The sequence below is a fragment of the Diadema antillarum genome, unplaced genomic scaffold (assembly GCF_040938485.1).
Source record: "Diadema antillarum isolate AM-2024a unplaced genomic scaffold, OU_Dant_1.0 seq00000574_RagTag, whole genome shotgun sequence".
Taxonomy (NCBI): Eukaryota; Metazoa; Echinodermata; class Echinoidea; order Diadematoida; family Diadematidae; genus Diadema; species Diadema antillarum.
Window position 1 is genome coordinate 233009 of NW_027271510.1, and position 130468 is coordinate 363476.

The window sequence follows — 130468 nt, forward strand, 5'->3', positions numbered from 1 at the left end:
ATCTAAGCCTACTAAGAGAAACGTAAATGTGAATTCATCTTCATTTTCATTTTGAAAATTGATTTCAATGATGGGTTTTGCCATAAAAATTACAGAACATGTCCTTCACTGATTTGTGTTAATGCAGCTTGTGATATTGAATTCTGTGATGAACGGAGCTGACAAGGTACTTGTAATTCTTCTTCCTTCTTCATATAATTTAAGAGTTGGTTTGTTTTCTTTGTGGATCGATTAGTCGTACATGGTGTTGGGTGGATATTAGCAATCGGCACGCATTGCAATTAATCTCGTCTCTTTCCCCCGGTGACCAGTTTTGGCCACTCTGAAGTCAGCAGCAGAACAGGGCGCGTAAATCACTTGCTATATATAATCTTCCCTTCATCAAATATTCAGGATGAATGAAATATACAAAATAATACTTCTCTCTAAAATCGGACAATATGTGTATATAAGGCAACTGACGACTACAGAAAGAGAGGTTTATATCGGGATTTGTCAAATGTGCCTCACATTAAACAGTACAGGTTTATCCTAATTGATATTGACACAACATGATACCAAAAGAAAGCAGATGAAATCGAAGCTGATGTTTGTCTTTGCATATATATATATATATATATATATATATATATATACAATTATACATTAATATTATATATATATATATATATATATATACATAATATATAGACGATGAAGACAAACAAGTTGACATAATGCATTAGATTCCAACTTCATTTATTTGTTTACAAATAAATGAAGTTGGAATCTAATGCATTATGTCAACTTGTTTGTCTTCATCGTCTTCATGCTCTTATTCCAACACGCGGATAATAATACCATTACATAATATATATATATATATCATATACATACATGATAAGATAAATGTAATATGAATATGAATATTGTGCAGACTATCTATGACAGGTTTACTGACTAGATGGTAAAAGAAAATGATTAATTACACACTGTACATTACCGTCGCAAAATTTTCAGATTTTGGGTAAAATTAAGTAAGTCCGGTCAGCCAAGACCTATTTTGTGCATTAAAAGTTTAATAAGCAGTTTTGTGTCATCATATCGCTCTGGAAATTCCTTTTGCAATTTTCTCCTGGCGTAGAAAAACATGAAAGAAAAAGAAACGAGCTTTAAGAGGCATGCTTTGAAAACTTAATAAATTTTTGATTCAACGTGTTAAAGAGGAGGCTAAGCGGCATGAGTGGGGATTCGTTTAGAATGGATAATTTTATACATTCCTGCATGGCGTGGCTGAATGACCATTTTTTTTTCCCAGAAAACTTCATTCAAGCTATCGTTAAAGTCTTGCGTGTAAGAATAACGCCTCGATGCATACAACTTCGATGCATGTAATGACCAATTATGGCAACTAGCAATTACGTCGTAGAGTAATACGCATTTTCGGCGGCAATAAACCTGAAATTCTTTAGTCAACGTATAGAAAGCCACGTTACAGTGGTAGAGCTCTGGTGTTAAGATGGTCTGATTTTAAAGCATGACATAGCTAACAGCATTAGCGTTCACAAGCTAAAATTGGTGGGTTTCTGCATTTTCTTACCTTCGTGCAATGATGGGGCCTCATGTAAATGACAGTCTCCTGAACATTAATCATAATTGTTTGACTCGTGTGATATTAGTCTCGGGAGATTCACAGTTCTTTGAAATAATATCCTTGATGCAGTGTTATGGTTTCATAAAATGACAATTTGAAATAGTAATGCGCGACTGATTTTGATATAGACATATTTCATTTTAGGCGAGATACTTGAATTGGAAAAGTTAATTAATCATTTTTTTCTAAGCATAACAAATCTAAAGATTAAACTGTAATCTATTTTTCTTTACACACAACGAAAAGTCAAGCAAGGTATACTCAGCATGACTATTCGTTATACCTTATTGTTACCAAATCCTGAGAATTTTTCATTCGTTATATTCATTCGTTATATTTCGTATCTAATAATCATTATCTATCATATGTGATGACATTTTGAAAATGATAATGCGAGACTGTTTTTAGCACTATACATATTTAACTTTAGGCGAGACGCTTAAATTGGATAAGTTGATTAACCACCACTTCTAAGGATGAGACATCTATTATTAATCTGTAATCTATTATTCATTAAATACAACGAAAAGCCAAGCAAGAGATTTAGCATGACGATTCATTATACCTTATTGTTGGTAAACCCTGAGAATTTTTCATTCGTTATATTATTATTCTTCATAAGGTTTTGCTTACACCTCGCAAGGAGAACGGAAGCAATAAAGGAAATATAATCGTATGTACAATATTTCAGTCTTTAGTTTTAATAGGAAAATTAAAATTTGCTTATAATTAAATCTTTGTGTGTGCGTGTGTAGTGTACATGGGTAAGTGCCTTTAGTAAATGTTTTCTGTACTTTGTGTCTGACAAGCTGCGCATGAGGCGAGCATTGCTGGCCATTCGTAATTGTAAGATTCCATCTTCCGCGAATTGAAGTAAAATGCACGGATGCAGGTCCAAAGTAAAGTTAGACGACAGTCCGTACCCAAAAACTGTGGATGTTCGGGCGTGGAACAGTACCCCTTATCTGTTATATAAATATCTGGACTCTTTCCCCACATGGGCGGAGTAAAATGTTTATAACATATATATTATGTGTCTACGTACTTGTATGAGCATGTGTTGTAGGTCCATGGCATTATAGGGTCTGCGCAAGTGGGTATGTGTGCTGATAGTGTGGTCAATAGGAAGAGGAGGTGAAGGAGATGCATGCGTGTGTGTGTGGGGGTGTGTGTGTGAAAAAAAAGCTGGGTGTACCAAAGACGGTTTCTTCCCTTAACGCGGATGTATGAAAACCACCATCAATCAATCCAACTAAATGAAGGCCGGTCTTTGTAATAGTATTCATCCTCCATCCAATGCTGCCACTCTGGGAGGTTACCTATGCTTCCGAAATCACACCTGCAGCCACCAACCTCCAGAAGAAATCGCTTGCCTGACACCCCCCGCCCCCCTCCCAAACCCGGAGTAGTAGAAAACTGATGAACGAAATTTCAACCCTGTCATCCCCATCGTATCTTGGCAATACAATGTCCATAAAGGTCATTATGTGACGTCCGGTCGACACGTGGATGTGGAAACACGTCCGACCGCTCAAGGGATGTAGAATTGCTCTGCTAGTGGTGTAAATTCATCCATCATTGGCTACAAAATGTTTCGAGTTTTCAAAATAGCGGTAGATGTCACGATAGTAAATTAATTGTGCTGTCTGAATACTGCAAATCCCTTTGATAATTCTTTCAGATATATTATTTGAGATGCGATTTTTTTTTTCATTTTTCAATTTCATATCGTAGTTATGCTGGAATTGTTATTAAGGTCAATTGATCATTAATAATTTCTCGAATCAGATTTAACGCAAACAATATATATCTAATGATAATTATCATCATCTTCATAATCATCATCATAATCATAATCATAATCATAATAAAGTTCTATTGATAGACCCAAGCCCATTCACTCACAGCACCATGCACTATCAAAGGCACAATATTTTCCTCTTTGTTACCTCGTTCCCCTCCCGTCAATACCCAATACGTCGTTTCAAGCAAAGGCTTCTTTATTCACTTCGTGAATACTTGACATTGATTAGTCGTCGCTGATAACAAAATAAAACTATATGTTCTGTTTACATTGTGTTCTGTTGTCAGCCATGCTGAACAATAATTATCAATGATGTAATTTTGTACTAAAATATTAAAGAATGAAGAAATGAAACCAAACAAACAAAGCGTAGAGATGGGATATAATGCGCATTATTGTTCCTTTACTTGAGCTCCAGACCTTACGCATCCAAGCTGCGTTTGAATAAATCCAGCCACATGAACTTTGTTTATGAAACAAGAAACTCAGTTGGACATGAATTTTCTTTATAAAACAAGAAAATCAGATGGACCCTTCCACACAGACGCCGAAATATTGAGAAAAAAAAAACCAAACAAATCCAGACTCTCACACATCAGGTGACGCAATCAAGCCTCCAAGACATTCCATCTTAATTACTTATTCATAGGTTTTGGGTGCAAAATTTGTGCATATCTAACCCATTGGCACAGAAGGGCTCAAATGTGAAAATTGATGTTATCATATGCTGGAAACTGCAAACATTTTACAAATGGTGTTAAATATATACATATAAGATTAATCCAAGCACTTCAAATGTTTCACTTGCATTTTTCTCTCTTATTATTATGATCTTTGCCTAGTTATACTTCTCTTCTTCTTTGACACCTCCCATACATATATACCTCAACTTGTAATGTTTAAAATACTTTGAAATAATGATGGCTGTGTATAACGGTTATATAGAATCTGTTGGAAATTATTTTCTCTGAGAAGGTCACGAGCTTTTTGTGCACTTTGTGAATTGTCATGACCTTGGGTCAATACCCGAGTGGTTGCATACGACACTGAACAATTATTTTACTTTTGTTTCTGTATCGGAGGACATTATGTTATCTGCTCCCTTGGGAATGAGATAAACTGTTTTCCCCATTGTTAAATTCATATGTATGTACCATTCGGGCAAGTTGCAGCTGGTATACGCATTGGACATGGCCGATTATTATGATCCCCAACCAGTTTGGACCGTAGTAACTGTAGCAGCCCTTCCGACAAGAGATAAGAATAGGAAATTACACAGGTCAAAATGTCTACAGACTTGGATACCAAAGTACATCTCTGTGACTTTTTAACGACAGTTTACGTAACAACGGTCGTACTGGCACAAGTGTTACTTACTTTTGTGAACAACAAACGAATGCTTCAACCTTGATAATTTTTTATCCTTGGTTATCAGAGGTTAATATTGTACAAAAATCGTCAAAAAAGTCGCGTCTCATCTAGATTTAGTTACGCAGTTTGATTTTGATAGAGGTGATTCCAATTTCCCAATTAATATTAATTTTGTAAATGGGATGATTCATGGAACCCTAGATTAACTTTAATTCCGTTGATTCGCCTACTTTACAGACCGCGGAACTCTTACAGGATGGACATGGCACACTATTATATGGTAGTGTTATAAAACACTAATATTAACTATGAAAGGAGAACGAAATATAACATAGGAAGCCTCGTCTGAACTATGTTTCTCTGTGAAATACTCCAGTTTCTAATCGGTAGAAGAGCCATATATTTTCCTTGAGAGAACCAGGCTTCATTTCATGTGTCTCTTGCTTGACTACAAAAATAAATGTCCGATTTGAACCAGATGGCTTTTCAAGAAGAAATTAAAGACACAGATAAATAAAAAACAACAACGCACGAATGACAAATTTAATATCGTTTATACATATTCCTAGGCTCAAAATTCCTTCCAGTCAAATGTGGGTTATCATTGGCGTCATATTTTCTCACTCTTTAATCAAAATTGCTCGACAGTGATCTTTGAAGGTGCACACTTTCTCTAAGTACGTCCATCCATTCTGAGTCAGAGCATAAACATGTCAAATACACACGCCACACACACATACACAGACACAGACACACAGACTTTTGCAGCCTTCCAGATATTTGGGAGCCCGTGTCTTAGAGACGTAGCCGGGGATATTTGGATAATTTTCATACTTTCTACCGCTGATGAGCAGAAATTATAATCAAAGGAAGTATTTAGTAATCATTTCTGATTCTGTGTTATCGCGACGAGTTCCAACGCGACGATGAATTCTGTTGAGGCACAGCAAAGCTTCCACTTCAAACCCTGATGTATATTGGGGAGCCAAAACACTCCCTAGATCTGTCCCGAATTCTATATCCCCAAATTTTCTCCTACGTCACAAAATTGTCAATTAATTTAGCTCGTACTGTTCGGAGCTCATCGTGCCGGTCGGCATTCCTCTCTGTATATTCTCGATCCATCCAGCAACGGAAATCATTTTCTTTTCTTTTTTCCCCCTTCCATTGTTGGAACGTTTGTTGTTTGCCTAGTGTGGTACAAGACGATTATTTTTCACAGGAAGCTATCACAAATCTTACAAGACCGAGATGCAATCCCTGAGAGCCGTTTTCCCGGGTACAGCAACGTTTACTGAATAATAGTTTCCAATTTCTTTGCTTTGGCCCCCTTTCGTTGGCATTTGATGGAAACACAAAAGCAGGGGCAGATCGCCGAATATGCGATCGCCGCGTGCTTACGAATAAGCGCCATCCAGAAACCTTTTTACTGATTATCTCAATCTTCATGAATTGGCATTTGCGGATGGGAGACGCACTGTTTTTCAAATGACAAGAGAGTTCTGAGATGACGTACAGTGTCAAGATATAGAAGCCACTTAAGTCAAAACGTCCCTGCCTAAACAGAAATATTTCGCATATGCGTAGATGGTTAGGACCGACTCGATGTCGGGTGTAGCATCGCTGTGACGCGTGCAGCATGGAGGTAGAGGTATATCGTACTATGTCTCGGATCCACTGAGCTTACCTTCCTGCACTCTCAAACATTATGCAGCTCGCTCTTCCCCACGAAATTAGAAATTAATATGGCGCAATTTTTTTGAAGTGCCAACCAGCCAATGCCAATGAGGGTATCAAAGCTATTAATTTGGCAAAGGCAGCATTAATTGACATGCAATCGTATATCCGTGACAAATAGGGTATTTGCGAGCAAAAAAAAAAAAAAATAAAAATCTGTACAGTCCACTTTATTTGCATTGAACATGAAAGGAAAAAACAACAACATGGTCTTCCGAAATATGAAATATGAATTTCAAAGCTTTTGCCGTCTTAATTTTCTGTACACAGTTCTCCTGAAACATGTCAAAAATGTTGAGATGGCATTATGACGTTAGCATGAGATTAGAAAAATCTTGTTGAGATAGCTTTGAAAGGAGCTCCCAAAAAAATCGGAGCTAAAGAATTCTACGCACGACAATTAATTATTTTGAATGCACTTTAATGTTTCACTATTATCAAGTCCTTCATGCATTTATGGAATTAACGCTGCATTTCACTGTCAGTGCATCAGTACTTTCACCGCAAAATTGAAAAGGCTATAATAGTGACACTTTAACCCACACTAATACTAATACAGTCCCCATTAGTTTAATTAATAGAGTTTCTGATGTAAGAATAAAAATGAATATCCAATGAGTAAATGAAAAAGAAAATCAAGCCTGTCAGCTTTCAATGTTCATGTTGTATTATTTTCTAGGCACTCAACAAATTGAAGTTCAGCGGATGTCTAGAAGAGTTTAGTGTAGGATAATGCCTCAACATTGTGCTGAAATAGGAAACCCTGTTGACCTTTAATCAAGACGTCACAAACATCTACATTACTATCAATTCCAATTCGCCGAGATTGACTATTGCTGTGTTATGCGTACTTGAATATGCAATGGTGATAGAAGATAGTGAGAAGGCATTGAGCAAGTTATACTACTATTGACTGTCTATGTCAAAATGTGAAGGGGTTTTGAACTGATGACGAGAGTCGAATCATTGCATGCCCGATAAGGATTGAAAAAATCTATAAATCTGAGAGGCGCCAAAATATACAAATATCATTAAGGTGCAGAATTCAGTTAGTTTGACGTCATCTAATCATTAGAACGTAGGGGTGTGCGGCATCATCTTATTGCTGCAGAGAAATGATTAAAATCACTCGGTTATAAAAATCGTTTACTCCCTATCGACGGGAGGATAATTCTATCTTGGAGGTAAGATGGGACACGATCTTTTCAGTGCTTTGAAAGCGAAATTAACCTGATGAAGCGTACGTCTGCCGTGTAAACCTGATAAAGTGTGTGTGCATCGTCTCCAATTTTAGTCATTGCCAAAAGAACGTCTTGAAAATAACAGAAAAATTCTGAGTCTTCTCGAGGAATGCATTTCTTATACGTTTTTTTTTTTTTTCCATTTCCCTCTTTCAGCCTTAAACAAGATAGAATGAATGTCTCAGCTGCTAAGTCGTATGCTGTGGATTTCGTAGCCTTTTGGCGTTCTCTAATTCGTAGGGTCAATAGTGACGTCCGGTACTGGAATTTAAATGCAGAGCAATGAAAAGAGAAAGAAATCAATTTAGGAACATTATCTCTCGAGACCATAGAAGAATGAAAAGTGCATGGTGTGTAGGCCTGACAAGGCGAACATATAACAGTTTGTATAAACACGATAAACAAGAGAGTGATAGAAAACCCCCAAACCATATCTGTTTGGGTTTTCTTTTTGTTCATTCGTTTGAAAGGTTGCATATACGGATTGTTCGGACTGCTTATGAACGTATATGATATATGATATATATATATATATATATATATATATATATATATAAGTCCCTTTCGATTACTTTCAGCTGACTTTGGTTAGTTGTATTGATATCGGTGTTGTTTGTTTATTTCCTTTTTTTGCATGGTTTGTATCAGAAGAGCATGCCCATGAAGTCGTGATTGTATGGCTGTTTCAGAAACGAGAGAGAAAGAGATGAAAAGAGACAGAAAGAGGGAGAGAAATGGAGAGAGAGAGTGAGAGGGAGAGATAGAAGAGGGAGAAAGAGAGAAAGAATGTGGTCGATAGCTATGGAACAAGTATCGGTATTGATCACTGGTGCATCTATACTCTCATTTCTTTGGCCTTCCCATAACATTGCGGGACTTGCATGTCGGAAGGTATGGCGAGGCAGGTGCATAGAGACTAAATAACGGAAATTCATTATCGATCCACCAAGCCAGGAGGAATAGATATTACGACTTTCGGAGTCCTTTTTTTTTCTCTCTCTCTCTCTTTTTCTTCTTCAGCATTACAACGCCCTTTCGTCATCTTCACTCACGATGTCTTTTTTTTCATATGTCTTGCTCCTTCTCAGTTTTACCGCGAAAGAGTCAGACTTTATAAACAGATACAGAGAGAGAGAGAGAGAGAGAAAGAGAGAGAGAAAAAAACGATGGAGAGGGAGAGAGAAATTGTGTACTATAATGATGACACTCAATCTAAAAGTCGAGGATAAGGGGCCAGATGACAAAGGCAATACTCTCATTCATTCTTTTCTCATAAAGACTCAATGTTCGGTTAAACACTTTAGCTTTTTACAAATGGCTTAAAGGGATAACATAGTTTTGATTGAGATGGCAATTCAGGTTTTAACTTTTTGTGAGATAATTAGAAAACACTTATATGAAGTACCAAAGAGCATAAAATTCTAAGAAAAACTAGTAGCTTATTGTGATGAAAATCGGTTTTGAAATGGGTGAAATATCCAAAACTGTAGTAAAACAAAGTGGTCCTAATAAAAGGTGAGACCCACCTTGTATTAGGACCTTGGTTTCTGAATATCTTGGCCATTCCAACATCGATTTTCATCAAATAAAATTTATTCCACTTAGAATTGTACGCTTTTTGATATTTCATAAAAGTGGTTTCTAATTATCTTTCAAAAAGTTAATACCAACGTCCCCATCTAAACTAAAACTATACCATCCCTTTAACAACGTCGTCACATTTCTCCTTCGCATGTTTCAAAGAGCAAAATGTATTAGCGGGGAAAAAAAACGCTTTGAGACTTGGACGAAAGCAAGATATACATATCCCTCGAGGAAAAAAATAATGACAAAATTGTAACAGGCTCAATATCTAAAGCTGTTTTACGCTTGAGCGCCAGTAAAGTTATGTATAAACATATTGGAATTCTCAAAAATGCTTTCATTTTTAGAACTTAGTTGGTTGCCCAACCATTGAATCTGAATGTAGTCGTGTAAGATATCGAGTTAACATGATGTTAAGACGTTAAGATCATATCAAGATCATGCTTTTTATATCGATCACTGTATCGTTCGCTCCTCGCTATAGGGTGATCACGCCGCTCTTTCAGTACTCACCTACTACAGTGTCCTATATACATGCAGTGTGTTCACAATGTATTCACACAGTGGCTATGTGAAAACGCTCGGATTTCACAGTGTGAAGATGATTTCACACTGTGTTGTGGATTTTAAAATATTGTTCGCATAGTAATATTCTGTTTAACACTGTGAACTTATGATTCACAATATGTCACAAGGGTAAAATGATCGAATCTAACAATGCCAAGGGACTTCACATTGTGCTTACAATGCGTTCACACTGTGTATCACATTGTGTTTCACACTGTGGTGTTCTTTCTAGCAGGGTAGATTTTAACGAACATTTATTCTTTTGTTTCTTTTATATTGTTCGACGAATACTTTTCCCTACCTAATAATTTGCCATTCTTTACAACTGGAAATGTCTTGTGCGAATTCAATATAAATTAGTTTCTGGGAAATCTGCGCCTTAAAAGTAATGATTCAATTCAAAGTCGTAATTTTCACATGCATTACTTTAATACATTATTTGTTTTATTCGAATGTATAACACATTCAGTTATTTCTTGGTATGTTTATGGTTTACTTTTGAAATGTGGAATTTGGAACAAAAAGAAAAAAAAACCAGAGCAATATACATAAAGAAATATGCAAACATTTAAGTGTTTTGTCAGTCATTGGATCGAATCTAATTGATTTATTGTCAACAAAACAGTAAAACTGGGCAAGAGAGTTTAAAATTATCAAAGTAGATGCATTGTTAAAGTGGAAGCAATAATACACGGATATGTATTCACATTCAATTCACTTCAATCAAATTCTATTTATTTTCCATCAAAATAAAGAGTGCAACAAGATACAAAGCATACATTATACACTCAAATTGTTTGATCAATTTCTCGGGAAAAAATATTTAATGCGATGTGGATCATTAAGTATATAAGATATGAATTTAATAGACGTGCAATAGATAATACTGAAGATAACACAAGGCCTACTTTTAAATGAATGACCGATCAAAAGCTTTTAGTCCATATCTAAACGAAAAAAAAAAACAACAACTGCGAAGTACGGTCTAACCAATTAAGAAGCAATGTGTGTACGAGCTGAACGTTCCTGCTTGGCCTTTACATGTACGGAAGTAATGTGATGTTGTGCCAAGAGTCCGTGAAATATTGCATTTATGTCGCGGAATGCAGACTAAGTTCGCTACAAATAATTCGAAAAAGCCCATTTCATAGTAGAAAGTTTGTTCTCGTGCGTATACAATGAAAAACGGAAGGACACTATCTACAAAATACTTTGGATTGGGGCGAGGGGGATCCTAGGGTGCAGGAAACCGCACTTGCCTGCGCTTGACACTGTTTACCATTTGGAACAGTGATTAGACAAAAAAAATGTTCGAGTTATCACATTTGATTCATATGTATAATTTATTTGTATCACAAAACGTCCTACCATATAAAAAATTCGCAGTAAAGTCATAAATACAAGGAGATCTCACTGATTTTCTCAATAATTCATAATTGTATTATATCGAATGTTGTAATCGTATGTGTTGAAAATGAAATAAAACGAAACGAAACAAAGAGTCACTGCAGACGGTTTATTCTAGAAACGAGTTTATTGTTCATTTCTTTATATTTAACAAAACTTAACATTGATTTTAAACCTTATCAACAATTTGAAATTGGTTGTTTCTACCCCTAACTCACATTTTAAAAACCATTTGGAAGCACTAAAACTTCTTTTTTGTTTTTGTTTTTCATCTGCAAAATATGATAAATAGTGGCTTTAAATCGTAGTGTAATGAAAGTATCAGAAATGTACTTGCGGATGCTGAAACGACACAGCACAAAAACAAGCAAACAAACAAACGCTGGAACTGTTTGTCTGCAGCATCCACATCCAAATCATATCTATTTTAATTCTATTGTTTGAAAAAAGCCAATTGTTTTAAGGAGGTAAAAAGTAATTCTATATTCTAGATCCAAGGGTAGTGTTGGACCTGACGTAACTGAACTCGGTCAAAAACCTGCACCTAGAATCAGATATCTGTTGAGTTCACGGACACCGGTCAAACGTGAAGGATAGAACCACCGGTAGTTTTCTTCCTGGAGATCGTCGGAAAGAAGAATCCTTTTCAGCGCCCTTTTTTAATTTCATGCCACTGATTTTATTGCGTGTCATATTTCTAGGCTCACACACACAGGGTCGTTTTCCCCTGGTGATTACAAGAGACGCAGCTTCGTTAAGACGATAATTTGAGCCTATAGATTACGTGAGAATTGATTGAAAGCAGTTTAAGGTCATCGATAGCGAATATTTGGCATATCATAGAAGATGGAGGAGGCTAGATGGGAAAGTTAATGACGTGTTGAATAGGCTCTCAGTAATAGGCAGCAATCGTCCGTAATGAGAATTGGTACCGCGGTCTGATTTCATCCGACTCGCAGAAGCAACTCTGTATACAAAGAAGCGCCGAAATTTGCTACTTGATATTGTTCTCTGTTGGCATATCTTATGGTTCGTCTGTTAACTTGGAGAACACGTTGTGAGTGCTCACGTGTGGGGGTGTGGATCGATGTATTGGGGGATAAAGTGTTGGGCATTTTGCATGTTGATGCCATATGTGAGTGTCTGTCTAAAGTGGATATAGATGTGACAATGTTTTGTTTATTTTTAGTTTTTGTGCATGTGTATAAGAAAGCGTGGGTTTGCAGACACTGTAGACATTGTGAGCGTGCGTCCGCAACATTGTGCTCATTTGAGAGGTTTGGCTCGTACGCGTGCGCGTACGACTGTACTGGAAATGTGTCGGAGAATGTACAACGACTTTTGACCTTCTGAGCGGAGTGAAGGTCGAAAAATGATAATTGACCTTGTACAGGAGTATCCTTTTATGATAACTTGAGCATTTCAAGTGTTCAAGCGTTCATCTGAGAGATCTTAAATGGTGCGGCTGTGCTTTAGCTAATTATAATATAAAGAATACACTTTTTGTTACTAATTGTTTTCGATCACATTATAACTTCCTGTAATAGTCATGCACGCATGTATGTTTCATGCATGTATCATGAATGCATGTAAACATGTATGTTTCCCATAGTTTTGCATAGATAAAGTTCTTACCATCATCAAGCAGATGATTAGCTCTTTTTTCTTTCGCCAGACTGTCGATAGCCTCACTTTATTTTTCACTCAGTATCATCATGATCATCATCAAGTCATGAGTAATGCAAATTATGATTTTAAATTATCCTATCCAGCAACACTATTCTGTATATGTCTTTGTAGACACACACAGACACACACACACATCGTTATGTGCATATATATACATTGTCCCATGTTAACGTGCTTCATTAGCCAGTACTATCATGACTATATTATAGATTCCTGTGGTAATGTTTCTCCAGTAATTCATTGTCGAGTGTAAGGTCTAGACACTACTAAAATGGATATATGCGATTTCACTCTTAATTTTATTAGCATTTCTCACCGAAAGCTGCAGAGAAACATTGGATGAAAAGCGTGCTTTTTCAGTAAAGGGTGACAGACAGTAAGCTCACAGCTTCAAATTCCTTCGTTCCCATTTTGAAGGGTGGAAAAAAGGAGGCGGGGTCTCTGGATCCAAAGGGCCTGGCAGCTGAGGGATGCGCGCGCATCCCAGATTATCATAGCATAACTTGCTCGTTGATGATTCCCGCGCAATTTTATGACAACACTACTTGGCTTCAATCTCGGCTTTCTGCTGAAGAGGGGACGGACGAGTTAGGTGGATGAGGGGGCAGAGGCATTTTTTTGTCTCTCAATCGGAAACCAAGTTGGATCTCACGAGCCTTTTCCACAATCTCCAGACACAATCAGGAACGAGAGAAAACGAGAAAGGAAAAAAGACTGTGCAGAGGAACGATTCAAAGTTCCTTTTTGACATTCCATCCGATGCATTAGATGCTTGGCCGTATAATTTTTTCCCCTCGCCATCGACAAAAAAAAGTCGACATCTATACCGGACTGCAATATTGGTTAGTGAATGATTGAAATTCAACACCCGTTGGTAGACAGGCCTGTCGGCAACTGACTTTTCATTTTTCCCCTTTTCCAGCGTCTTTCCCGCTTTTTTTCTTCCTGAAAGGTATGTGTTTATGGGATCTAGTGTCAAATAAATATATGCAAATATTTACTCGCGTTGCATAACGTAGTTGGAGACATCTACGCATTCCAAAGTACGGAACAGCGTCTTTTTGAGGTAGCCGGAGATTTATCTTGCAATCGGAGGTTGGACTTTTTTTTTCCGTGGAGGACGAAAGAGTGGAGCAGGTTACTTGCCAACTTGGGAGGCGCGTTGGGATGCTGAGCTGCAACTTGATACAACTCAACAAAATCGTAAAACAGTTCTGCTACCACCACCATCATTACCACCATCGCAGACCAAACTTTCATCATTTCTTGGAGGTCAATGTCTTGTGCTGTGGAGATACCACGTTGACCACCACCTCCAAGGTAAGGGAAGAGTATGTCGATGTCCACGAAGGTACAGTTATATTCTTCTTTCACCCCAACCCAAGTCCATATACAAAGAGAATCAAGAATGTGGACAATACTGATATTAAGAGGTACTGTCCCTACTTATTGACAAAAAAAGAAAGAAAAGCAAAACAGACTATATACTTTCAGAATTTAAAAATAATGAAATACAGAGTGTTGGGATACACTGTTCTGATACATTGGCATGATAACACCTCTTCACATAGCCTTCTAATGAAATAAGATTATCTTATCCAATACATGTGGAAGATTTTAGCTTTTGACATGGTGAATGCGTGATTTTCAACATGTATTTCAAGACGGGAGCTTGTCGTGCCTTGTTTTCTCTACTGGAACCATATACCCTTGACAGCAAGGAATTTTCTGAGAGTGCAGATCCCAGGCCCATGTGTTATCTGTTTATCTGTTTTGAGGTGATAAAGAGAGAAAAATGATTAATCTCCATCCTTCCCATTGTTCTCACGCTATTCTCCCCCATCCAATTCTCTTCATCTTCTATATTTGACGCATATATATACCTCTTCTCTTCCATGATGTTAGTTTTCTTTTTCTTTGACCCTTCACATCAACACGGTGCGTGGCTGTGAAAGGTGTCAAACTTGAACCCCCTTTTTGACGGGGGGGGGGGGACTTAATTCTCTATGCGAACTGATTTCGTATGCTTTCCCCTATTTCATAGGATGCTGAACACGACTTTGCTTGTTACCAAATGCATAAATGTAATCTTCGGCCATTGCCTTGGTAACGAATTCCTTTCAGATACATATTTCCAACAATACAATATAAATATGTAATAAAGTGACCAAGTTTATAGATTTAGAGTAAGCTGGTCAAAATTCTATTCATTCAGGGTCATTAGACAGCTCAAAAGGGCAGCTGGTTGCCGTTGTAATACTTGAGTTTCTCAAAACTAAGATAACATTTTGATAAAACAGTGTAAAACCACAATAAAATTGTCTGATCATGTCTATTTCAAGTTAGAACTTTATTTGCTGAAAAATTTTGGTCATCCAGAGTCATACTTTTCAATAACGTTGTGGTGTCTATAACAATAACTTTATTTTAAAATTTACAGAATTTTATTAACTCTTTCGACCCCCTCTTGGGTGTAATAGTATATAAACAAACATAGAATATAAATCACAGTATATCAGACAAGTAAATACAATTTTTGTATATTATACATATTATTGACAAAAATATATGGAAGGTAATTATAGTGTGTGAGAGTGCAAACATAAGTGAAATGTAAAGAGAATACAAATGAACAAACAAAATATAAGATAGTGCATGTAATAATAGAACGCCAACACAAACAAGGCATATACCAGGGCTCCACACTAACTTTTTTGTTTGGTAGCCCGATGGGGCCACCAAAATCCTCAATTTCATATTTTTGGTGGCCCGAGAGAAAAATTTGGTGGCCCGAAAAAAAAACAGAATAAAAAACATTAAAAGTCCTGTTTTTTTTTTATAAACAGTCAAATATTTAAGTTTTATCATAGTAAGAATTGTAAGTTGGACATATCTACTCATAAATAAACCTCCACAAACTCGTAACACTCACTCTCAGGCACTCATTCAGTCCTTTTCATCCATCTTTAACTGCTAATTTCCGGCGCAAAAAGTTACGAATTTTTTGACATACTTTTAAAAAAAATTGGGTGGCCCAAGGCGGGCCACCAAATTTGCCCGTTTTTGAAATTTGGTGGCCCGACTTTTTTTTTGGTGGCCCCGGGCCACCGGGCCACCGTTAGTGTCGAGCCCTGCATATACACAGACAATCAGCATATATCAATAACAATAACATGTCTTTTAAATGAATATCTTTTAAAAGCTAAACAAAGCAGGCTGTTTCACTATCGTAGTAAGTTACGAGTTTATAGTAATTGTTGTTTGAGGAAAAGAAAATCAGATTCCACAGAATATTTTAAGTTTCTTTGAAATATCATGACGAGGAGCCATGTACTAAAGTGTGAACAGCGGTTTAGAATGTTCAAACACTACTCTAACGATTAAAGATTAATCTGACTGCAAATTAATTCGACAGGAATCTGTTTGCAATCAAACACAGATATGAACTTAAACAACGAGGGGAAAAAAGTGAAACACGCACACACACACGCAAAGGATTATTTCTTTGACCTTAAAGAAGTAGATGAGCAAACAAAGTAACCAAATATATTTAAAAAAATAACTCCTTGCCAAATTTACGTTTTGCCGCGTCATTTCTGAGATACAACTGTCTCATTCTCGACGTTGAATATTTGATAAGCGTTTCAGGTATATTACACATAGGTTGCGAACAAACGGTCTTCTTTCACATGTCACTACAAAGACGGTTGCAGTTATTCAAATGGACAGCAATAGTTCGCGACCTGACGTGCCCCGAAAACGGTCGATTTTCTTTTCTGCATGCATTTTGAGGCACATTGTCCAGAGCAAAGACACCTATAACTTCTGTGTAAGCATTATATCATATACATCCTTCCTCTCACCTTGACGCCATTTTTGTTTTTGCTTGTTGTTGTTACTAGACGAATTATTTCCTCTCAATTGAACTTCACTCTCCGAAGATTGCACGTGATAGTAATAGCGGCTTTTATTTTTGTAGTTTGCTTGTTTTCCTGATTTTCTTTTTTGTCACTCATTTTTCTCATATTCAAGAAGCTGTTGACACTGACATTAGATATTATCATGTCTCTGCGTGTGTGGTCTGTGTGTTTGTGTGTGTGTGCGTGTGTACATATAAGTGGAGAGAGAGAGACACACACACACACGCACACACACAGTAATACATAGAATGATCATCATGAGTATAATTTGCAGTGCTTTTATTCATCTTATTTCCAGATGACCATCACCTTCAATTTCCTTCTTCTGGAATAAAATCTTTGACGATGGTTATCAAGTGTGTTTCATTTCTGACCTGCCTAGCGTTACCGCATGTACTTTCAATGGTCATACTTGAAGTTTTTAACAAGAGAGTCCCTATGTAGGTTAACCTTCGGTAGTCAGCTTACATCAAAATAATAATCCTCTTAGCAACAATTTTTGCGGTAATGGACAGTCTTACGCTTGGTCCGTAATGCAACTCAGCATGGTTTCCGTGTTGACTCTTTTCGTGTTTCTTAACCGAGATACGTCAAAATATGAACGCGTAGGCCTACATCATATTTTGTGGGAGTGCAGAAAATATCTCCCAAATGTATGATATGTGTGTTTGTGCGAGTGTGTGTGTGCGTGTGTGTGTGTGTATACATGTTAATGTGTTATATATGTATATTGTCTTTAAAGTGCTTAACACTTTTTTTTTGCCGAAAAAAACCACGTCATTCGAAGAAGAGAAAGAGGATAAATATGTAGATTCGAAGAGAAAAATGAAATTCTTTTCCATCGATGTGCGTTCGATGCTGCTACTCTAAGCAATATTGTATCATAACCTTTACACACATTTGAAATCTTAATAAATCTGCAAACATAGAATTGCAAATGAAAGACACATAAAAACACTCAGGCACACACACACACACACACACACACATACATGACTTAGAGGCATGACAGTGAGAGTAGGGGCGAGCAATCCACCGCACATTATGTCATAACAATTTCAACAATACAGCGGAGAGCAACCAGGCTACCGAGCATTATGTAATTTATTGAAGTGTGTGTTTCGACTCTGAAATTATTCTGCGCCAGCAAGCAGAACAAACCAAACAAACGAACAAAAATTGTTTGTGTATAACATACGTCTGTTATTTGCATTTGCCGAAACTGCAGTTAATAAATGAATCTGTCTAGCCGGCAAAATCAGACAATCGCACTCTTACAGATTAATGAACGTATTGCATGTGATTTGGGTCGAGAAAACTGTTACCATTCTTGAAATATGGCAATGAATAAAACATCGTATTCCATAGTTGTTTTTTCTTTATATGTTCTATGAGAAAAATGAAAGCTAGTATCATTTCAAATATTCATGCAAAACTGTCGTCATGAGGTGTTGCAAAAGTCTCTTCATTTGAACAACTATAGTTGATGTGAGAAGTATCCACCGGCATAAAACAGGTAATCTATTATTTTCACGCCTCTTGAAGGTTGGTGTTACGTCACAGCCGGTTGACGAATGGGAGACAAAAAAAAATAGGTAGATAAGAATGAAATGTCTGTGAAAAAGATGGAAACAGAGAAAAAAGGGAGAAGATTGAAATATAAAGAGATTACATCATAGAAAACAGCGTTATCCACTGAGACGTTAGTCTGTTCAACAGGCTCCACCTAGTTTTGGGAAGTACTCATGGTTAACCTTCCTCATGCCCCGTGACGCCCCGCAACCATTAGCTTTTAGATGCCATTATGTCACTTTCTCTGCCTTCGGGCTTTGGATCAATTAAATATTCATATCCAAGCCACACGATAACGCGACTTGGGGACTTTAGGGAATCGATCGCGTTAGGATTTGTTGGGATTCCGCTTGTCAGCGCAAAGTGATAACTGTTAAGAATGGAGACATTCCAGTGATCATTGTACATTTAGACCTGAATTGGTAATCAACAAAGTGTTGTGAAATTGCTGCCCCTTCTCTATCTTTCTCCCCGTATACTCGTTGCTGACCGTGTACTTGCATGTTGTTTGATTTCTTCGAAAGTCCCCCTAACCCGAGGATTTGAACGAACTTGTCAGTTGCAAGTGAAATGTAACAGGAAGGTGGAAACGCCAAAAGAACGCATCGCCGATCATTCAAACATTACATGCTGAATGAAGAGTAAAGGACGAAGGGGGGAAAAGATAGATAGAGAAAATGGAATAGGCTCAAGCTGCAAGAAACAATACAGTTGCCTCACAATGTGTACTCATGGGACATAGCACTGGCATATATTTTCTCATGTAGAATCTTTAAGGATAGATGAGTATTTAAAAGTCAACCCTCTTTGTATCCCATTGCACGAATGCGTCCTTTTAGGTGGGTGTTTAGGTGTTGGTATTCTTATGCTTGACTTTGTTGCAGTGTGTGATGGAATATCTGTCGCATCGCTCTAACCTGCTGTTAATTTGTTGATTAACAGCGCAGTTCTAGCTTAGTCGCCATAATGAATGTTTCAGGAAGTCGGATGGCCACAACCTAACACGCGATCCAGACTCGTGCTTGAAGTAGACAAAACGAGTGTTTAAAAGAACATTCATCTTCTTCAGTCTGGCTGAGGTAATGATAGTACAATTTCCTGATGACGGTTATCAGCCGTCTTAAACAAGGCCCAAAAAGATTGAGTTCGGTGTGTATAGCCTGCAGACGGTTATTCATCATGTTCATCGCCTTCAAAAATGTTGGACCAGAAAATTAATTGTGTGATTCCCCATCAGATACGTATAAAACTACCTTATTTTTCAGAAGATGGTCTCATGCGAAGATGCCTGCCATATCTCCTCTAATATGAATAAAAAATGACGATTAAAGACTTACCGTACGCGCATATACTTAAATATGATATACAGATATGAAGAGTATTTTAAATTCCAAGTTAAAAAAAAAAAGATGAGTGATGAGAAACGTCACTATGGCACTTTCCAGAATAATAAGAAAGGGCTACTTATCCATCTATTAGGTAAATTTCTTTTATTCAGCAGCCATATATTAGTTATTTACTGAAAATCTTCAATGTTCATTGATAATGAAACAGAGATTGACATTCATCAATCCAACATTGCACCTGCAGGCAAGTGAAAAAAAAAAATGTTCAGGCGACGCAACAACTTGAATGGCAAATTTTCTGTCAAAGCTGACGGGAACAGAGTATCCGAACGGACGTCATAGCTCATAAAAGTGCAACGATTGATTAGTACGAGGTCACATTTTTTTCTCTTTCTTTTCTTTACGATAAGTGTATGATGAATTGATTTGGTGAGCATTTCAAAATCAAAGCTGCTATAAGTTCTTGAATATTCTGGTTGATTCTATAAAAAGGAATGGGGGGAAGGCCTCCTATAGTAACGTCCTTTCATTGAGCATGATGAAAAGACTAAAATGTTGTGGGTGTGATCACCCGGAAACTTATTATATTGGAAATTCTGAAGTGAATGGAAAACGAGACAGTGATGGAAGAGAAGTGGAATATGAAAATAAACAATAATTTTCAAATACTTAATGTTTTCTCTAAATTATTAACAACTTACGAAAGCGACCGGGTAAAACGAAAAGATGACTATAACCCTGCAGAGTTTGAATGTCAGCTACACAGTCCCATGAAGACCCGTACACACGCGCACACGCGTGCACGCACACACACACACACACACACACATACACACACGCCCACACACACATACACCCACAAACACGCACACACACCCGCACACACACAAATTCACACATGCACACACAAATAAATACATGTTGCAGCATGCATATAGCATGCTTACATACATTTACAAATCTATAAAACCGATAGATTTGCTTTTAGAGTATATTTATCAATTCTACTAGCTGTCACAACTTTACATAATATCATGACAAATGATAATACTTAACCTCATGATCTGAAAAACGATTTTGATACTGATTTATATCAGTGAACGCACAAACCCATTGACGTTACATTTGTCGTGTTTCAAACAGTGGAAAGACTATCAATTATACATAAGTCGAGGTGTATACTGTAGGGTTGGTGACGTTGACGATTATTTTGAAGGAGTCTTGGCGTCATGGGCCGGCGTTATAGGATGAGGAATCATTTCTGATTTCATTTTCTTTAAAACCCTTGTCACTTCTTTTGTTTGACAGAATCTGTGCATTTAATCCTTGATCATATTTCTTTTGCTTCTTAAGATTAGGAGCTAAACAAAAAACCACGAAAATCCTCAACATAATCTTTTATACATTAATCGACAGTTTGATCGCATAACAACTTAACTCCATTTCAGTTAATTTAAGGTATTTGTAATCAAATCCGGTAAAAAAACAAAGAAAATTACACGATAATATAGAATATTTTTAATCATAACTTTGAGATTATGCCTTGTTACAGCAACAAGTCAGATATCACAGGAAAGGTTTGATTTTCCTCCGTCTAATGAAGGACTTATTTTGGCATGTTTGAAAAAAAAAATGGCGCCTAAACCGTTCGCGATCAAACTCTTCACATAGCACTCTTACTAGGCTGAAGGATGACGGCAATGTCGAGGAGTGTGCTTGTAACAGAATTGACACACTATTCTATTGCTAATATACATTCGTCTGGAAATCGGGACTAATCTTGCAATGCAATCAAGGACAATATCAATTTGGATAAAGCCCTCCCCACGCGTTTCAAATTATCCTCACGTCGCTCATGAAAAAATGGCGACATTGAACTCGCGGTACTGAATTAATTATAGTACAAAGACAGTACTTTTTGCAGGTAAGTTAGATATACCTTGGAGCCCATCTATCTAGGCTCCGCTAGATTAAGGTCTAAATCTAGGAACACACACACGTACATACATATATACATATTGTGTATGTGCGTGTGTGTATGTACAGTAACTTGATAGCTGTAGATGTATGGACGTATCGACATCCACGAGTCATGTAGCCCATGAGTTTGACACAAAGCAAACAAGGCCCACATTTTAAGCCCGTGTTGTAACGTCGAACTCGTGGGCTATTTTTACGTAGTGTCTAACTAAGGGCTATATAACTCGTGGGCTGTATGACTCACGGATCCTTTTTTTTTTCAATGTCGAACTCGAAGACTGTATGACTCGCACGTGTGGGTCTCGTGAGATGGCCCATTCACTGATGTATATCTATGAAACCTTTTCATGTGTAGTTTGTCTGGTGAACGCGTGAATAAACAGGATGAGGTGACTTCTGCATTTGATTGGATATATATCCTTAGAAAATTAAATGCTGATCAACATAGCTCTACAATCCTCCTACCGTGCCAAGCTTTTCTTTTATAAGTAATTCTATTGATAATATGTTTTATAAACTCCTTATCCTGCTTTTATCATTTGCTGCATTAATCGTGTAATGTCACAATGACATATAGCTGAAGGTGAAAGTACATCCGCATATTGGCCTCCGTGGCAATGAAAGCGTTTTCGCCCACATACAACACCCGTCCGTGATCTTGGAGATCATTGTCATATGCCTTACTACCGCTTTGTGACGCCAGAGTATAATACTTCCTTGTGGTAGTATATTGATTGATCGCCGAGGACCATTTATTTTTCAAGGACTCCAACATGTATGCGACTGTAGCAAAAGGCTATCCATCAGTCCAAAAACATATCACATTGACGCGCAGATTGCGCTGGTGTCCTTTTCACAGCTACAAGGATATGACTTATTTCATCCTTCATAAAAAATGCATCGACGCTGTAATTGGCCGGAATCCTACACGACCATGAACACCACGCAGCTTCATTCTGTTCCCGCAGCGCCTTTTCGTTCATCTCAGTCCATAACTTATCGAATTTTACCCCCATATTGACACCCTTATTTTCCCAGCATATTTCCCGTGTTTTCTTCCCGTTTTTCCCTCTTTTTTCTCTTCATTTCAAGTGTGTTGGTATCAGTTTACAAGTCATAACCGGAGACTGTCAATTTTCTGACATGTGCCCCGGGCGTAGCTATAGCAATACAATCCGGTTTTGATTTTGTTATTATTTCGTCGGAGTGCAACGCAGGTTGAACGAGGGCGGGGTGGCGGTTGGACTCCAGAGCATATCACCTACAGCGTCCCTGGTAGTTGTGTTACTATCGCTCGGTTTCCACCGTATAGTGCTCTTTCACGCCTCTTTTCTGATACCCTTTGCCTAGATGTTGGCACGGTTGTATTAAAAAGGAAGATGTCCAGTTTCATACTTTGACAAACCAGCAAACTTTGCACGCGTGGGTGAAAAACAGCTCAAGATGAGCATGTTAGACAATAATCTTATCAACTTTTAAATGAATGAATGAATGAATGAATGAATGAATAAATAAATGAATGAATGAATGAATGAATGAATGAATGCATGAGTGAATGAATGAATCAATGAATTGATTAATGATTGCATGGATGATTGAATGAATGAATGAATTATTAATTGATTGATTGATTGAATGAACGAATGAATGAATAAATGAATGAATTAATTAATTAATTGATGAATGGTATTGTATGAAGCGGTATAAGGTCTCATGTGCTGTCTTGCATACTGAAAAAAATTATTACATTCCTTTATTGCTTTATGCCGATGTCTGTGATAAAAATGTACCTTGTGAATAACTTCAACAAATCCTTTTCCAACATTACGATTATGAGATCTAAAGGTAGATGTAAACATTTATTCTATGTCAACAACATTCAATATTAAGATGTGTGAGATATGTTTGTTCAGACAGAAACAACACTACTATCATTTTTGATCACTTTGTAAGATTCATTTTCATCTAAAGGAAGTTTCTACAGACACGAGACAAATTAAATTGCACATTGACCCCTTTTTTCAACAATATTAAACAAAGAAGACAGAGAAGATTCCCATATCCATGATTGTTACAGCATGACTTAATATATCCATGATTGTTAAAACATGGACTCATGGCTACTGCAATGACGCCATTGAGACCCTGTTTTGCAGTGACATATTATCGTAACACAATACAATCATTTTGTTAACGTTTGTTCTCCTCGCTAGCAGCATTTTCATTTTTAATTCCTTTTTTTTTCTGGTCATGGTCTAATTCATTTGCGACATGTATTACAAGTAAGTACCAATACACGAGGGCAAATTTATCGCTGCATAACTCACTTACTTCGTTAGGTTCTGGCTTCGGCACGAATGGCGGTGCTCTCTTCTAACATTGTTATGTCACACGATAGAGTTCCAAACATACACAGGAGAATGCATGTTCTTCAGCAAAGTAATGTTTGTTCAGCAAATATTTGCAGCATCCGGAGGCAAACAGCGCGTAAAAGGGAACGGGAACCGTTATTGTGATTGAATTGCTCGGTAAATTGTGGCATTTTGCAATTTGCTTCGGGCCACATTTGGCTCTGAACCATGGAATAATTTCGGTGGGGGTAACGTTCAGTGTTTATTTACTTGTTCCATCTTGGGGTCACAATTTGAAATGTGCTAGGCGACTCTATATACTGCTAGAAAGTCGTCAAAGTCTATTATCAATCATACTGATAAGCGTTGATAGGTATTAACGGATATTTAATCTCAGATTAAACTATCTGGAAGGGACACATCTTCCGTCTTAACGTGCATGAAATTCAAGGTGATGTTCGTTATTCCGAAGTTCGTTATTCTGAAAATTGAAATAAGATTCACTATTCAGAATGTTCGTTTTTCCGAAACACACACATTCATTATACTTAAAGATGTTCGTTAATCCGAAAATAGCGTAGCTAGGGTTCGTTTAATCCCAGCATTTAAGGCGTACATTCCGAAGGTTCGTTAATCTGAAAACGAAAAGAAGGTGGGTACTAACGAACGTTTCGAAAACGTTACGAACCATATCTCACTTTCGGATTGACGAACCTTCGAATTAACGAACCTTCGGAATAACGAGCCCCGGAATCGAACTGCAACCAACAATGATTTTATCAAGCGATCAAGCATAATGATATTAGAATACATTGCTGATATAAGGCACATGAATCGTGACCAGCCATACCATTCAAGAAAATTGCCATGTCAAGTTGACGTCAATGAATGGCAATCAATATAACAGAGATTTTGATAAACTTGGACAAAGAATAAAAAAGTTTCCACGTTCTGAGAGTCAACAGTTTTACGTGTTTCAAGAAACATGCATTGACAACAAACATACAGTGACGTTTTCCCCAACCACATAAATATATATATTCCCAATAAATGTCTCGTATAATAACCTGCACACTAGTCTCCATCGTATTTCCTGTATCTCCTTCAAGAAGTGTCCGACAAATGTTTCAGATAGTTCTAGGTAGTTTCTTTGAGAAATGAAGCAAAACTAAAATAAGATGTGCTGCTGAAATTATTTCAAACAAAAGATAAGTATGAACCTTACTGTCAAAGGAAACGTTCACAACGTAGCTAAACGCATGCGTGACTTAACCTGACCGTCTTCCCTTTTTTTTTTTTTTTTTTTACAAAGTGTGTGTGGGCGTCATTGTTGTTATTGTTGTTGTTGTTGCCTTACAGTTTGATTTCCGTGATAAGAGGCTCCAGTTTTCGAAGCCTCGGGGTTGTCACCTGTCTTATTTTTTCATAGAGTGTACAGCGCAGCATTTTTACCTGGAGGTTAAACCACTTTCTATGCCGCGTACGTCCGCTGGTAAAATGTCCTCCAAAGGTTTCTTACCACTTTTTTTTTCTCCAAACAGTTGTTTCTCTGGAACGGGGACTTCTCTTCCTGAAGTATTCGTTGTCTCTATATTTCATGTTTTTCTCCACGACCCACTTGAAACAACACACTGTGTGTAAAGGCCCTGTTACACATGCCGCCCGTATGTTTTTATCAATGTTAATCGGTACTCCGCTCTGTTGAGATTCTACAACTTGGATGTAACTGACACGCACATGCGGCCAACGTACGAGTGTGGTATCCCGTCGGTGGCGCGTGGCGCCTCTTGCCAAAAACAGCAAGATACCATGCTTCACGCGTGGTTACGCAAATGAACCACCTTTTTCTCCGCCACCATGCGTTCTGCTAGTGAGCGAGCAGCACGGTTAATACGGTCCGTGGTTAAATTGAATTGAAAAGACCAAACACAGCTGCAGAACATGATAAACAATATTCGACATAAAGCTAACTTGCGGCCAATCTTGGATTACATAAATCTTGTCACCAGAGTGAGAAAAAAAAACCCAAAACAAAACATGTAAGTCGAAATTACTGGAAAGTAACGGGACAAATAAGATATACACTGTTTATAGGCCTAATAGGCCTAATTTCATGGAAAGTCATTACTCATTGACAATTTGTATGATAAATCATCATGTTGTTGTTTTATAGAAAGAAAGAAGAGAGAGAAAATCATCATGTGTGACATTGAGCTAACTTCAATCTCTTTTCCTCATCTTATTAACTATCATGATGATGCAGTAATTGATGCCAAGAATATGCGTGCTTGAACCACATAAAAAAAGAACCAGTAATCTTATTGTACACTTGTGATTAGATCATCATGAGACGTACTAAACGATGACATCATTATCTTAGGAATTTCAAGTTTCACATACAGTCTCAAACAAATGATTTTTGTCACAACCACACTCACAAATCTAATTTATATGTGGTTCTGACTCATATACGATTGTTTCGCCAAGAGACTTGTGAAACCTTAAAGTCCCATCACTATCTTGTTATCTGAAATCATATTTATTTTATGTCTTAAATGCAACACAAAGTTGGACTACAGTGACACTCTAAAGCAATAAATGGAAAGAAAGATGTCTGCTCATCTTTATTCTCAATCGGCACCTTATTAGTCAGGTTACTAGAAAAGACTGCAGATCATCTTGAGATTAAAAACAACAATAGCATCATAATCAACAACGGCAACAACAACAACAAAAAACAACAAAGACAACAACAACAGCAAGAACGAAATACGTTCATCTTTGATTGCCAATAAATCCGAGCTATTTCAGATATGTCTGTCAAAATTAGCGAGAAACCAGATTATGAAGGCGTCAATTCTCGTCGGCACACTTATAGCTTGTGCGAGTGATACTCATCGTGTCGCATTTATCTATGGAAGGTATAGCAACCCTGCCGCGAGCAGTGTCCATTCATAATAAATTGCTGCTACTTTGCTTGGCTTAAAAGAGAGAGAGAGAGAGATAGACAGAAAGATGCGACATCTGCCCCCTCTCCAAATGCTATGGCATGGCACCTTAACACCACCGTGTCGGACCACCTGTAAGGAGCATTCGTGACGTCGTACCCCCCACAGGGTGGGCCAGTCACAACAACATGCGCGGGACATGCCAGGCGTCTACTCCGAATTAAGCACGCTGGTTTCTTCTTGTCTCCTTTGTTTCTTTTCGCGCGCATTATTTTTTTCTCTCTCATTTTCTTATCTCTCAGACTGAAATGTGTTGGCTGCCTTCTGGCTAGACTCAAATCGCTATCATTTTCACACCACGACGGGTAAAAGTCAATGTTTATTCAAAGAAATACGAGTTTAGAATGGCTGATTAAAAGCAGCCGATGATTTGATCTGTTTGGAAGTCCCGAAAGGCAAATGTTTATCTTACACTGGACTCTGAACTACGGTTTTTTGATCTCAACCTGAGCCCAACTCAGTCCAGACTCCGTACTTCATCTAAATATGAGATGTGTGTGACGCCACCGAATCCCTTTTAATTCCAGCTCTAAGTGAGTTTCGCCCAAATGCTTCGTCCGACTTCTTCAAGCGAGTGATATTGAATATCCTTGGTCACCCCTTGACAGACACGTCAGCGTAATAACTGGTACAAGAGAGGAGCGAAATCAGGATGCGGGTACTGCTCGTCATAATCGAGTTGAGAAGGTAACGCTGAACCGCGCCGAACCTGAGTAAGAAGAAGGTTGTCGGAAGAGCATGCCGATGCCGTAATCTGCTTCTGGAGAGGCACGAAATTCAAACAGAATGTGTCCTACCGGTCAAGCTCGGTTGCTGTTTTGACGTCGCCTCAAAAATTCTGCTTCGACATATCAAATGAGGTGTTTTTAAAGAGAGCGGGAATAGCCTATACCCATTACTCCATGTCCTTAAAGCGAACAAACATTGCTATAGTGTTTGAAAACTCCACGAGCAAGAAGTAGACAGACGTGGACTATGTGGCCTTTTCGATTGCTGAATTTATTCTGACCCATGAATATACGATTGGACACGCGCTGTGGGACTTAAAACATTCATCATTTGACTCCTCTCGTGTATGTGAGTTCTTCGATGCGTTTCGCAGACACCAAAGGAGAAAAGGTAAGATCAATGTATAGTCCCTCTCCATAGTGTTCTGAATCGAAATATACTTAAGAAATCTGAATAACTAGACAGCTGGTAACTGTCTCAAAGTAATGGATGAAACAGAAATGCATTCCACACTTACCGTCTTGTTTGTTATCTAGAACCAAAGTTGTCAATGATGTAAAAGGTGTCATTCTCAAAGCGAAGCGCACAACAAAATGAATTGCATAGTTTGTGTCTTATCTGGACTTTAAAAGCAATTATTGTCAACTCTTTTCCTCTTTTCATTCGATGACATTTTTTTTTTGTCTACACGCATGCGGTTTCCATGATCAAAATAGCCTATCCTTTGTTGAAATGCCCCCCCCCCCCCCTTGCTGGAAAGAACACAGTGTCCCACAGTGTGAAATACATTGTGAACACATTGTGAATCATCAATTCACAGTGTGAAACAGAACATCATTATAAATTATGTGTACTTTCTGTCAAAAACCACACCACTGTGTGAAATCATCTTCACATCTTTAAATTCGACTGTTTTCACATATTCGACTATATAATAGGAACACGCTGTGAGACACTGTGTTCTTTCCAGCATCCCCTCTCAAAAAAAAAATAAAGATAAAGGAGAAAATGTTCAAAAGCTTCAAATAGAAACAACATTGTAGTTATTGTATAACTTTCCCCTACTTTTTCTTTCAGAAATAGAATCAGCTATAGGCTCTTACAGTCAACTTGACTGGTTTGAAACTGAAGATGACAGTATTACATAATGTTATTTTGATCTCGAAATTTCGGTGACCACGTGTCATACGAAATTCGACGAGTTTTGTTACAGTCGGAGACGTGGGAGAGAACGACTACCTCCATGGTATAACTGTTGCCAATATTAGCCTTCATGCAATTGCCGCAGTTAGGGCGTTTCCAAGCCTTTTGTTTGTTTGTTCTGTTTGTTTGTTTCATTTCCATCTGAGAAGATGGCTAAATAGCCCATAATATCAGCTGCAATAGCTGGTCTTCCATGGGGTCCAGTTGGATGTAATAGGCGGGACCACTTCACCGCGGGTTAAACACCATGCTCTTTGACATGAATAAATAAAGCGGGATCTTTTACGTGCATGAGTTGTGACTTTCTCACTCACGGGCATCACGGGACTTCCATTTTCTGTCATATCCGAGGGACAGAGTGTTATGCCTCTTACTAGACGGGACGGTATGATTACACACAATATTGCTCAGTGGGACTCGGGAATCGAACCGGGGTCCTTTGGATTGTGAGGAAGACGCGCTATTGACTGAGCTAACTCACCGCCGTTTCTTGACATGCCTTGATAAAATCACTGAACTCCTAAAGTGACGTCAACAGACAAAAGGTGATTATCCACTTTCACCAATGAAGCAAAATCTCCCCAGAAAGCAAAGCCTTTCAATTATCATTTTGAACTTTCTTCGCTGGGAAGAAGTATTCTGACGACCCTTTATGAAAACCCCTTTATATCTTCACGTTATTTGTTTTATTTATTTTGTTTATGGTCATACCTATTCGTACAAAAAAAAAGGATCCCCTGATTGTATGAACTACATCTGCGAAATCGTTTTACGGTAAGTGTGGCGTCTACAGTCGCGAAGATTTTATTGAATCAAGTGTGTCGGCTATTCATGAGGTGACCAAAGCACTGAACAAATGCGTTTAATCCATCACTTGACCTTCCCTGTCGCCACAACAAGAACAAAAGCAAAGGATCTGGTTTGAAATTTGCAGAGGGTCTGACTGCTGCTTTATGAATGAGAGAGATACGTATACGTGTGGGTGTGAGCTGAGTAGCGAAGAGTGGGAGTAAGCACAGTGTGGATTGTCGGCGGAAAGCGTGCGCGTATGTGTTTTCGATGCATTAACACGTTGGAACTGGGCAAACGAGGCGGTAATTACACATTAAACAGTTTACCAGACACAACTCACACGGCAAGACAGGTGGACCACGTGGTGATTAATACACAGATTGCCTTTTTATATCTACGAGAGATCGCCATTGCAGATTTCTCTCTCCTTGTAAAGAAATGTGTTTGAAACATTTACTATTGCTATTTTTCTCCCAACTGAAATCGACGTCTCATTTTCCAAGCGTTGTTTTGAAAGCTTTTGGGAGAATAAATTTCTGTAACGAGTCAGTACAATGACCCGTGTAGTATAAAGCCATACCTGACTCCTACAGCTGAAAGAGTAGAATCCACGCACGCATAACAAGTGAAACCCATGTCCAATCCCAGAACACATTTTGAAGACTTTAATATTTATATTCACAGGTTAAACTGTCTGTGTTAAAAGGTGATGACGGAAATGAAGACTCTCAGTGCCTAATATTACCTGTATATATTTTTTTTTTTACTTATCCAGAAATTTAGCAAACCCTTTTCAAAAAATAATTATCGTTTTACTGGATGTCTAAAAGATCTTCAACTCTGTCTTTTGTTCAAAACATTTTCTTTTTGTTATCGATTTGATCGTAAGCGTTCCTCTCTTATTATGTTACCAATTAACAGGAATCATGGCATATGGTTTCTCCGGGTTTTTTTTTTTCTTTTATTCGTTGGTTGATTTTTATATCCGACTACAACTACGGAAAGTAAATAGAATAAAAAAGGAGTTAGTATTCGTTTTATGTCGAATGTTTAAGTTTGATTGATTCTGATTCGATTTTGATTTGATGTATTGGTTCCTTCATTCTCATTTTACATCAAAACACATTGTTGGTAGCATACATACACACACACACACACACGCACACACACATACACACAGAGAGATAAGTTACTGGCAAATTAATGTTGTCTCCGTTGGAATGAAAGAGAGTAATCAAAATGGATACATGTAAACGATGCATTAAACGGTACAGAAGGGTTACAGCTTAACCGTCTTAACAATGTCTTATCATTCAAAGTCTTTAAAGTCTTTAAAGACATCTCAAACTAAAAAGATAAATCAGATGTTTGCAAGCATAAAATAGTGATAGATGTACGTGACATTTTGAAATCTAATTTGAACTTTAATTCATTTTTTTTTGCTTTGGTTGTTTTTCTTCTTTTTTGTGGGCAAGCGTTTTTGATTGTGTGCATCTGTTCCCGTGAACATGTTTAGAGTAATGACACTGTCAATAATAGAGAAAGAGAGACTGTGACAGAATTAGGTCAAAGCAAAAACTATTTGCTTTTACCAGAGACGTCCCCGTCCCTACAACACAATAATTATTTTGTTATGAATCCGTACCAGCACGCGGAATAGTGATCACAAATAGAAAATCAGAAAAGTAAGTAATTAATACATATTTAGATAAACAAATCCAGAGAATCTGTCACAAAGAAGTTCTAAAAATGTTTGTTGAAAGGATCTTTGGAAACTCACTCACCTCCACTGCAGAAACGAGGCTTGCTCCCAGATGACAGATTGAAGACTGGAGTTCTCATTTTCATGGAAAGAATCAAAGAGAAAGATTCCTGAACCCTTTCTTTCTTTAAAGTAGGACCAGGTCGAACGAGAGGGGGAGGGGTACAGGAAGACAGTGTGTATTCACCTGCTCAGTATAACAGACAGTAAAGACTATATTAATACTTAGCCACAGAAAATGATTCATAGTGTCGTAAAAAATAACTTTTACATCTCATGATCTATGTGAGGGTCATTTGTCTTTCGTTCAGTCTCGCTGATATATTCCCCTCCCCCCTTTTCTCTCTTCCTCTCTGTCTGTTTGTTTGTATTTCTGTCTGTCTGTCTGCTTGTCTCTTGCTTTCTCTCTCCTTTACCTCCTCTCGTTTGAGATGGTCGGGGTAGAGAGAAATGGTAAAGCTCTTTGGATAATTGCCGATACTTTTAGTTGTGCAGCTGCTCTTTCGTTAGGCAATTTAGAAGAATTTTCTGTTCTGATTTTTCAAAGACAAACTGAAAGTTGGGAGAAGCCAATAATTGTAGCCACTGACATACTCTTGAACTCTCTTTTATTTTTCAATACGCTTGGTAAGGAAATATGATCTATATACAATAAATCTAATCTCTTTATTAAACCTATTTCGGAGTATCAACAATGAATAACTATGAAAGAAAAAAATGAGCAGATTTTATCAAGATTTTAGAGAGGTTTTATTATTTTTTGTTGTGTTCCGGATTTTATACTTGCTTGTGTATTCACTTGATACTCTACATAAAAGAATCATTTAATCTCAAAATTCCCCCAGTCCATAGCTTTAAGATACTATTCAACGCCACGGTGACTCAGTTCAAGAAATTCTCGATGGATTTGCTGACTGAGGTGCATGATGATGTCTAAATCTGTTTTTAAAACATGCAACACTCCAGCATGCGAATTGTTTGAAAAATATGTCGTCACTCTCAATAGATCTGGGAAAGATATCATATTGCTGACAACCCGTTTACTGACTGATTTGGTCTAAGGAGTATGGAATCTTCTTAAAGCATTTGTTTACTGTCCTATTTGGGTTTTTTTGTGCGTGTGTGTTTCTATAGCTTCATATTGGCACAATACCAAAGATTGTTTGTAGAATCAACTGGGGGGGGGGGGTTCATGAAGCGTTTTGTCAGATTTTTTGTTTTTGTTTTGGACAATCTGTTACAAGCTACCGAAATCCTTGCATGGTTTTGATTGGCTGAAAGCAAATTGTCCGACAAATTTGTCGGACAAAACTATTCATGAAATGTCCCCAGATTTTTTTTTTTTTTTTTTAAACAGGAAACATTAATGAACTTTTTGTGTCGAGTTTTTTTTTTTTTCAACTGATTGGCAAGCTGTTTCACATCGACGTGAATAATTACGCAATATCCGCTGCATTGTGGGCTATAAAGGATTGGAACCAGCACTAGCTCTCAGGCGGAAGTTTGGTGGTCTAGTGGATAAGATGTTCGAATTGTTCGAATTGTGCAGCTCGAGTATGTATGCCCATGATTTCTTTCATCATGGTTACTATTAAAACAAGGATTAATTCAGTGCGTATTTGCGTCGATGTGGGGCAATTTTGTCAATCAGCTGGAACATGAAACATTTTTGTCTATTTCCTTTACCTGTGCCCCCCCCCCCACATGCTAGATAGTCGATTTTAAGACACTCGTGTTACACGGGATGATATGATGCAACACCCCCTCCCCAAACATCTTAAGATGACATAACAATACCATGACATGACCGAGATTTGCGTTTGTAAAATAACAGCAGCTACAAAGATTTAAAACCCAAGCCTAGGAGAAGTAGTAATTACAACGAACGATCAAGACTTTTTTAAAAAGTGGAATAACCAAATAGTATCCGTCGAATTCATGTTCGTTTGATTTTGATTCTTCAATTAACATGATTAAAGACCGAAGAAAGTGATCAGCTATAAGGAGGGAATATAGATACTTTACCATTCTGGTACCAAACAGGCTCTATGCACCTGCAAAAGTAGAGTAGTTTATTGCTGTACACCGCATGTCCCATCACAGCGTCCTACGTCAAAGTAATGCAAGGGCTGCGTACAAGCCGCCCTGGCTATGATACCCTGTCTTCGGGGATTAGACCGTGATGCCGAAAAAGCAGCTTTAATGGTATTCTTGTCTCCACGTTTCCATATCTACGCGCGTTGCATATTGGATAGAGAACGTTGTGATTTACTGAAGTTTTGTTTGTATATTCGTTTGTTTGTTTATTCCTAATCGGAGAGAGATGTCTCTCTCCAGTAAAGTCTTCTTGTTATTTTCTTTTATCTCTTACTTTCGGGGAAAGCATACGAGAGAGCCCTCTGCAAATAAGCCATAATCATATTTCCTAGCGGTTCTCTCTCTCTCTCTCTCTCTCTCTCTCTCTCTCTCTCTATATATATATATATATATATATATATATATACGTCTCTCTTTAGTGGCTTTTTATGCACATGCATATATATATATATATATATATATATATATATATACACGTCTCTCTTTAGTGGCTTTTTATGCACATGCATATATATATATATATATATATATATATATATATATATATATATATATATATTTACTATAATCTAGAATGAAAGAGAGAAAGAAAAAACAACAAGAAAAACCGCTGGTCAACCTTTTAGAGCACACGGATATTTAGTGTTAAGATATGAATAGTTTAGAAACCATGCACCCTATAGCCAATTAATGATAGCGAAGAATCAGGACTATGATACTCTACCTCTTTGCAGTGACTACTTCCTTCAATGTTGTTCTTTTGTTTGTTTGTTTGTTTGTTTGTTTGTTTGTTTGTTTCAAGCTGCTTTTTTTCTCTCATCCCTTTTAAGAAAAATGTATACAGTCATGGTCATGATTATTAAAGTAAGATAAATCTATACATGTATTTTATATATCAGGTTTCGTTGAACTCCAACTTTTACTTTTCAAACTCTTCGTATGTTCTACCATGTTCCTCTCATACACTCTCTATGTGGTAATGATACGTTGCACTTTTTTAGTCCTTTTTTTTTTGCCTGACCATGACAAGTGAAGGGGCGTGTCCTCTTTCATCCAGAGGCCAAGCTGTTTGTGTCCGGGGGCCGTCATCCCTGCACCTGCTTACCAATTAAGTGTTCTCCCAATTCACATTTCCTTCTCATCAACTTTTCGAGTCCGCCGCGTCGCCGCTCCATCCCCGCCCGTCATACCAACTCAGGCATTTTATTGCAACTACCACATTATTCACTCGTTCTCTCTAGCCCCCCCCCCCTTCCCTCTCTATCTCTTCCTCGTTCCCCTCCTCTCTCTCTCTCTCTCTCTCTCTCTTTCCCTTTCTCCTTTCCTTTCTTTTCCTCAATCTCTGCTGCTCTCTGTTCACGATTAATCATCAATATGACTCTTTACTCTTATTCTCTTTATTCAAGATATTTTGCTAAAACATCAGTCCGTATATTTACAATGTTTTCATCACGTGGTCAATTCCTTTACCAGCTCTCCCTTCCTTCCCAGACTCTATGGCCATGCACGCATATTATCTATGCGTTTTTAAATGCGTATGTCCGAATGTATATATATATATATATATATATAAATATATATATATATATATACATGTATGCGCTCTGCTTTACAGCATTGAGCACTTTTCATCAATCCTCAACAAACCCTATATATTCCCGATATATATATATATATATATATATATATATATATATATATATATATATATTATGTACATACATAATCCTATATACATATAATGTATATGTATATATATAAACATATATATACTTACGATTTTAATTACAGAGAGAGAGAGAATAAAAGAGACAAACAAGCAGACATTTACATCATTCTGTCTCCGTTGGAAGAGTTTCAGGGAAAAAAAAATTGGCATGGCTCTCTTTATTCCCTATATCTGCCTATCCGTCTGTCTGTCTGTCAGTTAGTCAGTCTGTTTATATATCGTGTCTTACTTTCCAGCCATTTCAAACTCCCGTACCGTCCAATATCTAAAGCATTTTCAAAAGCGGTTTCCTGGTTTATCGGTACACTACACTCCAAAATCTCGTCGACATTCCTTTCCCCTTTTCTTGTCTATTGCTATTTCTATCCCTCTTTTTTGTCAGCGTTTCCACGTTACGAAAGCCTATATTTCCACTTACATTTTGCATTACCATTTGATGACAAGTGGAAATTGGTTGCCTTTATTGTTATTGCCTGCTCCGTGGGATAATGCTGAAAGGAAGGGAGGTGTATGGGACTATGTTTTTACTTTTCTCTCCCTCTATCTCTCTCTCTCTCACTCTCTCTCTCTCTCTCTCTCTCTCTCTCTCTCTCTCTGTCTGGCCACACCTTGAATATGAGCAAAATATCCCAAGCTTTAGGGGGACAACTTTCGGTGCATCGACAGGGTTGCAGTGCACTTTGCGATCTGAAATCACAGATGATTAAAAGCATTGCTCCGCGAAAGATGCATTACTTTTTTTCTTTTTCTTTTTTGAGGGAGTATGAGGGAGTTGATATACCAACATTTTCTCCTTAGTAGAAATTTGCATTTTGAGATAATCTCTTCCCAGTACTTCCGCAGTGTCAAAATTCCTCATAAACTTTTACACGATGCCTTTCCCAACTAGATGATTCCTGCATGTTACCAGTTGTTATGTTGATGTTGGAGAGTGTCGTTAACCTTTTTTTCTGTGTCTAGAACTTTTAACGGTATGTACAACGCCAATGATGCCATGGGGTGTTCTGTGTTATTCGGCTCTCAAGACACCCAAAGCCTTAAGATGGAGCACCCTATTATCGGCAAGTTGACTTACGTTGACCACTTGAAATTAACAACGAAAGAATTGGTTAAGATTGGAAAGAAACTATTACAATGTTGAAACATAAAAGTCTACACGATTTTCAGAAAAAAGTGATATCAATTCTATAATCTTTTTTTTTCCAGTTTAGACTATTGCACGGAATAGTGTATACAAATTATCATTTACACAAATTTGAGCGTATAAATAACAATTGATATTCTTTTTGTTATAAAGAGGAAGCCCTTTAGAAATATATTTTTGTTTTACACATGTGAATTTGCCAGGAAGGTATGGAGAAACTGCAGTACCTTTTTCAATCGTGTTGATTTGATTTGATTTGGAAAGAAGTTCAATTTGGGATTGATTTACCAGATAAAGGTCAACCTCAAGTAATTATTCATGTAATGATATAGGTTAAAGAATTATCATTATCATTCTCAGGAAAAAATATACCACCAATTGATATTTTTAAGCCACATGCAATATTACAGACAGGTCAGAAGAAAAAAAAAACTTATTTTGCATAATTCGCTTCCACTTTAGATAAAGAAGTGGGAGAATTGGAAGTATTTCATTTTTTTTTTCGCTGTTGTTTCATCGCCCATTTCTTTTATAATGAGTTTAAGTGAGTGATATTTTATAGGGTATATATCATTGGGTACTTATTCCTTTCTCCTGGGTTGGAGAGGAATACTTTAGGAACACATCTTCTCCGAGGATATTCCCATCGGCTATAGTCGCGAGACTGATCTATATCAGTTCCACTTTCATTCATCTTAGAATGATAAACTCCGTGAAAATTTTACCACCTTACAATGACAATGTTAATGTATACGTATTTTAAATCATTCATTTATGTTCTGATTGTTAACCTGCAGGTTTGACCTATTCTGTTGTACAAAACTGCTTTCTAAAGACGTCCTGTAATTTTAAAAGGATTTGTACATCACAAAAATACACAGAACATATTTTATGTAGGGGATACACAACTTACGTTATATACTACTGAAGAAGAACTCAATCATTACCATGCAGACACACAAAGTCAAAAATATCAAATATCCTACTAAAGTGGAAGGAAATCCAGATATCTCCATACACCCAACAAAAGCAGGAAAAAAACCCACCTTCATTTTTTTAAATGTTCATTGCACAAATACATGCACATTAGATCCTTCTGCTAAAAAAGAGTCTAATCATACATCTTTACAATATATTTGGAAATATTAAGGGACGTGCAATTCTGAGCATTACAAGGGTGTCCATTCTACAAGAAAGCTGCAACATAATTATGTAAATAATATTCGTTCATATCTCGTCTATTGACGACATGATTATATAAGTATAGGAGGACACGTAATTGAATATCGTGTTCTGTAGTTTATTTTACTTTTTATCAGTGGTTACTATTATTAACATAACGACTAGTGTGGTCTATGTTACAGAAGTACTATAGTATTTTATCTTGTTCCTATGCAATCGTCAAACTTGCTAATTCACACTAAAAACATTGGATTTTGCTGCTATTGGTCTTTTGTTTTCTGTTGTTGTATGTTTGTTAGGGCTTGCGATTTTATTGCCATTATTTTGTTCATTGATGTAAACAATTGCATCAAGACGGAATTTTCTTTACTTAACGATCTTTGTTTTGGAGATTATACTCGCTGCATTACGACGTCGTCTTAAATCCATTTCTTTTCGGGACGTAGCAATAGTGTCAACTTCTGTTGTATATTAATTGCTGTCAGAAAGGGGCTCCTCCTTGCATTGGGAGTAAGTTGTGGCTACTGTCCTGTGGTAATCAATGCTGGTGACGTCGTACAATAACAATAGCCCTGTCAATTGCCCTGACAATATGGCCTATAAATGTCAGTGACTTCCTGTAAAAGGACACACTAGGATTATTTTATGTAAACATCATTACTTTTTTTGTTCGATTTGACTTACAAGAAACTATTTCCCTTAATCAGATAATGCTGTCTACTAGAACAAATATGTTTTACAACATTATCGCTTTAAGAAATGATTGATTTTTTTCTTCTTTCTATGACAAGGTGTTAAAAGCTTAGACAAAATGTGGACAATAGCTATCAAGTAACTAAACAGAGAACCAGATTCGATACAGAAGAATTCGTCGAGATATTCCATAGAATATTTCGATGTTGAAAGAAGAATCCGTATGGATAACAACGTTTTTATATTTCATGATAGTTTATGTTATATTTCATGCCCCTTTTCCTGTATGCATACACAACTGTATATATATGGTAACCAAAATGTCCTAGGTCTCAACTTTCCATATTTTTCTAACCTCGATTCAGGCTTAACAAACAACAAAAAGAACAGACACGCATATGAAAAAAGAAGAAGAAATCAATAGATGGATTGTACAGTTTGCTTGGATGATCCCGGATTGCCTTATGCATACATATGGCGCTATGAAAGCATTTTGATGGCTTCCAGAGACCGTAATGGACAGGGTTGCATTACTGCTATTGCTCAGTCATTTTGCTCATACTCGGCGGGCTTATGACTTAATGCATCAATTTGACTCTGCGATTCCCCGTGCATTTAGCATTGCGATTTTGCTTCGTTATCTTATTTTTCCGTCTAAAACTTCGAAATAGTCGTTGATGGTCTTATCATTCACCATCCCGAGCCAGTAAGAGCTCTTCGCAAGCAGGAAACCAGCGAATACGTCACACGATAAGCAATGTCTACCTTGGTGATGATGATATTTCAAAATTCCAAATTTTGTTTAAATTGCAGAGACTCTTGGGATCAATGCATGCGGAGAAAAAGGAAACCAAAGAAAAAAGTAACATAGATCCAAAAGCAAATTACTACTAAGACAACATTTAGATTCATTAGTCTGTCTTAGCAAAACATTGAAACAAGTTATTCATTGTTGTTTGTTTATTTTGAAAGGGCTTTAGCTATTCGGAACTGCAAATCAATTGCGTTATTTGGGGGGTTTATTCCGTAAGAAAATTTATCAAAGGAGAAAAATTACAGCATATCAGATCCATGTCCTTATGTAGCATCACATTGAGACCTACGTACCCCTCACTTTTTATACATTTCGACAATTCTGATATCATTACTGTTTTTACCATGAACAATATTTGGCTGGCTTTATAGAGAAGTGACCCCGGCTACGGCTTGTGAACCCAGCATATACAGGGCAATGCAACGTTAAAGATCTTTCGATCAATGTATGGAGTACAAAAATCAAATTCTAATACTTTCAATATAACAGAGGTAGAATGAATGTAGGCCCATAAATGATTTTTGAGACTCCAGTCTGCATTTCGAACAATTTAGCAGTATTAAATTTCAGGCAGAAAGAGAAAGAAAACGGGAGCCTGATTACAGAGTAGTGTACGGATGTGTGAGTATGCATGTATGTGTTTGTGTGTGTGTATGTATGTATGTATGTATGTATGTATGTATGTATATATGTGTGAGTGTGTGAGAGTGCACGGTGATGTGTGTGTGAGAGTGTGTGTGTATTTTATTCAAGTGTAAATTGATATTTATATATGTAACAGTTGTAACATGAATAATCTTGTCCAAGTTAATTTTTAGTGTGAACACTTAAACTGAAAAATAGGCTCAATTACTTGTATGATTGTACTGTGTAATTTTGATAGAATGAAACAAAATATACTGGATAAAAGTGAGTGTGTGTGTGTGTGTGTGTGTGTGTTTGGTGGTGCAAGCATTGATTGATTATTACCGCGAAGAAAAAAGGGGGTGCAAATACTGCTTATTGCGGCCTTTTGATTAAAAAAAAAGAAGCTGCTATATCAAACCAAAATGAGATTCGTCGCACATGTCATATCACTAGGTTGTGACAATCATTTAGAAAGATTTTTTTTTCAAGTCTGAGACAATTCAAGGAATCAAAGCATAGGGGTAACAAGATGAATGACGTGCAAGAGCATGCTTTTCTTTCCGGTTTGGCTAATTTGAGCTGAAATTTGACACATATCATATCATTTTTGGTTCTCATTTTTAGCGGAAAAATATTAGCATGAAATCCTTGTGACGTATTTAACCGATTTGTTTCTTGTTTTGTAATTTTACCACATTGCATTACTGACGCGTTTAACGTCCTTTTGAAGCTCACATATCCATTTATTCATTTATGACACTTAACTGTTGAATGCCATGTTTCAATGACGTTTCACAATTACAGTTGTCTCATGTGCGTTATGGCATTCGAGTGACCTTATCAGAATCGTCTATCAATCAATTCATTAGTTCGAAACGATTAGCCATGTTCTGACAAATTTCTGCGTCAGCTGTTTTTGTGACATCACAGATTTATTCCAAAATGTCATCTGCCCATCTTTCCGCTGAGGATGACTTTTGTTCATATAAAATACCTAATACAAGCTCCATATCACTGCTTTTGCGACATCTATAATCTAGTTTAAGCTGTGATGAAACGAGTACTGGACAATCACTGTATCACATATCGGTAGATCGACTCCCACATCCAATACTTTCAACCCGCGACAGGCATGGCCTTTGCAGCGATGGGATTACGCATCATTTAAGGGAATCGTGCTGAAAATTGGAAGTAGTATTAACGTAAATGATATGGAAGGACAACCCAGGAGGGAAAAGCTAACAATACGGTAATTTGACAGTGCTATATTTTCCGGCTAGTTGTTCCACTGATATCCTACACCCTTTTCATTTAAAAACAGTTTAGCGAAGATATGAAGGCGTCATACATGTCATATAATATTCTATTTATATATCAACATGTATATTGCATGTAGCTATATAGGTATATAGGCACGTACATATACGAATATTATATAATTATGATAATATACACATAGGTATTGTTGCAGGTATACGTTAAATACATACACTCAGAAGGTCGGATAATCCATTTACAAATTAGCATCACGTTCGAATTGTTTCAAAATAGCAGTGCATTCCGCTGTAGGATTCGGCTGTAGAATTGTCTGTCCGTCTATAATTTGCATCTCTGCATGTATTTGTGTGTGTGTGTTTGTGTGTGTGTGTGTATGTGTTTTTATATATATATATATATATATATATATATATAATATATATATATATGTATATATATAAATGAATACGTAAATGAATGAGTAAGTGAAAGTATAGATCCATAAAATAAAATGCAGATCTGCAGATCAATGATGTAAAATTCACATCTTAGAAATAGTGTCTGTAACATGATTGTAATATCCACGACCTGTTAGCAATCTGTATTCCTTCCCTTTTCCTGAGTCCCTTGTTTTTTTCTGTTTTGGTTTTATTTTTTCCCCTTCCGGTTCTCTCGGTTTCTGCACTCGGTAAAATGCAACTGCAGAAGACGACATTATATGAGATGCTCTGTTTCACACCTGTATGTCCATGTACCTTGGAGAACGGGGCATTTGTACAGCTGGAAGTGGTTGCCTTGGCAACGGCTCCGAACAATGCCAATACTGCATATTAAGGATGACTTCCAGTAAATACTGTTTTTTATTTCCTTTTAAAGGGGTTCTTAGTTTGAAGAAATGAAAAGGTGTATGTTAAAGGGTTCCCATCTGTAATGGTAAATGTGTTCATTCAATGCATCAGAGATACATGAGGGTAAGAATCACGAACAGACAATTTCGTAAAAACCAAAATTGTTCGAAATAAACTGAACTGCCACACGATGACTTTACTTCAGTCTTTTAGTTTTTTTTCTTTTTATTTATTTTTGCGAATCCGCATGGAGTATAGTTTGTAAATATGTTTAGATCTATTTTTTTTTGCCTCCTTCTTTATAAAGAAAGGACCTTATTAAAAAAGATGCTCAGATGAAATATATGATTGGCTCACTCTGAAATAGATATGTCTTACAACATGCACTATGTACATAGTGTCTCTCTCTCTCTCTCTCTCTCTCACACACACACACATGTACGATAAAACCTTTCCATCACAATTAGCTCTTCAATTCTGAAAGCGGAAATATATAGGTCTAAAAGCAGATGTCCTAGCAAAGTAAATGATGGAAACTCAAAACATGAAGGAATGCTTTTTTATATAGAGAGAAAAAAATCTTTGAAATGACTGGTGTATTCAAGACTCATCATTCATTGTGTGTGGATCAGCTTAAACGTCAATGCTTACCACTTTGAAGGGATAATCAAATTGACCTAATTTTTGACGATGTTATCCAATTTGTAATTTTGATCACTTCGGAAGATGGTATGGGATTAGACAATATGTCTGGTCTCCTTCCTTAGACCGGGAACGTAAGAAATGTCAGCGATTTTGATGATATCAATAGCACAAAAAATGCAATGAAATCGCAGCTATTTGTCTTGATGAGGGTAGGAATCCTGTCCGAATAAGGACTCAATAATGTTTTGCAGTGTTAGTAGGAAAAAAAGCACGAAGATTTGTTTGCTATGAATCACGCAATATCAATTCATTTACAAAATTTCCAGAGGGTCCTGCCATTATTGTAACCCTTGTTGTGAATATGTGGTATAGTTATACAAATTAATGTATTTATGATTCGCTGTTCTAGGAAACCCACGTGGACGAAAAGTTTCTGAAAAATAATATAGATGATCGCACACATGGTGCTCGAAATATAAAGTCAGTTCTCTTATTGGTGACTTTTAATCATTTGGTAGTGATGTAGCTTGAATTTTATTCAGTGTCAGAGAAATGGCGTGTTCGCAGCTGGTTATTATCATCTTCTCCCTGAGATTGTAACAATTGGGGGCTTGTCCGGGAAATGAAACAGGGACCTCTCCCAAGGCTTCAAATAATGTTTGATCAATGTAGTCAGTAAAGTGCACATACATAAAATGTCATTTGAGCCACGGACTCTTACTACTTTATTTATTATTTTGGATGTGAGAAAAAAAAATGTGATGGTGTGTTCGGAGGTGTTTTTTTCCCCGATATTATTTGTGTAGCTGAACTTTGTAGACAGCTTTAAGAAATACAGTTATCTATGTCAACTTTATCTTTATCAATAACATTTGTTAGTGAGGAAGAGAGTCCGCACAGTAGAAGTCGGGTAAAACTTTTTTTTTTTTGTAGGGGGTGATGTTATAAACATTCATATATGCAAATTAATATATACATGATTCGTTCGAGGAACCCCACAGGGACGAAACGTTTCTAATATAGGAGAGGAGATTACACACATGCCGCTTGATACAAAGGGTCAGTTCTGTTATCGATGGCTACTAATCTTTTTTGTGGTGATGTAGCTTGAGTATTGTACGGTGTCAGAGAAAAAAAAAAACGTGTGAGCTGCTGATAGTGATAATCACCATCTTCATCTTGAGGTTGTCACACACCACTATAGACGAGGTACCGTGACGTCAAATGACTCGTTGGCTGAGGAGCAACAACAAATCACGTGTGCATTAGTCGCGTAGCTCTAGCGCGCAGTACGCGCCGCCTGCCTATCACGGGACATGGGATATAACACTTACGCGCTTGCCAAGCGCGTGGGGGCTCCATAAGCAGTTTTTGCCCCCTCAGAATGACATCATTGGAACTTCGTCCATCGTCAAGTACACAGCTTTCCTCCTAGGCCGAAAGGGGCGTAGTGGGTAAAAACATCTTGTCAAAAGATGTTAGCACCAGCGTATGGGACTCGAACCCTCATTTTCCAAAGTCAAGAGTCCATTAAATTGAATTAGATTTGAAACAATTTTTATTTCCATCAGCAAAAACCACCCATTATTCACCATACCACAGTGACCCTATAGTCCAGTAGACAACCGACAATGGTAGGCCTTTACTTTAACGAATAGAAGTTGCGTTTCCTTTTTCAAGCAATTAACCGTAACTGTCGCCGAATATCATGATACTAAGTATTAAGTTTCATGTGAATGCATGTATGCGTGAAGTTTTTTTTTTTTTCAGACATAAATACACGTGGTAGAAATTATGTTTTATGTTTTTTTTTAATGGGGGGGGGTTTCTTGAAGTTTTATTATTACTCTGTAAAGTTTTTTTTTTAACTCTCATTGAAAATGAACCAATTCAACATAGTGAAGCGAATAGAAGATGGCACACTTTTCACATCTCATGATTGTGGGTAGTTTTGAGACTTTTGAGACTCTGTACACCACCACTCAAATCTTTTCTGCATCTTTTCCAGCTTTCCCCCTGACTGCACCCTGTATGGTTATTCACCTGCGCTCTTCTCCCCGGTCCAATTTGATAATTCCCATCTCTCTCCCCCTTCCTTCCTCTCTCTCCCGCTCTCTCTCTCTCGCTATCTCTTCCCTCTCTGTCTGTCTGTCTCTCTCTTCTTGTTTGCATTACCTACGCCTAACTGGAATTGGCTCGACCAGTATGTCTCATCTTACTCTTTGGTATCGCTCCGCGGAGCAATTCTCCTCCGGCACTTCACCTGTGGTTCAGAAGACTGGTGGTCGACTTCCTTCTTGTAACGTTTCGTTTTCCATAGTGACCCAACAATGCCCTTGCCCAAATCTACATAGGTTGCATCTTTTTCCTTCTTTTGAACCATTTAAATGATAGAGAAAGGATTATCATCGAGAACGTCAAGTACCTGACCGGATTCACCTCGACGTTCTACCTTGTTTCCTGTTTGCTTTTTTCTACATCTTTTTCATTACGAACTATCATTGACTATCAACGGGAAAAGTAGCAGTTGTCACCTGTATGAATATATAGTTGATATATATGTGGATTTTATATATCCACCAATCAACGGGAAAAAAAGACTTTCCCTCCAGATATAAAATACAGACATACTGATGAGTATACATCTTATACATTTCCCAACAGACCAAAAATCAAAAAGTGAAACGTAGGGCAGGCACCATGTTTTCCTCTTCTCCAGCCCTGTATATTCGCTACTCTACACATTAAATAACATGCGTATGAACTGTTTATAGTCAAGGTTTAGTTACATATTAAGCTTGAGTACCTCACAAGCGTCTTGTCTGCTTTGCATTTACGGTAGCTCTACTTCTATTTATTGTTACTCTGATCCAATTCAAGTTCATATTAGTTTCTTTTGTCGAATATAGCGGTTATTATAAGCCGAAAATTATACTTTCCTAGATTATATTTGAACCATCAGATGTCCTGAGTCGGGTAAGAAATGTCCAATGTCAGACCTAAGGAAGGGATAGATAGGTAGAGAGATAAAGAGACAGTACAAGAATGAGAGAGAAAAACGGAAATATTTTGATTTTCATGTGCTATCGTACTTTTGGGTGCAACAAAGTGCCGTAAAATAATACGGTCTTTAATTTCATATCTAACCAAGATGGTTGAAAGAGGTATCAATAGTGATTAAACACAGCATTAAATCTCATTATCACACAAAACACTGTATTAAACAAGGCGTGGTATCACAGAGTTGGGAAGTATGTAGGATAGATAAGAAAGGAGTAGAATCTTCGGAGTATGTCAGAACTTTCTCAAACAGTTGCAACTTTTTACAAACTTCAATAAAAAAAAATGTTCATGAATATTACATTGCGTGGTTTCCTGGTTCCTTAATGGCCTCTTGATTTCAATCTGTTCAGTTAATCCTTAAATCCCTCAAGCAAAATCATTGATGTACCTTCGCTCAGTACATTCCAAAAGCCTCTCAGTTCAAACAATATGCCTGAATAAAGTGATATTCTATCACATTGGATTCTATTTATACTCTGTCTATTCACAGAGCAATAATCATGGCAATACCAAATTGTAAAGCATAATCAAGGTAGCGGGTAGAAAAATGACAATAGTTTTTGACAAGACAATATTCAATTACGATGGTCTTTAAAGATAATTGCGGTTTAGGAAATGCCACGGATGGAATGGTTTAAAATGGGAAAAGATATCTATGAGTTATGGAAAAGTATCTAAGGTATTGGAAAAACGATATACTGTGTATGTATTTAAAGAATAGTGTAGCCAGTTAACCCGATATTTTTGCATTTGTTTTTCATATTCAACCGCCATATACTGTGACGTCATACTACGTTCATTGAAAACATAGCAATCTGTAGGGACCTACGTAGGAAGTCGGCTGCATTACATAATTATTGTGGTCGTGGAGTGCTTTCTCGAATTTTCCACTTCAAAGAATAGACAGCTTTTCGCGGTGTGGATATGCTTTGATTTGGTTAGTCGGCAATCGCAGTGTAACATGTTTTCTGCAACCCATCTCTATCGTCTACGTTTTAACCAATGTCCTGTATTCTTTTTTTTTTCCAACAGCATGCACTCGGTGCTGAAAGAAAAGGCCATCCTCAACGAGGGCACAGAAGATGAATTGGTGAGTGCGGGGCATATTATGATTTCTGTCTTTATTCAAATTGATGAAATTCTTGTTGTTTGAGTTAGGTTTTTTTTAATCGCAACTGATTGACAAATTGCCCCACGTCGACCTTAAAAACTGAACTGATAGTTGTTTCAGTAGCAGCCATGATAAAAGAAATCATGGGCATCCATCAAATACTCGAGCAGGATCAGGAGGTCGTAGTTTCAAATCCTGCCCGAGTACGTATGCCAATGATTTCTTAATGTGTCATAGCTACTACTAAAACACTAATCAGTTCAGTACTGATTTGCGTCTACATGGGGCAATTTGTCGCGCAGTTGCAATGTCTGTCTTTCTGTCGATTTGTCTCACATTGTGTTTGGCTTCTTCCAACTTCTACAGACATATCATGTGTGTATACATATGCATGTTAATTATGTATGCATAACATATGATACATGTTATAGAAAGTAGGCTACATACAGCTGTATGTATGTGCGTATGTTCGTATGTGTATACAAACCCAGACTTGGGAAATAATTCTCGCTTTACATTGTTACATTGTTAAGTTCCTGTTACACTTTGTCTCTGTTGTTAGGTCTCAATTATAGTTCTGATTATCCTTGTGCTGGTTCATACATCTTTCAATCGAAAAAAAAAAAAACAAAACACTTTATAGTTGGAATCATATCCATTTGTATTTTAGCCGGACGCATTATCTTCAACTTTTTCTGTCTGTCTGTCTGTCCGTCTGTCTGTCTCTTTTTCTTCTTCTCCTCCTCTTCCTTTTTCTCATTCTTTCTCTGTCAATCTCTCCTTTCTCACTTGATAAGATTACAAAGAGATTACTCCAGATCGGCCGCGTAAAGCGGTGCTAATCACATCAGAGCGAAAAATTGAAATATCATGCAGAGTGCGGTAGAGCTATAGTAACATATGCCGGGTGGTTGATGCTCGTATGGCGTGCGGGGGAATATACCCCTTCCATTCAGTTCATTGAAATTCTGGATGCATCTAAACATGTCCCTGTTAAATAAATCGGTATGTCTAAAACGGGGCATTGGTTTAAACTGTGTTTGCGAGCAAGCTGTTCTCCAATAGAGTAAGATGCGACCCTTAATAAATGAATACCTTTTGCGGTTGGGAATACCAAAACGTTAAACCTTGTAGGCTGCTTTCATACGTTCGCTTTGAGTAAACATGCGTTGCATGAAATTCCATGTTTTATTAAATAAAAAAAAAAGGTATCCATGAAATTCAAGAGAGTGGGCCTGGGGTCTTGGCAAATAATAACAGCCACATCAACATAAAACTATATACAGGATACACCAGTTGTCTACACCATAAAATTATAACATTTCAGAAATAGAGATACAATGAAATTTGCGAAATACGTAAGTACAATACTTGCCAGACTGGTTTTAAAGTCGGAGTAAAAAGTAAATGGTTTCATCATAGGTTCACATTACAGCTAACGGTGATTGCGTTCTCCAGACGATTCTGGAAATGTGGTGCAGCAGTGACGGTGACTGTCACCTTTAAAATTGTCTAAAAATTATGTTATCCAATCAGCGGCATTGGAACTACTACACACCCTTTAAAAGTCATCATCACAAAATCACGATTCCATTCGATCTGGGCAGCGTTTCATGAATGTTGTCAATCAATGACAAAACTTAATGTTATAAGCTACTGAAAGCCTTGCATCTGATTGGCTGAGAGCGAATTTGTCAGGGAAAATCACGTGATGAAATGCCCCTTCTGAAATCTGCAGTCTGAAGACGGAGATATAAGTCGTCATTGTAAAATATTATCAATCAATAAATTCTTCCTTTCACAATAAAAAAAAAACCTGCACTGACGTCAGAGTAATCAGGTATCACTATGGTGATTATGACCAGTTTTCATTTGATTGATGTTGACTCGATGTCATTTCCATTCTCTGCTCGACAAATTTAAAGGCCAGCTTGTGCATTAAATTTGAGTGTTAGGCAAGTGAAGATGCAAAAACAGTGACCACTTCTGAATAAATGTTCTTTGACACTATTTTTCAGGATCAAAAAAAAAGAAGAAAAAACAACAACAACCACTGGATACCGCCACGCAAAACACATCAAGCAGATGCACACATTTAACGTTTTTTTGTGTGTGTTTTTTTTAATCTGTATGTATATTATGGACTGGACACAACCTGCTGGAAATGCGTAATGATTGTTCTCCCATTGCATGCACGGTATACAAAGGTTTAATACAGGGCAAGTTTAGTACTCAATTTCCAATATTTTTTTCAGTCTGCAGTTTGAAGAATCAATCCAATCAGAGAGGATTAGAGCATTTATTTGTGGTATCAAGTAGATTATCGCAGAAAGTACGAAAAAAAGAAGTGGTGCTTAACATAATATCATTGGATACAAAACTGACTTAAGAAGAGCTTTCGACAAACTTTGATGTTTGCACGCAATCTTTCTCAAATTCTTACTTTGACATAACCTGATATGGCAGACTTAGGTCCACTTCAAACTCTCATTGAACAATGTTTTGTTAAACTTTTAAACACAACATGTTGAGGATTTAATTTCCCTCGTAACGAAGAAGAAAGGAAAACATTTAGACACAATAACAGACGCACATAAACTTGGAATAAGCCCTAACATTCTTGCTGGAAGCTGTTCGCAGCTGTTTGGTGACATGCATGGTTCTCACGACGCGGTTTCGAGTTCCCGACACCAACCTCACTGCCCGGAGCTACGGCAAGGCGTGAGGATAGCCGAACGCTTATTGTTTCGCATTCCCACCGCTTTATTACATTTTCAATAAATTTCGCCTCGAGCCGTTGATGACAAGCCATTTGGAGTTAAATGGGCTTTAGGGATAGATTCCGGAAAAAATAGGGGTTTCCAAACGAAGTCATTGTAAAGGTCACTCGCTGGGAATTGATATGGGTTATTTTGAGGAGGATTTTTGTGTTTTTTCCCTTCGGTGGCACGTTCAAACGCAGCACCAGACTCGATTGCAAAACGGGTACTGTGTCTCAATATCAGGTACACACACTATCAGCAAAGTGAGATGTAGTACATTTTCGATATATTGTGTTGTGTGTCTGTTTTCGTCCTATCCAATAAAACTTTCTCGGGATTTTTAAAGGGTAGTCACCCTCTCTTGCAAATACAGTGTATAACCTCACTTTTTATCAACAACAGTAGCAGCTGCAGCAAATTTCTCTTCACAAAAATAATGAAGATTGTATTCTTTCATGTTACTACGCACCAACAATGACACAATAGTCCCATAGGAAATATATTGAATAGGATGAAGCTCACCCCCCCCCCAAAAAAAAAAAAATACAACGACAAACAAACGTAGGTGTTAAAATTCGCAGTGAATTAATTTATCAGTGTGATATCATATTATCTTGAACATCACTCTGTTACGATCACGGCAGTCTTTCCACTATAGCTCACTGACAAGGCTGAATTCGGAGATAGGGACAGCAGACGTTCTTATGTCGTTTGAACACAACTCCTGGTGGCTGTGTCATTTTCGCGCCACCTTCATTCAACTCCAACTTCCTGCAGCCTGGCGTCCTAGTCGGTTTCTGCCCCGCCTTCTCTCGCCTGAGCTGCCTGCTCACTCTCGCTTCAGTGAGCCGGTTCGATTGACTAACACAACCAGGCGATCGATAACAAGCACGCTTGACGGGGATAGGAGTATCGATTGATATCGTTCGTCGTTATTACGTTGTTGTGATTTCTGGTTTCTTCTCGTTTCTATTCACTTTTTTTTCCCTTCCTGGCATACTCGCGAGGTGATTGAAATTTACGTTATAGTTCAGTGATATCGTTATGAATACTTCATCTCTTTCAAGGAAATGACTATTCATATCAAAAGCGAAAAACATTCGTACGCAATGGTCAAGGACAGGTTTAGTCATTATTTATCTGGAAAGATACAGCAAGTACTCTTCAGTGATCTACCTTTATGTTTTGATATATATTTCATCACTTTGACTGCTTGTACACTTGTTTCTTTTTCAACTACCTATTTTCTCACGGTGGATAATGCAGCGGGAATGTAATGGTTTATACTATACTCGATGAGATATTATACACAAATGAATAATGTATAGTAAAATGAATGTATCCAGAACTGAGTCGTAGATTTGTGAGCATCGTGCAGTGCAAGTCGAGAAGGCATGAAACCACGTAATTCTACGTCCAACTATGTTTCTTGCAGTAAACCGGGGAGGGGGGGGGGGGGGGGGGGGTGACGAGTAAACGAATACAGTCATGGAAATTATTGAATAGGTGGGACGCCCTCACCGGAGATGGATTGGTCTAATTTATCGGTTTAGATTGCATTGTTCAATTAATTCATGATTAACATGAGATGGTATATCAATTTTGATTAAGTGACACACAGCACAAATTGCATTTAGCTATTCATTCGGCGTATTAATGGAGCACGATCTTTTATGTGTGTATTTGGACGTGTGTATGTGTGTATGTGTGTCCCCGTTATTCAAGTGACAGTCTTACCGTTGGAAAAAAAAATATGATTGTGTGTAATGTCAGGATATGATTCCATTGTATTAATCATGTAAAGGATTGATACACAGTTAATGGCGTGCGTCATGAATACATGCTCAAAAAGAGGGCAAAATCCGATTGATCCAATTCAGTGAGACAATCAATGGAAGAATGACGAAATGAAATGATTATGTCGTCATTATAGCTAGAGACAATAATATGCCGAGAAAGATATATATATATATATATATATATATATATATATATATATATATATATGTATATATATATATATGTATATATCTATCTATATATATATATATATATATATATATATATATATATATATATATAATCATATGAAGAGCTGGGGACAGACAGAGAAAAGGAGAGAAAGATGAAAGGAAAGAAAGAAAAAAAGCTCGACTTGCGCGTGTTAGTTCTTAATGTGTCTGACGCAACTCCGTGAAGTCTTCCTTCGGCGATTTTTCTTAATCCGTTAATGCCCCTATTTCATTCATATCAATTAGATTTCCATTCAAAGATAACAACTTTCACGATAATTTGCAAATCGCTACAGTTTGTTGAGGCGGCATCCTGAAGAAATAGAACGAAAGAAAAGAAAAGAAAAATGCTCGATAACGAGTTCAGGTTGTGCCATCATCGCAACATACACCCTCAGGTGAATTGACTGATTATGTTGCGTCATCACATACGTTTCGTTCTCTAAATCCCCTAGGCAGTTGATTATTTTTGGTATTAAGGTGAGAATAACATAAAGATAGGGAGAGAGAGAGAATATATATATATAGAGAGAGAGAGAAGGAGAGTGAGAGAAGGAGGGTATACTCTCTGATACAACATACAAATAATATATTCCTTCGATTCCTTTCTGACTATAACGTGTTACCAGAAAAAAAAAAAAATATATATATATATATATGATATTCATTGTGGAACGATCTTATCATTTAGGGACCTCAGCTGAAACCTCTTACAGATGAACATAAGTAAAGATATTTATTACGCGATGTAGAACAAAAAATAATCCTTGATGGTAAAAGCAAACAAACCTATTTTTATGTGTGTTCGTGTATGTATGTTTGTGTTTCAAATAGGTTTACAATTACTATGCAGATCTTGTAGTTTTTCATATTTGTATTATTCTTTTTTCTTTTCTTCTTGTTGTCGGTTAAAGGGGAAAAGATTGAATTTTTATCACCACGCACATGTAAGATATCACGGTGGACATAAACTCGACTTTTCGATGTATGTTTTCTCTCCTCTCTTGCGCTGGCTTTGATGAAATAGAGGGAAAAAAACAGAAACAATGGAGAAACTTGGGGACTCTCTCTTTCTGGAGTTTTTTCTTTCCCGGGTGTATAATCAGCTTCGGCGAGCCTGGCGTCGTCTGTAGGAAGTTAGACCTTCGATTCCCCCTCCTCTAATTATGCGTGCCCAGAGAGGCGAGAAAAATTACCAGAAACGAGGAGGAGGGGATGGCACACCAGTGATTCCGGAATCCTGGAGTTCTTCCGCCCAGAGATATCGGGGAGAAAGAGAGAGAAATATGGACAGAGAAGAAGAAGAATAGAGAGAGAGAGAGAGAGAGAGAGATAGAGAGACTGGAAAGGAGAATAAAGACGACAACAAATAACATCAACGATAAAACTCAAGACATAGTTGTAGACAGAACAGGGAGAATGCGCGCGCGCGGGAAAGCGCGAGGGGGAAAAAAAAGAAGAGAGAAGGCAACCAGATCGATAATCTTTGTAAAGCGTTCTGAGAGGTTGGTGCTTGGCGAGGGGGGTCATTATTTGCCATCGCCAATTCCGCCGCGACACCTGCCCGATGAATGAGCCATGAGGATGGTCTTAATGACATCAAGGGAGATCACATCAGGGCCCTGTTAATGTCTAGGAGTGCCAGGCAGCGTTCAATCACATCTTATTCTTTCTTCTTCTTTTCTTTTATTCTTCGACAACAAGTAATAGACTAACAAAAATAAGCAATAATAAGAATGTAAATAACGACAGCTATAGACAGGGTAGACAACAAAGGGAAAGTAACTGTACGTCTTCGATAGAAGCCAATTGAAAATTTTATCATTGTCAGTTTACGTATAACAATTAATTCATTGAAGGTCCTTTGAGGTGATTGATAAAGTTTTGTGAAATGTGTGAAGGTACCAGGAATTAGTCGGTTACTTTTAAGTATTATGTGTCCTTTAAAGATCGAGTTTTGAACATTTTCCTTTCATGCTGTAAATGAGACATAAACTCCTGTTTCTTTACTTTTTTTTTGGGGGGGGGGTGGTGAAACTATCCGCAATATCATCATGTTTCACATCAGTGATCTGAGAAGCAATCTCAGCACTTGGATGTAATTCTTTATGAATAATGTATTCTCCTTTGAAGGGATTCTCTTGATGTATATAGGTACAGTAGTTAATCCAAACGACTATATTAGCACCTTCCAAATGGGCAAAATATGAGAATATGGCCAATAGGTGCGTTTTCCTGCTTTTAAAGGCCTCAACCCTTCGTGTGCTTTGAGCGTCAGTTCGTCCTGAAAACCTCAATCAAAAGCCTGCCGTATTTTCTTATCGTTATACACGGCAATGTGGTGATAAGACTTTTTTCATATGCTACACATCTAATTTCATGACCCATCAGTTATTGTCATAATGAAAGTAAAGGTCCGATACTCAGGTGATCGTTACACTTTTGAATCCACTGAATCACCGGTCATTATGGGTGAAACGGGAAATTTCAAACACCACGCCAGCCACAGTGTAAGGAGTGTCAGGTTTGACAGCTTAACACTTAGGAAAACTCGTCAAAACTTCTAACTATTAAAATCTAAAGGGTCTTCAAGACTTTGAACACATTTCTTAGATTATTGTATGCTTTCAAACTTCGAATTAAGACACATGTCAGACACCGGAACCTTCGATATCAGCTGCGCAGATCAAACTGCTATTTTGATGTTGACGAAAAACTCAACCCCAGCCACTATAACTGTTGTAAGCTCCTCTTCTTTTTCATAAAGTTCTTAATCTTCTTCTTCCGAAGTTGTTGTTGTTGTTCTTGTTGTTGTTGTTGTTCTTCTTCTTCTTCTTCTTCTTCTTCTTCTTCTTCTTCTTCTTCTTCTTCTTCTTCTTCTTCATTTTCTCCCTAAGTTGTCCATCATTATCTTCTTCGTCCTCTTCATGTATGACACACTGTACCTGTTTGACACTGTTACTGACTATTGTTAGTCGTCTCCAGCGTAACTGCGTATGGTCAAGATCACTCGCTCGTTTTCTTGTGTGGTTGTAGGTGAGTGGGCAACTATGATAGCACCTTGCTCTTTGCGATGAATGAATGAAGTGAGTTCTGTTACGCGCGTGAGTCGTGAGTAACTCGCGCATGGAAGCCGGGTCCTCGACCATGCAATGTCCTATCCGAGTGATAAGGGGTCACATTACTTTGACTTTCCCTCTGAGTTTCATGTCTAATACGTGTATAATGTGTGTCGATCTTTCCAGGAGTGCTTTGGCTACAAACGGCGCCTGTGGAGGACGGTGCTCGCTGTTATCTTCACTATTTTCACAAACGGGATCCCACTCCTCATCTGCAAATGGAAGCCAGAATGGAGGGTAAAGGCCCTCTGCGTCAGGTGCAATCTCAGCGATGCCGATTATCTGCTACTGAAAGTGAGTACAAGCTAAACTTCAAGAAGAATTCTCCCTCACCCTTCGCTCATCCTCACTGTTTTCACCCCCCCCCCACCCTTCCTCTCACTCACACCTCCTCCACCCTTCCTCTGTCCCTTGCTTTTCTCCTAACTCTCCCTCACTTTCACTTTCGCCTCCCCTTCACATACCCTAACCTCCTCCGCCCTACCCTCACCCTTCTCTATCCCCTCACCCCCACATTAAACCCATCTCTTCCCTCCTCCTCACCCCTCCCCTGACTTTCATCTTCCCTTTACCCCCCCCCCCTCTAACCCGTCCCTCCCTGGTCCCTCCCCTCAATCTTCCCCCTAATTCTATCCCTTCCCTTCTCTCACACTCTTCCCCTCCTCTCACTCTCCCCTCTCCCTTACCCCTCCCCTCACCCTTATCTTTCCCATCCCGTTCACCCTTCCCCTCTCGTTCACTCTTCCCCTCCTTCTCACCATTTTTACTCACACCCTTCCCCTCTCTCTCACTTTTCCCTCCCCGTCATTCCCCTTCGTCGGTCTCCATCTCACCCCCTAGCTCGTCTCACTATTCCCCTCCCCTCACTAACCCTAACCCTAACCCTAATCCTAATCCTAATCCTGAACTTAATCCTAACGCTAACCCTAACACTAACCCCCTGGCTCCTCTCACTATTCCCTTCCCCTCACTAACCCTAACCCTAATCCTAATCCTAGTCCTGAACCTAATCCTAACCCTAACTTCTTACCCTAAACCTAACACTAACACTGATCTTTGTCTATCCTTATCACAAACTAGTATTTAGGGGGTAAATGTCGGGGGGGGGGGGAGTAATTCCTCTGATACTGCCATTATTCAGACGTTTTGAGAGAGATTAGATGACAGCACGTCAGCAAGAGTTTCTTGTAAAAGGAGATATTAACCATTTCGACAACTTTCGTCGAGAATTTTGTGATCTGGATTCGAAAATAAGTAGGACACCATCTTAGGCATTTGTTTATCAAATACAACGGGCGTGGCATTAACTTGAAATCACATCATTAAATTTTAACTTCCAACCACCTGCTCATAAACCAAAACTCATTATCCTTTGCTTATTGGCCTCAACGACCGTGCATTTGGAATTATCAGGACATAAATAGTTAGCCACTAATAGCCACTAATAGTTTAATGAGAGATTGGAATCGGATCTCCTCCTCCAACATTCCCTTGTCTTGGAAGGTCGGACAGGTGGTGGTAGTGAAATTTCGGAAATTAACTCTTGCAGCCAGGGTGAATCGTATACTAGAAGTCGTCAATTGTTAGCTCGAAGGTTTTCGTCTTCTTCTCTTTCTCCTTCTTCTTCTTCTTCTTCTTCTTCTTCTTCTTCTTCTTCTTCATCTTCTCCGTCCTTTTAGAATCTTAAATGTTACAGCTAAACGAAAACACGCCATCAATGCCCGTTTACGTTTAAAGAATTAAGGCTAATAGAAATGCAATTACATTTCTGGTCTGGACTGCTAATAAATTAATTAGCAGAATCAGAGTATATTAAAATGCTCTCAGAATAAGGAACAAATAGTCATGTGTTCAGTGAAGACATTCTCCCTTATACCAAATTGGCGCTATTTAGGACCAGGGAGGTGCAGGAGAGACCTCCTTGCTGGGACTATAATAGAAAAGACTGTATACATAATGGTTTTAAAGGTATAGTTCCAACACTTCAGACAATGAACTTAATCTTTAACATTCGTCATGTACAGATGACAGAATGGACCGGTAAGCACTATCATTTTCGATGCAAACATTTCAGTTGTAATGTCTGATTGAGAGAAACAAAGCAAATTTTGTCAAACATCCGATCATTTACTTCGCTACATCCCATGACAGGACTTTTACAAGAGATGGCACATCAGCGAGGTGAAGACGTCTGAAGTGGAGATTGAAAGGTAAGTTTCCTGTCTTAGAACCACCTCTTCAACACAATGATGCATACCATGAACAGCATAATGTATTCCATTCTTCCGTGGGACAATGATAGCATTGGTACTCCCTATTCCTAAGCAGGTAAATGGTGTAGAAATTCCTTAAGAGCATACTGAAATCATCATAATGATCGGGTCTAATAAATAATTAGACATGAAGTACGTCTCGCATGATTTTGATATTCAAAAGAAGAGTCTAACAAGAATTCAAAATTCTGTTTATTTCTAGACCGTCACATACACAATTGCGTACATATTCATCATGTTATGTAAATAATAAATGTTTTATCAAAATTATGAATACCAATGGAATGCTATTATATCAAGTAAACGTTAATACATCCAATGGTTTTGGTTGTTTCTAGTTATTTTGTAATTGGTCCACATAGTTTCTTTGAGGATTTTAGAACGTTAAACAAGTCTTCTGGTTTAAAACAGTTTGGAAAAGACAGTTTAATTAACATTGGTGATATAATACAATACGTTGATCATGAAGTCATGTTTTGAATGTTTCAACTATATTCAATTAATCACGATTGGCGTGTCATGTTTCAAAATAACCGAAAAATTATCTCTGCAAGATCCATTTCAATTTTGATAGCATCCCTACTTTTGACATTGTCACTTTTACCTTTGTTATCACTTTGTTTGATCTGTCAGCAAGAAGAAGATCACGACAGAGTTTACAAGTGGTATCAACGGTGGTGCAGGTTACACCATGGTAAGTAAACTATATTTCGTTCGCTCATAGTGATCCTCTGTTGCCAATGCTCGTGAATCGAAATAATTTGGAGTCTTAAAGGAGTGATAATTTTGGTTGAGGAGGATGATTCTGATTAAAACTTTTTGCGAGACAGTCAAAAATGACTTATATGAACACAATCCTTAGAGGTATTAAAAGTTTATCTGATGAAAATAATTTGTTTTGAAATGACTTTGGGTGTCATCTGTTACTGAAACCTCTTTGTTTCTGGATGTCTCAACCATTTCAAAACAAATTTTCATCGAATAAACTTTGAATTCCTCCTAGAATTGTATACTCTGTCATATTTCACACGATGTTTCTCATCGTCTCACAAAAATAAAGTCGGAAAGCTGAAGCCCCATTTCACCCAAACTATGTCATCCCTTTAAACATGTGTGAGAGAGCATAGATAGTCGCGCAAAGATAATTCGACACTGTTTTTCTTTTTTTTTTCTTTCAGTAATCTCTCTCGTAGCGGACTGGATGTAAACTTTCGGAATTAAAAATATAAAATATTCATAGTGATGTGTAAGATTCAAAATGAATGAACGAAAGAAAATGTGAACACTTCGTTCAAAACAGTCATTAAGAAATTATATTTTGCTGTTCGATTGATGCTTGTCGTATTGTACGATTACTCTATATGTCAAGAAACACAGTTTTGAATGTACCGAGTACAAATCATTTCTCTCTCTCTCTTTCTCTCCCTCTGCCCACAGACGTCAGTGAGAACGATGAAGTATTTTGTCTTTCAAAAGCTGAAGTACATTTGGGCGGGTGAAAGAAATACATTCGAAAGACTACGGTAAGCCCCTGTATATCATTCTTAACTCTCTTTTGCGCCATAACGTGGGCTACAACTTCGATTATATAATTGCCAGGCATGCTCAGATTATATTGATCTTATCGTATAGTATATATATGTAACATGATACCATGCATATTTCAGACATCACCAAAAATGAAATAAATCTTAAAATATGATAGGGAAATATAGCATCCCGCTAAAAACAAACAAAACAAACAAACAAACGAACAAAAATGAATAAATAAGCGCCTTTCTAGACCTTTATCATCAGGTTCTCGTTTTGATAAAAGAAGTCACCAGCATTGGTCACTATATATCGTTCAAGACATGTAATACATACACCTGATTGATTAAACTTCACAACTGCTGAATTCGTCCTACTTACTGGATGAAAAATCCCACTGCATGATACTGATAGACATGTCCACTCAGGCGTGTACCGGCAGGCTAATTCGTACAATTGAAAAATGAAAGATTTCACATCCCAAATAAAACCAATTCAGCCCATTAAATGTAAAGTGGGTAGGTGATCGTCTGCAAAGTGTAATCTTGATGTACACGACTTATGCATGGAAATGTGTGATGTGCACAAACGTTTAATAGCACACACGCAATACTTTATTATATTATATTATATTATATCAAATGATATTACATCATATTGTATTATATTGCATTGTATCATATCGTATTATATCATATTATATCATATCATATTGTAATATAATATATTAAATTATATTATATTACATTATATTATGTTATATCATCATATCTTAACATATCATATCATATCACATTATATTATATCATATCATATTATATTATATTATATTATATTATATTATATTATATTATGTCATATTATATTACATTATATTTCGCTTCCCACCTTGTTTCAGTTATGTGGGGTTTACATTTAATGTCATCTGTTTGAATAGACTCCCTCATTCAGACAATAGTGATCGAGTCAGACGTGAGACACAAACGTTCTTACACAATGAGATATGCAGATATGTGGTATATATTACAGGTGTCAATGTGATTATATAACCATAATGTTACATATATGTCACAATTCATGAAAAATCACTCAGTATGTACCAATCAAATATGCATATCACAAACATGTGACGTATGGATTACTAGTAACCGAAACTTAAAATTGCAACAACAAATCAACGTTTGCGAAAATGATCCAGCCGATGTAGAGAATTATTTCTAATATAGAAATAAATGCTAATTGTTTGACATGCTTTCAATTTTTCTCTATTTATTTTTTTATTTTTTTATTTTTTACAGGGGCCTGGATGCGAATGTCCCGATTTCCGACTTCTATACTGAATATAATGGGCTCGGTGTTAAAGAACAAGGTATCAGGTAAGTACGTCTAATAGTCTTTGTGCGTTTGTCGTGTTTTTCTGGGTTTTTTTAACCATCTGGATATCTGCTAGAATCGGATTCTGCTTTCGTTTTTATTTTCTTGCATTGCTCTTCTTTGTTTTGTTGAAGGCAGAAAGTCGGAAGGGAGGGCGGGTGTCTATTTTTTTTTTTCATACAAAATCACTTTGCCTCCATTCTATATCCTCTTCTTTCCCCTTATATACAATTGATTCCCTGTATTGTAAGTATTTCTTTCTTTCTGCTTAATTTTCAGGCGCAAGCTATACGGTAGCAATGTAATAAACATAGCTCTGAAGCCTATTCCAGTCCTATTTTTTCAAGAGGTAAGTGCCATCTCCTATTCCGTCAAACGGGAATGGAGAAGATGCAAATGACTATATATGCGAGGTCTCAAAGAATTCAAATGAAACGAACAAACAAACAAACCAACCAAATGCACATTCACTGTTTTTCCTTGATAGGCCATTCTGAACGGTCGATCAGCAATATACAAAAACAAAACTAACAGCAACGACAACAAAAGGCTATAATGTGAGGATATATTATGTAGTATCTTGAAGGTTTCTCGTTACATTCAGTATTGAGAAAGAAACTCATTTAGAAGAATAAAACGCAATACCATACCAGTTGCAAGCAGTTGCAAAAAATAGGTAGAAACAATAGTGAACATGATTGTGATATAGGGCATGTATAATAATAATAATGATAATGATAATGATAATAATAAAAATGATAATCATAATAATAATAATAACAATAATAACAATAATGATAATAATAATAATGATAATAATTGTTGTTCAATTTGTTTTTTCTTCGTATTCTATGGAGGGAAAGAGAATTTAAAGGGGCAGTATAGAAATGCTCACTATCAGATGATTTTAAGCAATTAAAGTTCATGTAATTACAACTTTACGTACGACAGTGTACGAGTACGGATTACACACCGTTCATTGCAATAACCTTTGAAGCATGGAGCGCTTTAATTTGCAGGGACGCCGTATTTTGCCGCGCGTGTGATATTATGTACAGGAAATGAAATGGATTATGTTCACGTTTACAGCACCATATCAAACGTTTGAAGATACTGACGTTTGTTTGACTGTGTCTCTTTAAAAAAAAATGTCGCAGAAATACAATCTAAATCTTGTGAAATGAAAGAAAGGACACGTGACTGCCGTTAATCGGCTAGCGTCAATTTCACATGACATGGATCGTGGAGCAAGAAGATTTATATAGACATGCTATAAATTCTGACAGACAGAAGCTACTTTGTACAAGTTAAAGCCTGCATGTAATTTTGTTTTGTTTTGTTTTGTTTTTTTTTTTTTTTTTTTTTGCGGAGAGGGGATCCAATCGAGTTGGTACATATGCATTATTAGAAAGAAATCGGAACGTGTAGATTTCGCAATGGGTAATGTACGGGTATGCGCTGTTACCGTGACAACACAACGCCGGCCTTGCAACCATGACAACCGAGATAATGTTCTCCAATGGTGTCCGTCTCTTTTGCAGGCGATGAACCCTTTCTACATATTCCAAGTATACAGCGTCATGTTGTGGATATTCGGCTATAATTACGTCTTCTTCTCTGTGGCGATCATAGGCATGTCGCTCATCTCTATCACTCTCACAATCTACAGCACGAGAAAGGTTTGTTCAATAATTCATATATAATCATATAAGTGAATGAATATAAACATATACATATTATATATATATATATATATATATATATATATATATATATATATGTGTGTACATATACATACATATATATATATATATATATAGATGGAGAGAGAGAGAAAGAGAGAGATGTAGATATGAATGATATGGATATGTATCTACATACATATTGGATTTTTGTGAAACACTTCGTTGCCTTCTGCATTTCGTTTTAGGCTTACGAGCGTACATAGCGCAATATCAAAATAACCTATCAGGTTTGTTTCTTTTGCAAGACAGCAGTTGATAAGGTGTGTGTGTGTGCGTGTGTGTGCGCGTGTTTCCAAGATATGAAGGTTTTGTTCCAGTGATGTATATTTGCCGCTTGCTCTGAACAAGAAGAGCGCTCAAGATGATACCACCTTCTACGCTCATCTGCTGTTAAGCATAATCATCTTGAATACGTCAAAGCCGATACAGTATTTCCTTTTGGGTTTCTTTTTTTTTCATAGTCTCCTGTCATTGGTAAAGTGTTGGAGATGCTAGTTACAATCAGATGGCCATTACCTTGCAGGAGAAAAATGGGCAAAATAAAGAAGAGAATTAGGTTTCTTTCCGAGATTTCTTTGACTATTTGAGCAGACAAACATGCTCTTTTCTGCCTCATTTTCTTACCCCCGCCGGAGAGGCTACTAGCAAGGAGAGGTAACATCTTCACTGGTGAACTTTGGCGTGAACTGGACATGGCGAAAGTGTTGATCAAAACATGACAAACTGTGGAGAAAATCCACTCAAACCCGATGATAGTGAAGAGAGTTGATGTGACAATCTACACTCGTTGCCTGCCATTCGCCCAACAGAAATCAATTTTCGACAAAATTATATTCCCAATGACAGGCTCCTAAAAGAGATCTGTAGGCTCAGCTTAAGTAGGGCAATTTGCCAGAAATCAAATTATCTCCCCCCTCAGCCAATGGTGTGGGTTATTTCGTGGTGTCTGCAACGACCAAAATACACCCCAGAGTGAGTTTTGACTGTAACGACGAAACATTTTATTGCAGGCTTAACGATATAAAAAGCGATGTAATCTTGTTGGGATTTGATGCAGCAATAACGATGTAGCTAGCTGACTCACTACTTTTGGCGCCGGTGTTATAACGGTTGTTCGCAATAACAAAATGGCCGCCGTATGTCATGTAATGAGAGTGGCTGAGACACAATATAACCTAGCACGTCACATTACTTATCTGTGCGTTATGCAATTATCTGCCTTGAACTAGAAATGTCAGAAATCGAGTCGTAAATGTCTAGTAAGTAATATCAAATCTGCCATCTGTCTACTGATGCCTTCATGTTTAGCAAAATGAAATTAGGTTACCATAAACTAACGCATGGTGAGGCTTAAGCGAGCTCTTAGTATTATTTAATCATAAATAAGAAGAATGATCGACATTCCTCAAAATGTTTTATTACTAGCGCCAGTATTTTTGCTTTATCTTGATGAATGCAGACAAAAAAAGTCAAGGAAACAATATGTGAAAGTAGGAAAAATAACCATGCATGACAATTGCTACTCGGGTATGTTTGGCAGACAGCTTTTGTTTTTCTTGTTTGGTTTGTCGTGTTTATGTGTTTTCTACTTTTGATTTGTGTGGTGTTTTCTCGAAGCAGTCTTTCTCTTGTTTGGGATATCGCCTCTGTATTATTTTTTGTACAGCTGACATTTGCAGAAGAAACTAAAATGTGTTGATACCTATTTAAACGGGTTTTATGTGCCATTTTCGATTTGCTGTGTGTACGTATATGATGTATGTATGTATTTAATATGTATGTTTGCTCGTCTTTATTTGTTGTTTGTTTGTTTGTTTGTTTGTATGTTTGTTTATTTGTTTTTGGTCTCATTTTCCCTTGTCCTCTCTGATTGGCCAACAGCAAAGTATCGCGCTCCGGAAGATGGTGGCTTCCAGGAGCAGTGTCATCGTTTGTCGAGGGGAAGACGGTGCGTATTATCCACACGCTAGCTTGATTACTTTGGTAGTGGTAGCTCTCAAAAATCGGATAAAAATAATAAGCCAGTTCACAGTTATAGCACTAGTCTCAAATGACCTCTCCAACCACAGACTTTGTAAAACGTGGAATAGTCTTCAAGAAGAGCAGTTGAAAACAGCAATGCAGGAAGTGGTAATTTACGTGTCAGTGCTGCATGAATGGGTTTTGTTAATTGTTGCTGAAAAGAATGCACATTCACCTGTAAATACCAATCTGCACTTGGTTCATTTATAACACAGTTGTCAAGAAGCCCCATCTAGGTTTTGAGTACCTCAGTTGCCAATCCATTTCAAGAGAAGGTCTGCAATGACCTTTATCTCCACATGCTCAGTCGTTACTGTGAACTGGCTTATTACAATAATTGTTACAGTCATGACTGATTATTCTCCATCTCGTTATTTCTCTCAAAATGTCGATTCACAAACAGATCTCCTCTTTATTTTCTTTTTTGATCATTGTATGACTTTACGATATCTTTACTTAAAAATGAACATGAACATAATCGTACCAATATCTCTAAATATAGCTATATATATTGCTTTCTCTTCCCATTATGTCTAATTTCTTTTTCTTCTACATCGACTGCATCCCTTTTCTCTATCTCTCTGCGTCTGTCTGCCTTCTTGCTCTCCCTCTCTCTCTCTTCAACTCTTTGACACACACACACACACACACACACTCTCTCTCTCTCTCTCTCTCTCTCTCTCTTTTCTCCACATTTTTGTTTTATTTCGATATCAAATGTCGTGGTATATTCCACTTGAATAATTTGTGTGAATAAAGCAAAATCAACATACGAAACAGAGCATCTCCTATCAAGGAGTGTACATTAATCATTCTACTTGAATGTTCAGGTAAACACGTATACAAAATATTCACATATACCACAAATACCATCAACATATACCAACAAAAAAAATATATACGTATATACACGCACACACACTCACGCACACGCGAGCGCGCACAGAAACACACTTTCTCTCAATATTCACATATACATTAATGTACCACATTTACCATCAACATATACCAACAAAAAAAATATATATACGTATATACACGCACACACACTCACGCACACGCGAGCGCGGACACAGAAACACACTTTCTCCCTTTATGGTTTTACAAATCTCTATTTTGTATCTTCCCTCTCTCTTCGTCCAGTGTACCGTGAGATGGACGAGAAGGACTTGGTACCAGGAGACCTGATTGAGCTGCCACGCCAAGGCTGCATCATGAGCTGCGACGCCGTCCTCATCAGCGGAAATTGCATTGTGAATGAGAGCATGTTGACCGGTATGCAACTGTGTCAAGTCGAGAGATGTTCCTAATGAACTCTTTCCCTCCCCTTTCTCCCCTTTCTCCGTCATCTATCTCTGCCCCCCCCCCCTTTTTTTCACCTTTCCTGGTATTTGCTCCCACCCAACTTCTCCTCCATTAATATCATAGTCTCAGTCCACTCTTCTCGCCCCTTCCTTCATCAACATCTCCCCTAACCACACCCTTTATAGCACTCTCCTCAGGATACCTCAAGTTCCTTCTCCTCCCTCCTCGAATCATCCCTCTTTTCATGCTTGCCTCTCACTCATCTTCCCCTTCCCCTAATTACCCCCCCCCCTCCATTTCCCCCTTCCCCATCCCCATCTCCTCTCTTCCCGATACCCCTTCCTACCCCCTTGTCCCCCGTTTATCAGCTTCTTCAGGAGGTTATTAACTACAGGCTGATTAAAATTCGGTTAAATCTGGCCACCTGTGTGCTCGGCATTGTAGCGTACTTGAGTATTCAAGCAAGCACTGACGCTCTTCGCAATTTACAGATATAGAACATGTCCATGTCATGCGTTTCCGCGCCTTCACGCCACCAGTGTCTCGGTGACCATGTGAATCAGTCAATCACGTCTTTTCGCTTCGTCAATGAACCAAGGTGGATATGTATCAAAGACTCAGACTTATGCGTTTGTTTGATCAGGGAGGTAAATTGATCTACAACACTATATGCAGACCGGGTTTGGGATGGGGGTGGGGGCGGGGGGAGGAGGTTGATGGAATGATGACAGGCTTTGTTGTTTCAAGATTAGTAGGTTATTGTCAGTATGATATACTTGGCATAAATAGCAGTTCGAAATCCTTTCGTATGTTATATCTTGTTCTTCAATATTTCAAATATACCGCCAGTCCAAATGTTCGTTTTATTTTCACTCAATAACCCTCATAACCATTTTGTTTGTTTTGTTTATTGTGTTATTTGTTTGTTTGTTTGCTTATTTGTTTGTGTGTTTGTTTACTTGTTTGTTTGCTTCGTTTCGCTTCGTTTCGTTTCCATCTGATGTAAGTTGAGTAGTGAAGGCAGAAATATTAGAGGTAGAAGTCATGGAAAGAAAGTTTACAAGGCTTTTTGCAACTTTGCATTGCTTTCATAGTGACCGGAACGCCAGCAGCCCGCCAGATTAAACGCGCTGCTCTCGAAAGCAGCTATGATGATGATCTGGCGCAACGGCATAGAAACGTTTTATATATTTGCTCTTTTTTAATCGATGTTGATGTTCATTAATTTCGACATTTTTTTGTGTGTTTTGATCCAGGCGAATCGACACCCATCACAAAGACACCGCTCCCTTACAACCCGTCGGACACGGAATCGGAGACCCAGTGCTACAACACGGAGGTGCACAAACGACACACCCTTTTCTGCGGCACCCAAATCATGCAGAGCCGGCGAATTGGAAAGAACAAAGTCATGGCCGTGGTTGTCAATACAGGTGAGCAGCGCCCCCACAGCTGACAAGACATGCAAGATTTCAGTCTCTAACCAAATATCGACTGAATTTTAACCTTCACCTTTTTGGTATATCGTGCGTTATTCGTGCATGCGTTGTAAAATGCTTGCATCCGAGACTTAAACTGCAGTTTGATTTTATTTCGTCTTCAACAGAATTTCGCATGAGAATACGTATTGCATCATTATCCTCGCAAGTTGGTGCAAAGAGTATATACCTGGGTATATCAAATTATAACGGGAGTCATCCGACGAGCTCGACACCCATGATTCATACGGCCCACGAGTTCGACATTGAAATAAAGGTCCATGAGTCCTACAGCCGACGACGCATACAGCGCATGAGCTCGATACAAAGCAAATTATTATAAAGACCCATGAGTTTGACAGTATGCAAACAAGCCCTACGAGTTCGACACTAGACATAAAAGGCCCATGAGTTCGACACCAGGCAAATAGGGCCCACGAGACCGACTCTGCTTATACATTAAGCCCCGTGATGTAATGTCGGTGTTTCGGGCTTTCATTGCCTAGTGTATTCGTATTCGTATTCGTTTATCGGGTTTATCGGGTTGTAATGACTCGTGGGCTGTATGACTCGTGGATGTCAGACTCGTGGCATGCACCCATTATAACACGAGTCTTCATTTCAGTGCAAAAAAAAAATGTCTATAATTTGCAACGAATATCAGTTCCCAATTAAGATACACACTGTACTCTTTCTAAACGTTATGTCCACAGGCATAAAGACAAGTGTTTATTCAATTGTGGTACTACTTAAAATAATTATTATTTGAATTTCAAGTATTAAGAATGTTAGACGCTGAATACGATATCTCTAATAATATTACTACATTAAACCATTTAATTATTTACAATTTGAACAATATACGTGTATTGATACGAAAATAATGATTAAGGCTCTTCCAGCACACAGCATACTCCTTTCAAAAAAAGTACAGATTCAATAAATTCAATTCAAATCAATTTTATTTTTTGACATGAATACTAAACACTATGTATACACTTCCTTTTGTAATAGCGGATAATGTAAACAATACAACATGAAATTAACAGAGCATAAAACAGTAACGAAACATTATTTTTGTTGAATATCTAAAGTGGAAGGAATCCAATTTTCTTACTCTTGTCATTTCTTGAAAGATGTCACTAAAATAAGACAAATCCAATAACTAGAACTAAAACGGTGGGTGGTTAATCACACGATCCCATTTCAACCGATGAAAAACCTGTATTAGTAAAATTCAAAATACATGTCTATCTAGGGCTTATTATGTTTGAATGTGCGCCTCCCTGTCTGTTTGTCTGTGTTGACCCACAAATGGAGTATAAAGATAAATATGGTATATAAAATGACAACAGAATAAATGGAGAACATAATGATAAAAACATTACAATGTGTGTTATGTAATTGCATATGAAGGTTTCTCAACTGCGAAAGGAGCCCTCGTACACTCGATCCTCTATCCCAAACCAATGGATTTCAAGCTCCATCGTGACGCCATCCGCTTTGTAGGAGTGCTGGCCCTCATCGCATTGGTTGGCGCCGTCTACGTCATCACCATCAAAATCCTCCATCATGTGAGACACCACTGATCTGTGTAGGACGTATATCTGGATATCTCATTGGCCCGTTCGCACTGTACAAGAAAGTGAAGCCGCCGCGCCGCCATGTTACCAGGCACACTTTATGAGGACTTACGCGCATTTTCCAGCAGAGACTGTCCCCAAGATCACGTGATGACGTGATTTCCGTACACAAATTAGTGTATGGACGATCTACGTGGTATTGAAGATGGCGGTGCGGTGGCTTCAAAGCGTTTGGCCTACAATGGTATATCCAGATACCTCCCATAGAGATTAGTGAGTGAGACAAGGTCAAAATTCGTCAATCCAAGAGGCGGAATAAGTATCCATTGTTTTTAAGGCCTGATTTTCTTTTGTCCTTTTGCTCTTGCATTATTCCACACACGTGCCAAAGCTAGCTACAGATATCTTCTTTCTTTTTATATCTTTTCCTTCTTTGATAGCCGTGTGTACAAAATGAAGGGACAAAACAATAGCACAGATCGTTTTTACAACAACGTGTAAAGGCTTGAGATATCTTAAAGTAATCGAGTAAACGATGAAAAACGTCTCACGCCAATGAAAAATAAAGACAAAAAACAAAAACAAATGAGAAGTCTGGTGCTTTAGACTGGAAGTTAAAAAGGCTACACTCTTCAAAAAGCCACATATCTGTATATACTTTACCCTGCTCCCAATATCAATTTCAGAGCTCGAGAAGGGTTTAAATTCCATTTTTATTTATTTATTTATTTATTTATTTATTTATTTATTTATTTATTTATTTATTCATTCATTTATTTATTTATTTATTTGTTTATTTTGTTTCCTTTTTTTTGGGGGGGGGAGGGTTCTCAAGAAGCAAGTCGCAGTGCTTTTTGAACTTCTGTTTTGCAAAAGCTCACTCTCCTTTGATTAACTACCTCTCAGCGTCAAATGTGATTTTCTCACAACAGCGTGTAGATTGTTGCCGGCTTTCAAAAACAAAACAAAATGCCCTCATGGCGAAATCAATAAAGAAGAATGGATCAGATTGGTATCTATGATATTTTATGAAATGTAATGCGATGTAATGCAAGCGAATGAAACTAAATGAAATATAAAGTAATGTTATGTTTGTGTTATTCCATCATACGGAACGTCGTGTATCATTGATATGATCTAATCTATTTGAATCTAACCTATTGTAACCCAATGTTTCCTAATCGAATCATACCTAGATTAGTCTAATCCATCAGTGCAATCTAATCTCATCTCAACAACTGAGTATGACGGTTGTACAACCCTAACCCCCCACCCCACCCCGCTTCCATCACCGCCAAATATACACACAGGCAAAGACGAGAGACACCGTACTGAAAGCCTTGGACATATTTACCGTGGCCGTGTCGCCAGCCCTGCCCGCCGCCCTCACCATCGGCCTCGTGTACGCCCAGAAGAGACTCAAACGCCTCGGCATCTTCTGTATCAGTCCACAGCGAATCAACCTGAGCGGGATGATGGACGTCATATGCTTCGATAAGGTACTAAAGTCACTTATTACCATTTGCAGATGAAAAAAAAAGATACAGCTTGAGTGCTTCAAAATAGTTCTAACATGTGAGTTAGGAATAGAAACCAATAATGTAAAAATGCTAATCAGTATACTCAACGTTGATTAAGCATTGTTAGATGTACGAAGTGTGAAAAATAATTTTATTGAATAAACCGTCATCAGTGATGGTTTATTGAGACAATTGGTGTTATCTCCGTATATTTGTGGCGTTATTGCGAAATGTTTGCATGGTATAATGTTTTGTGATGCAACTGAACTATACATATGCATCAATCATCATCAATAATCCCTGCTCCCAATTTTAAACATCTGTTTAGTCAGATAAGGTTGGGCTGTCCTTATTTCTCAATTTGTTTGTTTCTATTTTTCTTCCTGTTGCTGACAACCACATTTAAAAGCAACAGCTGATATGCCATTTCTATATCAAACAAGCAAGTCTTTCTATCATTTTTCCATAGCGATAATTTATTACAGACCTCTTCAGTTCTACATCTATATCTACTTTTTTTTCTATATCTTTTTCCTTTCTCCTTTGGTCTCTATTTTTATCTTTGCTCTGAGCATGCTATACCGAAAGTCGCGATTTTAAGGTAATGCTGTGTCCTATACAACCAGGGATATGCATTCGATGACCTGTCCTCAATAAAAGTGTGTTTTGCGGGAGCGTTCGTCTCGTCGTTACATCCTTATTAATTAAATCTAATGGTCAACTTATACTCCCTCCAGACGGGCACGCTGACCGAAGACCATTTGGAACTCTTGGCCGTTTCACCGGTCAAGACTGACAGGTGGGTTGCTGACCATGGAAACAACTTGACCATGATAATATCTCTGTCCTGCGTATCCCCTCATCTTGCTTGATGTATAGTTTTGTTTACTCTTTTTAAAAATCGTAGTAGGGCCTTATGACTAGCTGTACATGTACTTTGCTTTGTTACATTCCAAAACTATCAATATCGCATTGTATGAACAACAAATTCAGTTAATTTGACTTTAATCATCCATGGGTCCCCTTTGTCCAGTGATGTGAAAGTCATGAAAATGTTATAAGGGCATGTCTAACTTTGACCTCACGGTCACAGGAAAGCACATATGAAATTCGGTTAAGGCTATAGAAGTTTAAGGAAAATATTATCAGCTAATTATATGATAGTTCTAGACGAGATTCACACTCGCGATTAACCACAATACTGTGCAAATTTTCACAGTGGATGTTGTACCTGGATGTAGAAAAGTAACATGCCTCTTTATTGTGCAGCGAATTGTGAGGTGACGACATCATGCGATCAAGTGATTTGAAAAAATATCATGTATAGATAGCTTTGACCGACATAACCGATATCACTGTTTCACGAAGACCAAAGACTTAAAGTCTATAGAGTTTTTTTTATTTTAATAACTTTTCATCTCACTTAGATAGAACATCGTCTCTTTCTGCTTGATATTACTCTAACACTGCTAACACTGGGTATTGGATATGAAACGGTGTTTTAATAGTTCTTGTCTATCGTGTTTATACTCGTGATGTACATATCTCGTTCGTGACCTCCAGCTTCGTGATCGTGGAAGACGCGAGCAAGCTGCCCTTTGGACCATTCATCGCCGGCATGGCAACCTGCCACTCCCTCACCGTCATCGATGACCAGATCAGAGGAGATCCTCTCGATGTCCAGATGTTTCAGGCAATCAAATGGGTGAGATCATTGGCCATGATGTCCTCCCTGTGACCACATACTAACCCCTCCGAGAACGAACTCTGTGGCATCACTGTTGTAGACACCCATTGCTTGCTGTACCCATGTATGACACACTGGTCTCAACATTCTCTAACACTTTGTACCGCGCGGGGAGAGTCAATTAGCTGAGCATTTTAAAAACTTTAACTCAAGTACTCCAGTTCATCCACTACAAAAATACAAAATCTCCAATATTCCATAGCGTGTAATATGGCTTCGTTATATATGGAGCATTCTATTTTTATGTCTACGTAGCTATGATTGGTTAGATAGCAAGATAACTATAGAGATAGAGTATCTAGATGTAGATAAAATAACGTAAATATCGTATCGGATGTTCATTGTCTTTCTTATCTAATCGGCATTGCCACGTGTACAACATGTGGTTTTCGCTTCGACGGCAACATGAGGGTACTGATGCACGTGTATTGTTCTAGTACATCTGCAAAAAAACAAAAACAAAAACAAACAAACAACAACAACAACAACATAACCGCATAAATCGGAAACGTCATTGACACTGAAAGTCAAACCCATACACTGCGTAGAACCGCTCTGGCCATAACCTATGCGCCAAGATCACACAGTATTAGAGCGAGGCCTTTTGCAAGGCGCCAGACCGCTAGCTGCAGTTGTCTTCACGCCACCGGAGCCTTGCCGGAAGGAACCAGTCTCGCGCCACGCGCTCCCGCATTCATGCGCGTCCGTCTTGACCTCAAACGCAACAGGTGTTTGCGTTCCGGTCGCTCGTGGTCACCAATGCATAATAGATGTCTATCCACTCATCGCAGATGCTGCAGGGGATTTTTTTTTCCATGAATGATGCTGCCTTCGGAAGGAGGATGTACAACGACAAAAAAATACACTGGCAAAAAGATTATCACCCAGTTGGCTAGCACACACAACGCTATTTTCCGTTGTAGTCGCACAGAATGCGAAACGTATGTCCCCGCGCATTGCAAAACACGTAAAGTCTCTCTTTAGCATATAACCACATATTTTTTTATTGTCATTTTCATGATTACTTTTCAAAATAGTTTCGATGTCTTTCAGCCATAGAACTCAAACGCGTGACTTTGTGTGCTAACGCCATACCATTCAAAGCTGAGAGTACATAACTAAATCTTTTCACCATTTTTATGTATTTCATTTCATTTTTTCTCTCCCTTTAACATTAAAAGCAAATATGTATATATATATATATATATATATATATATATATATATATATAGTGTGATGATGCTGATACTCGTAACGTACGCCTCTGTCATCTTAGGAAGAATTATAGTCGAGACAATGTAGATGACAAAAGATGTCGCATGAAGCTGGCTGTTACGGCTGTCTCGACTATATATATATATATACATATATATATATATACATATATATATATATATATATATATATATGAGATATATAACAATATATGATATGAATTATGTATCTGTGTACAGTATCTACACATTTGTAGGTTCAGCGTTCGTTTTTTACAATATGAACCTATTGCCATTCATTTCTATTTTGATAACCATTACGACTCAATATTTTGTTCACTGATCTTAATTTGCACCCCACTGTATCTGCAAAACACTGACACAAATCCAGAATCCCCAGGCCCCCACATGTGTTTTTTCGCTGGTCTGTTTTGTGACAGAGCATTCGAGAGCCAGTAGACGGGGAACCAGACTACGGCTTCAACCATTTCATGCCGACCATCGTGCGCTCGCCTTCCTTCACCACCCCGAACAACTTTTCCATGGAAAAGAGCGCCTCCATCGGCCATTCCGGTAACCTTAGCGACGGCCTGGGGAAATCGTCCACCTTTGGCAGCCAACCGGTGCAAGCATCAACGCCGGTATGTGCAAACGTGCAGTTTTGTTTTCGTTTTCAACCCTAGCTTGTGAGTGCAAGGAGCGGGGACAGGCCTGGGGATACCAGTGTATAGACCCTAGAAGAGAAGATGTGTCTATGCATTGCTCACAGGAGTCGAGATGACATGGGGGTGGGGGGGGGGGGGGTCGTAGAGGGGGCAATGTGTCAAAGGCGTTCCAACCGCTACTTTTGGAATACGCAATGATGATAGTATAGTACGGCTGTCGCAGAAGTAGTTCCGTAATGTAAGTAGCAGTAGCAACAAAATAGGCAGTATAAGACATTAGTAGCGTCTGTAGTGATAATCGTAGTAGTATGTAATTAGGGTAAGAGACGTAAAATGGATTAAAAATGAAAACTAAATTCTTCAGAAAGAATCGCTCTTTAAATCATTTGCAATGATTGAAACGAAAGATAGAGAGGGAGAGATAGAACGAAAGAAGGAAAAAAAAAGAAGAATAGAAAGGCAAAAGCGAGGGAGAGAAAGAACCAGTACGGGAATAAATAAAACAGGAATAAATAAAACTTTTTATGGTCTGCAATGTATGTATACTTGCTTTCTGTTTCAGACCGAGGAATCGAACGCGTTCGAGATCGGCATCATACGCCAGTTCCCATTCTCGTCCAACCTGCAACGAATGAGCGTCATCACGCAGACTCAGGACACGGATCACATGGAGGTTTACGTGAAGGGCGCCCCCGAAACCATTGCCAACATGTGCGATCAAACAACAGGTCAGTACAACCAAGGAGGTTCGAGAGATGGAGTCACAACAGTCTTAGACCCCGTTTACAGTGCGAGGCTCGGCCGCGGCTCGGCCGAGGCCGAGCCCGCCTTCATTTCAGTGTAAACGCGCAAAAGGCCAAATGCGCGGCCAATTTTGGCCCCGCATTTGGCCACGCTCTGGAGGTGGTCGCCGGGCCCGGCCTTTTCTCAGTGTAAGCGCAAACTGGGCCAAATGCGCGGCCAATTTTAGTCTGGCTTCCAAACCCCCGCGCCCTTCAACGTCGAAAACTAGTATAGTTTAAAGTGGTTTTGTCCTGCAAAGGATTTTTCCTTCGGCAAAGGCCATTGCCCGAACGGCGACTTCGTCGCCACGGAATCCAGTTGGCAAAGGGTCTGACAACCAGACTATACAAAATTGTGTTTGTTTACAAGCAGAGTGCCACTACGGCAAAATATTGAAAGGTTTGAATTAAAAGCGCGGCCGAGCCCGGCAGTGTAAACGGACAAAATTGCGGGGCTCGGGCCCGCAATTGAGGCTGGGCTCGGCCGCGGCTCGGCCCAGCCCCGCACTGTAAACGGGATCTTATTTGCTTTGATCCCATGCTCGAAGCCGCCACTCAAAAATATTTGAAGTATGTGTCAAACTGGATCTGCCGCTCAGATGCGAAGACATCGACTCGTGTCTCATTGCATAATCACCAGCCACTTTCCAAGGAAGATATGTCTTTGTGATGGTAATCACTTTTCGCTATCCCTACTTACAAACCATGGGCGGTAGACAATGGTAAAGGCACGAAGGTGCGCGAATAGAAATTGCTCAAATATTGCTGAAATAGATATCAAAAAATTACTCGACTGTACGTGTCTGTACGCTAATCTGACATATTAATTTATAAAGAACTATACTTGAAGATGATACCATATTAGTTTCATTTTGCGGAAATAAGGAGAAAAGTGATAAAACCGGCTTTCCATGAGAGTAAAATTTCAAACACTTTCACAAAATACAGCTCAGATTTACACTTTTGCACATATTTTCGAACGGAATTGACTTTTGTTTTATATGCTTTATCATTAGGTGAAATTTCATTGCCTTTGATATTATAAACGAGCAGCATATACCCGATATTATGTTAGCGTTAAAAATGAATCTTCAGATTGCTCAGAAAGATGGCGGCTTCAAGCATCGAACATCAAAGACACAAATGCACCTGTGGAATTCTTTTGTCCATCCATAGAAAACTGACCGCTGATTGAATGATTATAGTCAATTGTAACTCCATCTCTCGAACCTCCTTGGTACAACATCTTTCCATTTACTTTTCTTCGTTATAAATGCAAAGTCTTCATGTCGTCACTGACAATTGATGGCGCTATATCAGGAAGGCATGATATTTACAACAAGAGATCTCTATGACATGTATCGGAACACATCATTGGCTCGTTCCACCCCGTACAAACGATTGAAGCAGCTGCGCCTCCGCCATCCTTCCACCACTAAGCCGGGGAAGGGGGGGGGGGGGGGGTACCCTTTATGAGGATTTGCACACATGCACACATTTTCCAACGGACGCTGTCACCAATTCCATGTGGTGTTATACGCTCCTGTACAAAATATAGACCTTGTGCGTAATAATTCTATGATGGTGGCGGGGTGACTTCAAAGCGATTGGCATTTTAATATGAGAATACTCAATGTCCAAATGACCCCTGTAGAGATCAATGTTTAGTCCAGCATCTTCTGTTTTCATTATCTGTCTTCGTCATGAACGGAAAGCTCATGTCTTTATGTCGTCACGGACAACTGAGGGCGCTATGATATGTCAAGCAGAGCAGGTTGATCTATCAACCCGCTCTGATGTCAAGTTTAGTAGGCACGACGATGACAGCTATTTGAACCTGTTTTGAAAACATCAGATACTTAAAACTTAAATGTCGTAATCTGTGGCTACTTTTGGAAATCTGCACATACAAGCAGTAATTCACCATCGTGCATTTATGTTTTATCAACATTGTCTTTCTGGGGACGAAAAGGGTCCTTAAAGGACAAGTTCACCTTCATAAACATAAGGATTGAGAGAATGTGGCAATATTAGTAGAACACATCATTGAAAGTTTGAGGAAAATCGGACAATCCGTTCAAAAGTAATGCATTTTTGAAGTTTTTGTGCAGTAACCGCTGGATGAGAAGACTACTGCAGTGTATGAATAACTTAGATGTCACATGCGTACAACAATATAAGGAAAATATAAAGAGAATTTTACAAAATTTCATCTTTTGAAAAAAGTACACATTCCCTTGACTCGTTACCGACATATGTTATGGGTAATATTATTCCCCCTGCCTTTAGAAAGAGGCAAGTCAAGTGTTCTTTTATCATGCGAAAAAAGTGAAAATATGTTGAATTTTCTTTACATTTTCTTTATACTGTTGTACGCATATGAAACCACAAGCTGTAGTAGTCTCCTCATCCAGCGGTTCCAACACAAAAATTTTAAAAATTCATAACTTTTGCATCGATTGTCCAATTTTCCTCCAACTTTCACTGATGTGTTCTATTAACATTGCTGCATTCTCTCAATCCTTATGTTTATGAAGGTGAACTTGTCCTTTAAAAGTGATTAGTTCTTTAACAACATGATATGACGCTTTTGCAAGATTTGTGTATCATCACCAGAGCTTGTGACTTCTCTAAATACTTTTTTTTTTTATGACAGCCATGACAACGTTCATTGTTTTAAAGGTATTCCAATATCAGAGTAAGTGTCATAATCAATGTTGAGAACGTCATCGATTTGCCCCTTCCCCATTTGCCCCATGATAATCATCATCGCCATCATCATCAACATTATCGTCATCATCATCATCATCATCACCATCATCGTCATCGTCATCTTTCATCATCATCATCATCATTATTATTATCATCATCATCATTATCATCATCATCATCATTATAGTCATCATCATCATCGTCATAATCACCGTCCTCATCATCATCAGCATCATCATCATCATCGTAATCACCATCCTCCTCATCATTATCATCACCATCATCAGCATCGTCATCATTATCATTACATCGTCATCATTGTCATCGTCGTCGTTATCATCATCATGAACATTATCATGATTAATGGTTGTTGGTTTGTATTTTCTCCCAATCAGTCCCACTCGAGTTCCACGAGATTTTGAAGGAGCACACTCAGAACGGGCTGCGAGTCCTTGCCATGGCCTGGAAACCACTCGACCCCTCGCTCACCTACGAATGCTGCCAAAAATTGGAGAGGTAAGGGGTCATGACCCCACGGCTTTGCTATTTGGACTACAACTCAAAATTTTCACTTCGGGAAGAGCTCCACTTATATTACTAATCAATTTGTAATACACTCATAAAAGTCAATCAAATCAGCCAAAGTGTCATCGAAATCTTAACATGAAAAAAAAAATCCCACATATAATGTACTGATGATAATGTAACAAATGGTTTCATGTTTTTTTCTATCGTGGTTGCAGGCTCAGACAACACTTATTTTGATGACAATTCAATCGTATGAATGACAAGCAATGCGCTAGAAGAAAAAGACAAATTCAGTCCGGTTTCTGTTGTTCTTTCTGCCGTTTTTTATCGTTATCATTATAGTTGTTGTTGCAACCAAAGCTGTTAGAATACAGATATCATTAGTAGTATCATTTTAAACATAATCATTATTATCGTTATGAATATCGTTTACTTATTATCATTATAGTTATTATCGTTTGTAGTCATAATTACTATTATCATACGCATCATTTTCCCAGTGAGGCCATTAGCGCAGTCAAGCTATGCTTATGCTGACGGTCTCCTGCTTTCTCGGTGAATCAAATGTAGTGCGGTTTTGTATTTATATGCAACCATAAACGTTTTGGAATGACTTTGTTTCAATAATACTGCACCTTTGTATTGCTCCTTTGTCATTATATTGGTTATGTTTTGTTTAGATTTTTTCGCAACCATGTAATTTCTTTTGATTTGATTTGAGAAGCAGAATAAATGCGAACGAACAAATATTATTGTTATTATTATTATTATTATTATTATTATTTTTATTATTATTATTGTTATCATTATCATTATTTTCGTCATCATCATCATCATTATAATTAGCGTTATTGTATCATCCTCGCTAATATATCATTTTGCCTCCAGAGACCAGGTAGAGACAGAGCTAAGGATGCTGGGTCTGCTAATCCTTCAGAACACTCTCAAACCGGAGACCACACCCATTATAGCCCAGCTGAAGGAGGCCAATGTCAGGACTGTCATGGTAACAGGTACGTCATCAAATCAATGCTCAAGTATGGCACGCCAAAGGGCAATATTTTCGTTTCATGTATTCATATTATTCATCTAAATTTTCATGTATACATCTGTATTTCAAATGTGAAGCTAGCTATGAAGAGGAGGTGATGTCTGTCATTTCTTCCCGGTATGATGTAATCTAAAATACAGGGCGCTCCCATTATAAGGCACGCGCTCAAAACAAATCTCGTTTTATTGACAGAGTAAGAACTCAAGTCCCCAAACTATTACGTGTGTATTTGATTTGTTCGGTTATAATGAAATTTCGAAATAACGAGGGAAAATTACCGGTCCCGATAAGTGTCCCCTTATTGAATTGGTGTTATTTGCAATAATGCGATCGTATAGATAAACGTACAGCAGGTAAATAGGTTTATAGATGTGCTACTGTGACTGCGACAATCTATGCAATTTCTATGTTCGATCAGGTGACAACAAGTTAACTGCCATCCACGTGGCTCGAGCCTGCGGTATGATTGGACAGTCGGAACAGGTGGTGGAAGTCATAGCCACGACCCCACAGGGCGTGGAGGGCCCAGCCACCATCAAGTGGAAGCCCGTGCAGAAACCAAACGAAGCGAGCCGCCATTCAACTCCCATGCACCACAAGATGAATGGCCAGGTAAAACCCAGAATGCGGGTTTGTTTCCTTGTCTTTACCATGCGTCATACCAGGGAAATATCTGTGACATACTGTAACAGTAGCAAATCATATGCAAGCTCTTTTTTCTTGGGGAGGGGGTGGGGTGTTTGGTTATTTTCGCAGTGGTGTTGGCATCCAGACTGGATTGATCTTCTAATGAATCACGAGTGTTTAAGTCTATAATCATTAACAGGAGTTATATCGCTCGAAAAAGTATCGTTCTTGGGAGTACGTTAATTAGCATTATTCCGTTGTCTACCTCTACAAACTTGTGAGGTCTGATGTAAGATACAATCGGCGACAATTATTACGCAGTCCCTGTTATGCCTGCTTTGATTTACTGGCATGGACAGAGCAAACATAAACATTATCAAACTACTCATTATAACTGTTATATTTTGCGTGATGTTTGATATAGATGAAACAAAGAAGCCGATGTGGTAATTCTTTTCTGTGCCTATAGTGATTGTTATTTGTGAAACCAATGTCAAGCTGTCAATAAAAAGAAATGTTGTGATGCACTCATCATACACTGTAAGTGGCAAAATGCACATGATACTCAAGTTTTATCTAAAAGTGTCGTGTTGAAGATATGCAGGCAACTATACACCAAATACAGTCAAACTCACCTTTATAGCCACATTCAAAGGACCGAAGAAAATTCTTCGAATTCGATGAATTTCGACTTACATGAGAGAGTAAACACACGGAATATCATCATCCGGGGTAGAATTTTTCTTCGACTTCACCAATCTTTCGACTTATGCGAGGTCGACTTATAGGCGAGATTGACTGTACAACGAAATGGGTGTCGATATCCGCACACAGGTGGAGGAAGAGGACGTCGCCCTCACCATCGACGACGGAGAAGAGGTGAGTGCCGATGTCATCAGTTCCAAGTACCACCTGGCTCTCGACGGCAAGACTTTCGCCGTCCTCATGGAACACGCCCCGCAACTGATACCTAAGGTAAAACTCAATCTCGTTGAATGATGATGATGATGAAGAAGAAATAGTAGTAGTAATAGTACAACTGTAGTTGTAGTAGTAGTAGTGGGTAGTAGCAGTAGTAGTAGTAGCAGTATTAGTAGAAGTAGTAGTAGTAGAAAGATGATGTGATGAGAGAGAAGAAAGTGAAGAAGATAAAACAAAAAAAAGAGAGAAGGAAAAAGGAAAATTATGTTATTCAGTCGTCCTCGAATAGATGATATAGAATTGGTCTGGTGAGAATTCAACCTTTAACTTTTTTGTGTGATACTGTACTTAGAAACTGCTTTATGAAATGTTAAAGAGCATAATAATAAAGTTTATCTAAAGACAATTCAGTTTTGAAATGGTTGACATATCTAAAAACAATGTGAAACAAAGCGATCCGAATGAAAAGTGGGTCCCACCTTTTATTAGGATTGCTTTGTTTTAGATATCTCGGCCATTTCAAAAGCAATTTTCATAAAATAAGCTTGAATTCTTCTTTAATTATATGTTTTCCGTATTTCATGAGAGGTTTCTCACTATCTCAAAAAAGAAATAGACATCACGAAACATTGGAAACCTGAAGCCCCTTCTCAATCGAAACTATACTTTCCTTGTAAAGAGAAGTGAAAACCCATCAATTACCTTTCTCCCACAGGTTGCCGCTAAGGGGAGTGTTTTCGCCAGAATGTCCCCAGACCAGAAGGCACAGCTGGTGGAAGCCTTGCAAGAACTCGAGTAAGTCTGCCCTCTGAATGATTTTTCCTCGAAATCTGATAGCTCTGATAGTTGTGATAACTGTCATCCTACCGGGTACCCATTTATACTCCTTGTTGGAGAGCAGCAATGTGGACAAAGTGCCTTGCTAGAACGACAAACGTGCCGGGCTTCGTTGGGCTTGAACCCACGAACCCAAACCACGCTAATGTGATTTAGACAAGCGTTCTTATATCAGCCACTACACTTCCCCAGATGGTATGGGTCCGATTGTGATAAAAATATCTACCATTCTGTTCATCTGAATTTCATGAAGCGTTTTGTCCGAGAAATTTGCTATCATCTAATCATATGCAAGGATTTCGGATCAGTAGCTTGTAACAGTTTGTCAGAAAAAAAAAAAATATCTGACAAAATGCTTCACGAAATGCCGCCCTCCCCGATCTTACTCTTTTCAATTAAGGCAACTTGAACATAGTGTAGGATTTCACTTGTCTGTACGCTTGTTTTGCTAACCATGATCTGACCTCCAGGTACTACGTTGGGATGTGCGGAGATGGGGCCAACGACTGCGGTGCCTTGAAGGCCGCTCACGCCGGAGTGTCCCTGTCCGAGGCTGAGGCGTCCGTTGCCTCTCCTTTCACCTCATCGGAGCAGAACATCAAGTGTGTGCCCACTCTCATCAGGTAGGACGAACAGATACAAGCCCGATGCATCCCCTATCAAAACTCACACTATATCATCACACAACAGTCAATCTCGCCTTAAGTCAATCTCGCACAAGTCGAAAAATCGGCTAAGTCGAAAAATCGGCTAAGTCGAAGAGAACATATCCAGGGTGATACCATTGTTAAGCACTTGTAAGTTTTATTCCGTAAGTTAAAATGCATAGATAAGTCGAAGGATTTTTTCCCCGGTCCCATTGGATTCTTTTTAGACAAGGAATTGACAGTAGAATTTATACTCAGTAAATCATTGGGGTACTGTGGTAGTGCGGTATAGACTCTTAACTTTCAAACAGGAGGTTCCCGAGTTCGAATCCCGCCAAGTGCTTGGACAAGCTTTTACTCCCGTTTTAGCCGTACGATGTTCCCCTTCGACCCAGGTTCATCCTGGCATTTGGAGGGTAACACTGGCAGGGGCCCTCTTATAGAGCAGTCACAAAAATAAAGGCATACCCTGGATGAACAGCACCATAACTATTAATGGTCGTCATAATGATAATCTATTGAGGCCTGGGCAAGTGAAATGAAATTAATGAACCATCGAGGATCGCTGGACACCGTATAAAATGAAGAACATCGTCGAGATGACTGCGTAATTATATTAAAGCATTGGGTAATTAGGATCAACCTTTTTCCACATGTCATGTCCATTGAGTAAAAGAAGTGTCAGAGATTTCATTTGAGTAGGCAGATAATAGAGTCAATGCAAACATGTCGGAGGAATCAGAGCAAACTGCTGATATGCCTGTTTCTGGTTTTAGCATCCTACGGCAATAAATTGCCAGTTGAAACCTCAGCCTATCATAAATGAAGGAAAAAAAGAACATTACGATAAGACAAAGCAAACGACGCCTATTGGACAGACGTTTTCGATTTCTTTCTTTATATCGTGTAGGGAGGGGCGTGCAGCTCTTGTGACGTCATTTGGAGTTTTCAAGTACATGGCTCTGTACAGCATGATCCAGTTTGCCAGTATCATCATACTCAACAGTGTGAGTTTCCACCTCGAGAATTGTGTGATGCAGTTACGTAGGTCTGCGTGATCACGTGATAAAGGACATCACGTGAGGCCATCACGTCACGATTTAGTGACTCACAGGACGTATACATAGAATATGGAAAAGAAACATCAAATGATGTGATGCATCACGCGTCTTTATGCATCACATTAACTGAAATCCTTAACGAATTATGGGAGAAATTTTGTCATTTACTGTGTGATTTTATGGAAAGGCTTATCCATTTATGAATTCACCCTAACGTTTCATGGGAGAATTTCTGTAATTTGTGTGTGTAATGTTTAATGGCCATGCTTATTGATTCCAAAACTCGAATAAAATACGGCGAGATCAAGAAAAAAATGGAGAATAATGATTTGGAAATAATCAGTTAAGCAATAACAAAAAGTGTGACATAAAATATAACCAGATCGTCCAGTTGTTACCGAGCTTTAGGCTTAATGTTAAGTTTATCTTTTTTTATATCCATTTAATGGATAGATACTACAGCTAGAAATTATTCTCTAGTATTTAACTTCAAAGATTTATTTCATTGAAGTATCATTGACACATACGTGAGCAATCTCTTTTCATATATTGACAAAATTATGTTTGTGTGAAGTATTACAAGTTCCTGTATCTTATTTTGGCTTTCGTCTCTTTTCCTTCCTTTAACTGCATGTCCTTGCTTGTTTGTAAAACGTTGAGTTTAAAAGAGAAAAGAAACGTGTTCTTTTTCACAGATAATGGCGTTATATGAATAGTGTTTATCACTATCATCAAAATTCTTTGTTTTCAATTCAGCTTGATCTGTTCCCAAGCGACTGGATGTTCATGTACTGGGATATTGCCATAACAACGGTGGTGGCCATCCTGAGTATGTATTGTCTGCTGAACCCTTTTCGTGCCAGAGACTTGAGAAAGTTTTGCACAACTCTGTAGGTTTCTCTTTGACAATCGACCCTCAAAGTACGTAACGGGTTAATGAAATTGATCTTGTCATTCATTGTTCAGTAACATCCTTAGTTTTAATATTTTAACATTACTGATCCTGAAACGTGACAATGTAACCATAGTGACTATGACAGCGTTTTCTTTGCATCATTATACCCTTCAGAAACAACGTAACGGAAATGTCAGATGGTCACTTGGTGTAGCCGAGTGATTATGGATGATAAGCGTTAGTGTGAAACATACGATCATATAAAAGGAGATGTACTTATTGTAGTAATCTTGATCGTGGACTTAATGTCAAGATTTAGCGCCAGATATGGCGTAAAGCCTTTTGCGCCCCCCCCCCCCCCCAAAAAAAAAAAAAAAACGCGATTTGGATGTGTATGACGTATAAGTCCGCAATTGACGTCATGTTGGGGGGGGGGGGGTGAATCATTAGAGTGCTGGACTCAGAAAAAACAAGTGCTTTCAGCCAAGTTGAGCACCAAATAAACTTTTTAAAATTCATATTCTTTTTCTGTTCTATTCTTTTCTATTTTTCAAGACATATTCTTTATAGTTTTGAGTTTCATACATGCAACGGACTTAAATCGTTCCAGGTATTCGAAGATGGTCATTGCCTTCCTCTTGTAATTAAACAGATGATGATGATTTTTTTTTTAAAATTCTTACAGTTAAACATTCACAAATGACAATAAGACCTGAAACAGAAAATGTATAATCCAAGACATCATATTATAATCAATTAGATCATTGATTGATCCTCAAAGGAAAAGGGAAAGCATCTCCCAAATAGTAAACACTTAACAGCACACATCAGTTAAAATCAATAAGGTCTTGAACACGAAATACAATATTATACACTTATCTAAATATTCGATTATCTAGAATACATGTTTATGGCAGTCTGACGTCATGAATATTCATGGACCCTTGATAGGTACGATGCATATTTTCAGGAACTTAGGGAGCATGATGCATTGTTTCTTTGTGTTGCTGTTGATGTCACCAGTCGCGAGGAACCAGGCGTACACCAAGCTGTCGGTGCGCAAACCAACCAACAGTCTGATGAATATCACAGAAGCTATGATGGAAAAATGCATGTTTCCTGACAGTCTGATGTCAATGAATATTCATAGGGCCGTGGTAGAGACAGTGCATATTTTCAGGAGCTTAGGTAGCATGATGCATTGTATCTTTGTATTGCTATTGATGTAATCATGCAGTCGCAAGGAACCAGGCTTACACCAAGCTGTCGGTGCGCAAACCAATCAACAGTCTGATTGATATCACAAAAGCTATGATAGAAAAATGCATGTGTCTGACAGTCGGGCGTCATGAATATTCATGGCGTCTTGGTAAGGACGTTCGTATTTTCAGGAGCTTAGGGAGCATGATGCATTGTTTATTTGTGTTGCTGTTGATGTTGTTGTCACCAGTCGCAAGGAACCAGGCGTACACCAAGCTGTAGGTGCGCAAACCAACCAACAGTCTGATGAATATCACAGAATCTATAATGGAAAAATGCATGTTTCCTGACAGTCTCATGTCAATGAATATTCATAGGGCCGTGGTAGAGACAGTGCATATTTTCAGGAGCTTAGGTAGCATGATGCATTGTATCTTTGTATTGCTATTGATGTAACCATGCAGTCGCAAGGAACCAGGCTTACACCAAGCTGTCGGTGCGCAAACCAATCAACAGTCTGATTGATATCACAAAAGCTATGATAGAAAAATGCATGTGTCTGACAGTCGGGCGTCATGAATATTCATGGCGTCTTGGTAAGGACGTTCGTATTTTCAGGAGCTTAGGGAACATGATGCATTGTTTGTTTGTGTTGCACTGTTAGAAAAAAATCAACAAGGTTGTTTAAAATTTTAAACAACCACAAGTTAACCGGTGAATCGCTCAACTGTTGTTTAAAAATTAAACAACACGTAGTTGTTTAAACTTTTAACCCTTTGTTGTTTAAAAATTCTAAACAACTGTTGTTTAAAAGAAATTTAAACAACTGGGTTGTTTAAAAAAGTTGTTTAAAAATTTAAACAACTGTTGTTTAAAAGTCATTTTATACAACTGGGTTGTTTAAAAAAAGTTGTTTAAAAGTCTAAACAACTGTTGTTTAAATGTAATTTTATACAACTCAGTTGTTTAAAAAAAGTTGTTTAAAACTCTAAACAACTGTTGTTTTAAAGTCATTTTATACAACCGGGTTGTTTAAAAGTAATTTTATACAACTGGGTTGTTTAAAGCAAATATCAAATATTCATGTTTAGAATTTAAACAGTTCTTAATCCCATATTACTGTACAACTCACTTGTATATAAGCACAATAACACAAATGTTTATTTTTTTGGCCAATTATATATTTCCGCACATTTTCACTGTCTATATCACTGACAGCGTATCATTAGAAAACCTTCAATTGGTCAATCTGTCCACTGATGTGCAAACTTATTACAAATAACAAACTGAGCCAATCAAGAATTGTCTCATCCATTTTTAGAATATATACAGAGTAACAATTCTTCTTATACAGTTAACCTTTGATAAGTCGAAGTTCTCGAGAACCGAGAAAAATGTGTCGACTTGCGCGGATTTAGTAAAAATATGCAGTTTGACTGCAGAGGAAAAATCACGAGCTTTTGTTATGCTTGAGTTAAGTGATTTCCCAGCTGAATTGACCTCGACTCATCTAAAGCTTAGTGCATTGTCAAATGTACATTTTGATTCCACTTACATACAAATGGGGCGCTTAACGCCGTAAAAATCACATTTCACAATATTTCAACTAAACTGCAATGGCAAATTGAATTTGAAACATGCAATAATTAAAGAATTAATTATTATGCACAACATGGATGTGTTCAGCTTGAGATTATCTATACCTGTGCCACATTGAATATTTTGTTGCTTCATTTCTCATATTGTGTGGGTGCATGGTGACCATCAGTTGCCCTCAGATGGGTCCAAAAGGGCTAACTGAATGAACAGTACACAGAGAATGTAATTTTTCAGAATGCTTTTACAGTCCAATGCACACCTTACAGACACATTATCCAGTTTTATAGTGATCATACAATTTGTACCCTGACAAGACAAGATAAATCTTGAATGAGTCTTATTTCCTGGAATAATTTTCTGATTTTCCTAGAACTACTGACTTTGTTCTTGAAGTGTTTGTCACTATTACATGCGCTTGGAAATCTCATAAGCGAAGCATAAGGGAATGGTCCTCTAAGGATTTGCTTTTCTGTCCCAATACTGTACTTTGTTGCCCCACTAAGAAAATATTACTGAAGGTATTGCACTACACAGCTTCTCTATTAACTAGATCATTTTTAACAATGTTCAATTTGATGTAACAACATTTTGAATCATTTCAGTTGCAATGCTTTTGGGGAACATCTGCAATAGTAAGTCAGGGGTTATTAGATTATATTTCCTTGACAGTACAATGATGACTGTAAATATACTGCAGATGGAGAAACCATTCACATTAAGAAATAAGTTTTATCTCTTGTGAAAATTCTACTCCATACCTATATTCAGCATATCTGAACAGACCAAATAACATATACAGTACATTGTAATTATAATGAAACTTACTCCTGTTTACTGGTGTAATTTGAGAAGTCATACCTGCTACCAACACATACAGTTTTTTTGTTTTTTTTGTTTCATAACTGGGATGTGCCAAGTACAGCACATCTGTCCAGCAAAGATCATCTCTGTCACTCCTGTGATAGAGATGGCAGTAATGAAGATTACTCTATATACAATGAAATAAATTCATAATGGAAATATACATTCTACGAAACAGTTCATCTTGAATTTTATGAAGGCCACATTTAGTACAGAGTGTCACCTCCATTATGCTCAACAGATATGAGGTTTTAATTTCACAATTGCTATATTTCTGAAAATTGACTGTCATGCTTCAGTATAAACCTGTGAAGATCTTGCCCAATATTTCATTAAGTCACCACTATGCAAAATACCCTTTTTCATTCATTTCTAGCCCATCTTTATCACAAGTTTTCAAGGGCCAACATTACCCACTAATAGAACAATCTTCTCATGACCTTTGATCTTTCCATGTGACATGTATCCATTACTTATTGAGTTATAAACAAATAAAACATAGATACCAAACCTTTGCTTTGACGAATGACCTAAGAGTCAACTTTGTCAATTAAACTTCTGATGACCATGAAAATCTCATTCTATGCATCTAATCTTCCTGATTTGAAGAGTTCAGGTATGTCCTGATCTCTCTCACAGAACTGGACGTCACTTTACCAGGCATTTTGTACACAACTGTCTCCAAGAACTGCCAGGCAGCAAAACATTGAGCCTGGTGCTCTACATCTAGGACATAATGCACTTTGAATGCACAGTCCACAGCCTTTGTCAAAGTTGGAAACAAGAATCCCTGTCTCTCTACAATAGGGAGTTTTCGCAAGCACAACGCGGCCGGGAGTTAAGCGTGTCGTGTGCGAAATTTGCTTCTGCACATAATCAAATCCGAGGAACGTCCCGTCCGGAGGAAAACGAGTACGGTACTTGGCCAAAATAGCGTTCGGTCCCGATGCCGGGCAGGAGTGAGCCAGCCAGTCAGCCAACCAATCAGCGATCTTGCCCCACGCCTCCGTCCTGTACAGGAAAGCAAAACTGCATAGATATGGGGACGGGAGTCAGAGTACGGGGACTGTCACAAGTGATCGCTTCCTCGTATTCTCGGTCTTCGCGTCGTGTAGCGAAAACTTCCTAATGACAAAGGTTTGCAGTTGCTTCTTCCAGGATCCTCCCATCAGCAAGATGAAGGGCTGTGGTCTCTGCTTCCTGTCAATTTGTCCAATGTAGAAAGCCAGGTCTGTGCCCTCCTGTAAAATGAAATGGAAGTGGAAAAGAAACATGCATATACATCTCGATAAAATCTTGATATAATCTACGCAGAAGTGTTGGGTTGAGGCATCATTGGTATAATGAAGTCCATCAGAACAGATATATTTCCCACACCTCCCCAATGTTCAAGGTAGAGTTCATAATAAAGTGCCTGGCCAAATTCTGCAACATTTCATTTGCAAACATATACCCTAAATTGGGTATTTTATGTAGTATACTAGTATAACATCCATGTATTACATTTTCTATTCTTGCAAGGGCTAACCATGACCTGGCTGAATGAATTTTCAACTGTGTGGCCTATGGGAACTTCTGAAAGGCAATTAATTTTATTGCTGGCAAGCCCAGGCAAAAAGTATTATCAAACAAAAACTACTTCTGAATTGCATTTCATTATTTTGGGTAAGTTACTCTTTCCAATACTAGTAGTATAACAATTTTGTCCACTTACATTGTAAATGAACATTAAGGAGTATGCGAGGTCTTTTTTCTTTTTGGTATGGGGGGGGGGGGGGGTGGAGACACCCTGTATCACATTGGATGTATATGAGCGGTATGTGATATATTTCCAGCATCTTGCTGAATATAATAATACCATAGGTCAAGTGCAATATTTATTGATGAATGGAATATTCCTTATTGGCGACATTTGGGACCAATTTGCATTTCATGCGAATTTTTTCCCCTTTTTATCAGAATGAAAAGGACATATTGATATTGGACAAGTGTGTGAATGAGCAGTCAGGCACAAAATAAAGTAAATATGTATGTTGACTATGTAATATAAGATTTTTTTTTCATTAAAAAAAATTTATTGTGATTCACAGCATACATTAGCAAAATAGTAGATTTGCATAAATATGTAGAATCCATGGACTAAACTAACAAATGAAACAGCATAAACTGTGAATTTCTGTAACTATGGACCACAGCTTGATGATTTTTATATTTTGTATTGCAATGTCAAAGTCCACCTAAGAGGGCAACACATCACTTGTATTAGAAGATTAGCCTCTGAACAGTTAGGTACTTACAGATTGAAAGTCGTAGAATAACTCCAACGACTCCTGAAAGGAGCACTTGCCCCACACCCTCGCAGTCCAGCCTCGGCAAACTAGCGGCAGCATGCTGAATGCAAGCATCTCTTTTTCCTCTGTGGAGCAAAATGTATGACACAGGGGGAGTATCTTGAATGATAAGTACAAATATACCCTTTAAAAATATTAACACAATCAAGGCTGATAAAGAGAAATGCTGACAAGTATCAGCTCATATTCAGATGCTAGCTTATGTACTTATATTGTACTTGATTGCAACCAGGATTGCTAACTGTGGGGGGGGGGGGGGGCTGTTTTAAAGTTGTTTGGAGGGTATTGTAGAAAATACTACACATTTTGAATGAGGGACTGATTCTGGCAACGGCATTTACTACCAAGACGGGCAAGTAATTGTGAATGAGTAGAGCCAAACTTGTAAGGCCAAGCATTAGAATTATAATGCTGTAATAATCATCATGCTATTCTACAAAGCAGCAATCAGAGTTACCATGAACTTGGATGAAAGAAAGTTGAATGGTGTTGACAGCCAGTGCCTTAATAAGAATAATCTTGCACTACTGTTAAGTGCTTAACAAAGACTATTGCAATATGAATGACATTTGGGCTTTTGCAGGAGGTTCATGTCATATTCTGGCATTGCATAAAGCAAGATCAGTTAATATGCATGTATCTTAATTAGATTAGCAAGAGCAAGGGATGTTCAAGGTCCAGTGATTTTTATTCCAAGTAGTAGGAAAAAAAAAACTTTAATAGTTCATAAAAGACTTCTCTGTTAATGTTTTCCTATAATGACAAAAGCTTGATTATCATGTGAGTTGATCAGGCAGTGGAGAAGAAAAGGGGAATGGTAGATGAAGGAGGCAAGGACAAACCGTCCAGAAGTTTCAGTGTACATGAAATGTGTGGCCGTGGGGTGCTATAATGTGAGAGAGGGGCAGGAGACAGCCTCTCCCAAATAATTGTCCAAGCTGTAGTTACAGTCATTAAAGCTGCACTACCGCATGTGATACAAGGAGCAAAAGAAGCTTGTATGAGCACAATTAAAGATGTTCTGAATCCACATGTCATCTCTTGAGGATTCAGTTCCAGCAGAACGAGGTCCAACATGAGCTAAGGAGGGACAATCTCTGCCTGACTGGCCTGCCAGAGGGGGCTGAGGAGACAGAGGAAGAGCTTACTGAGGGCGAGTCAAATGTTGCCAAGGAAGTTGGCTTAGACATTTGGAAAGAGGACATCTCATCTTCATGATCTTGTCATCATCTTGGGGAAAAGGCAAGAAGGCAAGAGCAGGCAGATCAAAGTCCACTTTATTGCAAACAAAAGGAACAAACTGTATTCTGGGCATTCTAGCCTGAAAGGAAAAGAGAACATGAAAAGTGTGTACATCAATGAAGATCTAAAGGCATGCAATGTGTCACTCGATCAGTGCATGATAAATGCCAAGGAAGCTTATGATGTCGAATCGGCAACAAAACCAAATACGGGAACATGACATGCAAGTTGAATGATGGACAAAGCAGAGTCATTAAGAGCCCGGATGATCTCTTTGATATTGGCTTTGAAATTACAGATCCACTTCAGTTTTTGCAGGTTTTTGCGAAAGTCTTAGAAATTAATTAACAAGCATTGAATGAATTTCTCGGTCTAACAATTTTTTTTTTATAGTCATGTACATACTGTAAGTATTTTGTTAATGTTGTTAATAAATTCACCTCAACTCAAATGCAAAAAAGGAAAGGGTGCATGGTACTGGGGCTGTAGATTAGAATCTCTACACAGAGCAATACTATTTAAAATGTACCTTGGGAAAGGCCGTCGGTGTCACCCGTGTGACGAATAAGCAGCGTTTGCTACGATGGACATCTTGATTCTCCATACTAGAGTACTTTGTCAGCATACATGGCCATGCTGCAAACATCCTGTCTTCAGCCATGATCTCCTGGCTGAAGTCTTGCTTGATCTGTACAAATTAGGGAACAAGATTGCATTTGTAATCATATTAAGGGTGGCCCAGAAAGAATGCTGTAAACCAAATGGAAAAAAATATAATACTCAAGTTAATAACAAAAACATAAATGGAGTGAATTATGCATGATCATTAGCTTCTGCAAAAATGTTCATTCTATAAACATTTTTCTCACAAGTTTGTGTGAATTTGCACAATGTGCTTCGTTTGGCATGGAAATCTTGACAGACTGAGAAGAAAGCTCCTAATCTTTGCATAGAAACTTATTCGAAAGTGACAAAAGTGCCAAAAATTGGTTCCAAACCACCTACCTTCACGAAACAAATAGAACTCTACTAAGATGGTATATTATTACTACAGGCATTAAGTTTACGTGTGGTGCATAGACTATACTGTGCGTTAAAAACACCACAATCTGTTTTCTGTCTTTATCTTCATTTTCTATAGGGGTTCTAGGCCTTTTTTTCTACTGGAAGCGTACGTAGTCCTTAATTCATCGAGCATCATTGATGGCAATGATGCTCAGTAAGGAATGAATTGCTCCAGCAAAAGTGGCAGAACTTAACTTGCACTTTAGTATTGGATTTTAGGGGGTTCGTTATGTCTACAGTAGATTTTGGTTGTACGGTTGGACCTACTACTCATCAACCGCCTAATGTTTATTAGCTTGATAAGAATATTTAACACTGAAATTCATGCAAAAAACTTGACTACGTGATTGAGAAAATCCAGAGCTAGGCTATCAAATGCCTTTGTTCCCTTAGTCGAACTTGCGTGGGCGTGGCCTCGTTTCAGCTCCCCGCGGTAATGCTCCTTATTGAGATCGACCGCTGTTTTTACATTGACAATGCACGCAAACCGAGTTGTATTGAACACCGTGTTGTACGAAGCTTTTTAGAAACTTCCATAGACATTACATTACGATTCGGTTGATTAAATTCCTTGATTAAAACCATTAACTTTGTTAATGAACGGTGAATTTTCGTGTTTTCCCACACCATCCTCATCAACAGTCAAAGCCAATCCATTTTTATGCGCTTTGCGTGCAGTGAAGTGCGTACTAAGCGTTCAGTGCGCCAATTAATACACGGTCGGTTTATTACAAGAGGGTGGTCGATGTAGTAGGGCTATCATACAGCCGACCATAAGTTCTAAATTATGAGGTAGGAAATGATCGAGACAGGTAATTGTGTAATTGAACTTAGTTAGCACTAGCACTGTAGCAGTCTAAAATATAGGCCCTAGCCCTTGACTAGGCCCTAGCATTGTGCCTAGCTAGGCCCTAACCGTCACGTTAGACCCTATGCCTAACTAACTTGTTAGATTTCTACATCATCGAACTCGGACACTGCGCCTATAATTAACAAATTTGTGCATGATGTGATACGGTGTGCCTGTTACAACTTACTGTACAACGAATAGGCTACTGTACTGACTACTGACGGGTACTGTGTCCAACAATGGGAATTTTCCGTACGCTGATTTAGATGATTACTAATAGTTTTTGTAAAAGAAATTCGTATTTTATGTGAAGTTTTGAAAATGTATGTAAGGATTGAATTATGCAAGTGTTTATACAAGCACGAGTTGGTTGAAAAACATAATATACGTACCGGTACAGACGACCTACTGTAACTTAACATTAACGTTAACATTAACAGTTTGTTAGATCTAACGTTTACTGTATTACATGCATGAAGGCGAGGCGTAGCGTAGCCCGGCCAAGAACCCAAAGCGTGAGCCGTGACTAGCTTCATACATCATGCAAATTACAGATGGGCATGAAGCGATGTAACTATCAGTTAAATAAATAAATACCTTGGAATGACTGACAAAGTTCTTCTATAGCTAGACCCCATTTGCTGAGAATGTTCGTGACTCCATATAGCTGCATTGCAGTCATCGATGCATTGCAGTCATCGTCACCGCCGTCCATCATGATGAATAGCCGCGCTACATATATGGATACGTACATAAACGTGTGATGTACGGTGTGTGTGTGAGGCGCGGTGGCCGCCCGGCGGCGATCGATTGCGACGAAGGATACATGCAGGCCCGCTGATTGGTTCATTACTATCACATGACTTTTGCCCATCAATTTCTAAACAACCGTTGTTTAATTGTTTGGACAATCATTCCGAATTGTTTTTAAACAACCGCTGTTTAAGGCAATCAAGCTCCAATTTTCTATATTTAAACAACATTGTTTAGAATTTTAAACAACAATATTTTAAACAACGAAATTTTACACAGCGTTCTAACAGTGTGCTGTTGATGTTGATGTCACCAGTCGCAAGGAACCAGGCGTACACCAAGCTGTAGGTAAGCAAACCAATCAACAGTCTAATGAATATCACAAGAGCTATGATAGAAAAATGCATGTTTCTGACAGTCCGGTATCATGAATATTCATGGCCCTAGATAGAGACAATGCATATTTTCAGGAGCCTAGGGAGTATGATCCATTCTTTCCTTGTATTGCTATTGATGTTACCATGCAGTTGCAAGGACCCAGGCTTACACCAAGCTGTCGGTGCGCAAACCAGTCAACAGTCTGATCGATATCACAAAAGCTATGATAGAAAAATGCATGTTTCTGACAGTCTGATGTCATGAATATTCATGGCGTCCTGGTAGGGACGATGCGTATTTTCACGAGCTTAGGGAGCATGATCCATTCTCTCCTTGTATTGCTATTATTTTGATGTAACCATGCAGTTGCAAGGAACCAGGCGTACACCAAGCTGTCGGTGCGCAAACCAATCAACAGTCTGATGGATCCGTCCATGCTCTTCTCCGTCTTCATCCACATAATCCTACAGTTCATCGTCCAAGTCATCGCCTACATCGTACTCACGCAACAACCATGGTAAGGAGAGTATTGGGCGCGATGTATGCAAATAGGGATAAAAATCCCTCGCACTTTGTTCTGAACGTGTGAATGTCTTCTGCGCCCTCCTGCTGGAAAGAACAGAGCGTCTCACAGTGTGTTCACAATGTCTTCACAAAATATCACTTCTGGAAATTTTGTACTCTTACATTTTAAGGGAAATGTAATTTTATATTTTGCCTTGCCTATTTATGTGTCTTGCCTGGAATATGTAAACAAGTTTGTGTAGTTCTATATATGTTTTTTATTTGTATTTTATTGATGATCTATTATATTATGTATGCTTGTTTTAACATCTATTGCAAGGACTAACTGAAAAACACACCGTGGCTGATGTTAGTACAGTGAGTAAATAAAAAGAATGAATGAATGAATAGATGAAGGCTTATCACTTACAAAGAGGCCTTTTTTTAACGTTTTACCTCCTTGTCATTCCAGGTATGAGAAATTCGAAAAAGAACCTAACAGCACCTCAATCGTTAGTTCCAAGGGCCAAGAAGCCACGACCGTATTCCTTGTGTCGAACTTCCAGTACATCATCGTCGCATTCATTTTCTCCAAGGGTCCGCCTTTCCGAAAGCCGATTTACACCAACTGTAAGAACTTTTCTCCCTCCTCCCACCTCCTCTTCTCTCACTCTTACCTTTTTTTCTCTCTCTCTCTCCCTCTTTCTCTCACACCAATAAGACAGGAAAGTGCGCGCTAATCCTGTACAAAACAAATGGACAGCGCACGGTCCTCATGCGTATTACGCACATCACCTTAGACCACGAAGACAGCGCGTCTCAGGTGATGTGCGTCTTTGCCTGAGACGCGCTGTCTTTGAAGATGTGTTGTTGTTTATCAAGCGTCTTTGATTGTGAGATCATGTTGTTGCCAAATTTTTACCTCCACGAAATAACCCTTATTACTCTAAAATCTCGTTCTTCAAAATAATCCCCTTAATCGAAAAAAAAAGCTACGACTATAATTTTTTAATCTTTTTAAGATAATAAAAATACCACTACCTTTGGAAATGAATGATGTTTCTAGGTGTACTGAGTTTGTACTTAGTTCCCTTTTGTATCGTCATGTAGGGTAGCCATTTTGTGTCCATTTTTATGGCGCGCCTTCGTATCTTGTTATCTCTACTATCTTTGCTCTCACACATACACGCACACACATAAACACACCCTCTCTCACCCCTCTTTCCCTCTATCTTTCTCGTTCTCTCTGTTTTGCCCATTTCATTTTGTTGTCTGCACTGAATGAATCTTCTAATGTCATACACAAAGTAAACAGGTGCAGGCTGCATGGAAACAGAATATGTGTCACATGAGAAAATACCTTTCCTTTTTTTTATTGTTTATTTAACTTATTATTGAAGCTGATGATTTTTTGTTAGATATATCTCCTATGTGTGCTGGTTGTTTTTCTTTATTTCTTTAAATTGTGTTTCTAATTTAATAAGGTGTGTTTCTCTTCTTGTCTTCTTTTAACTGTTTGCCAAATCTTTACCTCTAGGTTAGATATGACATCATTAGTGTGATTTTTTTTCTTTTACTTTTTCCTGGATAAGGAGAGAGAAATCACCTTCTCCTCAAAGCCATTTTTTTTTTTTGGGGGGGGGGGGGGCGAGGTAGAACAGCATCCGTTTGAGAGCAGACTTTTTTTTTCTGTGTGGTATGTGTTCGTCAACTAATGTTGGACAAAATTATGTATTATTATTAAAAGGGCTTGAAGGTTTGAAGAATATCAAGTAGGCTTATAAGGTATTAAAATGAAAATCAATCGACGTTTGGCGACTCGCAACATATAAAAGGCTTTCGCGGTCACTGTCATACATACAAACTGTTTTATAATGCTTAAAGGCATAATCTACCATTTGCAGATGAAACCAAAACCCAGTATTAGTGCTTCAAAATCGTTCTAAAATGTGAGTTAGGGATCGAAACAACCAATCTGAACCAGTATAGTCGATGTTACGTAAGTATTGTTAAATATACAAAATGTGAACAATACTTATAATAAAAATGTTTCCAGACTAAACCGTCTACAGTTATGGTTTAATGAGAAAAATAGTGATATCTTTTCTTCTTTTTTGTGTCTATTAAGTATGCTGATTTTAGTATTTGATTATTGCTGAAGTATATTATGCAATGTGAATTATTGAGTTTTGTATAATTATAATATATGTTTGGCACTTAGAAACTGGGTGTTAAGCGCGATATAAATGTTAATTATTATTGCTATTATTATATCTCCTTTTATTTTAGACTTTATTGGAAAAAAATATATGGTAGGATGTTTTGTGATACAACTGACCTTCACATATGCATCAAAAGTGATATCTTTAACATTCTTTAAATTACTGCCCCCAAAAGTAAACGGGACCTTTTACCTCTCAACATAACGCATGTTAAACCATTTTCTTCATCTTTATTCACAGATCTGTTTACGGCAAGTTTGATCATCTTGGCGGGCTTTTCAATTTTTTTGATGTTTCCAGTTAAGGCCATCTACGACAAATTTGAGGTACGTTACATGAGAGACGGGTAGACTGCTGTTAATATATCAGTGAAGTGTGAGGAAAATCAAACAATATATTTAATATAATAAGTTATGCATTCTTTGGGTTTTGTTGCCACCATTGCTGGATGACTCGAAGAAAACTTTGTGCGACGTCGCGGATGGGCAACGATAAAGACATTTCAAAGAAAGAAAATTCGAGATATTTTCACTTTTCTATCATTATGAAAGTGCACTTGATATTCCTGTCTCAGAAAGCCAGGGTATTTCTTTTTATGCCTCCGCCACGAAGTGGTGCCGGAGGCATTATGTTTTCGGGTTGTCCGTCCGTCCGTCCGTCCGTAATGAATTTTGTGGACAGGGTAAATATCAAAACTTTTTGAGGTATCCTAATGAAACTTGGCATGTATGTGTATTAGCGGGTGAAGTTGTGCCTATCAACTTTTGGGTGCACATGCTCAAGGTCAAAGGTAAAAAGGTCAAGGTCAAATACGTAAAATTTCACTATTTCCACCATATCTATGCAATGCCTGAAGATATTTTCTTGAAACTTAGTGTGTACATGTATTACCCAATTAAGATTCTCTGGTAAAAGTTTGTGTCATTAGGTCAAAGGTCAAAGGTCAAAAGGTCAAGTAAGAATATAAAAACTTCACCTTTTTTCTCTGTACCTTGGAAATTGTTCAAGGTACCTTCATGGAACATAGCATATATACAGTACTGCCTGGCAGTGATTATCTAGAGAATTTAGGGTTCATGGGGTCAAAGGTCAGGGGTCAAAGGTCAAGGGCAACACTTCAAAATTTTACTATTTCCCTCATGTTTATGCAATGCCAGCAGGATTTTTTTTTTACACTTGTTGGATGTATGCATGTATAACCGAATAGAGATTCTCTGGAAAGCTTTTTTTTTTTCTTTTGTTTTGCCTCAAAGGTCAAAAGGTCAAAGCTCAAGTGACAGTGCTGAATTAGTTTTATCCTCCATATCTCGGAAGTGGCTCAAGTTATCTTGATACGTACTACCTATTTATGCATGTTCTGCCTGACAGTGATTATCTTATGAATTTTAGGGTCAAAGGCCAGATAAAAATCGTAACAATTTACCATTCAATACAGAAATTTTTCTCCATACCTTGAAAATTACTCAATGCATAAACGTATGAATGGGTCAAAGTCAAGTTAAAATCCTTAAATCCCAAATACATGCTCTCCTATTCATCCAATTAAACCTAGGTCAAGGAAGGTGAACATTCAACACATTTGTGCCAAACTTGTCATTTTAATATTTTGCCAATTTTGTGAAAATGTAATCACACATTGTCCACATGTACTATCTATACCTATTAGGAGAATCATGCATTATGGCGGAGCCATACCAGTCGCCATAGCGACATTTCTAGTTTCAATATGCATGTATTGTGTACGTTTAATAGAGAAATGACATTTTGTGAAATCCTTCTATATTTCCTGTTTTACCGATGCCCATGCATGACGTCAAAAATGTCGTTGTAGTCTCATGCAGCAATGGTGGCACAGAAACTTGAAGCATCGGTTACTTTTCGACGGATTGGCCGATTTTGTTCAAACTTTGTCGATGTGTTTTGCTAATATTTCTGCAATCACTCAATTCACGTATATATATATTTTTTAGATTCTCCTTTGGATAAGACACAGGAGATAACAATGAGAAATTCTTGTAAAAGAAAGAGTAAAAAGTAACTTGTTTTCTGTTGTGGCCAGTCATTCCTGAAATATTGATGTTGTTTCTTTAGTAGTCCATCTTGAGTTTTTCTGCCCTTTTACAAATCTGCAGTAGAAGAAAAAATGGACATTTATAACGATTCGTGGAATTGTTTTGGTGTGATTATTTTTATTATATGATGTAAGAAAAATGTCATTATTCGGCCGTTGGCTGCAATGTCATTATTATCAATAGACAATTTCAATCAATCAATCAATCAATCAATCAATCAATCAATCAATCAATCAATGCATCCATCAACCAACCAACCAGTCGATCGATAGATCAATCAATCAAGTATCAGTCAGTTGATCAATCGAGCGATCCAAAGGTCATGTCAGCAGCACAACAAACTAAAACATGCAATCAAGTTCTCTCTCTCTCTCTCTCTCTCTCTCTCTCTCTGTCGGTCTCCATCCCCCTCCTTCCTAATTCCTCTAATAATATCTTTTTGACTTTCTTTGGTCTTACCAAACCAGCTGGTGTCGCTGGACTTGCTGTTCCGTGGCATCATACTCGCCTTGGTCCTGGCTCACTTCCTAGCGGCAATACTTCTTGAGGTAACTGAAATTACTTTGGGAGGGCGGATATTCCTTTCTCTGAAGTCTTACACTTTGCAAAAGATCGTTTATAGTGACGTCTCTGTAATTTACAGTCATCATGTGTTCAAACACACGGACGAGTCACCTCACTATAGACCCCTATCACCTGCTATCGCGGCAACCAATTCAATAAGTTCTTTTCAGTACTTTTAATCATTTTTGATGTGAACGTTGCTGATTTGACATAATTATTTCATTTGTACATCTGTCATGTGTTAACGTCATGTTTTTCAAATGGACCACCAAAAGCAAGATATTCTTCACATTATCACATTATATTTTATTTCAATTTACGTTTCAACACTTTGTCCATCAAAAATAATTGTGTAAATGTCTTGCCCATAGCCCTATAAATGAATTCAAAGAGTATTCAACAGGTCTAACTAGTAATTTTCATGCGGCTCAGACACCCACACTATCAATGCGTTGAGGTGAACGTAGATAACAACAATGTACCTTGTTCCATCCCAGTATTCAAATATTCGACTTTTCCCTAAAATTTCAGAATTTCCTCGCTGACACTCGAGCGGTCAAGAACTACGCCACCTGCCGGAAGTGTCGCAAGGGTGCAAAGGTCACAAAGCACGAAGTGCTCATCCGGGAACTGAATTCAGATTCATCGTGGCCGCCCATCAACTCGACCACCAGCCCGAGCAGGACGAACGGCCACTCGGCTAAGGAGACAGACGTGTAGGTAAAGAAGTGCCCGGCAGCCATTGCCCCGCGGAATCAGAGTGGAATATTTAGATTTGAAAAAGCGACCTCTACGTTATACACGGGTTCCTTGTAAAGGATAGTACGGTGTCGTCCTTATGACATCGCAGTGGTGAATCGTTTTGATAACCTGCATATCCTTACTGAGGTGTCATCTCAACTGACGTAATATTCGTCGCTGACGACGTCTACTTATGTACACGATGTGTATTTCGACACTGGTGAACACTTGAGTTTTCGTCCAGGACAGTATCGTTAATTTCTTGTAAATTTCTCTTGAAAAATATATATAGAGAAGTAAAGATCTGCACGTTAACTCTATAACTCCCTCCACCCCTCCCCCGCATCGGCTGGTAGATCGACGGCGTGGTTGAACACCATACAGTTGCCGTTGTTGCAACACGGTACAGTACAGCACAGCGTTCGCGCATGTGGTCACGTTATTGATGCAAAAGACACTTTTTCTTTTTCCTCAAAAAATTCCCCCCCCCCCCCTTATCCCTTCCCCCGTAAAAGAAAGAAAGGAAACGAAAAGATAATGGATCGTTGGTTCGTCTTGCTGCTTGTCGTGATAAAGCGTCTACAATTATGACATTAATATCATGAAGAGTGGGGAAAAAACCCTCACTGTTCCGATACGTTGATGTTCTTTAAAGCAAAGGCGTCAGACATGATTATATTGAGAGGAGGCGATTGTTACGAAAGACTAATAATTAGTAATGTTGGTTGAAGTGACAGATGTGTCAAAAATGGGAAAACGAAAAAGTTCTTCAGCCTGACATATTTTCTAGTGTTTGTCATTGTACGGATCATTTGTCAATGCAACTATTCAAAGTGTCGCGGAAGGATACTCGTGGTGTGTAGAACACATCGTTAGGTGTATTCAGAATTGTTTTATTCAGATTTTTTTTTCTATCATTGGTGATAGCAATAAGTATTGTGATACTTGGTTCGTAGTAACCTCAACGCGTATGAATGCAATAAATTGGATCCATAGGTCAATGGAGACTTGACTAATCTTATAGCAGTTTTCTTTTTCTTTTTCTTTTTTTTTGGATAATATTGAAATTATCAGCTATGAAGAAAATAAATGATTGTGTTCGGCATGATTGATGGTATAATCATCTTCGATAGATACAACAAATTACAGTTACTTCATACCATATGTCTATTTTTTTGCAGTGGACTAAAATTGAGGCAATCTAGCCCAGTTTATGAAATTATGAACGTTCACAAACAGAACGTATTTAAATCACCCAAAAAAAAAAAAGAAGAGTAAAAGCATTCAGATATTCCACGCGACTAGCTTTGATGTATAATGCATTTTGTTTGAGTATCATAGTGATGCCAAACATCCGCTGTATGAGGGCAAGCCATAATGATTTTCATGTTCTTATTTATGAAGATGTAAACTACTCGTATAGTGTGATATTGTGACTACCTACGATCTTCCCCTTTTAGTGTTATATACATAACCAATTTATACGATGATTTTATATTAATACAACACAGTATATGTATATCTATCAATCTATCTATCTATCTGTCTATTTATCAATCTATATAGAATTCATATTGCTGTTATACATAAACATATCAAAATTATATATTATCTGCGTCGGTTATATCTCATAACATATTGTATTTTATCTGTGTATAATCGGAATTGAGCGTCTTAAAAAGATACACGACTTATCAGGGCCAATTAATTATGTATTTGCATTGATACGGACCACGATGGTGGTTTTCCGGTTTCAGATGATAGAATTATAGAACTTGCAAGATGGCTCATGAAATTCGTGTAGAATATTAAGAAAAGGGTAATCACTAACCGGGTATGCTGAGAAAAGTTTCTTCTCAGTATAGGTATGCGGATGTCGACGTAAACCGAAGAATTGTACTTTCATATTCATTATACCTGTCAGTAAAGGATATGCTCAATGAGAATATGTTTTGTTGCATGAACTAGGTAAAGCAATTGCACCTGTTTGGTGAAAAGAATTCGAAAGATTTGTTTTTTTCCACAAAGAAATTTTATTCATATAAAGATTCAGGTACAAAAAAAAAAATGTCACATGCAATACATAAAGACAAATGATCCAAATTTGACAGGCAACTGCGAAACAACTAAATAATGTAAATGCGATTCCAATTAATATTAGATACAAAACGTTTAGTTTTCTCAGACATATATTCATCTACTTTTCTCGCTTGCTTTAAAAATTGACAAAATTGGCTGAAATGTAACGATTTCATGTTATTTCTTACAGAAAATATAAAGTATTTTGCGTACAAATAAACCACGTTGTAACATTTTTAGGTCGGAAGATTTTTAGGTTCCTTCTTATGACACGAAAAAAAAAAGAATCACCCGGCATAACGGCATCTAAGCCTAAGACTTGTCGCTTGCTTAATAATGATCCTGATCAATTATGTGTCTCCGAAATAGTTACTTACTCCACATCTTCTGAAGACATTACCCATACACAAATGGGTGGTGTAGGTACTCTTTATCCCCACTTCTTTCAAATGTCTATGCGGGAAGAACAACAAGTGAACAAAACCACTTCAGTTCGCCCGCGATTTCATGCATATTACACTGGATGAATACTGCACCACAGTTGTCATGATCACGTTAACCACTAGAAGTATTTGAAACGACTCCCTTGGCTTTGTGCATGTAGAAGAAAATGTGATATACGTCACGCATACAAGCAATTTACGTGGGTATTGAGGTGGTTTGGGTTGATTTTATGTCGTTCTTCAATACTTGCGGTATTTATTCTGCTTCCTGTTTGATGGATTACAGATAAATGACAACAGAATCTGATGGTTTCTAAGCTAGCCTACGAGTTCGGCATTGAAAAAAAGGTCCATAAGTCATACAGCCCACAAGTCACAGAGCCCATGAGTTCGACACTAGGCAAATAAGGCCCACGACTTCGACACTAGGTAAAAACAGCCCACGAGTTCGTCATTACAACACTTGGCTTAATGTGTCGGTTTCGTGGGCATTGTTGGCTTGGTTGGCTGTATAACTCATGGGCTGTATGACTTGTGAGCTGTATGACTCATTGACTGTATTTGTGACTCGTAGGTGTCGAACTCGTGACGTGCACCCGTAATGTCTGGGTGAGGGTATTCATAGCAATATCTTCTGTCATTTTCTTTTTCTCAGTCCATCCATCTATCTGTCACTCTGTGTATAAATCTTTCTGATTTCATTATGTACCTGTCCGTCTACTGATCTATTTTGACATTCTCTCACTATCTATCTCTCTAGTCTGTTAAAAAAAAGGAGAAGGAGAAGAAAGGGAATTGTTGCAGTTTTCTAAAACGGGTCACGAATGCCAACATTGAGAGATTGTTGTGGCATCAGTGCAAATGAGCTTGTAACGATTACTGCTGATTGTATAATTATGACACACTGATTGAAGCCAACCGGTATTTTGGGGTCACAGTTTCACTAGTGGCGTGACATAGCTGTCTTTCTGTATGAAAACGCTGTGAGGTAAGAGACAAATCGTGGGATTATTGTTTAAATTTCGTTTACTTTTTTCACTCTTTATTTATTACTGGTATATCTGTTTACGTATATCAAAGTCCTTTTGTCCCTCATCACAACAATGTTTTTTTCAGTGAAAATAATGTGTGATTGAGGAGAAGTCAAAGTTCTCAACTGTTAAATAAGTATATGAATGAAACATGATAATTATATGATAGCCATATGTGTGATGCCGTAAATTGACTATTGGTCCCATGTGTTGAAATATTGCAATGAATAGATGTTTTTCCCCAATACATTTTCAGTGACTCAGTGAATTCCATAGACAGAAAGACCGAGTAGATGATATCTGGAGGTTGAGGTATAAGGAAGTCAGGAGACATGGAAGAGATTCCTGCTTCCTATCTGTGATCATAGCGATATTCCGAGCTGGAAAGAACACAGTGTCCCACAGTGTGAAACACAACGTGAAACACAGTGTGAACACATTGTGAACACAGTGTGAAATCTCTCCACACTGTTAAATTCGAGCATTTTAACAGTGTGAACACATTGCGAATCATCAAATCACAGTATGAATCAGTTAACAGCGTGAAACAGAACATTAATACGTGATTACCCTATGAAAACCACACCACAGTGTGAAATTATCTTCACACTATGAAATTCGAGCGTTTTCACATAGTCGACTACGTGAACACAGAGTGAACACACTGTGGGACAATGTGTTCTTTCCAGTAGGGTTATGGCAACGTGTCAATAAATGGAACTTGAAATGGGAAACCATTCTAGGAGACCTGTAGCGAGAACTATGTTCTAATGTTCTTGCCAGTTAGATAACAGGTCTTCATGAAAAAGATTTTAGATTTAAAGGAAAAACACATAGTTGTATTTTTTTTTTGTAGATCGTGTTTGTGTCTGAATAATTATTCAAAGGTATAATGATGTTTGTTTTAAACACGATATAGCATCTTGAGGACGTAGATCTAGTAGCACGTTTACAAAGCCTTAATAGACATTTCGTCCATTCGTGCAGAGTGAATCTGATGTATTTTATACTTTAAAACAGGCTGGGATTGGACCTGTCATTCGATGTATCGACAGACTTTTTGGTTGTGATAAAGTCCGGGTCGTTGATATTTTGTGGATCAAGATGTACGTGTGAAATTATCAAATTCAAATCCAGTAGAGTGTGGTATATGCAGATACTTATATATATATTTCAACAATATAGATGTGTGTTTTCTTTCTCCAAATCACCCACTGTGTACAAGATTTCAGAATGTAAAATTTAGTCGTTTCATAATTATACGTCTGTCATTTTTCCTACACCCTTACCCCCACCCTGTGATATCCTTGATGGTTAACCTGCGAAATGTTTGATATGACTATAACATGAATCCGTAAATACCCAGTGCACCGGTGCAATCGTTACTACTCCATGTTCTCTGGCTTTCTTGTCTTTTTAGTCATGATCTTGAAAATAGCTTTATACAAGAACATTTTAAGTAACCCCGTCTTTTGAAACACTACTTAGGATTCCGTGTGCTGTTAAGTGGCGAGGGCAGAGTATCCTCTTAGCTGCAGGAGTTTGCTGGAAAAGAAATTTCATTCTATTCTTCTTTGTGAGGAGAAGTGCAGGTTGTATCTGCACACTGTCCTAGTCAACTAACTAAAGATGTGTTCCCTTCCATCATTATTAACAGCAGGCGTAAAGCCACGTGAATTGTCTTTGATAAGTGTGAAGAAAAGAATCTGTAATCTGCATGAAAATTTGTTTCATTTAAATCGACACGTTGTCGTCAACATTCAGCGTATAATGTTTTGACATGTGTGGCATGTGCAGCAGGTTTGCAATAGAAACTGTACTCCAGACATCTCGAGCAAAATAACGCTATCGAATCTCTTTAATCCACAAATGGCATTTAGACAATACTTGATAACTGCTTTTATTTCATAAGCCCCCGCCCCGTTCTCCACGTCCTATTGGCTGAAACGCTAAAAGCCTCTGGCGTTGCGATCGCACGCCATTACAGTGGCTTTAGTGCATGCTTCGACTGCAGAATTTTAGAAATAGACAGATACGGGTTTTGATAAAACATGAATGCTGCACGTTCCTGCTTGTATGTAGGCCGACCTAATGGGAGTGTGTTACGCATCGTTACCTAATTGTGAAAATCAAATTATCGAAGGTATAATCATCTGAATAGATTTTGACCCAAGATGTTAGGAATTGATTAAGAAAAAGCCTTCTTGCGAATAGAAAAAAGTATCCATCGTAAAGGGAATTCACCCCCCCCCCCATCCCCCTTGAGGTAATTTAGTTGTCCTCTAATACCTATCGATGCAGAATATCTAAGTGATTCCTAACTAGAAGGCCACTCAGATGCGTATGCGTTTTACTACCTTCTATGCAAGTCATTTTAGCTTCTTCTGGTAAAAGATCGCAATACAATAATGTATACGATAACCGTGACGTAATATGAATGTGTTAATTGGTTTTGTACTTAAAGGCCACCATCTTTGGTCGCCCCTCCCAGTCGTCTGCCTGACCCGGCGCTCTCGCAGAGAATCGCTGTGATTGGCCAATCCATCAAAGACGCATTCGCCACCTCTTATTCCATGTATTTGGCTGTTGGCTGAGAGAAAATCTTTCAGTGACTTTTAGTACGCGTGTCCAAGTGTTGTAACGCCTGTAGTATAAACAACAGTCAAATATAGTCAAGTGTAATTCTATACGATTGAAAAGTTAAAATCTGAGGACAACGCGCATGCGCAAATCTACACATTCGCATTCCATTCGATAAGTTATTTGCTGAGTAACAACCTCCGCTCAACGCTCAACGAGGTAATGCGCGGATTGTCATGGCCGGATGCTCTGCATTGCAGACGATTTGTGGAGTGGAATTGAGAGACATAATATGCTGCATTTAATGAGGTCATTGTCCTTGATAAAGGTGAACATAGTATAAGAATAAAGATACTGTATAGTCTCATCTGTAACAGCGATGTCGAACAAATATGACGTCACGACCGATCCAATGCTGTCTATCGAACGATTAAAAAATGATACGAATTTTTAACCCTTTTAACATCTAAATAGCTGTTTGCGGTTTGGTTGCAGATTTACGTAACCTCTTTGGATAAAATTAAGAAGTAGTTACCGTTCTCATCGCTTCAAGTAATCATTGAATCAGACATAAACATTTAAAAGTCTAGTTTGTACATTACTTCTATTACTAGTTCTCTTTGTAGGCAGTTTTTTAAAGCACTGTAAACACAATGATAAATCGGGGGAAGATGAAATAGTAACAACAAAGGAAATCAAAGAGGGTTTTTTTTTTCCCGGCTTCCCAATGTTACTTATTCCAAATAGTAATTTTGTTTCAACAAAAGAAATATTCAATTACTCTAAATAAAATAATTAGTAGTCAAAATCCATTTGCTCTTGAAGTGACGATGGGAGCGCTCAAAGGGACGGACAATACCAACAATGAGAAAGTACCCCATGTAAAATTTCATTTTCGAGTTTCTGGATGTGCGAAATAGATATTTCCGTATGTGTGCGTGCGTGTTTGTGTGTGCGTGTCCCAACTCCAAGTGGTCTATTTCAATATTTCAGCAATAATGCTTTGAAACCTTAAACATATCGATATCATTGAGTGGGTGTTAGTGGTGTTAAGTTTTAGTGGTTTACACTCATGGATACCTAACAAAAAAAGATAGACTAGGATCAAAACTGGTTAAAATGTTGTGGTATTTAAACTCTGTACACTGGTCAGTTCGTCCGAACAGCTATGCCACGATGTGTGAAGGATTTAGATCTCATGTAGAATGAGATACCGTCATCAATGTTTATTTATTTTTTGTATGTTTCACTCATACCACTATGATTCGGTGAAGATGTATTTTTGATTTGTCCGTAGATTGTGAGATGGTGCTAAATAGATTGTATGAATAAATATCCTCCGAACACACCATCATAACTTGTTGTCGTCTACCGTTTCATTTTGTTTTCAGTACTGTCGTTCCAGACTTTGAAATGCATGCATGAATAGCAGCAAAAGCGATTATTTTCTATATCTATAGCTTTCTTAACTCAGAATAGCGTTGTATACAAAATTATTAAACTGCACAGGGCGTTAGCAAGAATTATCCTCAAGATACTGCTAGTAACGTTGGAACAATCCAAAACACACGATAATAAACCAAGCCTGTTTTAGATTTCAAAAGTTGAAGGGTGGGTTAATTTTCCTAACGCCAGATCAAGTAAAGTGCAGTATTTGTTTTATAAATTGAGAACATGATTTAAATTCGGCGACAGCCATTTTCGCACGATTCCTACGACCGGCATCAACTCTAAGATTTTTGAATCCCTCACACAATTCAATACAATGCATTATTGTAATATACAGCCGATGCACTGCATGTAATCACGGTATGGTTCGAAGAGGCGCGGTCGTTAGTGTCAGTCATTATAGTATAGTAATGCCGGGTGAAAGTTGGAGATTTATGTAGGCGATATGAAAGACTGATCAAGTTTTAGCTCTCAGCCAATCATATGATTTGGATCCATATTCATTCACTCATTTAATTTTACTCAATATCCAAACAGTCAAACAGGCAGGCATACCGACGTTACTTTAGCATCGTTTTGACAATGTCAATACAAAGTATCGGAAGACAAAGTACAAAACAACGCGTCAAACAATACTTCTACGTTTTCAGTGAGCTTACTCAACTTTTACTTTACATCAACATCAGATGGAATATTCAAGAGTTAACATTATTGAGTTGATTGAGGTTATAACATTCCACTTAAAGATACGTCCTACGACGCTTATTTTTATTGTTTCTTGTTTCTTCTTGTTGGTCCAAGTAACCACCTTGGAGCAGAATGTGCTCTGAGTGAGTGTGAATTCTTTCCCTCATTTTTTTTTCTTCTTTTAAGTTTGTGGTGCTCCATATTTGGCGTTAGAAGTACATTAGCATGAAATACACTGATTTCATCTGAATGTAGACCTTGAGTCTACTATAACTAATAGGCCTACTGCTGCGTACACGAAACAGTTAAGACACAGAAAACACCCGAAACGATGATTTCCACAGCATTGATCGGATTGATGTCCGGATTCGCTCTCTCGACAGCCTCCAAAAACAACTGTCCACTGCCATCTAGACCGGACCTATACCCTTGACCCTTTCTATAATCACTCTCCGACAGGATTACCCGTCTTCTATGATCCTGTCTTAACCCCTCCCCCTTTTTTTTTCAGGACATGTTACAGTATTTAAAGGGATTTTATACTTTTGGCTAAGACCTATATTAACTTCAAGTTTCTAACATTTTTTGGAGAAACAATGAGAAACCTCTTATGAAATGTGAAAGAGCATGTGATTCCAAGAGGGATGCAGCGTTTATTGGATGAAAATTGGTTTTGAAATGGCTGAGATATCCAAAACAGAGCTATCCTAATAGACCCACCTTTTATTACGATTGCTTTGTTTTACTTTGCTTTTTGATGTCTCAGACATTTCAAAACCGATTTTTCTCTAATAAACTTTGGATTCCTCTTAGACTGATCTTATGTCTGTACTAAGTTTATTTATAAGTGGTTTCTTGGCATCTCGCAAAAAGTTAAAAGCCCAATCCTCATCTCCATCAATACTAAACTATTCTTAAAAGTAATTGGCCTATTCAACTGACCTGTTAATTGCGATAGATCTTCTTTATAGGCAGTTCAGGGGTATGTCGAACTCTCGACAGTGCGAAATGTTCACTTTGAAGTTGAACGTTTTAGAGTCTCTGTCGATAATGAATGATAATACTAGACTTTATTTTGTTGATGTTGCTGTTGCTGTTGTTGTTGTTGTTGTTGTTGTTGTCGTTGTTGTTGTCATCGTTGTGTCCTTTCTCTGATCAAATATGGACCATCATAATGTTACTCTCGGGAATAAGCATTTAAAAAAAAAATCAAGAAGTACATGTACATGTAATTTAATTACAATTTAGTTCGACGTTATAGCTTTCATGATGCCATACGCAACATAATTCTTTAACTGGGAAAATGTCTTTCCAGGAGCACGGACATTGAGTTTCAAGATCAGTTTGTCGAAATGGCAAATGAAAGAGGATTGTAATGGACTGGTCAAGCCTTGGTTAGCACGAAGAGGTCATTGGTCAGCCCAACTGTGAGACTTTCTCACGCTCCATCTTTCCCTCTCTCTCTCTCTCTCCCTCTCTCTTTTTCTCTCTCTGTCCTTCTTTCTTTACTCTTTACTTTAACGTAAATGATAGTTATGATAATATGTGTGTTCGTTTTTGTTCGTGTTTTTTTTTTGTGTATGTGCGTGTGCTCACGTGTATGTGGGTGTTATATAATTTCTCAGCAGCTGTTTATTCTATTTTTTATTGAAGGTCACAGACCGTGTCTTTCACGACAGAATGTAAGTAATCGAACATGTGCCTGTTCTGATGGAAGAATCTGGCCAATCAGTGCTCGCTGCGAATAAGCCCCGCCTACCGATAAATGAAAGACATGGATATCAGACCATTCAGTTATGGAAAATCAAAAAAAAAAAAACATACAAAAACCATGCTAAAACAAAAACATAAACATGGCTTGTTTTAAATGTATTATTAACACGCTCTCTTAATCTAAGTTTCTATTTAGTCGTCTAGTTATCGATTTCAGTTAAGAACTTGGTTGAACCATATCAATAATCATAGGAGATCTGTCTTTAATTTTCTGATTCTTTAGTACAAAGTGGACAAACGTATTTTCTGTATGATCTGTTGACGTACCTCAAAGCTTTTGAACCTAAATGCAACCGACGACAGGAGGTAGGGGAGGGCAGGGGGAGGCAGAGAGCAATATTGAACAAGAAAAAGGAAAAAAAAAGCATTAGAGCATAATGAATAGTTTTTTAAACATTGCCACCCGACAACCATATCCGATGACTGACAATAAGGATACAAACATCGGCTTTCCTATTTTACAGTACAACCGTATTTCAGTAAGATGTTTGAAAAAAAAACCCACCCATAGTCATATGCATGTTTGACAAGTTTGAAAAAGAAGAAGAAATAAATATACATGAGGACTATTTTTTGTCCTCAATCTGCTGATCTGATTGACTAAATTCAAAATCGGCTATTCAGAATCACGCAAAAGTCAAAACAGACGTAAAACGATTATACTCATGGGTCAGTTTACTTTTAGTGAAAATCCTGTGAGTAACGAATTTCACCATCTACGTAAATCAGTATTCTCAACACCACAATTGTAAAGATGGTGAAATAAACCAATAATCTAAGCTTGAAAACAGGCCAGATGTCAATTGTTTCTTTGTTAGATGAACCAAGCGCCGAATATCCATCAAATCCAATGTTTCGATGAATTCTTAAAAAAAAAAACAACCCTTTGTTTTAATATAGATTATACGGATAAGATATAGGCCTACCTTGAGTATCTTTAAACTGCACATGCAAGGACCCAATTCCTGTCACCAACAAATACTAGTTTATTTTTATTAGGAAATTAAACCTTTTCTTATAATGTCTTTTCCAAACGTTTTTTGTTTGTTGTTGTTGTTGTTGGTGGTGGTGGTGGTGAATACACCAACCCCGAGACAGAGTTCTGCATCTCTTTTGAGGAATATGAGGAAACCATATGACGAATATATCAAGAATTAATTATATTCGGGTCTGACAGTCCGCAGACTACGAACGGAGGCATGAATATATACTCGATTGGGTATAACTCCGTTACGGGTCAGCAAATGTCGGATTTATCTGTTGGAACTGGCGTGAAGCTCGCAGAAAAACTCATCACTTTCTGGCTCGGCGCAACAGGGGCACTCGGCGGCATATGACAACCTTTCTACTGGAAACGCAGCGGGACTGGACGCTATTCCCCCGGCGTTTTTGTAATCGATATCTTCATTCAGTTCGGTCGTTATTGCAATGCCACCACATTCTTACCTGACACTGACGTGATAAATTTGACTGGAGTCATTCATTTGTATAGCTGATTATACTTCCTCCCATCAATTTCGAGCTGTCGGCATTACGATAGCACTGGGCCTGTTGCCATCGTAGGACCGCATGAACTAAACTCAGTTTCAATAACCTGCGATGCACTTCATTACTCTTTGTGGTGTTAACGCTATTACATGATGTTTTGCGACTGATCGCTTCGAGATATTCTTCCCCGGGGCAGCCACCGGCGAGACTTGACGGATTTTCAGGTAAATTTAGTTACATTTTATTTCAGCCATTTAAATACAATGCGTATTTCTGAGAATGTGTGTGCTTGTATCATATCTCCGCATGTTGCAATCCTAGTAGTTGTTGTAACTGATATTTTTTTTTAGGTGGTCGTGCTGTTTTTGTAGGAATATGACGGCATACTCTAATCTAATGTGCATAAAACCTATACGCCTACATAATATACCACTAGCTGTTTCATAAAAATCGTGTTAGATTTTTGAATGGCAAGACCATTTGATGGCATTTTACTCCCCGATTATACTAATGTATTGTACTTTTTGTGCTTGTTCGACCTTATCTTACTCCGTTCATCATTGTAAAATTGAACATGGTTTGGAAATTATCTCGTAACACTGCAGGATGAAAAAACAGAAAGAAAGAAGAAAGAGGGAGGGAAAGGCAAAGTTTTACAGCAGGGTAGAAGTTTGAATTAAATGCGTGCTTTATTTCACTCGCCATCTTCAAGCGAAACGGCGCTGAATGAATGATACGGAAGAGTGACAAAAGAGGTAGTCAAAAAAAAAAATTGACAGAACCATTAATATTCATTACGTCCACCTGTGGAAAACCCCGTCCTTCACTCATGCCACATGTCAATGTTTGTAAATATTTGGACTGGACGTTAATCTTCAATCTGTTTCCTCTGGCGACTATCGTGGTCTATATTCCTTCTAACATCTAGGGCCAATAAACTACCGAAAACTGTTACAGTGGCAGAGTAGAATACGGGGGGGGGGGGAGGGCGGGGGAGAGAAGGCACACACCTCCTACCCAACCCCCCCCCCCCAACACACACACACACACACACACACACACACACACACACAGTATATTTTTGTTCATTAGTATCTTAGAAAGACTTCCCAGAACACACACACACACACACACACACAAACGAAAAACCCCCAAATCATAACTTTTGAGGGTTTCGTCCCCGTTCTCACCATCTTGGCGGGGAGTGGGGGGGGGGGGGGGGGAGCTTAACCCCTCTGACATACCCAGCCAGAAGCGCACCCCTCGACCCCCCCCCCCCCCCACATACACACACACATGACAGTTCAGCTATCCCTTTTTTACAAAGTGGAGCAGGCCTGTCGATCATTTGTATTGTTCACACCTGGAACTATATTGTATACAGGACGTTCTATTATTACCATATCACAGAAGTATCAGATACTGAAACATGATAAGACAAGGAAAATATTAAAGAAAGCAACAACACTTGAGATCAGGTTTCATAACGACCAAAACAGTAATGTTTGATTCAAAGAAGAAAGTCAGACCGATAAATAAACATATAAAAAGGGGGGCATAAATAGAGAGATAGACGGGGGTGGAGGGGGAAGATATTTCTTAGGGAACTTCAATCAGGGAGGTGGATACTGGCGCCCATGAAATACAATACCTGCGTTTATTGGCTGCATTTTATATACGGATAAATAAATCCAAACAACACGCCGAAACTCATCAACCACTTTACGTTGTGTGACAGCTCAGCAATGCATGTTTCCTACGTGTCCAAAGACCCAGACCTCATTGTGATGAAAGACGCTGTAAACAATGTATTAGTCATATACGGTTTGTTGGCCCTGCGTGGTTGTCCCACAAAGAAGCGTGTTAAAAAAAAGAAGAAGCATGCAATAATTATGAACCATACTTTGTTGAACTTAGCATGTGTAGAGTAGCTCCATGATTGAACACACTGCTATTAGGTCCGTTCGACTATGTGTATCATTATATTTTTATAGCCATGATGACACTTAATAATAAATGTTTAATCTATATAGTATGACAACTACGAAGCTAGTATCATGTACCTACTAAGACCAGCGCGATTCGTTCGCAGACGATGTGGATGGTTAGGGATCTTCCCATTCTTTGCAGGCCAGTCAGTATAAACGTAATTCCCACCTCGCGGGAACCGCGTATCCGACGCCAGGATCCGGCTTCGCATGAGCAACACTGTACAGGCATCGCGCGGTTATCGACAACGGGAAAGTGCCATGGATAATGTAGGGACTTTATTCATAGGGGGGTTTTCATACGTAGAAATGCATGCGCTTATATAGGGACTTAGCAGAAAGGAGGATAATATAACAATTTGTTTATATACATAAAAAAAATTTTGTTTTGTATTTTTCTTCCTTTTTCTTCCTTTTCTTTCTTTGGTTGAATAAAAGAGTCGGATGACCCAATTGAGTTGAAACGATAATTCACTGTATTCGGTTTATTATTGCGGTCGTCTTCTGAGAAACCCTTTGACATATGGAAAAGTTAGAAGGGTCTACAAACATCCTCAACAATTCAGCCTTTACCTTTCAACAGAACCGTACTGCGCAAAGAGGGGAGAAAAATATGAGAGCTCTCGAGTACTATGGGCCCTAAATTCGTCGATTTCGTTGTGTTGCGTAATTCGCCCAAGTTGCACGGCAGCTCTATTGAAATAGTCCATGGGCCAAGACCCGAAAAATGGGTTGTTGGTACCACCTGAGGTGGCAAAACCTTTTTGGTGTCAGTTTGTTTGTCGGGCATAGATATGCTTATCAAGCTATGATAGCATTTCCAAATGAGTAGCTTAGTTATGATAAATAAGTTTTTAACCAATTTGGTCTCGTTTTTATGTTCCTATACTTCTGAATCGAAACTAACCGCTATACAAAGAAGAGCGCTGTCTTCCGTATGTCCACAGGTGTTCTGTTGTAAACGCGGTGCGCTTTAATAGTCTTTATTCAAGGCAGCGAAGGGAATATCCAAAGGGTTATGATGTCCACAGCTGTCACGCGGTACGCTTAGTCTTTATCTAGACCAATGTACCATTATCAGATCTACAGTTCCTCATAAAAGGGATTATCTATACTGTTTTTATACTACCCTCTCAACAAATACATCAGTTTTAAACAAAAATCACTCTGTTCATTTACAATATTATTCATCATAATGTATTGTAGTGTACCGGTACATTGTTTTTGCATTATCTTTTATTGTTGGCCGGAAATAAAGCGACATTGGCGTGGTGTTAGCGTTTTCACCGCAGGGTTCACGCCGGAAAATGATAGATAATTGAAAAATACGGTAAAATTCACGAGGAATTGCTTTTGTTGTTGTTGTTGTTTTTAGATAAAAGGATATACACTGTATCATAAGCTTTGGATATTCCCTTCGCCGTCTAGAATAAAGACTAAGCGCTGTGGACATCATAACCTTGGATATTCCCTTCGCTGCCTTGATTAAAGACTAAGCGCACCGCGTTTACAACAGAACACCTGTGAACATACCATAGAGCTGCATTTACATATAACCCTGACAGCTCTATGTACATACAGAAGACAGTGCTCTTCTTTGTATAGCGGTTAGTTTCGATTCAGAAGTATAGGGATATAACAACGAGACCAAATTGGTTAAAAATTCATTTATTATGACTAAGCCACTCATTTGGAAATGCTATCATAGCTTGATAAGCATATCTATGCCCGACAAACAAAATGACACCAAAAAGGTTTTGCCACCTCAGGTGGTACCAATATCTGGCCTGGCCCATGGACTAAAACTAGAAGGTACACAACGAGCCGGCGCATCTATCGCATACTTTCATGCATTCACAAAACAGAACAGTAAGCAAAGAATGAATGAATGAATGAATGAATGAATGAATGAATGAATGAATGAATGAATGAATGAATGAACGAATGAATGAATGAATAAATAAATGAATAAATAAATAAATAAATAAATAAATAAATAAATGAATGAATAAATAAATACTAGATGAATAAATGAATGAGGGAATAAATACATACATACATAGATAAATAAATAAATACATAAATGAATGAATGAATAAATAAATAAATAAATAAATAAATAAATAAATGAATAAATAAATAAAAACGACGGAGAACCCAGGGTGGTTTATATTCAACGCCATGCCGATGCCGTGGTATCATTACTTCTGTACCAGTACCATTCCCCTACTCTTTTGAATCACATCTAAAATTCGGTCTTCAACGTCTAATTGCGCGAGGAGACACATGGCTATCACACTAACCACTCTCCAGACAAACCCGACGAATTCCAACGATCACAATTAGACAAGACGCAAGGGTATTGGCAAAGGTCATCTTTGGCATCGGGGCGGGTCAAATGTCCACTTCGCAGACACCTATGACCAATATAGCTCCTTGATTCCAGGGCACACAATGTCCTTCATTTTCCTCCTTTGGTGTTTATGCCTGAAGTCATGAGCTAACCTAGAGACATAGGGAGCAGGGTTAGTGAAACCAATGAGTTACATCTGTAGTAACTCCTTGGCGAGATCTAGAGAGCCATCAAATGCTGAGTGATGTATGTGTATGTCGGGAAGCCTTCTACGTGTGTAGTCCTTTAGAAAACTGTGATCTCTGTCTGTCGTTTTACGTTTGTTTTAGGGATACTGTTAAATTCACCTTGTCCATCAAAAATTAGTTTTACATTATGTCACTTGAGATGATTCTAATTATAGTTCCGCTGTAATATTAGAGTGCAATTCCGCTCCGTGTATAAGTTCCTGTTGGTAGGAAAGTAAGCTCAGATAGGCAGAATGGCATACAATTCTATGGATTGGGCATGATTTTGATGGTGTCGTTGTTTTGTTTTGGCTTACGGAGGATCCAGACGACGTGTTTTGGTGCCGTTCTTTACAGTCACGCACCTCAACAAAGGTTGTAGACTGAAAAGGTGTGCAAATAAAGGATGTCTGGTCACCTTTAAATAATCACCATGTGCTTTGTTGCGAATGTTCGTCTGTGTGTGGATGTGTTGTGTGCACCTGTTTGTTTTGTGTGTGTGTGTGTGTGTGTGTGTGTGTGTGTGTGTGTGTGTGTGTTTGTGTGCGTAAGAGTGTGCATGTAGCCTACAATAATGACTTTATGAAGAAGATAGCAACGAGAAAGTAATGGACCTTGTGAGGTCTATTATGTTTGTCTACAAAATGTAAATAATGGGCCGATGCATGTGTCAAAATAAAGTTGTGTGTGAATGCGATAGGGTCCTTCTGTGTTCCAATCAGATTTCAATATCATATTTCCTTTGGTTGGGATAAGTAGGTCGTAACAGATAAGGTAATTGAAGAATTGGCAGGTACAGATTAGGTGTAGGCCTACATTGTAAGCTAACCGACAGGGACCGCGACGGGAACGCTCTTTCTAGGAATGACTGGAGAAGAAGAAGGCTGGCTATGATTGATGATTTTATGATTTTACACCTGTATGATCTATGAATTAATAAACTTATGGGTCTTCCCTTGTCTTTTCAGATATTTTGCCAAAGCAAAAATGGCATATCTATACCTCCTCATGTTCCTCGGCGCCTTCTTTGTGACTCCGCAAGCAGGTTGGTAACAGAATTGGTGGAGATGAGAATTGGGCTTTTAACTTTTTGCGAGATACCAATAAAACACTAATGAAACAGTACAGAGCATACCATTTTAAGAGGAATTCAAACTTTATTTGATGAAAATCGGGTTTGGATTAACTGAAACCTCCAAAAACAAAGTAAAACAAAGCGATCGTAATAAAAGGTGATGGGTCCCACACTTTATTAGAATCGCTCTGTTTTGGATAGCTCAGCCATTTCAAAACCAATTTTCATCAAATAAACGTTGAATTCCTCATGGAATTACATGCTCTTTCATATTTCATAAGAGGTTTCTCATTATCTCACACACACACAAAAAAAAATGTTAGAAACCTGAAATTAGGTCTCAACCAAAATTATACGATCCCTTTAAAGGGTGTGTACATCGCCGTTCTGGTTGAGGTGAGGATTTAGCTTTTAACGTTTTGCGAGATATTCAGAAACCACTCTATGAGATGTCAAAGAGCATGCAATTCTAAGGGGTATCAAACGTTTATTTGATGAAAATCGGTTTTGAAATGGCTGAGATATCCAAAAACAAGGTGAAACAAAGAGATCCTAATAAAGTTGTGGCATGTCGCCTTTTATTATTATCACTTTTTTTTTGGATATCTCAGCCATTTGAAAACCAATTTTCATCAAATAAACGTTGAATCCTTCTTAAAATCACATGCTCTTTCATATCTCATGAGAGGTTTCTTATTATCTCACTTAGGAGTGTTCAAAACATGAATCCCCACCTCAACCAGTACTGTATAGTCCCTTCAAAGGGATGGTAGGCTTACAGTTTCGGTTGAGTTGGGACACTTCTGCTTTCCAACGTTTTATTATGATGATTTTTAAAGATATTCAGATACCTAAAACCAGAACCTGAAATATGAAAGATCATACAATTCAAAGGGTAATTGAAAGTTTATCTAATGAAAATTGGTTTTGAAATGGCTGAGATATCCAAAACGAAGCGATCCTTATAAAAGGTGGGATGTCGACCCACCTTTTATTGGGATTGCTTCGTATTATTTTGTTTTTAGATATCTCAGCCATTTCAAAACCGATTTTCATCAAATAAACTTTGAACTCCTCTTAGAATCGTATGCTCTTTAACATTTCGTAAAGTGGTTTTTAAGTATCTCGCAAAAATGTTAAAAGCTGATTCCTCACCTCAACCAATACTATACTATTCATTCAAACTTTGTCGTTCGTGAGACGTCACTTTGTGTAAAAGGATTCTTATGATAACGTCAATACAGTGTATGTAGAGTGTCTAATATATGAGCTCGTACCTTGTAGAACGTGAACAGGAATTAAGGTGCCTGAAGAAAGAAAAAATACAGAAAGACCCGCCGTGCACATGACGCCTTGATCCATCATGTTTGTCGAATCTCCCTTTCATTAAAGAGTTTGTACAACATTCATTTTCATTTACCATACCTCGTTAAAAAAAATGGTATATCTATACGTACACCTGTATTTATGTGTATTTTGTTAAATTGTTTTGCTTGTATTCCTTACCGAACTAAAATGTAAAAAAAAAACAACCATTGAATCATTTAAATAGATGATAGAGGAGCTGTAGCTGTAGCTGCGTCTGAAGTAGCCATAGGCCCCTGTGTGTGTACCCCTTGTGCATGCACGTGTGTGTGCGTGTGTAAAAAAAAAAGAGTGGGTTCATGGAATAATCCGGGAAAGGGCGGGGGGGGGGGGGAGGAGGGGATACAAGAAGCATTGAGATGAGCACTTCTTAGGTTTCAATCACTCTCAATTTTACCCGAGAGTAATCTAATCGGTCATTTACCATTGATCCCTTTCGGCGCAAGGGGTCATTCTTGTAGATCGAAATTACGAAAATCACCGGTTACACAGTGACGGAGCCAACCTCACAAAACGAGCACGGGCGGGGGGGGGGGGGGGGGGTGCAGGAATCTTATCTTACAGGTGGATAGGGGTAAACTATAAAGGAGTACGACCTAACGGACCAATTGCATTCATTGCAGCCCAAAACCTAGTAATGAATGTCCTTTCGTCAGACACCATCCCTTTCCCCTCTCCGTGATGGATAGGCCCTAGTTTGCCTCCAGGGGGAAAATGGATGATTTGGTTAATTTTGAGGGATTTATCTTATTTGGGCACGCCATAGTAAGGTTGGGTATCGCCAATTCTTCGCGATTTGTATAGCTCAATAGCGTGTGGAAGGGATTTTCACTCTGTCCACGAGCAAACTAATTGACGAAACGCATGATAAATTAATTTTGATATCAGCTGAATCGGGGATATTCCTGTCTCCTTCAAAATAACGATGACTGTTTGCACTTAATTCACTGTTCGTTTCGTAGGAAGGAAGCAAACAATAGGCGATGGGATGAACCAGTCATCCGTATAAAACCAATTAGTGGAAGTCAGGGTTGCAGAGATTGCATAATTTGCTATTGGTCATATTAATCACGAGGGCAGTATGTTAAACATAATTCAAAGAGCTAAGATGATTTCATTTCCAAGTTTGTTTTTTTCTAAATCTCAGAACAAGGCTGAAGTTGTTATTATGTAATGCACACAAAATTAATGTATGCATTGTATGCAAACACACACACACAAATAATGTAGTAGGTTATGTATAAATAGCATAATGCGTAACATGTTTCAGTGAAGAGTGATGTACGTACGCCATCTTTTGATGCTTACATAAATGATATCGTAACATTTGTTACCTGAAGTGTATCTTATCATCGACCTCTATGTAGAGAACATTACGTCTGAATGCGACGGATATACGTGCTATGGAGATGGCTCCGGATGCATTCCGGAACAACAGCTGTGTGATGGGATGGTGCAGTGTTACCATGGTGACGACGAGTTTTTCTGTGGTAAGGAATTCCGAGATCTGTATTGTAAAATATAACAGAGTTATAGTAATTATGGAATATTATTGAATTTGGACCGTCAGTATATAATCATGATTGAGATATGTATATCATGATTACAAGATTGGACAGGTTGATTGATTTTGAAGGTTGATTAATTTTGACAAAATCGAATAACTGTGATCTGAATTCTGCACTTTTGACCGAGAGTAGCAAGTCTAGTCGCTACGTTATGCTATCCAACCTTATAGTTGAGATGAAAGAATTGCGAAATCTTGAATTTGTGCATCTCATATTCTCAGCAGACGGCTAGATCTACAAATGCCTTGTTCTAGCTACCTTGTGCTCAAGAATTTTCCATTTATATCAGCCCTATATTCTTACCGCGTGCTCTTAATTTGGTCACGTTAGCAGAAGATTAAGGGATATTGATGATTTCGCTGGTATTCCTGGCGTAATTCCCATGCAGCCTAATATTAATCATTTCTCTGTTATGACAAGCTGTCAGGGATGCAACTACAACTCCCAAGATAGTTGAAATATACCCATTAGCGGCATTCCGATAATGCGAATTGAACCATCTAGCGGTGAGCGCCAGTGTAATTAGGTACTGTAAAAATGTCGATGTTAGCCGTTTCGGGTTCACTGCTTTATTTTATGCGATGTGGTCGTTAGTGGCTATAAAAAGTTAGAGTCCCTATAGGGCTCACACGGGTGAATAATTCCCCATAGAGACTTGTGTTAAAATTCAAATTTCAAAAAATTCTGTAAAATAGCTGGGAGAAATGAGGTGTTTCATCTCCACTAACCTGGATAAGTGAGCTATACCCTGTCATCCATCAAATTTCCAAGGCAGGTTCTTCGGCTCAAACTCAGTCCAAGGGTCCGCAAAGCCAGACTACGAGTTCTTGTCACTCAAAAAATCACCTATTTTCCGTACACGCACCCAATGAAATATAGCCTCTTCAAATTCCATGAAAAAAGCTTTCATCTTCAAACTAAAATGCAGTTTGTAGAGGAATTCATACTCAATATCTGCAGCTATTCAGTTTTATGCCAAACTGCATTAATGATTTTTAATTGATTGTTTTCTTCATTTATTTTGGTATCTTTGGTACGAATTTGTGAAGGGGTCCGGGACATTCCATTTTATTTACAGGTGTGAGCCCTATAATGAAGGGATTTGCCGTCGATGATTGAGAATGGAGGATGATGAAGCTTTCATTAATAAAACACACATCTTGTCACTTGATCTTCTCTGTGTTCAGTAAAGATACATGTATCTAGCCACGATTTGAAGACAGAATTGATCCAACAGCACCACGAAGAAACAAATCTTTCCTCTTATATTGTGTTATCTTATAACGCGTTGAATATTGCTGAGACTGTTGAGACGTACAAAAACAAAGATACAAGATCATTCAGCCTCTAGGAATACTCTTTTATTACCACAGAAATGAAGGGGGGAGTAAGGCAACTACACACACATAAAAAAAATATTGAGAATAACTTAATTTATATAAATTCAGCTTTGGAAGATGTGATTCGATGAGACCGAGCGAATCTCAAACGTTCAGTGCGTAAAATGATACCGTCTCTAACCATTACAGCCATTACCATACTAAAGTCCTGTGGTAAAATACACATCTATAAATCTGTCAGTTTTGCGAACAGCTCTCCCACGCTTGGGTGCCGTCAGAGAACGTTTGTACGACAGATAATGTAATTATCATTATTATATCAAGAGTGGGGGAGCGACGAGTTTGCTTTCCGCCGCTACAATTACAAAGTGGAGGGTATTCAAGAAAATACTGATTGTACACTAGCGTACGGTTATTTGCAACTGTCGTGGATGGGAAAGCAAATAGGCTTAAGAAATTACTATTAGATGACAGGTTGACGGTTTTTTCGTCCGGGCGTCGAAGGAAAATACGACGACTTCTACTGAAGTTGAATCATATGCGCTATTGACCATTTATGTTTGTATAAATAGGAAACGTTCATTCTTGCACTTATTTTGAAACTAAAATAAAAAACAATTAAAAATGAAAGTGAGGTAACCAAACAGTTTGCTCCCTGACAGCAAACTAGGCCACATGTTAACAAACAACTGTGATTTGTTATTAGTGAGATTGCCTAAAAGTCGTTGAGGGCCCATCAACAGCAACATTGTCTGCTTGCTATGGAGGTGTGAATGCTTCGACCATGCACGGTTTTGCAACGATGAAGCGCCGAGTCTCACGTTCTGAAAACCATCCTAATTGGTATTCCTGAAAACCTCAACCGAAAAGTAAGGCCTACTATGTAACAGGAAGTACTGTGATAAAATGAGAAAGATTTGGCTGTCAAGCAACTGAGCAAGAGGTTCTGAGTTCGAACCTTGTAGCGGTACTTACTTTCTCGGACAAAATGTCTTTTTAGCGCAGTGTAATTCTTGAAACAGATTCACAGCTTGCCTGACATTGCTATGGATAAATAGCAGCAGTTAGTTCTGCTGTAAAATCCGCACTTACCCTCAAGAGGACTTCCTTAATAGTCAAGATCAAACCATGATTCCTGCTGTGGTTGTTTGTATCATTACGATGGTATCTTACATGAGCTCAACTCACGTAAATCTAGATGTCGCTTTTCATGGTAAAATCTTGATAGTAGATAAAAAAGCGAAGTTTATGCCGTATACTAAAGACGAACTATCATGAACCTGTTGAACCTGTTGCAATGAAGATCGGAGAAGACTAGAGTTACGATCTAAGGTATACGATAACGCAATTCCGCGAACCAGGAAGTGAACGGTGACGATACTAGTTATAGATAGGGCATGAGGCCCGGGTGTCTCATGTAAATGCTCGTTATTTTCAGCTCTACCGGCGTTTGTTCTGTGAGAGCAGTGGCGGATCCAGGGGGGAGCGCACCGGGCGCCCCCTTTTATATTTTGTTAAGACAAAAGAAATGAAACAATTGGGGAGGGGTGCGTGTGCCCCCCCCCCCCCCCCCTTAATGTTGTAAAGGCGCCCCTCTTTACGGAATTCCTGGATCCGCCCCTGGCGAGCGTTCCTCTCAGTCATTTCCGAAACCAATTGAATAGTTACGCTCATTCGAAACATTGACCGCACTTCTTATTTAAAGGGATTCTTTTATAAATGCAATTCCGGTTGCTATACTGGATTAGGCCACGGATTTTTGGACAGTTTGTAGGTCAGCAATTAGAGTCCATTTATATAGTAGCCACTGAGCCCTTGTAGGAGAAGATGAAGACAGTGCTATCCGTACATCCACACTAGCACTAGAGACTCCATGACTGTGGACGGCATGGTTGTTTGATTTTAGGCTATACTCCATTCTTTAACTGTGAGAAAATCTAAAACCCGGTAAAAATACGGACTCTTCTCCTTTCCCTTTCTACACCTGCAGGGATCGATTTTTCCGGTGTGTGTAGAGGAACACCGCGCGTTTGCCCAGACGACCCACTTTCCTGTGTAGAACCTGAGAATATCTGTGATGGTCATACGGACTGCTCATCCGGATCGGACGAGGTTGCGTGTGGTAAGTTCGTAAAGTAGATGCCTACGTGATAAGATCATGGATACGCTTTTCTTTCCTTCCATATCTTCAACTTGCAATGTCTTAAACTCACCATATCGTCCAAGTTCTTGCTTAATAATTATACAATAATCCTAATAATTATGTCTGAAATGCCCACCACGTCCGTGAGCACTGGTGTGTTTTATATTTATATTCTATTTTTGAGGAAATTGTTCTACAATCATCAATGCCTCATTAGGGCTAACTTGTTTCCATGTTCCAGTTTTTCTGCTATTTCATGCGATTTTAACATTAATTTTACATCTTCTTTGTGGTCTTTTTTTTTAATGTTAGGAAGACACAGCGCATTTTGCAGTGCATTCGTACCGTATAACAGGGACGGGAGAGTCATTTTCTTTCGAATTTGTCATTTGGGTGTCTTTGTGACGTCATGACAATGAATTGTAGAATAGAATGGTTGAAGGAAAGAAGTATGTGCTTTCAGAGTTCTGGTCGCGTCGTCATTTGTTCACTTTCCTTGATTCCTTGATTATTCATTATATTCTGCACCGACATGTAACAATTTCGTTACAGTGGAGTGCCACGTACTCCACGTTCAATATGCAAATAAGATGACGTCATGGTGTCGTCATCTCACCGCACGCTTACGGTTTACACTAGAAGCATGAAAAAAAACCAGATTACTATTTTACAATTTAGTACCTGAAACCCTTAAAAAACTAGAAATAAAGTGAAAAGAAAAACAATAAGAAACTCATAATTTTCGAAGTTGCCACCCAGAGATTCTTCTTCATCAAAGCGTTTGAGGGTTTTTTTTTTCCATTTTTTAGTATTGGAGTTAGCAGATAATCAAAACCTTCTAGATTCAAGTAAGTTACGTTACCCATTTACTTGCGAGCACCATATATTCAAAATTCCTGGAGAATTGTAATCTATGCGATTTTCCTGAGGAGCTTGTATACCTCCAATATCAAATCAAAACTGAAGTTCAGATAGCTGTTCAGATACACTATATTTTCATTCTTATGGAAATAGAAAAAAATAGGGGTGTTTTGCATAGAAAAAATATATGTTTGATAATGCAAGAAAGTGTTACAGGTAATCCCACTATATTCATATAGATTATGATTAGGCCTATAGACTGAAGTAAATAATTATCATCTAATATTTGCATTGTGATCTATCCAGTAATGCAGAATCGTTAATGTATCGGGAAAGTCGTCGAAAATTGGGAACTAGGTTCAAACGTACGTCCAAAAAATAAGTACTAACTACAAAGTGAAAGCAATATTTCAGTTTTCATATTCGGATATGATTTGAGCTCATATCACACTTTTCAAATCAAAACAGATTAAAATTCACCCTCCGTGATATGCTCTACTTAACTGCCCTTTGAGAGAGGGCGTGAAGGCAATCAAATTTGGTTCATTCCATTTCATCACGTCGCGCGTGACATCACATTCCGCGTCGCTGTGGGCAAAGTTCACGACAATTTGCGGTCGGGTTCACACTTCAACGATTATTTAGCTGTTTGTAGGCTGATGGCAACTCATATTTCAAAGCAGTCATACAGTAATATCGTAATAATCTGCATTTATGCTGTTAAAGAGACAATTATCAAAACATCGCGTGTGCATCGCCAATGTAGCTCTCTTATGGAACGCTGATTTTAGACATGAAAGCCGTACAGATAACATATTAAGACCATTTAATTAATTTGGCTCGTCTCGAGGACGGTTTAAACGGCAAGCATTGTCCGATCGTGCATCGGATCAACTGCCATAACGTCGCCGCCGTGGACATCAGGCATCAGTTAATTACAGGCGTGGTCGCTCATTTCGGCCGGGTCATTTGGGACTAACACGAACGGAAAAGCTTTTCTCTCCCCCCCCCCCCCCCCCCCCAAGCTTCCTCCATCTAATATCCCAACCCAAAGTGCATAATACGGCGTTGGTCAGCTGGGAGTTAGGCCAGGAAATAGACAGGGTTCTCAATGACCAGGGACATGCAATATTGAAGCCTCGTGATCAGGTGATGGCGAAAACAATTTAATTTAACACAGCCCAAATTTTATTTACGCTGTAAGCTTCAAAGATGCCAACGCCAATTACGATATAAGTTGACGATGTTGGGCAGGTTAACGACATCGCTAATACCATGAATTGTCTTTTTCTCCATTTTCCTCAGTTCTCCTCTTCAACTACCCCTCTCCCCTCCACCCCCACCCTTGTCCTGTCGTCCTATCTAGTCTTATTTGTGCTTCCGTTTTCAAATGTATGTTCCTATATTTTGTATTGCACTGATTTGTTGTAAATTCTGTCGTATTTGAAGAGGTGTTTGATAATTGATATAAAATTGTATTTGAATTTAAAGGACAAGTTCACCTTCATAAACATAAGGATTGAGAGAATGTAGCAATATTAGTAGAACACATCAGTGAAAGTTTGAGGAAAATCAGACAATCCGTTCAAAAGTTATGAATTTTTGAAGTTTTTGTGCAGTAACCGCTGGATGAGTAAGACTACTGCAGTGTATGTATAACTTAGATGTCACATGCGTACAACAATATAAGGAAAATATAAAGAGAATTTCACAAAATCCCATCTTTTGAAAGAAGTACACATTCCCCTGTCTCGTTACCGACAAATGTTATGGGTAATATTATTCCCCCGGCCTTTTATAGATAGAGGCAAGTCGAGTGCTTTTTTTATTATGCGAAAAAAGTGAAAATATGTGGAATTTTCTTTTACATTTTCTTTATACTGTTGTACGCATATGACTCACAAGCTGTAGTAGTCTCCTCATCCAGCGGTTCCAATACAAAAGTTTTAAAAATGCATAACTTTTGCATCGATTGTCCAATTTTCCTCAAACTTTCACTGATGTGTTCTACTATTATTGTTGCATTCTCTCAATCCTTATGTTTATGAAGGTGAACTTGTCCTTTAAGCGTATGACAATAATGATCTACGCAACGCAGAATTCATATACAAAGAAACAAACACAAACATTCACACGCACAATCACACACCCACGCACTTAGGAATATTCCAAATTCGTTAACCCTTATCAAACAAACAAACGCATCAGATAGCAACACTAATGAGATGACAGTGCTTCAAGATAGCTAATTCTTCCGAAGCCTTTAGATTACCTCGCTGTGTTCATCTCCACATAATACTGCCCCTATTGGCTTGGGAATTCCCCGCCCTTCGTCTAGAAATCAAACACTGCCATACGCACAAAGAAAATCAAGATAATTATATGCGTCAGTAGACGGCGGGTATATTTTCAATATTCATCTACTAGACGGTTCGTTCTCCTTTGGCGAGTGGCCACAGTTTGGATTCTTGTCGCGACCACAGAAATTTACTTGGAGAAATAGCAATGCATTACAGAGAATTTTTTAAAAAACAATTTACATAAAGTTTATAAGGATATACATACATAATCATGTCCCTCAATATCTAGGCTTATACTAGTAATAATGATTACACTATTTTCTACACCTCTGAGTTCTTCCTCATGATTTGTGATTGTAATCCTTTATATAATCTACTTTATATAATCTATGATATATGATATATGTAAATTTATATCATATAGGCCTATATATATATATATATATATATATATATATATATATATATATATATATATATACAAGTATATATATGTATATACACACATATAAAGTCATCTACCTTGGGCGCACGGAGACCGCTACCGACGGTTTCACGTCCTTCCGCTGGACGATCTTCAGGCGGACTGGCTCCTAAGGCTGGCTATATATGTGTATATTTATATATATATATATATATATATACATATATATATATATATATATATATATATATATATATTATAAACACGTACGTTAAGTAATACTAGTGATTAATCGTGGTCTCGGCACGTTCATTGCACAGATGTGCAGTCCTGCCCCCTGGATTGTGACTGCCATCATTTCTCGGTGAGATGTAAATACGTTGAATGGAGCAAGGCCCAAGCGGCGCTCATACCACCTGACACAAAGAAATTGTGAGTACAATAGCTGCATGCTTTATGCAGGGTCATTTCTGGTAAGCTTTGTTACGGACGCAGGAAGTTGCATTTTCTACGATACATTTCACGCACGTTACAACTTATCATTATATTTCAGTATCTATATCTATATCTATATCTATCTATAAATATATAACGAAGAATAAACCGGTAATGCAATATTTAGCCAATATATAGAGTTTATTGAGCAACTCAAATTTTCGGTGGCTTCCATCCACCTTCTTCAGGAGTCTGGACGCGGACTCCTGAAGAAGGTGGATGGAAGCCACCGAAAATTTGTGTTCCTCAATAAACTCTATACTGGCTAAACATTGCATTACCGGTTTATTCTTCGTTACATTGGAGCCAATACGTGAATTCGCAACATGTTTGTATGAATAAATATATATATATATATATATATATATATATATATGCTTGTTTGTGATTGTATGTATGTATGTTATATTATGTAAGATTGACGCATATATACACTCTCATTAGTGTAGTTATTTTTTGCCGTCTCTGCCTCTAACATTGCTATTGCCTTGATCATCATTATTTTTATATATAATATCCATGTTTTGTATTTGTCCGATTTGTCCTCAGTCTTGATAAAGGGCAGAGCCTGAAAGCTCGAAGTAAAATCAAATTGTGAGGATTCAAAAGTAAGGTCTACCGCCTCTTCTTTACTCTCGTTACACAGATATATATATATATATATATATATATATATATATATATATATATATATATATAGATAAGTAACAAAGCTGCAACAAAGTTCATGCTGTATTCACCAACGGTTTATTTCTTCACACAAATTTTCGGGCGTCTCGCCGCCCTTTCTCAAGTGTTGATACTGAGAGAACAATAACAAAATTTTGTTATTGTTCTCTCAGTATCAACACTTGAGAAAGGGCGGCGAGACGCCCGAAAATTTGTGTGAAGAAATAAACCGTTGGTGAATACAGCATGAACTTTGTTGCAGCTTTGTTACTTATCTTTTTATCTTGCCAACACGTGGACTACCTTATCAACATATATATATATATATATATATGTATATATATATATATATATATATCTATATATCTATCTATATATATTTATATATATATATATATATATATATATATATATATATACTTGTATAATACATAATTTATATAATATAGTATATATTCATTTGGTATGAACGTGTCTCTCTGTGTTTGCGTGTGTGTTACAAGGTTAAACTATTAGATTTTCATTCATTTTTCATTCATTTCTGCGTAGAGCTGTCCTACTCGTCACAGTCTTATAACGAAGACTTATTAGAAATGACACCTAAACATTAAATCTACATCAAAATTCTTAAATGAAAATTCATTGATTTTGACTTGCCATCTACGACAACATGACACTGCAATGTTTAATGCTGTACCATCATGTTTTATGTTTTCTATATATATTACGTGGGCTTGCAGATGGATTCAGAAGCCCAACACTCAAACGCTGAACGTTTCCATGGAAACAGACCTATCCTCAGTTACGCACGTCAACATGTCTCTCTACACGGATCTTAAAATCATGTAAGAAAACAGTTGTCTCTTGAAAGACGTTTTGATAATTAGGTCTTCAAAACGAAGAGTGATCTTTTGGGTGTATTTTTTTTCTCTCTCTCAAAATAAGTGCTGCATTGAAGAAACATTTCGAAGTGGACAAAGTGTCAATGATGGAAGCATAATCACTCGTGATGTTGTATAAGGTTTCCGCAAGTGATAAAATGTAGTAAGCCAGTTCGGGTTTCCACTTTGCGAATGAGCAAAAAAAAGGGTCATTATTGTACAAAGAGAGTATGTTGGTTTTTGAATATTCACTATTCAGATAAGCATCTGTGATGTAATGATAATTTATGACAAGTAATCTTAATGTTGCATGCCAGCAGATCCACCTTTTAAACAGCAAATGTTATGCCCTTTACCCACACTCATGATTCGTTCAAAAATTATGCGGTCATATTTAAGTTTGTTTAATTGTGTATTATATGCTTAGCAAATATCTACATTATACCAGTTTTTTTTTGTTAAATTATGCTGCATTTGTGATATGTTTCATATCTGTAATAATTCTGCAATAATCAAAAGAATCATTAAAGTGAAGTGACTTGAAGAAATTGAACTGTATCTTTGAAACTGATTATAATATATTGCATGATTCGAACCCGGAACCTCCTGAAAAAGCAGAAATATCTTTCTTTGTCATTTCTAAAATATATAGGGCTAATTACTCCATAATTGTCATGAAATTTACTGTTGTGTATCATGACAGTGAAGCCCACTTACTTAGCGACTTCCACTATCTGATACTTTGAAATCTCTAACCTATTCTGGGTTACAGCACCTTCTAAAAGATTTCCTCCATCTCATCAATTTTCTAGAACAATTCGATCATTCCCATTTACGTGGATAAAAGCCAGTACGTTTCATGATCTCCGCCGTCTGATCTATCTGTAAGTATCGCATGGGAATGTCTATTCATTCATTCATTCATTTTCATTCTCATTTTTCTTCCAACAAAGCATATCACAGAGTAAATCATGAATTATATCACAAGCATAATATATACTGTACAAGTTATGTTTATATAGAGGGGGAAAGAGTTATGCTTACATAGAGGGGAGAACTGAGAGGCCCACTTAAAAACAATGCTTCTAGAGTGTGAAACACTCGAGAGTTTCTTCAAAAATACTTACTGTAATTACAAATACATAACACAAAAATGCCTATACTACGCCTATACCACCCCCTCCTCCCTTCAGAAAAAGGGAAGAAAGACATCGAACTTAAACTCATAATTTTGGTCAATTTCGACAGCCAGACTGTAATGTTATTTAGACTCTGTATCAGTTATGAGGATTGTGTTGATGGATTCGCATTCAATAAATTCCCGTGTGGGTTTCTTACCATTTTTTCCAATTACGTTGTGTATGGTTTGCGTGAAAAAAAAGGGGGGGGGGGGTAAGTTGTGTTTTGTGTGTGTAGAAGTTGAGCAAATATAAAGGAAAAAACTGTTTTGACATGCTTGATATCTGAATTTGAATAAAAATGAGAAGATTGTTTATATCATCATGAAATACAAAGGGTCAGGCATAAAATG

The 130468-nt window shown here is 38.0% G+C and overlaps 1 protein-coding gene across 1 annotated transcript; it reads left to right on the forward strand.

The window, feature by feature from the left end:
* Positions 1–27617: 27617 nt before the first annotated feature.
* LOC139735387 (polyamine-transporting ATPase 13A3-like) lies at positions 27618–99732 on the forward strand. Its single transcript, XM_071646136.1, has 31 exons — positions 27618–28329; positions 46828–46885; positions 54926–55093; positions 56951–57009; positions 57706–57766; positions 58510–58595; positions 59901–59978; positions 60256–60325; positions 61518–61655; positions 63603–63669; positions 64887–65018; positions 66305–66481; positions 67943–68100; positions 69420–69608; positions 70367–70428; positions 71193–71334; positions 73031–73231; positions 73818–73983; positions 77145–77265; positions 78166–78290; positions 78747–78940; positions 79790–79930; positions 80592–80671; positions 81184–81336; positions 82271–82367; positions 83178–83250; positions 93982–94132; positions 94592–94749; positions 96582–96667; positions 98881–98961; positions 99509–99732. The coding sequence occupies exons 2-31, from the start codon at positions 46829–46831 to the stop codon at positions 99695–99697; spliced, it is 3660 nt and encodes a 1219-aa protein (XP_071502237.1). The 5' UTR covers positions 27618–28329; position 46828; the 3' UTR covers positions 99698–99732.
* The last annotated feature ends 30736 nt before the right edge of the window (positions 99733–130468 follow it).

What these genes read in the sequence shown, in the direction of transcription:
- LOC139735387 (XM_071646136.1), top strand. Translation starts at nt 46,829, where the DNA reads ATGCACTCGGTGCTGAAAGAAAAGGCCATCCTCAACGAGGGCACAGAA. An exon ending in CCGATTATCTGCTACTGAAA is followed by an intron (nt 55,094 to 56,950) that starts GTGAGTACAAGC and finishes ATCCCATGACAG; the next exon opens with GACTTTTACAAGAGATGGCA. An exon ending in CAGGACTGTCATGGTAACAG is followed by an intron (nt 78,291 to 78,746) that starts GTACGTCATCAA and finishes ATGTTCGATCAG; the next exon opens with GTGACAACAAGTTAACTGCC.